Source organism: Paroedura picta, chromosome 2 (assembly GCF_049243985.1).
Source record: "Paroedura picta isolate Pp20150507F chromosome 2, Ppicta_v3.0, whole genome shotgun sequence".
Lineage (NCBI taxonomy): Eukaryota > Metazoa > Chordata > Lepidosauria > Squamata > Gekkonidae > Paroedura > Paroedura picta.
Window position 1 is genome coordinate 69379163 of NC_135370.1, and position 144179 is coordinate 69523341.

The window sequence follows — 144179 nt, forward strand, 5'->3', positions numbered from 1 at the left end:
GCTGCTTTGAGATTCCTGGTAGAGAAAAACAGGGTATAAAAACCAAGTCTTTTTCTTCCAACCATCACAGAGCTGTTACTCCACTGTTTTGGAGAATGAAGGAAAACGATCGTTAGCCAAACCTACTCAAATGCACAAATAAGTTCCTGGAAAAAACGTGGTCGGGGACCGGTAATAAAACTTTGCAAATCTATCCATCAGGGATAAAAATCAGATTCCACCTGCTTTATGTGTGAAGAACAGATGTGCTTAATGCAGCAAAGCAACCTCGATTTCTCCTAAGGGTTAACGGACTTATTCCATCTAGCAGGTGCTACTAATTGGGCCTCTCTGCCTCCGTAGCCCTTATCCCCTTCAAGGCCAGAGTGAGGAATGGGATAATTGGCTCATCATGAGAATCTGTGAGCCACAGGATGGGAGGGGGAGAGTCGGGTGATGTGGTAATTATTCTAGAGGGTTCTAGAAAGAACATATCCTTATTGGATTGTTACCATCCAATGCCAGTTGGCTAGAAAACTATAATTAGGCTAAGAGCTGTATGAAAAAAATTAGCTTGGATCCTAATGGACAATCTCTGATATGCTGAGATTGTAATAGGCAACAACAAAGAGAATCTCGAGCTGCAGCTTTTGACTCTGGGACTGCAAGATTGTGTCATCTAATACAGATTTCAAATGTTTTCCTTGCCATGAGATTTTAGAGGTGTGTGTTGCCTAGAATTTATACCTCTATGTGTCTTTCTGGTCCCTGACAGATTTTTTAAATATAATAGCTCCCAGAATGTCTAGATCCAGAGCAGTTTTTTTCACAGCCTCCTGGGAATTCATTTCTCTCCTCAACAAAGGTTTAAAAGGGAATTTTTTACAGTTCTTTAAATTGTAAAAGTAATAACTGCCATCCTTGTGCACAGATAGCTAAAGAAAAAGCGCCCAAAACACCCTAATGAAGGATGAATTCTCCCTGTGATCACTGCATCTTGGGCATTCTTTGAGGAAGCCTCACACTTCTACAAGCAATTCTTCATGGCATTGAGCTGTCCTGACTAGATGCCTCCAGATTCAAAATGAAACTTTGTCATGTTTTTATTTAGGGAGCCTTTGATCCCTCACAGGACCTCCTTAGGTATCCCTGTGATATCTTCTTAAAGCTTAAAGTTTTGGTAATCACCTTTAAGGCCATATGTGGGCTGTGTCCAGTGTACCTGAGAGACCATCTCCCTGCCTATATCCCCAAAAGAGCCTTACCCTCCGCCACCGCCAACTGGCCCTAAAGAGGCATGTCAGACCTCAACAAGGGCCAGAGCCTTCTTGGTACTGGCCTCCACCTGGTGGAATGAGCTCCCTGAAGAGATCAGGGCTCTGCCTGAACTTCCACAGTTCTACGGGGCCTGCAAAATGGAGCTCATCCACCAGGCATTTGTTTAAGGCGCACTGACCCAAAAACATCCTCTGGTCCCCTCTCAATACACCCCCCTCCCACGACCGAACAATCTGACCTATGTTACTGTTAAAATGTTGTTCTGGTTGACATATTCAATCTGGGATCCCCCTATATCCATTGTGTTCTTCCATTGATTTATTTCCCACTCTCATCAGTAAGACAGCAAGGATTTGGCCCAGCTGGCTGAGGTGGTAGTTGTTAGTGGTTATTTTTTGCCTCTTGTTTATTGTTAATAATGTAACCAGGGTTAATTATGAGGTTTTACCATGTTTTTATCTTTTTATTATGTGAACCGATGTGAGCCCAATTGAGATTGGCGGAATATAAACAAACAAACAAACAAATAAATGTGGAAGCACTGGTATGCATGAATGCACTGGTATTATTGAGGCTATGCAGTAAGCCTTGGGTTTTTAATTTTAACAAAATATTAGTACTTAATTTTAAAATTGTGTTCTACATAGGCTTAAATTCCCCTTATTTTTGACCTTCTTGGGTTCAGTTAATGGATTTTGGGTAGGGTCAACAGAAGAAGAAGAAGAAGAAGAAGAAGAAGAAGAAGAAGAAGAAGAAGAAGAAGAAGAAGAAGAAGAAGAAGAAGAAGAAGAAGAAGAAGAAGAAGAAGAAGAAAAGTTGGTTCTTATGTGCCACTTTTCTTTACCCAAAGGAGTGGCTTACAATCAACTTCCCCTTCCACTCCTCACAACAGACACCCTGCGAGGAAGGCAAGGCTGAGAGAGTCCTGATATTACTGCTCAGTCAGAACAGTTTTATCAGTGCTGTAGCGAGCCCAAGGTCACCCAGCTGGCTGCATGTTAGTAATGCACATGTCTTGTGTGGGTGTCTTTCAGGCTACTTTCATAATGCTAGTGAAACATGGCATTTAAAAAAAAAATTCCCTGCAAGCGCTATAAAATGGAGGATGTTGCAGCCTGTTTGCAGATGTCATGCTGGATGTTCACGACATCGTGCAAAAAAAAAAAAGATGTTTACAAACTTTCATTTTTAACCTGTTATTTTAAACAGGTACGAAATAGCCCATAGTTAGGCCCTGAGTTGCTCTAGGCTACCAGCAGCACTGGCACAAAGCAGTTTGAAAACTGAGGTAGAAAATTTATATTGTGTACCCCTTCTACAGTATATTGTTTATTTATTCAACAAGTGGCACTTTGTTGTCATGTAGAAGGTATGCTAGTTTCCAAGTAGGACCTGGGGTTCCCCTGGAATTAGAACTCATTTCCAATCTACAGAGATCAGTTCCCTTGGATAAAATGGATGCTATAGAGGGTGGACTTTGAGGCATTGCACTCCTCTTAGGTTCCTGTCTTCCCCTGGCTCCATCCCCATATCTCCAAGAATTTCCCATTCTGGATCTGGTAGTCTCCTCCACTGATAGCCATGAGGGACCTGACAACCCTGCCATGTAGTGATATCCCAAAGTGGCTACCTGAGGAAGCCACTTCATTTTGCCTTCAGTTTTCCATTGTGCCAGTACAGGAAAATTTTGTGAGTGTGGACAAGATATTCAGCACCACAAGTGTTGTGCTAATGCAATGATATCACTTTTGGTTTTGTGTTAAATTGCCTCCCCCCCCCCAAACACAAACACACACGTTCCTTTAATTTCTGAAGCGAGGCAGCAGGAAACAGGGTCATTATAATAGGAAACCCATCCCCTTTATATAGAGAGCCTGGCTTCTTCATGTCATGCTCTCACTGACTGCTGCAACTCACACCAAGCCCCTAGAGAGTGCTCCTGATCCCGTATCCAGATCCTCTACCCGGGCCCAGTACTCTCCAGGCACAGTCTGAAACTCTGGCAGAGAACAAGCAGCAGGGGTCCAGCCAGGCTGAAACACAGTTCTACATTCCAGGGCATGTTGTCACCTCCCAGCTTGGATGAATCGTTGGAGGAGCAGCACAGCTGGACCCAGGCCAAGACCCCAGCAAACCCAAGCTTCTGGCTACATCTGGCCTTGAGGCAAGGTCCTTCATGGGGGCAACATGTGCGTCCCCTTCCTGTCTTCCCAGACAACTCCTTGTTCTGGTTGACTTTGGTGAAGCTCTACCTGATTGACTCCTGGTTCCTCACTTTGGCTTGACTCTTGACTATGCTCCTGGCTCCAGACCCTTGGCTTTGGTTCCTTACCACGCTCCCAGCTCTAGACCTACAGCTTGGCTTCTGACTATGGTTTAGCTTTGACTGTTTCTCTGGTTTCTAACACCGGCTTGGCTTGACTTTTCTCCCCGCCCCACTTGCTGTGAACTCTGACTCCCTTGGCTCCTGACCTCCTGGACTGGACTCTAGACTTTGGCAAACTCTCTTTGCTCTGGCACAACCACTCAGCCATGCAGGTGCACCCTGAGAGGGCAGCACACTTCATGGACTTTATAGTATTCCCCTCTCATTATCAGAGATAATTACCACATTGTGATTTATGTGATTAATTATCATGGAAGGACTCATAGGTAAGGAAATGGCTCCTTATAGTACCAGTGTTTATCATTGCTCCCTCAACCCAGTTTAATTTCAGATTATTCTTCTAAATGTATAAACAATGTACAAGTATCTAAAATGAATTCTGAAATGACAACCTCAGAAAAATGGGTCATATAAGCAGACCCTGCTCAGTCTTGAAAATAGCTGGAGGGTATAATATTCTGCAATAACGAAAGTAAATTATTCAACCCAAAGACAGAAACCCAGGGAAACTACTAAAATCAACATCTCTATTGGGCTGTAGTGACTCAGGCCCTCACTGATGAATGCTTATAGACTCCATAAATACTGTTGTTGTTCTGCACAGAAAAATCCAGCTGCAAAAGCACATTGAAAGTGCATTATCCAGGTCCCACCTATATAAGCCTAGGCCCCACCACAGAAGAAGTACTTTCTTCTCACAAAAAAAACTGCTTTATGCTCCTCTTTAGTGGCTTCTTCCTCACATCTTTTATGGCCTGCAGCATATGAATGTAACTGGAAAGTTCAGACAAGGAGGGATTTAATAATTTATTGGCACAGCCATGGCTTTTTTGTTTCCTCATTGTCCTGTGTCTCTGCTCCCCCTCGGGGCAGTTGCAGCTGAGTTCAGAAGGAAAAGGGAGAGAATTACAGTTCTAGTTGTCGTCAGTTCTTATCCTACATGTCTATGTGAGAAAGAATGGATTTTGGAATATTTCTCTGTGTATCCTTTCCTAGAAAGGCAAAGGAGGCTCTTTACAGAGCACATCTACTATGTGTTCTAGGGATCTTGAGACAGATAAACAGCAATCCATCTGAATGTCATGGAGAAGTTTACCAGGAGCCTCTATGCATGGTTGTGTTTAGCAGCATGAAGACTCAAATCAGACCACTGCAGAGCTCCTGTACTTCTGAAAATAATGCAGTGCACAGCCAGTCTGTCAGGGAATTTTCGAACCTTCCAACCCAAATACGTGTTAAGGGTGCAGGATGTGCAGAAGGCTTTTTTTTTTAGGTCTGAACTTTTCACATCTTGGAGGAGCATGAATTCTAAACATTAGAACCTGACATCAGAGAATGTATAGAAAGATATTCACAAGTGGCTGATGTTGTATTGTCTTGTGTTTCTGGACAAGGTGGTTAAAAGGGCAACCGCAGACCAGCTCCTGGCATTCTTGGAGGAAATTTCTGCATTCAATTGATATCATTTGATTCCATCCTGGCCCTAGGGTGGAGATGGTGCTGGTCACCTCAACAGATGATCTCTGGCACCAGCTGGATTGGGGCGGTTCAGCTATCCTTGTGATGTTAGATCTATTGGTTCTATCAGCTGCATTTGAAGTGGTCGGTCATGAGCTGTTAGTCAGCCATCTTGCCAGGGCTGGGATTTGGGGGACAGCCTTACAGCAGTTGGACTCCTTTCTTTGGAACCGGACACAGAAGGTGGCTGTGGGGGAAGAGTTGTCGCATCCCTATCAACTCCATTGTGCCTCAAGGAGCAGTACTCTCCCCTACGTTTGTTTAACAGCTTTATGCACCCTTTAGCACAGCTGGTTCGAAGTTTTGGGTTGGGTTGTCACCAATATATGGATGAAACCCGGCTTTATCTCCTGATGGATGGCTACCCAGTCTCTGCCCCAGATACATTCATCAGATGATTGGAAGCTGTAGCTGCATGGTTGGAGCAGAGTCACTTGAAACTCAATCCCTCCAAGATGGAGGTTCTGTGGCTATGCAGGAAGTGCATCTTCCCACCTTGGTTGGGGTGCAACTTAACATCTCGCCCCCAGCCAGGAATTTGGGAGTGATCCTGGATGCCTCTTTTTCTATGGTTTTCACCTTTAAGGCCATCCTCGGTCTGGGGCCCTCATATCTGTAGAACCGGTTATCTCCTTATGCCCTCCATAGGGCTTTACATTCTGTGGATATGAATTTGTTGGAGTTTCCTGGCCTGAGGGAGATTTGCCTGGCCTCAACCAGGGCTGGGGCCTTTTTGGTCCTGACTCCATCCTGGTAGAATGAACTCCCAGGGGAACGGATGGCACTAAAGGAACTTCCTCAGTTCTGTATAGTATGCAAGATGGAGCTTGTTAGATCTGGGCCCCTCACTGGCTAGCCAGGTCCTCAGGCACCCGTGGAATTACCCCCTGAGGCACTGTTATATTGGTCTTTGGTACTGGGGGAGGTGGGAATTTTTCACCGCTGTAGCGGGTGGGTTATAGGGATTACTGTTTTTAGAGGGGTTTTAATGGGGGTTGTTTACTGTTAACCATCATGATCCATGTTAGTGGGAGTGACGAGATATAAATGTAATAATAATAATATTGTGAAGTTGGGAAATCTAGGGCTGGATCAGTTTATGATTGGTGAATTATGAATTTTGGCTTCAATATCTCTTCCCAGACCAAACTCAATTTTTGGACAAAATCTTTTTTAAAGACTTAGAATAAATATGAAAAAAGACTGTGCTCCCCCTTTCATTTTCTAAAATCACCAATAGAGGCATATTTTTCTAGACAGCAGCAAAAAAGAATAACATGCTTAATGTATAAGGATTTGCTAAAGTGAACTGGTGAGCTTAAGAGCCTGGGAGTACTAAATAAAGAGGGACATGAGCTACAATGGATGGAATATAATCAACTGGTATCCAGATTAAAATCAGACTTTGATGAATGAGTGGACATGAACACACCTTTAAGCGACTTCAAGAATATTTTATTGCTTAACAAATCGCAACTGCAGGGCCAGATCTACAAATTACTTATGAAATATGAAACTGAGTCAGAACAAGTCAAAAACTGCATGATCAAATAGATACAAAATCTAGGCTTTACTATTGCCATGGAAGAATAGGAATGAGTATGGTCTAAAATTCCTAAACAAACTAACAGTAAGATTTTAAGGGGAAATTGTTCTATAGGTGGTATATCACCCCAAAGGTTATTGCGAAAATTTCAGTTGGATTTGATAATAAATGCTGGAAATATAATAAAGTAACTGGTTCCTTTTATCATATGTGGTGGAATTGTGAGAAAAAGAAAACCTACTGGGCCAAAATATATATGGTGTTACAGGAAATATTGAAAATGCGGTTTCCACTTAATCCTGAATCTATGTTGCTAAGCTTTCATCCAAGCATTTTACCGAGTTCTTCCAGAATCTTCTTCCTCCATGCAACTGTAGCCATGCGGTTGGTGTGGGCGAAGCACTGGAAAGCGACGGAGACTCCAACTACTTCTCTATGGCTAAACAAATTAGCAGACTTAACAAAAATGGTAAGACTTACTAACATGGTTAATAAGAAACCATTTGAAGAGTACGACAAACAATGGTGTTATTACTTGGACTTTCTTAAGAAAGATAGTTAGTATTAATTTTTAGATTAGGACCAAGTATAATCAATAATGTGATGGGGATTGGCCATACTTTTTCTTAAGACAGTATTATATTATTTCTCTCTTATGTAACAATATTTGCTTTGCTAGCTGTTTTTTCTTTTCTTTTTTTCTACTTTTTTGTAAACACTTTATATATAACAAAAATTTTAAAAAATTATTTTAAAAAATCCCTTTCCAGAAAAAAAGAGAAAAAAAATCTGGAAGTGATGCATGGCAGACTTGTTTTGCTCACCCAAAGATGTGAAGAAAATGTTCTTCCATGGGAGGAGGAAATATTTGGTTGCACGTGGCTTCCACAGTGGAATGGAGAAGTGGAAAAACAGCAATAAAAGGGGGGAGTGTTGAGGCTGTGAGTTTGTCTAAGTCATTGCAGTAAGTTCATTTCAAAGGACTTCTCGTTGCACAGTTGCCGTTTCCATGCCCAAGCTCTCTTTGTCACAGCATCATGCTTACAGCATGCCCAAGGGTGTTTTCACTCCACATTCTAATGACCCAGCTGTCCTAGGTTGTAACCTGACAGGATGCAAGTGCTGTATAGGGAGCATAAAACAGAAGGGCTCCCTAACAAGAAAGTAATTGAACTGCACAAGCTATAGCTTCTCCAAGTGATGTATGAACTAACTTAAAAGCAACCAGAGCAGCCTTGAGTCCAGGCAGCCATGTGACTCTGCCTATCAGCCAATGTCCATTAAGAAGGTGCACTCATTTTTTGTTTTGGATATGTTTTTTTTCTTCCCCCCACCCCCTCTTTAATTAATATACTTTTATTTATGTATTTTATATCCCACCAATCTTCCCAGGAGGAACCCAAAGCAGTGTTGGCGGAGTGTAAATATGCAAGAGAAGTGAGCAACACCAAGCTGCTTACAAGAATAAGACATTTTTCTTATGAAGAGAAACAATTTTGTGAAGAGAGAGAGTCCTAGCAGTCTGCCTGTTGAGTGTATTTGTTTTATTATTGAGGCAAGCAGGGAGCAAGGATACACAAAGGAGCAGGAAGTCTCCAATTGAGCTAATCAGGACACTGGAGGAGACTGAAAAATGTCAGTAAGTTCCTAATATAACTATGTCAAATACACATCTCCTCCCTTGTCCCCTGTAAGGTATTTATCATATGCTGTTGAATTATGCACATTGCAGATCTTACATAGTCCAACAAGTGGCTCCTCTCTGCTAGTTAAATTTGCAGTTAGTCTCAGAACTTGCACTCCTCTGCCTATTCTGTAAGAATTTGACTTCACTTCCTTGTGGACAGAAAAGCACATTAGATTTTGTTCTCATCAAGACTTGTTTACTGAATAGAGCCCCATAATTGCTGTAGCCTCTCACCATGTTACTCATTACAGCACTTATATATTATTGAAGGAAGATGGCAGATGGGAATCCATAGGTTTGGGCTAGAGCAAATGTAGCAGTTGTCTCACCCCAGAAGTTTGTGGAAAAAACTTTGACTGTAGCCTCTACTCCCCAGTCTGCACCTATATGTGACTGTGAGCAATCCAAATGTTTGTCCTTTTCCTGGCCAGCATAGCCCACAGAAACATGCTAGCTCAATTAGAATCAATGCCCTCTCAAAGCTGATAGGCTAGCAGTGTGGAGGACACATTTGGAAAAGACCATTTTATTATTATTATTATTATTATTATTATTATTATTATTATTATTATTATTATTATTATTATTATTATTATTATTATTTAATTTTTAGACCGCCCTTCTCCCAATAGGTCTCAGGGCGGTTTACAACATAAATAGTTCAAACACAATAAAATCCCCATAAAAACCCCAATTAAAAGTTACATATAACTTTTAAAAATAAATTTTAAAAATGCTATTCGGTGGCAGAAGTAGTTAACTCTGCTGAATGACAACTGCCTTGTCAGTTATGTATCTGCTGAATCCCAACTGATTTGCACCTAACAAAACATATGTGGGAAACACATGAACTGCCAGCTGATTTCTTTCTGAGGTCCTTGCTGAGAATTTATTTCTGACATATGTGATTTGGATTTGGAGGTTCATCCTTTTTTTTTTTTTTTTACACCCAAGATGAATTATTTTGCTGCCCCCTGCACTGCAGGAAAGTCACTCCCATTCACACTGCCTTCAATAGGGCCACAGTTATGGTGTGCTGCAGTGCAAACCTCTCCAGAGAAGTGATCTGGAAAGTGAAAAGGACCCTGGCCCCATCCCAGCCACTGCCTCATTCCTGACGAGGGGAGGGAAGGAGGGCATATCCCAAGCCTCACAATGGATAAAGGAAAGGAGGAGGTTCAACATGGGCCACCAACCTGGGCTGGGACTGCTACTTTCTGTGGCAGACCTTGATGCTACAGGTGGGCAGATGGTAACTGGGCTCTTTTTGACACCCACCCACCTCTGGTGCCCTAGACTGTTGTGTAAGTATGCCTAATGGATAGGCCAGCCCTGAAAGACACCCTTCAGGTCCCACAGGCTTCTGAAATAGTATGAAAACCTACAAAAACCTATTTACCAAAGGAAAACCTAGATGAGTATAGACACCACAAGCAGCATAGCTTCTTTCAATCTGCCTTTGCCTCTCTCAAAATCTAGACTCTGTATCCAGTCTGAATCTGGAATTCATGCTGAGAGACTGCCACACCAAAGGGGCAGAATGAAAGCTCCTTTGTTAAATCAACCCTAGCAGGATTTTGCCATCATTCGACATTATATTTTGACATTATATATATATATATACATATGCATGTGTGTATAGATGCATATATTTCTGGTACAAAGTTACATTCAGTTTGGGGGTTGGAATATGAATGATATTTTCTTCTCATCAATGTGCTTGCTGAAGATAGAAATGTTTTCAGGCAGCTGGAGGATGGGGCTATTTTTTTAAAAAGGAAGTTAGGGCTTATCTGAAAACAAGCACCCCTCCCCTTCTCATGTGAGCTGGAGAGGCCACATTGCATGGCACATGTGCTGCTTCCTTTTCCAGTGGTCACTGGTCAAGAACCAGACAAACAGCATCTGAACAAGAGCCGCTTTCTCCTGGTCTCTGCCCAGCTCTTCCAGCTGTTCTGCTCCATCCATCTTTGGACTGTGTCTAAGAGAACGAGACTGTCAGTGGGGGGAAAAAAACCCAGGGGGGAGCATTTCTGAATGCATAAAGGATGATTTCCCATAACAGTACAACATCTCCTCCGCGTGAGTACTTGATATTTTTTTCCCCATACTATAACTCCGGTTGTACAAGATTAATGCAAAGTTGTTTTCTTAAAAATGGAATTCAGAATCTAAAGAAACTTCCTGTGCAAAATATGTTCTTGAAACTTTACTCCTTTCCTGCTTTTGTGAGGGAGTGTTTTGAGCAACAAGGCAGGGAGAATAAAAAACGTATGCGTAGAAGTTGAGGCAAGAATCCAAACAAAACAGTCATTTGCATTTATCTCCTTTGAATAAAACTTCTGAATCGCCATTACATGGAAAGTATAGGTGAAACAAGAAATTAATTGCATTTCTACATTTAACAAGTACTTCGTTGTTTGGCAGCATTTTTTCTTTCTCTCCGTCTCTCTGCCTCTCTCTCTCCTGGGACGTTACTACTTCACTTTTATACAGGCATAGAAAGAACTGTCTCTATGTAACATGAGAGCAAAGTCCCAAACTGACAGCCTATATTTAGCCACAATGCATTTTTGTTTTCAAAAGTTTCGTAAATGCAGCAATTGAATGATTAAAAATAAGGGGAAATGAAGGGGGTGGCTACATTTCCTGTTTCCAATGCTCAACAGACTTTTGCAGTGAAGTTGTACTATAAAAGAAGTTAGTCCCAAGAGATCTGGGTGAGAGATTAAGGAGACAGGAGCATGCCAGACCGTCATCTGATGTTTGTGTCAGTCTTCAGGGAGTGGAGCCCTTGAGTACTATAAAATTGCCAGATGTTTCCAATGGGGTCACCAACACAGTTTCAGAACAAACAAATCAAGTTATTGGGGGTGAGGTAAAAAATACAACAATTCAGGGGTGGTGGTGGGAAGAAATATGATAATCCACCTGGAATTTTTATAATAATATTACAGCAAATTATATGTATTCAATAATAAATAAATACATAAATGATCCTGGGCATTGAGCAAATAGCACTAGCTCAACTCCGGAAGTCAGCGTTGCTCAAAACAGCAAGAATTCTGCAGAAATTGCATCTGCACTTTCCAAGATATTGGCTAGGTCTCAAACTGCAGAACACCACTGACCAGTCAAATTTTTGACTGTGAGCATCATCATCATCATCATCCTTTCAAAACCTCCTATTGCTACAGTGCAATTAATGAGTATGGGTTTTGATGGAGTATTGTCAAGAAAAAAATAACAGCACTCTGACCCCCTCTGTCTAAACTGACAGAGAGGAAGACTGTGGATGAAGGAACAGAATGGAATATGAGCATCCTCCATTCTCACTCTCAGCAGGATTTGTATCAAGGTTCTTCTGCTATACAGTGTGCTAGAATACCTATTCATGTTTTCATATGCCTATAACCAATGTGAAATATGAGAACATGTTTTCTGGTTCTCAGGAAGGCATGCCAGGGGAGGAAAAGAAATACATACCTTTTTTTCTCCCTTAGCATATTTTTAAATATGTTTCTAGCCCACATAGTTTAATGGCAGTGTGAAAACACAAGGGATGTATTGATGGACTACTTTATGCTATGATGGATAGTTTCATATAAACAAACTTCTATCAAATGCAATATTTAAAAAAAATGGCAAAAATTTAGCTTTCCTTCTTAGACTACATCCTCTTGAAGAATTGCAGCCCCATGCCACATATATTTGTTTTTCTACATGCACATACTTACCACTAATCACCTGTGTTAATATGCAAATACTGTCAGTTTCATGGGTTGTGGGAGTAGATGAAATGGGACATATTGCATCAATGCGCTTCCACTCTCTGCATTGAACAAATAAGTGAGTTCCTTTAATAAAGAATTTATGGACATAAATCTAACGTTAAAAACCACAGCTTTCAAAATACCAGGGGGGGATACATTTTAACCTTCCAGGACATTCAATTGCTGATCTAAGAGTAGTAATTCTCTTAGGAAGACATTTTAAAGATAGATGAGAAAAAGAGATTGCTTAATTGCAACTGATAATGAAGCTCAAGACAATGCATCCACCTGGACTTAATCAAGACGTAGGTTGCCTGTCTCATTAACAATACTGATTTCTCTGTTTACACCCACTACCCCTCTGCATATCACACCTAATCCAATCATACCTGCTATTGTCACTTACCTGATAATGTTGTTTGGCATCTGATTTCCAATATGTAGGACAAAGGGACGCACTTTCCAGCTGTATCCGGAGAAGTGAGCAGTGACTCTTGAAAGCTCATACCCTGTCACAAATTTTGTTAGTCTTTAAGGTGCTATGGGACTTTTGCTCTTTTCTATGCTAGGAATTATTAGGAAGGGATTGAAAATGAAACAGTCAATATTGTAATGTTCCCATACAGAGCTATGGTGAGGCCTCATGTGGAATACTGCATACAGTTCTCTTCCAGTTCTGCAATGTCCTTTTCGAGATATGGAGAAAACACAGAGAGGATGGCAACCAAGATGCTTGGAGGGTTGAAGCACTTTCCCTATGAGGAAATGCGCAATAGTCAGGTTTTTCAGTTTTAAAAAGAAATAACCGGGGGGGAGGGGGGGACATCATAGAAGTTTATAAACTTGTGCATGGTGTGGATAGAGTTGAGAAAGATACATTTTTCTCCCTCTCCTAACAAACTTGAATGCAAGGGCAGCCAATGAAGCTGACTGGCAATAGGTTCAGGACAGACCAAAAGAAATACTACCTGTTGGACTTTGCACTCAAACAATACCTTTCTTATACCTGTGCAAAACAACTGTATGGCATGCTGAAAGAAAGCAATTCCCAGAAGAAGAAGGATTTTGGCTCTCAGCCAATGTCACACTTAGTCTAAGTGCAGTGGAGACTAATGAGGTCCCCTGTTGTTGAGCAATGACCAATGGGGAAGCACTTTGAATGAAAGGCCAGACTAAGAATTGTGGGTTTTGAGCAGCAAATTGCTATCCAGGGGCAGACTGGGCATTCAGACCACTGAGAAAAGATCTGGTAGGCCAATGGCATGGAAGGCAACCTCCTCACCAGGTTCACCCCACCCCTAAAGCACAAGGCTACCAAGAGCTGCCAGCAACTTCCATCTCAGGAGTTGCTGCTGGGTACAAGATGACAGCCCTTAGCCCCACTCACAAGGCAAGCATAATCCACTGCAAACCTGTTCCTTCCTTCCTTCCCTCTTCCATTGAGGGCCATGAATGGCCCCCTACTTTCTTCTCTCATTCCTCCATCAAGTGTCAGACCAGGGGGCAGGACCCAATCCAGGACTATTTGGGCCCTCCAATCTCCCTTGCTGCTATAATTACATTGCATCCAACCCCAAACACTACTTCTTCAAGTGGTTATGCAACATTCTGTTATATTCAAATAATTGCTTTGGGCGTAATTGTGATCCGGTTGACATCAGTTTCCTTAAAGAGCTCCCAATTTAAACTAAAGGCTCTTAGTTTCTTCATTCCAAGTATCTGAGGGCAATAAAGTCACAAGTGAAGACTACAGATCATTTTCAGTTTTTATCTCATGCCAAAGGACGATTTCAATTAAGTTATTTTTCTCTTGCAATAAACAATTCTGTTCATAAGAGACAAGCAGGAACACAAAAACAGAACTGGACAGAAAGCTATCAAACTCAGTATCCCTGAAATAAAGAATTTGTCCAAATATTTCTAAAAGTTTCAGGCTGCTGCAGCAGTAAACCCCACTGAGGAGATTTGAGTAGGATGCTGAGCAGACTGGCTTAGGATCTCTATTTAGAAATGAAAAGACTCTACATTAAGGTACATTCCATTTGTAAGCTAAGGACTGCATCTAGTGGAAGAAACACAGATACTGGTTCAAGCACACCAGCTTTATGTGCTATAAGCAGAAAGCGAAGAAACAAAAAAGGCAACTTTCTGCTCTATCTCTGTAGGTTCTATGAGCCAGCAGAGATGTGCTTTCAGATATTTATTAATAAAACAGTGCGAGAAAAAAAAGTAATTAAAACCCTTATTATAATGAATGCATTAATCTAAAATAATGACTTTTGTTAATATTAGTCTTCATATCCTTGTGATGCTTTCTGTCAGGGTTTGTGGAGGTCAGACAGATGGAAAGGGGGAGGAAGGGTAATGTGGAAGTTTTCCTTCTCCTCCCACTTGCTGTGTGGAAAGAGTTCGGTGCTTGTTTTGTTTTCTATGTGACCACTGCAGGCCAGCCAAGACAGGCAGGGGATAGATACAGGATCTCTCCTTTTCTCCCCCTCAATTATCTCCTTCAGTGCTTGCAAGTCTTTTTCACATGCATTTAATGCTCTTTCTAATGCATCCACCACTGCAATTCAATGAGGCCACGCAGAAGACTGATATGGGCTTTATCCTGAGAGCCAGCATGGTAGTGTGGTTAAGAGCCATACACTCTAATCTGGAGAATGCAATTTGATTCCTCATTCCTACACATGAAGCCTGCTGGGTGACCTTGGACCAGTCACAGTTCTCTCAGAACTCTCTCAGACCCATGTACCTCACAATGTACCTGTTATGGGAAAAGGAGGGGAAGGAGATTATAAGCCACTATGAGACTACTTGCAATAGAAAAAAGGGGGGTATTAAAATGTTCTCTTCTTCTTCCTCTTCCTCTCCTCGGTTACCACTTTCAGTGCTGGAAATGCTCTCGCTGATGTATCCAAGTTGCCATAGCTTGGTAGAACTTGGGACTACATTTACCAAGATGCGTATCAGACACACCAAGAGTAGTTTTTGTTGGGTGTACTGAGTAAAACACATTGGGTGAAATAATCATCTTGAGATGTCATGAGAAATGGGGAAGGGCCTGCAAGACAAAGCTCTTCCACCAGGTCTTTGTTGAGGCTGGGCTGGTTAAGAGCTGGGCTTCCTCCCCTTGAGCAAATGGCTTCTCTTAACCCTCCATTAGGTGCTATCCATCTCTATGAACTGGGGGAAGGAGGGTTTGCCACCACTGTCTTGAATTGATTATGTTTTTTAGATGTAAGGGGTTTTATGGGGGGTGTTAATGTGGGGTCTCATACATTGTTAGCCACTATGAGCTAGTTTTATGGGAGTGGCAGTATAGAAGTTGAATTATAGATAACTAAAAGTAAATAAAGAAGATCATGATTCTTGGCTTAAATCTGTTCCATGCCTGACCTACACAGTAAATGGAAGAGGAGAGTAGAATTATTTTAAAAAAAACAAATAATGAAAAATATATAGGTTTGATAATGAAAATTAAAACAATAAAAAAAACATCTAAAAGAAACAGAACAAATGCTCTGCCACCTGGAGGCTGACAAATAATGGTTATTGGACAATGTGCAATGTATCTTCAAAGCTCTTTCAAGCAGGGCTACTTGCCCACAACTGGATGGATAAATAGGAAAGGAACATAAGATCCCTGCTTGACCAGACAAGAGGCTTGTCCATACCGATAACCTTCTGTTTTGCATGGCAATCAAAGGCATGCCACTCAATACTCTAGAGCAGGACGATTCCCATGACTTGTCCTCATCACCTTACAAAAGAATCATGTTATACTGAGAATGCAAGATAAAAAAAAGAATTTGAAATCATAACTGGGGATCTCCATCAAAACTTCCACAAGTGCTGCCAAATCAGTGCACAATGTTTTGTGTAGGACTGGAGCATGAACACCAGTGTTTAGTCTCAGACATAAAGCTGTTACATCCAGATGGTTCATTTTGATTAAGCAGCCTCTTCACATAGACCATCATAGTAATAGTGTCATATTAATGAGTTATTTATTTTAAATATACAGCAACAGCTTTTCTAAGCGAATCTTTTGCTCTTGAGTACTTTAATTTGTTATTCTTTAAGGTGCCACAAGACCATGTTTGGTTTTCACTGTAACACAGTAGCACAGCCTCCCTTCTAGAATTTGCCTTTTAGGGATTCTTTTATTAAGAGTATTTATATAAAAAGGTTTATCATGTTTTCAAAATGTTAGCAATGTGATAATCTCTGCCGAACCTTGTTGTTTTTGACTTGTTTTGCAGTTCTTTAAAAAATCAAAAGTGGTCTTTATTAGTTAGATAGATCAAGGATATGACATCCTACCATCTGTAGTTATGAACCATTCAAAATGGGACTCTCCAGAATGTGAATTAGATTCTGGACTTACTGATTTTATTCAGCCCCACCCTCTTTTAGAAGACAATGTGTATTTTAGACATGAAGCTTGCCTTTATGAGTTCATGTCCACCACAAAGTTTGATCCTGGCACCTCTGCTGTTTGTCCTCCATGACATTAGCTTCTTAAGGCTCTTTTGCAGGTGTTTGCATGCATGTGTTTTAGAGACAATAACAGTTGAGGTTCAAAAACTCACAAGTGAGGACAGGTTTTTGAAAAATGAAAAATAGGACCAAGCCCTATGAAGATAGGTTGAGGGACTTGGGAATGTTCAGCCTGGAGAAAAGGAGGTTGAGAGGGGACATGATAGCCCCCTTTAAGTATTTGAAAGGTTGTCACTTGGAGGAGGGCAGGATGCTGTTCCCGTTGGCTTCAGAGGAGAGGACGCGCAGTAATGGGTTTAAACTACAACGATATAGGCTAGATATCAGGAAAAGAATTTTCACAGTCAGAGTAGTTCAGCAGTGGAGTAGGCTGCCTAAGGAGGTGGTCAGCTCCCCCTCACTGGCAATCTTCAAGCAAAGGTTGGATACACACTTTTCTTGGATGCTTTAGGATGCTTTGGGCTGATCCTGCGTTGAGCAGGGGGTTGGACTATATGGCTTGTATGGCCCCTTCCAACTCTGTGATTCTATGATTCTATCTCACAATGCATATTGACAGACTCATTCCAGCACCTCCATAAAGGGAATTATTAGGACAGAATAAAGAAGTTATTTTGATGGACTGGTACAAGACAACAGGTACTGGAATATTATTGCTGGAATATTATTATAGAAAATTTACCAGGATATCTGTATAAACAGTTGGGACTGAAGAATTTATCTTTTCCTGTGGTATATAAATTAGTTCTTATTCCTCAGTTTCCTGCTCTCACTTAGGGAATACAGGTATATGTTGTCTTGGGTCAGCAGCGGGCAAGTCATGAGTCGGGCTATGCCTGGGACAGACCTGACTAACCTACAACATTGAGCAGAACCAGGAATTTGCCCTGCCACCAGATTACTGGTAAGGCAGGGCTAGTTCCCAGTGTGGAAACGGTCTTGGTGACATGGGTGAAGCACAATACATCCTAAGCAGAATTACATGCTTCTGATCCCATTGGTTTTAAAAGAGTGTAACTCTGGTTAAGTAGCATTGGACCATATACATTTTTTGTCAAAATCTAGGCTAAAATTCAACTGAAGCTGACTAACTTCCATGTGGCCCATCTGCTGGAAAGGAATCATAGTGTGTGCATGTGTGTGATTAATATATTTGTACTGGCTTCCATTTGGTGGTACAAAATAACTGAAGCAGCTTTGTGGGGTGATTTATTTGGGACCAATAGCATGACCCTGGTGCAGGAGGAACAGAAATCCATATTAATGAAGTTATCTCCAAGATATCACCATAATACCTGTTGTTCAATTCACCCCCAGTCGAGATTGCATCTCTGAAACATCGACCACCTGCTTGCTGCACGTGGCCATTCTGAACCACCAGCCTGCTTTGATTAATCTATAGAGGAGGCCAGGCTTTTGCAGCCTTTTTTCTCCAACATATCTTTCGCCACAGGGATCTCTCTGAATCAAACAGAAAAATTCTGCCAAAAATTGCTGTCAGCTCAATCTTTTTTTAGGTGCAGCATTATCACTGCAAAGTGATTTTTGCCTTCTTTTCTCTTATAGCATATTAAAAAACACCCATATTTTACAAGAACCTAATGTTTCTGTCCCAATAAGCCCTGAGGTGGCACTAAGCTTTTTATCAGCAACTTGCACTTCAAGAGTTTCTATTAAACTTTGGGTTGCCCTGGAACTGATAAAGGCTACCATATTTCAGGATTCTAATGGCAAGCTTCATGTTTAAAGTCACTATATTGATGAGTTCAAGATGCAGTAAGGTTGGGCTCCTATCAAAGAACAAAATGAGGAAAAGACCATAATTTACCTCTTCACTCCTTGTACTAAAATGTAACTTATTCCTGTGAGGCTTCTGATTTGGTTGTAAGCTGTTGTTGTTTTCAACCATGTCACTGTTTTTAGTTTGTAGGACTTTAATAGGAAGGCTTTAGATATATTATTTTATTCAGGAGAACTGATTTTGGCCTTTTGGAGATTTTTTGTGATTCTCCAGCCCCCACCCAGAAGTTGAAACACTAATCATGACACATGAGATTGTATGGGTGGAATTCTGTGGGAAGGGGCATATTAGTCATTTGTACTGGGCCTAAACAAATGACTCCTTCGCAAACAGGAACCTCCTATACTGCTGTGAAATTTTGTTTTAGGTGGAATTCAACTGCAAATCTAACATATCTTACCAGTTATGTCTGTTGTGGTATGATTGCTAGACCCATACACCCATCCAATGCTGTGACAGACAGATAACATGTAGGGCGCACACAGTTTGACTAACAGTCTACATTATTATTTTTTCTAAATGTGGAGCACTAAGCAGAGCTATAAGGATTTTTTTTTTTGCTAGTCTTACCAGAATTCTGTTTGCTTTTCTCACGCTCTTCAGATGTTTGACCTGAACAAGACTGTGGCTTCAGTTATGGGAAATTGGCAATGTCTGAGAAAAAGCTAATAATGCTAGGAAAAGTTGAAGGCAGCAGGAAAAGAGGAACATCCAACGTTAGGTGGATTAACTCAATTGAAAATGCCAAAGCCCTCAGTTTGCAAGACCTGCGCAAGGCTGTTAATGATAAGACATTTAAGATGCCATTGTTTCATAGGGCAGCACTTGTGACAGCCTCTGCTCATGGCGATCATGTGTGCCACTTGGAGGTAGTCATGTGTTAGCAGGCATGTGCATGTATATTGTAGCAAGAGATACTAAGATAGATTCTGCATGAGGAATTTTCCCCAGGACAGTCTCTTGTTGCTCTCAGGTTTTCATGCTGCTTCCACATGACATCTGCAGCAAATCAGAGCACTCAAGTTTTACCCAGATTTGCTCCACGATGAAGGAAATCGCCAAATACCGATTAGCCACTTCTTGCCGGGCAGCGATCTGAGGAGCAAACAGGGGCAAGCCTGTGTGGAGGGAGAAACATGTGACAGTCACAGCAGCATTTTGCCCGCCCTCAGCCCCCACCCTCTTCTCCACTAAAAAAAATGGCACATTTTGCAATGCTGCAGGACCACAAAGATTTGTGCCCTATATTAAAATAAAATGTTCTACTCACTATACCCAGTAATTCTGGAATTGGGCATCCCAAACACATTCCTGTGTGTGTTCCCTGATAGTGGGGTATGAAAGGGTTTATGTGATGAAGCAGCCCTCTCCCAATCAGCCTGGCATCAGTGCTCTTTGTTTTAAAACCTTATTGTGAACAGTCACTCATCAGGGTCCAGTATTATAGCCAGCCTATCACAAATCTACCCAAACATAAACAGAGACCATTACACTAAGAATCCCAAAAAGAGGAGGGAATGTTTTATTGTTGTGGTGTGATCCCGTGGCAACACAGAAGTGCTAGTTAAAAAAAACATTAGGGTGTTTTGGCATTTCTCAATAGCAATGAATGAATTTCAGGGCTCAAGGGGAAGGAAGTTTAAAAGCCCAAAACAACCATTGTGATGGGATTGATGGCTTGCAGTGATTGACAAGGTGAGGAGTGGGTAGAGAAGTTTGGGTTGTTTTCCCTTACCATCTTGTTGGGAGGCCAAAAGCTACAATGAGGCAGTAGGAAAACATGGGAGGGTTCTCCCTTCAAGAAGCTTGCAGACACAGAACTTACAACCGCATGTTTGCAAGCAGGATGTAGGAGTTTTATGCTTCTGTGCAGAATCGGTCTGATACGCTTTATGTCCAGTTGCTTTTAAAAACAACTCAGTGTTTAAACTTCAATGGATGCATATTTGCCTCCTGATAAATGCAAGTAGGTGATCTTTACTTCTATGATGGGAAGAAGTTCTAGGGGTTGATGCCTGAATCAGTTCCCTTTGGAGGAGAGAACAATAGTAACTTATGGTATTTTGCTTTATTTACAAATAGTTCACTGGGTGGGACCAAACAAGCATTCCTGTGGGCAACAGATCCTCTTACAACACAGAAGAACTGGGTCAGATAAGTGGTCCATTTAATCCAGCATCCTGTTTCACACAGACTGATTATGCACGAGAGGGAAAATCCAGGTTGGTGCTCGCATGGCAGTGAGACTAATTCCTTCTGACATCCAGGAATGCAATGTGTACTAGCAGACCCTTCCCCCAGAGGGGGCCGCTGCTGCCCTACCTTCCATTCCAACTTGCAGCTTGGCCAACGGCCCTGTATCCAGCCAGCCTGCCTAACATGCGGCGATCAATCTGGTCCTCGTGCTGCTGGCTGGGCTGACGGCGGCACAGCAGGTCAGGACCACTGCAGCCACTGGCAGCCAGGTCAATCTGCAGTTGAGGCAGGGCACTGTGGGAGTGTCCTCCTTGGAGTCCAGGCAGCGTCTGACCATGAGGCTGGCTGAGTTCCTTCGGCCGGCTTCTGGAATCACTGAGTGTGCCTGGATTGGCCTGTGCAGGTGGAAGCGTAGGCCAGACACCTGGACGTGTCCTGGACAGCACTCTACCTAAAGGGTTTTTTAGAGTAACCAATGGTTAGGATAAGGTTTTCCATTTTTAAAGAAAAGGCATTTACTATAATGACCATGAAACTGTGAAATGGCTTTGCTTTTTTGTAACCAGTGTGACAATGTTTTTTCTTTCATAGGATTGCCATAGGGCATAAGATTGCAAGGAGTTAGGCATAAGATTGCAAGGGTGCCATCAACATGACATCACTTTTTATCTAGCCTGGAAAAGTTGTCATTACATTGGAGTGATGTTCTAGCATTCACCAAAAGACATTATGATATCATCAGGTCATGCCAAAAGTAATACCATAACATTGCCATCACACCAACTGTCCCTCATCTCCCCTCCCTCCCAGCCCAGCAAGAAGTGACAGGATGAGAAGGGCTGGAGCCCTAGTTCCAGAAGGCATTTTGCTGTTGAATCTCTTAGTATTATAAATGGCTACCCCTGTTTCTTCTGCTTTTATTGGCACCATGATAAACTCACTGTAGTACTTTCCATGAGGAAAGTACCAACCCCTGCTAAATGCTAGCATTGATAACTGTGACCTGCACTCCAGTCGTATGCATAGTTATTGCAGCAATTACAGTTATTGACTTTAATGGATTTAGATGTGAGGAACTGTACATAGTATCATGTTACAATCCTAAATACATCTATTTAGAATTCATTCCCATTGTATTCAGTGGCGCTTACTCCCTAGAAAGTCTGCCTAGAACTCTAACTTTTAAATAATGACATGGGCTTACATGTATGAATCAAATAGCAATGAGTGGTAAAATAGATTGTAGCATTTCAGACTTCAGGTAGAACCTGCTAGGTCTGAAAGTTCCATTATACAAAAACCTGGCTGAGACTTAACTTGGCCGAACCTTGCTGTGGCAGAGAGCTTGCTGGGAGGAAGAGGCAACCACCCAGAGGCCCTCCAGTGTGCGCGCTGCCAGAATGCAGCGCACTCTGTGTCAAGGGCAGGGAGGGACCCGTGGCCGCTATTTAAGTCACCATGTGCATGGGTCTTGCCCTGTTCGCCAGGAACACCGTGGGAGGTGCTTCCCTCCCAACTATCCTATGTTGTTGTAGACAGCATTTTTGATGGTTTCTAGGTGGATGTATTGTCAATAATTGTCACAGATGTGAGTGTGCATGGGATGGAGCTTGTTGGCAGGGAGTCCGGTGTGCGATCAGACTCCCTGGGGTTCGGGGCCTCTCTACGAGGTGGCATGTATACGAGAAAGAAATGCCGCTCAGCTTGAAGGGCTTCTTAAAAGAGAACTTCTTCTTCTTGGGGGTCTCTTTGGTGACTCCTGAGGTGGCAGCCGCTGCCTCCGGCTTGACATCCGCCCCTTCGGCCATGGGGGCCGGCTCAATGGCATCCCCGCTGCCTGACTCCACCTTGGGCTCCTCCTTAACTGGTTCCGCAGACTTGAGGGGAGCTGCCTCTCCATCAGCTTTGGGCGAAACGTCCCCATTCACTTTCACGTGGCCGTTCTCCTGACCATTGGCTTACCCAGCTGAGAGGCCAGGGGCTTGTTTGCCAGGTGGCCTGGGGGAAGTCAAATCAGATTGGCGTCTGGTGGCCCCCCTGCATAGGTCACTTATCTTAGTGGCGGACTTCAGTAGACAAGGGGATCTGCACTCCTGGCTGGGAATGTGTGGGTCCTCAGGGCGCCTCTGGACTCTGTGGGATGTTGGTACAGTCTGCTGACTGCTAGTTCAGGCTCCCTCTCCCATGTTGTGCCAACCCTCCTGCGGGGAGGTAATAAAGGTCTTGTTTTCCCAACATTGGTGTCGCGTCTTATTCCAGCACATAATTCCCTCCTGCAAGTCAAAAGCTGTTTGGGCACACAGTGAATTGGGACAGCAAGGAGAAATGTTTTTTTGCTCTTCTCTTTTTACTTGCCATACCACTATTCTCATTGCAAGGAGTTTTTAACATCAGAAGTACTATTGTCCACTTGCAGTCTCAAGTCCATTTTGTTATGTCAGGCACCTGCACCTGTTTGGCCATTCCCTAGAAGTATCTGGCTGGTCACAATTGAAGGGGAATTAGATGGACGGCTTGATCAAGTGAAGAGCTGGTTTTCTATAGATTGTTTTTCACTCCCCAAAGGAGTCCCAAAGTGGCTCTCTTCCTCTCCTCACAACTTCCTCAACACTTCCTCTCCTCACAACTAAACCTGGTAAAGTAGGTAGAACTGTGGAAGAACAGGGAATCAAACCAGGTTCTCCAGATTAGCATCCATCACACTTAACCACTACACCACACTGGCTCTTTTTATTTTCTTACACATTACAAGAATCAATCGGCATGTGGATGGTCAGGTTAGGGGCAGTTCTTGTGTCCTTTCCCTTGGGTAGCTGCAACTGTCACGTGACTGCTTAGAAGTCTGCATCCCTTATTGCAGATTCCTTCTCTCAAAGACCACTTCTGTATGTGAGCTTCTCCTGTGTTTCCTCTTACCCACCTCCAAACAATGCCAATAGCCTTTATGACTGCTCTCTTGCTGGTAGCCCCCGTGCAAATTGGGAATTGCTGAGGATAATTATCTCGGTGTTTTTCGTAACTGCTTGTTCTTTTTCCAAAGGCTGCTCAGCCAGTCTCCTGTCTTCTTTCGACATTTATAAACTGATATGCCAGTAAAGTTATCATTAAGAATCTCAGGGGTGCTCCCAAAAGCTTTGCTGTCCACAACAGGACCTAGCCATTACATTCAACAGGAATATAGCCTGCAGGAAAAAGAGAGGGGAGGGAACTCTTAAAATACTCAGAATCTACCAGGGTTTTGTTGAGCCAGCTCTCCACTGACACAAGCCCTCCCTGGCTATAGTTTCTTCTGCCTATCTCTGCAGATTACTGTTACTCACACTAAATGGAATTAAAAAAAAAATCCTCTCCTTTTCTCCCAGGGTATTCTAGATGCAATGTCAGCAGGAAGGAAGGAAGGAAGGGAAGTTACAGCCACAGTGAAGGAAGGCACAAATCTTTCCTTTTCAACTTATAGCCTGGAGTGTTTTGTTTTTCTGTGCAAAAGCTGCTTCCTTTCTCAAAGTACCCTTGCCCAAGACTCTCGGTGTCCCCAACTCCAGTGTATGCAGGTGCCAGATATGAAGAATCCCCCCTCCTACTTCCATTCTTGGGCATTTAGAAAAAAACCCTCCAGTCCTTGCAAGACCAAGTTTTTATCAATCTCCTTTTAATTTTCAAAGCGGCCTCTGTGGATTTTTTGCTTGCTGAATTGCAAATGAAGGCTGGGGCTTAGTCGCTTGCTCTTTGCTTCATGCTCTGTGGATTTTAAATCAGGAGGCAGGGAGGGGGATTGCCACTAGGGATTGCCACTAGGGATTTGGCAACTAGACACATGGCCATGGCATCTCTGTGCTGCACAGAGAATTTCTGCTTGCTGGAGGGACCCTGAGGCAGTGGGTTTAATTTTTGAAGCCTGCAACCACCGTTGCAGCCACAGGAGCAGAGCACAGAAAAGACGAGACACAAAGCTTTCCTCTGAGGATAGGTTGCTTCACCTCTTTTTACACACCAGTTTCCTTCCTGCTTTGCACTTAGCTCAGCACTCACCCATAGTTCCTCCATGTAACAAAATAAGGTGGCAAATTGCCACTTAGAGTTCTATATCTATCCTTCTCCACCGTCCTTTCTCTCTCCCAAGGCCTCCACACTGGTTTTGCATTCTGCACTGAAGCCATTTGCAGCCTTCATGATTTTTTACACACCAGCCTAGCCTCAAATTCTCTCAGCCACATTCTTAGAACCTCTGTAAGCAGTCTGTTCTTTGAAAACTCCTCTGTTGCCATCTCTCTCTGTTTCTCACAATGAGCACAGATCTCAACCTAGATCTCCCTAGAGATAGTCCAGAATTCTAGCCCACAATGACCAGACTGGCAGTTAATCTCATTTTTATCAGCTCTGATGGGACTCAGGGTTATTATCTCCTGCTGTGTGCATTATGTTGGTTTCAGTGAGTGGCTTAGCATCACCTAGTGGACTTCCATAGTGATCTGAACCTGGTTTCCCAGCCACTACTCTGAAATTCTGACCACTACACCATCCTGGATTTCATAAGGTAGCTGCTGGAGAATAGGAGAAAGCAGCCAGGCCTAGGTGAGTTAGGTGATATCATGTTGCCCAGTGGTGGCTGCTAGCCCTTCCCCCTTCCCCATCCTTTTATTGGCATGTTGTTGTTGCCTGAGGTGGGGGAAGGGAGCTTATGTCTTAAAGTTATAGGCTCTCCTTTTATCATTTTGGGCTTTCTTTTAACCTCTTAAGGTATTAATTCAGATTTTGTTTGCAAACTAGGGCCCATTTTGCACACAATAGATAATGCACTATCATTGCACGTAGATTTTCCTGTTCCGCACAGGAAAATCCAGCTGCCAAAGCACATTGAAAGTGCATTATCCTATGTGTGTAAAATGGGACTAGGTTATTTTTCAGGTTTGTAGAAAGATCTGCCTTGACCATTCAAGGTTTCAATCACCTGATCTAAGTATCCTCAGATTTAGCTGACTTTGCTATATAGTATGATCATGGGTTGTGTTCTGATGGGCTGGTATTTCTATCAGGCACGTTTTTGCTGATCTTTTCCCTCCCCATCCTATACTAAAAGTAAAGCAAAGTTATGGACATCATACACTTAACGGCGGGGGGAGGGACAGATTTAGCCTATTTGGTTTTATGTCTAAAACTTGGAAGAAATATCATTTGGATTATTTATCATTTGATGGCTGATGAAGAGAATATCTTTGACTTGATTTTTTAATTATAATACACATCTGTTTATTTTTATACCTCAGATTTCTCCCCAGTGAGCACAAAAAGTAGCTTATACTACTGTTCCCCCCTCACAAAACTCTAGAGAGGTATGTTAAGTTGAGAAGAGGGTTACCATAAGTCTACTTCAGGAGTGCAAGCTCATGGCAGCCCAACCCTCCCACTGCCCTCATGTCTGGGCTGGTGGGAGAAATGTGTTGGGTGTATCAAGCTGATGTCAAGTATTACTGTAGAGAGTGTATGCCACTTTTCTCCACAGTGTAAACCCAAAGTAGCTTAGACCGTTCTTTTCCATTTTACCTTCACAACAACCTAAGAGCAAGGTCACTCAGCAAGATGCTATGGCATAAGGGAAATTTGAACCTGGTTCTCCCAGATCCCAGTACAATACTCTAACCACTACACCTCATTGACTCTACTATGCCTCTAAGATTTGTATTGTTTTACACAAGCCCATAAAGTCCTTCAGCCTGCCTCTGACTAGTTGGTCAACGATTATTTTTTTTTAAATGTAATCTATTGCTAAACCACACAAGAGATTATATTTTTAGCAAGAGATTGCATTTTTTTTAAATATAATTGTTGACCAACTAGTCAGAGGCAGGCTGAAAGACTTCAGAGGCTCGTTAAACTCCTATGGCTCCCAACCAAGAATCAATGGAAACTGTGCCTCAGTGAAGGATCTAACAATGCCTGGCAAAATGCAAAATTATTATTCCCAAAATGCTCCTTAAGAAACCCACAAGAACCAGTATTGCCCTGGTTTGCATTTACAGTGTGTAGAGAAGCCTCCCAAGATTTACAGTGTAGATCAGCAGAGCCTGACTGACATCTGCAGTGGTCTCCAGCATAATCTCCAGTCTCCAGATCCAAGTCCAGGTGGCTATTGCATTGCAGCTCTATTACTTCATCCTTGTTTCCTCCCTGGTTTCTGGAATCCATCAGATTCTTTGCATAGGAGAATTCCTCTGCCTCCACACAACTCCTGAACAATTGGCTAATCCTTACATCCTGTTCATGGGGTGTGAGCCAAAGGTTAAGTCCCGCTAAACGGTTTTTCCTTGCTGCAAATAAATGGCAGCATCTGATTTTTGGTCCCAGGACTTGTGTTTGACCTAAGAAACAATAAGCAACTTGATAGAGTGCTTGTTAGAAGACCTTCTTGTCTGAGCAAACGTATGATAGATGAGGCTTTGGCAAGGGGACTAGCCAAAGAAGCTGATGCGTGAGGGTGGTTTAAATGAAACAGAGTCGCCCGAGGCAAAGGTCTTTCCCCTTCTTGAAAAGGCTTGTCTTTCCTGAAAAAAGAAAGGCTGTGTTTTCTGTCTTGTGTTGTTAACAGCATTTCCCAGGCAGGAAGAGAATCCTGTGTTAGGCTTGTAGCCTCCCCTCTACCCTGCCCCAGGCAGTAATTGAGCAGATGAAATTATGAATTCCATGTGTTCTCGCAACAGTATTGCTTTTCAGCCCCCTAAATCAATGAGGCGGCACACCAAGTGCTCTCTGCCCCGACTCCTCTTTTTCAAACGGGGCATAGAATGGTGCTGTGACTTACGCATTCTGACAGCTGCCTTGAGGTGACCAATCAGTGCATGCAGAGGTGAAACAGTAGCTTGCTTGTCTGAAGCACGACATGACTATTTTTGTCAGATGGGTAATTGTAGCTATCTCCAGGCGTCTGCAGCACATGTCCTGTAATTAAAGATCATGCTGGTTATTAATTCCACCACAGCTCTTCTACTTTCTCCTTGTGCTGCTGAAGGAACTTCACTTTCATATACCAAAAGAAAAAAGAAAAAAAGCAACGAGCACCCTGCCAAATTTTGGATTGGAGCAAAGAGGGAGAAGTGTATTAGTGTCGCAGTAGGTATGTGTGCATTTTTTGAGAAGCAACCACAAACCACAATCTCCTGACAAAAATTCTTAAATCTCTAATAAGAAACGGTGGTTAATGTACACTGGTTGACTTGCAGGAGGGCATTTTGAGCTCGAATAGAGCACAGCACAGGCTATAAATATGGCCATAGATTTATTACCTCCCCATGGGAGGCTTGGCGTAGCATGGGAGAGGGAGCTTGACTGCACCAGCAGACTGCATCAAAACCCATGGCTTCCCAAGGCACCCTGGGGATCCGCACCATTCCCAGCTGGGACAGCAGATCCCCTTGCCTACTGAAGTCTGCTCTACAGGAGGCAACCTATGTGGGGGGAGCCACCAGGTGCCCGGATGCTTTGGCTGCCCCCCAAGCCACCCTGGCCTCCCAGCTGGGTAAGCCATGCTCATTTACATGCCGCTTCGTATTGAGGCCCTGAACCCCAGGGAGTCTGATCACCCACCAGACTCCCTGCCAACAGGCTCCATCACATGTGAAAATGACAGCTGTGATGAAATATTAACCATGAAACATCTACCATGGACACAGCCTAGAGGCTGTTTACACATCAAACAGGGTGGGAGGGAGGGAAGTTGCTCCGTAGTGAGCAGGGCAAAGAGGCCCACATGCGTGTTGCCTTTATAGGCGTTGTGGGTCCCACCTGCCTCTTTATGCTGTGCGTGCTGTGCAAGTGCACAGTTGATTCTATGCCATGCATTGTTGTGACACCGGCTACAAAACTCTGCCTTTCTAGGAATTTCCTAAGCTACAGCTAGCAACCATAAGCCCAGGCCCCAGCTACCCAGAGTTGTGGAGGCATCCACTATGTGCTCGCTGATAGGGGAAGAACAGGCAAATCAAGTTGGGGGAAATGGAAGGAGAAGGGAACCGAAAAGGGGGGTCAAAAGCTTTCAATAGTCCTCCTGTTTTTCTTCACTGCCCACCCCCACTCCCGAATTGGAGTATATTAAATAAATTCATATGCATTTGGAGGAGATTTGTGAATCTTACCCAAAGGGATCTGAATCATATTTGGATTGTAATACTCTTATTTTTTATTATTGCATAGCATTTTCTGTATTTGGGTATGGGAAGCACAACTTCATATCCTTATTTAGGCATGAAGTTCTTTTGGTAAGCCACTAACACTAAGCCTAAATTCACTCACATGGCTTATATTGAGTTGAAAGTGAAGTCAATAGGATTACCAACCTTCAGCAGGGGACTGGATATGTCTCCCAATTACAATTGATCTTCTGATCACAGAAATCTGTTTCCTAGAGAAAACAAGTGTTTTACAAGGTGGATTCTATGCCATTACACCCTTCTGAGGACCTTCCTCTCCACAAACTCCCTATCCCCAAATCTACAGAAATGTAATTGTAGTGATAAAAGTTATAATTTAAGAGACATTCTTTATGCTTAACAGTGTTCAATGGTGTACCTGGAGCAGCTGGGCAGGAGTAGGAGATGCAGGGAGGAACCCATAGCCACCTGGGATAAATGCTTGCCCCACCCACCTGTGCCCTGTGCCTGCCCAGTTGTCCAATGCCTTCCTCATGGGCAGGGATGGTGGGGCCAACCACCTCGGACTGGGAGTCCCCCTGTCAATCTGGAGTGAAGGCTAAAGTACACCATGCCCTACCTCAAGTCCACCCATGCCCCATCCACCCAGTTGGCCAAAATCCTGTTGCCTTTCCCATGTGTAGTAGTAGAGAGGCCAGCTCATCAGTATAGAGGAAAAGTTGTGGGGGTTTGCCCGGGTGGCCATTGGGTGGCATGGTATTCTAACTGCTGTACCTCTCTAGCTTTCAGTCACAAGCAATCAAGTTAAACAAATATAACAGTTCAAATAGTAGGTGTGGTAACAAGAGTCTCTATTTGTCAATGAGAAAGAAACCTTACAGGCTTTGATTCCTAGAAATGTAATGTCATCTAAAATGCCTGGTAGTGCATAATCTAAAACAGGGGTAGTCAACCTGTGGTCCTCCAGATGTCCATGGACTACAATTCCCATGAGCCCCTGTCAGATTTTTCTGGCAGGGGCTCATGGGAATTGTAGTCCATGGACATCTGGAGGACCCCTGATCTAAAATAATGTTATGAGACTGGGCAGGAAAATAATGTGGGTAAACAGCACCATGGAATTAGTAGCTCTTAACAAGCAAAGACTTAGCAGAAGATTACATTAGAAACCCAACAGTAATACCTTTCCAGTATGGCTTCTTCCCTACTGTGTGCTGCTGTGGCAGCAATATGTTCTATTGAATGCTAACAAAATGCATATCACTCAATGCATATGCCTCAGTATGAGCTTTTAATCCTACCAAAGGGATTACTGCAAACGTTCTCATGCAATGCAACTTTTAAAGACAGAAAATGGCAATCCAGATGTACTTAGGTAGGCACAACCAATGTTCCTGAGAAAATTAAGTCTAGTTGTGTTTTTCAGTTGGTGGTTTGTTGTTGAAGCACAAACTGATACACCAGGTTGCAAACTTAACCAGTTCGTCATTTAACCCCCTGCTTTCTGTTTCGTGCGAAAAGCAGCAGGGAGCAGAAAACAAGGGGTGAGATGGCTCCAAGCACAAAACTTTCAATGCACATGTGATATAAAATCCTTATGCTGCTTCTCAACAAACACAAGACCTTTTTAATAGATAGCCAAAGTTTTGCTGTCCTTTGAAACAAAGGCATGCCTCACTCTAGCCCTGGAATAATCCTTTTGATGGATGTTTGCAGAAAGAGCAGTTGACCTCAACGTATTCTATATAAATCCTCAAAGGGTATATATCCTCAAAGCCCCATTCTCTTTTCAACAAAATCTGGTCTGCAGCCAAAAGACAGGTCTTTTGAGCAAAGAACCAATGGGCGGGAGAATCCAGAGTTGTTGTCACTCTGAACACACTTTCCAACACAATTCTCCTTCTCTCTGTTTCCTATCCACTTTGACTAGTGTTTGCCAGCATTAGGACAGAAGATTATTGTATCCTTTTCTCTGGCTTTTGATCCCTTGATATTTTTATGCAAGATCAGAGACTCTTCCATACCCAGTCTTCTTTCCAATTAGAAAACTGGAGATTAAAACACTGCACACAGGTGTACCTGCCCAACTTTATAAATACATACTGCAGTTTTGCTTAAGTAGATATTGGTCTTTCTTGTAACAAATATTTGGGGGGAATGGGGAGCACCTCCAGTTGTCTTTTGGGCCTGGTATGGAGATACTACCTTACTACTGGCTTCTTGGAGGAAGATGCTTTCAAAGGCCAAGGAAGTAATACAAATGCAAAAACACTTCCAGGGTGGCATGCATTTCAGGACAGATATAAAATCCCCAGTATTATAGGGCCCTATTTTCAAACTATGAATCATCACCTAAGAGTGAAAGAATGGTTGCCCGATATTTCTAAGCATTCTAGTGTTACCAAGTAGTAAATCTTGAAATGTGTGGAGCACTTCCCCAGGACTAGTCTAATATTTATTTATTATTTAGTTATTTGTTTGTTTGTTTAATCGATACTTCCATTTATTGACTGCCACTCCCTGACCCTGCCGGATCATGGTGGTTTACAATAACATTTAAAACCCACATAAAATACATAACAATACCATAAAATCATACAAGAGGCAAAAAACAACCTGTGAACCACCCCTTTCCCGCCACTCATACCATATAGTAACAGCCACCACCATGCCCATACCCGGGGGGGAGGGGCACCTTCTGGCAATGTTCAGCCTATGGGGGCCTGTACCAGGAGAGACCCGATCTTCCTAGCTTGGTCTCAACCAAATGACTAGTGGAAGAGCCCTATCTTGCAGGCCCTGCAGAACCGCGATAGCTCTGTCAGGGCCCTCAGCTTTTCCAGGAGCTCATTCCACCAGGTTGGGGTTAGAACCGAAAAGGCCGTGGTACTGGTCAAGACCAGGTGTACCTCCCAGGGGCCGGGGACAATGAAATGATTCAAACTTGCAGAACTCTGTGGGGGGCATAAGGAGACAAGCAGTCCCTCAGATAAGTGGGCCCCAGGTTGCAGATGGTCTTAAAGGCAAGAGCCAAAACTTTAAACATGATCTGGAAATATATGCTCTACAGACAACACAAAGAAGTAATAGACACTTCCACTGTTGACTGGAGACAAATTCCTTGGCACATGACAGTCTTTCCATTTTGAAGATTCTAGTCATATCAAGACTAGAGCAGCTTCTTCCATCATATCACTTACAATGTGAATATAGCAAACTCGAAATCTTGCTAAATTATTCATAAAGCATTTTGCTGCCACAATCATTCATTCTCACTCAGAACTGGAAGACTCTTATTTATGCAGATACATCTCAGAATGTTATCTGAACTAAGCTGGTTTTATGGTTGCTTGGATGATTCTCAGCTGCTGAAGTTTACGGATGTTGACAAGAGGTAGGGTTGCCAGGCTTCTATAGGAGTCCCCCGCTTTCTGGATGCAGTTCATCTCCCAACTCCCAAAACCTTCCCAAACCAGAATAACACTGCAATGTGCCAACATCACTTGGAAATGGCATTGGTACATCTGTGTCATCAAAAGGGAGGGTGGCACTCTGTTTTTTGGGCAAAACTCTATGATTAGAAGCTAATTCTATCATACGATTTTGTTCAAAAGCCCCTCAATGTCACTTCTGGGTGACATTAATATATTGTGATATTCCTCCTCACTCTTAGAAAGTGCCCCCCCATTGGTAGCACTGATGAATATGGCAACCCTAACAAGAGGGCTACCAATCTCAACTCTAGTCCTTCTTGAATTATACTGCTGAGTCCATGGAGTGGTAGCTACTTTGAGGAAGGGTAAGATTCCAAGCCAATTGGTGAGGCCCCACAGAGTAGCAATCTGAACTTGGGCCTCGCCAATCCCATACTCTAACTGGTACACCACATAGGCTAACAGTTACGGCCCAGTATATAAATGCTGAGTTAGATGTTCCTTTATATGTGGTAAATGAATAGGCATAGCCCCTTTTCTCCTACCTGAGACCTGGTCTATGAATGCAGTAGAATGGATGTGGCTAGGGTTGCCAGTCCAAGGCTGGCATCTGGCAAGAGACACTATTTGGGGATTTCCCTTGCCAGTCATTAAAGATATGATGATGTTATTTCTGTCATGATTGGGCAATGGTGTCATTATGTCACTAGAAATGCTCTAGCATTCACCCTGAACTCCATGATTTAACTATAGACTTTTAGGTGAATGCTGGAATGTTGCCTGACATGATTTTCGCTCTGTGCATATTGTACTTGAAATTACATGATAGGATTAGGATGACACCAGTCTCCCCTATTCCCCTCTGCCTTTTCTCTCTTGCCAGAAACCTAGCTGAGAGGTGGTAGGAAGGGTTGGGATTGTCGACGTCCTATATCAAAGCAGGAGATATAGAAAGCCTAAATATGGCAGAATCATGATGAGGTGGTAAAAAGATGAAAGTATGGTTGTCTCAGTTCTTTTGGTAAGCAACTCAGTTCTTTTGGTAAGTCTCACACTAGGGAGAAGGATTCTAGCTTAATATGCTTTACTCACAGATAAATACCAATGAGGGGGGGGGGAAGGAAAATGCAATCTGTTATCTGCAGTCTGAAGTGGTACAGTCCATCGGACTATGTCAGCAATCTGCCACTTCATTATCACCTTGTTCTACTACTTGTACAGATCAGAACCACATTCTTGAATCCAGCCTTGAAGGAAATAAGGATGGTATAGGCAGGGAGCTCCAATTATGAAGACCTGCAAGCCAGAGCAGGACTACCATTATTCATGCTTACCCGTGTGTCTGTGTGTGTGTGTGTGAGAGAGAGAGAGAGAGAGAGAGAGAGAGAGAGAGAGAGAGAGAGAGAGAGAGAGAGAGAGAGAGATCCGGGTGTTTTGCCTCACAGCATCAGATCTGTTCATTCCACCCTCATTGCTTGCCACCCACCTATCTGGCTAGCCTTGTTTCCTCCATCATAAATACCAAATCATAGCCACCCAGTATAAACAGGATCCACCTTTGCAACAAAATCATTTTAAGGTAGTTAACTACATTCATTTAACTGAAAATCACTTTGGACCAGATTTACAGAGTCTCTAGTTTGATATGGACCTATTCTGCTTTAGTATCTAAAGACAACATTTGGCAGTCTGTCAAATTCAAATGTTTACATTTCCCAGCAGAGCTTTATATGTCTCATTTTCCAGCACTATTTAATTGGTCAATCTTCCCTTATATCTAGGCAGGTCTTTTGTGAGGGTAATGTGACTCAATGGCCTTACCAAAACAACAAATACTTGGATGATAACAATAAAATGAACATATGTGACATTTAAATGTCACAAATGTTCATTTTATGATTGACACCATTCGTTATCATTCATTTTATGATTATCAGCAAATTGTAGATTGTCTTATACTTTGAAGCCCCATCTGTGGCACTTCTGAAATTTGATGTGTGTGGAATTTTTAAAAATTACCTTCCATTTTTTCCCTTAGACATAATTACTTGAAAGGTGATCTACTTTTGCCCTCTTTGTGCCAAATAATCTTTTATAAAATTTATTTTATTTATTTGATTTTTAGGCTGCCCCTCTCTAAGTGACCTTACGGCAGCTTACAAAAGTAGATAAAAACAGATTCAAAACTGTTAAAAACAACAAAATTTTATGTTAAAACTATTACAATATTTCCTATCATCTAATCCAGACCTTTTCCATTAGGGTTTCATGATGACCCTGGAAGGGTTTCCCAAATGGGTGGGAGTTAATTAATTTTTAGATATATTTTCAGAATTTGTTAAACATTTATCATGTGATATGACCATGTATGATCATGTCAACCCATTCGCTTCTCCCCAAATGGCCAATGATGGGCTGGGAAGGGGAGGGGCTCTGGGTGGGCATGTACACAGCTATACTTCTCAGCCATATTCTGCACAATCACACCACTTCTGGGGGGTTTTGAAGAATGTTTCAGGAGTTTCTCAATGGTAAAAAAGTTGAGAAAGGCTGATCAAACCACTCCATTCTGAAATTATGCCTTAACAGCCTAGGCATACATTTTATTTTGTTCTTCTGTGTGGCCTGGCTCCAGGTGCGGGCAAATAGTCTGGATGGGAACCATAGGTATGGTCTGGGCAGGGGCCCATATAGATGTTAGAGGTGCCATCCTGAGTCTCAACCATATACATGGTGCAGGAGCACCATTTTGCAGGCCCTTCGGAATGTTGAAAGTTCCATGAGGGCCCGTGTCTCTGCAATGAGACCAGGTACACCTCCTTAGGACTAGGGACACCAGAAGATTGGAATTAGCTGAGCAAAGAGCTCTTCAGGAGGTGTATATGGAGAGGCGGTCCCTCAGGTACATAGATCCCAGACCATGTAAGGCCTTTAAGGTTAAAACCAACACCTTAAACTCTTTCCAGAACTCAATTGATAGCCAATTCAGCTGCTGGAGAACAGGTTCTTGATGGAATCCTAGTGAGGACCCAGGCATCTGTATTCTGTACCAACTGTAATTTCCAGGTTAGGGATAAGAGAAGGCCCATGTAGAGTGAATTACAGAAGTCTTGGCTGGAGGTGACTGTTTCATGGATCACTGTGGCTAGGTGTCCTGGGGCTAGATAGAGTACTAGTAGATTTGCCTGGCATAGATGGAAAAATGCCTGGCAAGCTAACTTAGTCACCTGTGCCTCCATTGTCAAGAAGTCATCCAGAATCTCTCCCAGGTTCTTGACTGCCTGAAGCTGCACCCTATCAAGAATGGGAAGATGAACTGCTACATCTGGTCCTTTCCTGCCCAGCCATAGGATCTCCATCTTCAGGGGATTTAGCTTCACGCGGCCTTCGTTTGGCCCCTTACAGTCACTGAGTTTCATTAATACTGCAATGCGGTAAGTGACACAAGAGGACTTGGATGACACAAGAGAACTTGGATTATTCTTGGTTGATAGAATTTGCCATTATCCAGATAGTTCAAGGAACATGTTCATGGGTGACCCTAATTCTGAAAGCTCAGAGTGAACAATGGCATGTTCTATCACTGCTTAATGGAGTGATCTAATGCCTCTATAGCATTTGCTATCATCTGGATGCCTGGGGGTTATACACTGAATTTACTGTAGCCTATTTTATGCAGAAGGCTAACATGGCATGTTAATAAAGAGATTTTTTAGAAGTAAAATTGATCCAGTAAAAGTATCAAATTGTCTAATTTGGTTATCACTTCTGTATTTTGCAGTCATCAGGTTTAAGAGGAATACATATCGCATACAGAAGCAGCAGAACTATCCTTATATCTTTTTTTTCTCTTTTGGAAAGTTCCAGAACCACACAGTTGGTTTTCATATCATACAAAAAACATGGCAAACCCAAAATCCTTTGAATGCATGGACACTGGATTGGACATACCATCTGTGACCTCAGCACATATTAGCCAATGGTATCCAAAGACACAGTCACATCTACCAGGAAAATGTAATTGGGACATAGAACTGGTAGATTGAAAACAAACAAGACAATTCCTAAGATCGGGCAAATGCATTGTGGCAGGGCACAGTACGAAGATTGCCTAGCGTTCTAATAGTATTGGCCAAAAAAATGAGTTTGGACAGCATCCTCTCCTTTGCCCTCCATGCTGTAAAGTGTGGGAATTCCATGAATATGCTTCATGATATTTACTGAAAGTCTCCAAATGAGAAGTATCTTTGAAGTGCCAGATTGGTGTAGTGTTTAAGAGTGGCAGCCTTTAATCTGGAGAGCTGGGATTGATTCCCCACTTCTCCACATGCAGCCAGCTGGGTGACCTTGGGCTTTTCATAATCCTGTTAGAGCTGTTCTCATAGAACAGTTTTGTCAGTGCTCTCTAAGCCTCACATACCCACAGGGTGTCAGTTGTGGGGAGAGGAAGGGAAGCCAATTGTAAGCTGCTTTGAGACTCCTTCAGGCAGTGAAAAGTGGGGTATAAAAACCAACTCTTCTACATACAAGTTAGTCAGGCAAAATCTCACAGTGCATTCATGCGAAGAGCATGTGGGGACAGAGAGACAGGCATTGTTTATGTATTTGTTCACTTCATTTATGTACTGCCCTCCCTAGTGCCCACTTCTTTTCTCCCAGACTTACCCAAGAAGCATTAGGGCAATGAGGACCCCTTGCTGTTAAGGGTTCCTTGAGGAACTGTGGACTTGTAGGATGGCACAGAGCCTGCGGAGAAGCCTGGCCCGGACTTCATTCCCAAGAGGCTACTCCTATCCAGTTGCGAAGAGGAAGGAAATGGGAAATAGTTTTATTTAGGAAGGAAAGGGATGCAACTAGGTATAGAGAGAGAACTATCTAACTAGCTGCTCTACGGTAATTCTGTTCAGCTTCTCCGGAGGCAAGCAGGGAGTAAATGTGCTCAGCACAAAGTCTCTTGTTGAACCAATCAGGATGCTAGAGGAGAAAATGTGAAAATCATTAGGAAGGTACTATTCTATCTATGCTAAATATACACCTCCTCCAGTGCCCCCTGCAGGATATTTGGCTCAATTATGTTGAATATCCATGTCTATAATGAGTGGGATTTCTTTTTATTAGCTTGAAGAGAAATGCCTACGCAAATTCTCTATTTCCAACTATCATCTCAACCCTCGCTATGGGTTAGATCCTGTAGAGAATTTCTGTAAATGGAACTGGTCATTTTCTCCATTTTCCCTCTCCTGCTGCAGAGCTCCTGCTTGTGATGTTTCTGAGGCTCCTCTGTTTCACAATAGCAGCATTTGAGAAACTATTTTGTACTGCAGGTGAGGTGGGAAAGTTCTGTGCCAGGGATGGAAGTCTCTTCCATTAGCAGAATTTTTTTTTGGAAAATTGCAAACATCACAAACAGCATATTATTCACATATTGCTGGTGGGGGGGATGTCTGAATAAAGCATTCCTCCTTAGAAAGGAAATTTAAAACCAATGAATACAGAGTAACCCTGGCCCTCTTTATGTGTTTTACGGTATCAAAGACCACTAAAATGAAGTTGCTCAGTTTCATAAGTGCTCCCTGTTTGTTCTTCTTTTTCTTAACCAAATGAACAAGGAATTGCTATTGTTTTCCTGAGCACAGCCATTGGCTTTAGATAGTCTAAAACAAAAGAACATTTGTGCCCTGGAAACGGCACACAAAAATGTAAAAAGCCTGCTTGAATCAATAACCAATGGTACCACATGGGTAACGCTATGGTATTTCATAGGGAACACTGACTTCCTTTGATTTTTTTTAATGCATTAAGAAAACTAAGCCACTTGTTTTTTTTTGGGGGGGGGGAGGGGTTGAAGCAGTGATGACGCAGGCACCAAAAATAAACCAAGGTGGCTTCACAGTTGTCAAAAGTCAAAGCTGGGCTGCTCAGATTATCTGAAATTTATTAACATAATGATTCTAATTCATCAAATATGATACAGTGTAAGTATGATTTTTCCGTGGAAAGACCACTTTCAGGAAAAACTCTGGTCGGTTTTATTTCAATCTGATGCAATTAAACATTTGCATCTCAATGGAATCTGAAAGGCCATTAGTTGCTGAAAAAGAAAGGTGAGCCTGTGTACTTATCGGCATTTTTTAACCTTGACTTTTGAAGGCAATCCATTTACAGTTACCTAAATGATCGGTGTGGCTGAGCTTTTTTTTTTTTTTTCCAGACCCACCATTATTATCCTTGTAATAATTTAACATATAAATGGAAGCCAAATTGTCCAGACTGACAGATGAGAAACTGTTCCTTAATTTTCAAAGAGCAGCGTTGATGAGTTTCACTGTCTAAAAGAAGGCAGCAACGGGGTTTTCAGCAGAGAGCATGTCAGATTGATGAGTTCGCCCTGATGACCCCATCAGAAAAGTGGATGCTAACTCCAGTGGGTCATCAGAGTTAGCAGCTAGTATTTAAATAGATAATGGGTAAAACTTAACTCTCAAAAGACATATAGGTTTGGAAGCAGATTCTGAATATGTAAATACTTTTGATGTAAAAGTGCAGACAGCGTATTGAGGATGGATTACATCTAAATCTTTTTGGAACTAAAGTATCCAACCTGATGAAGTCAAGAAACAGATGAACATAGCCAGAATGTTACCCAGAGAAAACCTGTTACAAGACAGCTCCCAAAGAGAAAATAACAGAACACCACTAGTGGTCACATAAGTGTTCTCAACTCAAAACAGTTCAGCACATCAGCAGTGACTTCCAAGAGTGCATGCACTTGAAAGCTCACACCTTGAATAAATCTTTGTTGGTCTTAAAGGTGCTATTGGACTCTCATTTTGTTGTGTTACAACCCCTTAGATCAGTGGTTCTCAACCTTCCTAATGCCGCGACCCTTTAGTACAGTTCCTCATGTTGTGGTGACCCCCAACCATAAAATTATGCAAGTGTTCTTTCACAGAAATTAAACCAAAACTGATGGCAAAACAATGGCATGAAGATCCATTGTTCACGATTGTATATAAATTGATTCCCCCCCCCCCGGGGTTTCTCGGTTCAGCTCTGCCTCTTGTCCCACCATGCTGATCTCGCTCTTTTCCAGACAGACGAATGCTCTATCTCAGTCTACCCCACAAGGCTGTTGTATGGATGGGTCACACCAGCCAAACTGCTTGCCCTGCCGCAACCCCTGTGAAAGGGTCATCTGACCCCCAAAGGGGTCCCGATTCCCAGGTTGAGAACCACTGCCTTAAATAATGGTAGTTTCACAAGGACTGGGAAGCAAACCTTTTCTTGCACACAAACAGTCCTCCAATCTGTCTCCAAACAGTCTCCAAACTACTCCTCACCCTCAATAATACAATATCTAATTTGAACATGAGTTTACAATAAGCTCAGAGCCAACTTTGCTGCCACATACACCCAGACAACATAATCACTGGAACTAACAATATCAACACACCATCTCAGGCTTATTTGCAAGCTTATCTTCTAATATTGTATATGCCCTCACATGCCAACAATGTCCTTTGATTCCATACATAGGACAAACAGGTCAAACACTATGCCAAAGATTAAATGGACACCAAGAATCTGACATCAAGAATCACAAGACTGAGAAACCCGTAGGAGAAAACTTAGACCTTTCTGAACACTCAGTGTGTGCTGAGCTGAAAGTTATTATAACACTCAGAATAATGGAATCCCCAGGACTTCAGGGATATTGGTTTCTTATCTCAATACCTATGCTGACCACATTTAGCCCTTACACCTGTATTCTCACCTATCCTCCAGAAGTCCCATACGTCTTCTTTATTTTATTTCTTATTTGGAATTAGAATAATAGATTAGAATAGCAGATTGTAATGTAGACTAATAGATCCTCTTGTTGCGCAGAGTGGTAAAACAGCAGAAAGACTGTCTGAAGCTGTCTGCCCATGAGGCTGGGAGTTCAATCCCAGCAGCCAGCTCAAGGTTGACTCAGCCTTCCATCCTTCTGAGGTCGGTAAAATGAGTACCCAGCTTGCTGCTGGGGGGTAAACGGTAATGACTGGGGAAGGCACTGGCAAACCACCCCATGTTGAGTCTGCCATGGGGTGTCACCCCAAGGGTCAGACATGACCCGGTGCTTACACAGGGGATACCTTTACCTTTAATGTAGACTAATGAATAGGAGAATGCAGTGTAATTTAGAAATCATCCTAACAGCACTCAGTCTCAGTTTGAGAATTAAAGCCATACAATATGAGTGAATGATTTTCTAATGAATGTCAGACTCATATTTTTGTAAATAAATATTTTTAAATGTCTTTCTCGAACCCAACCTTTTTTTTAAATGTTCCATCTGTAATGATCTTCCTTTTTTGAAGCAGGAATAGGTACAATAAATGAGCCTCTTCAAAAGGATTCCTATGTATCCTGGAAAGGTATATGCAACAACCTATTTCGGTAGCATTACTGTGAATAATATACATGTCCCTTCCGGAGGCTGGATTACATTTTATAAGAGTAGGAAATGCTTTATAAATATCCTTGTCCCTATGAATTGTGACATGAGTAATTATTGTGAACAGAAATTACACGGATGCTCCATCAGCAAGGCATGCATCAAGTAAATATGATCTTCAAAAACCAATTAAGATAGAGGTTTTTTTGTGGGGAGGTAGAGCTTTTTGCCATACTCATAGTAAGGTATTATAAAACATGTTGTATACAAACTGGAAAAATGCCTCCTGTCTGACTATCCCACAGTACAATTCCTAAGTGGTAATGTGAGAAAACTATTGCACTAAAATAGAGAGTCAACTTAGAACTATTAATAAAATGACAAGCTTTTGCAAAGCATTTGTATATGCCACTCACACTTGGTGAATTATTGGCAATTTGAACCAAGAAGGAAGTCATTAATCGCTAGCCTTTCCATTTGCCCACTTCAGGTGGGCAATCCCCTGCTACTCCAGTCCTCCTACCTGCCATTGCATCTGAGCTGGTGGGAAAACTGGAGAGGGGGGAGAAATAGTGAAAGGTCTTGGGACACTTTAAAACATTATACATGCATGTTTTATTTTATATGTAGGAAGGGCCTATGATTAAGTGGTAGGACATACCTTTCTATACAATGCATTTGTTTTATCTGCCAGTTAAGGTTGCTGCCTTGGGAAATCCCTGGAGATTTGGGGGTGGAGGCTGGGGTTTGGGGTGGTGGGGCCTCTGTGGGGTATACTACCACAGTGTCCAATCACCAAAACAGCCATTACCTCCTGGGGCAGTGAGCTCTGTAATCTGGTGATCACTTGTAATTTCAGGAGATCTCCAGGCCTCAACAAGAGCTTGGCAACCCTACTACAAATGCAAAAGCCTCTGAGTTGGGATGGGGAAGCTGGAGTACTTAGTACTACAAGAAGGAATATATGTATTGGCCCTACCTGAAAACTGATGGAATGGGGAAAGTTAGTGGGCTATCATCATCCCTGGATTTATGCTATATTGGAATGAGAAGGAAAGCCATATTTGAGAGTGATGTCTATGTGAAAAAGGAGAGTACATTCAAAGTCCAAATCCTTTACAAATACCCTTGCTCCTGTGAGTCGTGACTTGAGAAATCATTCTTGAATGAATCCTTAGGAATGTTATTTCTTCCATGAGCTGAACTTAGTGCTTGCAGTATACTACTGTCAAGCTCAGAGTATGAACTGATGCTGGAGAAGCTGCTAGAGGAATGGGTAAAAACATTAGGATGAAGAACAAGAGCTTCTTTCAATATAACAGATGCAGAAAACCAGCAAGGAAGGCTGTTGAACCATTAAATTGAAAAAGTGTAAGCAGATTCCTGATAGGGAGATTAGGGATAAACTAAATAAATTCTTATTATCAGTCTTGCTTGTGGAAGATGTTGATCTTGCCCCTTGTCCAAATTCTTGAATGAAGATGTGGGAACAATTGAATCAGCTAATGGTATCCAAAAATGTTCAAGGCCTAATTAATTCATTAAAAATGAACAAACCACTGGATATGGATGGTATGTATCCAAAAATTTTAAAAGAATGAATACAGGACGTCCAAGGCCCATTGATTCCTGATACGGTTGCCACAGAGAAAATGAATTCTCTATTGCAGACACGGAAGGAAACAAGAGAGCAATAGGGAAATAACTCTTTCTCAATGTACTGATGCGTTAAATCCTATCAGACATTGAAAAAGAAAAAAAAAGCTTCTCTCAAATATGCTTTTCTTTGTGAAAAGCACTTTAACTTATTATTAGCTAACTTTTTATTAGGTTTTGTTTCCTTTCCTTTCAGCCTTTCATAAGTCGTTCAAACCAATTCCTTATCTCAGATCCTAAAAAGAACACTGTGGGGTTTTTTTTACCCCTCAACTCATATGCTTTTAAATTGCAAAATTATCTACTTCAGTGTTATTATAATCCTGTAGAGAATGCAATTGGGAATCCTGGAGATGTTCATTTTTTTTTAGGAAACTGCCACTCTACCAATACTGCACCTGCTTATGACTAGTGACCTACATAGATATCTTTCTCCACCGTTTCTGCTGCTGCAGCTTTTTGTAGTAAAGAAATGCCTAGTTCTGACCCAAGTATCACACCTGTGTCTGGGCTGTATCAGTACAGGCTACAGGTAGCCTGAATAAACTGCACAAAATATCCCCTGACTACAAAGAAATAGATGTGCCACATAGATTTTCTCCTGATAGTTTTCTGCGTGTCAGGAATTCTTTGGATATAGGACTATTCCATGTCTGTGGTCTGATGTGGTACAGCCCAGAAAGGTTTGTAATACCCATGGGAATTGGGTCATAATAACTGTTGTAGCTGAGGGAGGAGAAAAGAAATTCTCAGTACAACTAAAATGATCAGAAAGGCCAGGAAAGAAATGCCAGTGTAATCCCCCTTCATGTATATAATCCCCCTTCATGTATATAATCATGTATATAATCTTTAACACTGCTCCACGCGAGTGGTATAAATAAAAGGCTAAGGGTTCTGGGGGAGGCCTCGGTCCGGGATGGGGGGGGCAACGATTAGCCCCCTGCCCCCAGACTAACAAATGGGGGCCTAATCCACTTGCACAAAGCACCAGCCGATTGGGCCCTTCGCTTGTCCGACCTGCACCCCCCCCCCCCCCCAACCTGGCCTGCCTTCGGCTAGCAGCCGCCATTTTGCAGCTGTCCGCCAACAAGGCAGGTAGGCAGCTGCCCACACTAACCTCTGCCGCCGCTTCTCCGCCCCCCTTCTCGCCCGTGCTCGTTTCCCAGCCGCCCCCCATCACCAGTCACCTCTGCCACCACTTTCCCACCCACCCAGCCAGCCAGCCAGCCACCCTTCTCTTCCTTTTAACTTTGTTTTCATATCCCAGGAAAGATACATAACCACAGATGCATCCCATACCAATGTTGTCCAACAACGTGAAATGTACTGGCGGTGGTTGGGAATGAAATCAGAACCACAAAAGAAAATAAATAATGCAGATCTCGACTCATCCCCCGCCCCCATTCATTTTGTCTTCTTTTAGTATACACAGTGTGCCTTTTGCTTCATGGTCATTCTTTCCATCTATATACGAAAGGGCTGTGGTTCAAAGTGCAAAGAACTTACCCATGGATACTTATTCACATATCTGCTTTTCTCTTTTCATTGACAATCTGATTATATCAAACCCAGATTGCCCTGTCCCCCCATCCACTGCCTTGCAACAGTTGTTATCATTTCTATCTGCCCCTAGGTAGGATTCTGCCTACATCTCAACAGGAGGAGGAACAATTTTTGCCAATGTCTTCCTCCTGTGGCAGCCCATAGTTTACTGGAGGAAAATCCAAAGTCTCCTACAGTAAGATAAGATTAGTATAAATCACCAGTTTCTGCAGCCTCAGAAATCTAGGCAGGATTTCACCTAGGGTTGCCAGGTTTCCCCCTGACCATTGGCAGGGGATGGGGGTGGTGGTGGAAAGATTGTGAGATCCAGGTTGGGAAACTCCTGGAGATTTGGAGCCTGGGGAGGGCAGGGGCTCACCTTCCATGTCATTAATTTTCTCCAGTGGAAATAACCTCTGTAGTCTGGATATGAGCTGTAAACTGGGGGATCCTCAGGTCCCATCTGGTGGCTGGAATCTCTAGTTTCATAACTTCCCAAGAGTGCCACTTAGGCTTCTACCACCATTCAGAAAGATAAAATCAGAGTCCAGGGGCACCTTTAAGATCAACAAAGATTTATTCAAGGCATGAGCTTTCGAGTGCAAGCATTCTTCCTTGAATAAATCTTTGTTGGTCTTAAAGGTGCTACTGGACTCTGATTTTATTGTGCTACTTTAGACCAACACAGCTACCTATTTGAATATATCCATGTAGAAAGAGTACATCTTGCTTTCCTGTTATTTATGCTTGTAGGGAAGGGTTGTTGTTGTTGTTGTTTTGCAGATAAGAATTTTACTAAGAGATATTGCCAGAAATATAGTTACAATGTTTTATAGAGCTTTTCCTGAGTCACGGCATTATCACCCCAGTAAGCCAGTGATTTATTTTTCATGTATATAATGTTGTTTTTCAGTAGTTGAATGAAAGTTTTTAAATGTTGCTTTTTGCTGTTTGGGTGCTTCACGTTCCCCATTTCAATGAAAGGGTTAAAAACAGCATCATTCCATTCACTGCTGTGGCTATTAATCACCTGAGATCCCCTGTCTCATTGGATTTTATATATTTTCTTTCTAGCTGCAAATATTGGAAGCTCTCCAGCAGGAGATGATATTGCAGTCATTGGAGGTAAGACTATGGTACTTCTAGAACAAAGATGGTATTTCAGAGATCATTTTGAAGAAGCAAAACACAATTCCCCATCTGATAGGGGAAAAAAACCAACCTTGGTGTAAACTGCACGGAGCTTTTATTCCAACTCCAGATCGATTCAGTCCCTGCCCTCTACACAGAACGCAATTTCTGTTTGGATTTTGGGCGATTTAAATTTTCCTTCAGCAGCAAGAAGGATTGATCCGGAGTGACCCTACCTTTATTGTATGATATCTTAGAGTGCTTTTAATGCTCAATATCTGGATTGGGAAACCAAGCTCTGATAGGCCACACCTGGTCAAGTGACAAACTTGCCTTAGAATCCCCTAGTTTCTCTTAACTTCTGTCGGTCCTGGATTTTACCTCCCTCCTCTGCCTTTTTCGATCTTCTCCCCCACCCCTCCAAGAAAAGAAAGAGGCTCCCTGCTTGGCTCCTCTCCCTCACCTTCAAGAAAAGAAAGAGGCTTGGCTCCCCCGCCCCCTTCTGAACTACCCTAACTACGTGCAGAAGACTTTCCTGTTTCAACGGGGAGGGGGGGAGGAGAGGAAGACGAGAGTTCAAAGCAATCTGAATTCAACAGGATTGACAATGGAATAAAGAAAGTAAGTGCAGACTCTGCCCTAGGCCTAGTCTGCACACGATAGATAATGCACTTTCAATGCACTTTAGAAGTAGACTTTCCTGTTCTGCACAGTAACATCCAGCTGCCAAAGCACATTGAAAGTGCATTATCCTATGTGTGCAGACTAGACCCTATTCAGCTTTCTGCAGAAATCAGTACTGTGGTGCTCAGTACTCTCTCAGTTTTGCTCATCATCCTACAATCTGGAACCCCATGGGGGACAGGGGCAGTGAAAGCCCTGAGACACTTTTTAGGTAAAGGTAAAGGTATCCCCGGTGCAAGCACCGAGTCATGTCTGACCCTTGGGGTGACACCCTCTAGCGTTTTCATGGCAGACTCAATACGGGGTGGTTTGCCAGTGCCTTCCCCAGTCAGACACTTTTTAAGAAACTGCTATTTAATAGGTTTTTCAGACAGGGGATAAAGATTCCTCTAGGGACTGTGGGATATCATAGAGAGCAGGAAATAACAAATCTAATTTTCAGTATTTGTAACAAACTTTAAAACAATAAGGCTAAGGTTTCCCATAACCATAACCCTTTAGATATTTCATATATTCAAGCTATGAATGAATGTCCCATAAGCATTAACAATCAACTGACAGGGCACTAATTTTGATTGGGGCTGCCTTGTAGGAAGTTATTCCCCCTGTCCCATGCTATTTAAATTTTTGAATGACCACCCCTGTCACGTTCCTGAAAAGGGGAAACAGACATGTTAAGTAAGGATGTTTATCTTCTTATTTATTACTATTATTATTTATTATCATTTTAGAAAATGTATGCCCTGCCTTTCTTCCTGGGAAGAGCCATGAAAGCAGTTAAAATCTGCATAATAAGATCATATTTTAAAACCACCACCCCAGAACCTTATCTTGTAAAAAGTGAAAAGAATGAACAAATGTTGGGAAGACCTCAGAAACTTTTCAAAAAACAACAACAACAACAAGGTTCTAAATTCCAGTTGCCAAAGGCCCATATGTAGTCCACTGGGAAGTAACATAGTGTGGAGAGAAAGTGTTCAGAACTCACAATGGGGCGGGGCAACTAGCACAAGAATTGACTCATCAGTTGGGGCGGGGCAACCAGCACAAGAATTGGCTCATCAGTTGGGGTGGATGGCAAAGAAAAGGGACAAGGGGCACACAGAATCACAGAATCATAGAGTTGGAAGGGGCCATACAGCCATCTAGTCCAACTCCCTGCTCAATGCAGGATCAGCTCACACCACACAAATACACGTGGTTTCTGGTTTTGAAGGCATGGAAGTAAGAGGTCATGAATCTGATGACAAAAATGGTCTGGATAGCACAGTTGTGAGCTTGCTGTAAGACATCTGGGCTATACACTATATATATACTGTACTGACAAAGCCATAGCACCTTGAGTATTTTTTAAAAAGCATCATAGAGATACATCCTTCAACATGGACAAAGAACCCCTCCCCCCCGGTACTGATTTTCAGGCATAAAAGCAGGTTATCCATTAATAATAAATAAATTATTAGCAGCATCAGCAGTAGTAACAGTAGTAAAGAATAGGCATTGTACAGGATAAATTTTCAACTATTGTCAAAAAAGTCATTTTTCACTGGGGATTTTCAAACTGGTATTATTCTCACACAAATGTACACCAATTTGACTACAGTCCCATTAGCACATTGTCATACAAATTCAGTTGTTTACTCAAATTACAATCCCTCCCCAATGTAAAATCCTAGATGTTAAGATCTTGGTTTATTTCCATTGTCTTTGCTCACTTCTTTGCTGCATTTGCTAATTTCAGTAATTCACCAGGTGGATTTCTAATCATTAGTGCAAATTAGTGAAGTTCTGCTGCATTTCCCCTTAGGTTCCATCTCCTTTAACTTTCCTTTAACTCTAATTTCAACTTCCTACCAGTTACTTGGAGGAAAATTGAATTGTGTTCAGTCCCTGAGGCTTATTAATACTGTACAACATCTAAAAAGCATTAAAGCCTATTGTGTTTGGGGAATCCAACATAGTCCTTAAACATTTATGAATCCCTTTTTGGACTGATATTACCATGGCAGAAGCAACATTTTTACATGGACAATTTTCTTTTTGATACCTGTAACTTTGGTTTGGAACCAGGCACCATAAAGCTCTGAGGGTTTGTTAATGGTGTACATTGAAGTGAATTTTATACCTCTAGAATGGTTTCCCTACACTCATGCTATAACCACTGGGGGTTTGCTTCAAGATACCAGGTAGGGAAATTGATTTACAGCCAAATATTCATGTTACATCAGCTCAGGCTCAAGTGGCTAAATGCCCAAATGCTACTGGAAGTACATTCAAGCAGCAAGTTAAATACAAGTGCAACAAGACCAGGTGTAGAGAGTAGGGAAAAGGACATATTGTAATAGGTTGTTGCAACTGTGCACAGTAACTGAGAGGATGCGGGGGGGGGGGGTCCCCTTGGCCCCTGTAAACTTCCTTTTGCAGCAACAGTGACCAGGGGACTGGGGAACCTGTGCAGGGGAATGGGGAACATGTTCAACATAGTGCCAGTGCATAGCTTCAAGTCATCAACCCATTCTACTGGACATTCACCAACTAGTGTCATGGGGGCATCTCCTGGTGCAACCTACTATCTGCCCCACTATATGAGAAGCCACTATATGGATTCAACTTTCATCAGACACAATGGAGTGGAGAAATAATAGTTATGACAAAAATCCAATCTGTGGCCAGCATCAAGACACAATCCAAAGTATTTAATCCTTTTATGAATGGCAGTAAAGGGAGATGCCTTGCACTGACAATGGCATGAATCAGCAGCAGTTCCACAGCTGAGAGTGATTTCCATCCAGAGAGTGTGACTTACTATTGTTCCCTCTCTTGCTGCATCTTAAAATGCCTCTTGAAATAGTGCTTGGAGGGGGGGGGCAAGGGATCCCCAGAAAAGGAATGAGGGGGAAATGGGAGGTTTGCATCAGGAAGGGGGATTGAGAAAAATTATTTTGCTATCCACAGAAATCCTTGAGGAAAGAGAATCTCCCTTTGTTGTGGTTTTCTTGTGTTTGTCTTGCCTGGCTTGGAAGAAATGAACAAATGTTATCACAATGTCAAAGTCCCTCTCTAATGTGATATCAATGCATGGTTTCTCTTTGAAGGATCTAGCTGAAAGCACCTATCAAGGTTTTGTTTTTTAAGAACAACCTGGGCTATTTGAAATTGGTAATGAAAAGAAAATTTCAAATGTGTCTTTTCTCCCACAGGTGTCATCGCTGCTGTGGCTTTTGTCTTGATTTGTCTCTTGGTAGTGATGCTACGATACATGTACCGGCACAAGGGCACCTACCACACCAATGAAGCAAAGGGAACTGAATTTGCCGAAAGTGCAGATGCTGCTTTGAAAAATGACCCTACCCTTCAAGAAGCCATGGATGAGAGCCGGAAAGAATATTTCATCTGAGAGCAAAGGCAGCCCCACTGATACACACTTAGTAAGTCTCTCCTTCTCAAGGGGATCGATCAGAGGCACTACATCAAAAAGCACCAGGATATGAAGATTGCACAGAGGAGAACAAGGGGACTAATTGAAATGTTGCTGTTTCCCCCCAAGGAGAACTAAACACCAGATCCATGGCTGTTTATTTGATTTGATTAGGAGAAACAAAACAAAACAAAATATCTCAGAATGAGTGATTAACTGATAGCAGATAATAACATCAAATGTCAAACCTTGACATTTGGCAAAAATAACAAGTGCCAATGGAAAACATCCTCATAGATTCACTGATCCATACCACACAGTTACCATACCTGAAAAGGAAATTTAGGTAGAAGCAAAGCAAATGTAATGCATAAAACAGAATTCTGAAAGAAAACCTACTTTATAGCCCATGTTTCTTGTTTTCCTAAATATGATACACTTGTCATTGTGGAAAAAATAAAGAAATACTTTTGCCAAAAATAAAACAACCCAACATCCAGAACCTTGCATGAAAACATTATGAGGAAATACTGGCAAAAAGTGTTTTTTAAAAAACTGGGTTTCTGAATATACATTGTAGATATGTCAGTTGCTTTTCACATGTTTGATTAAGACTTTCTTTGATTTGTTTCTTGTTAACATCATATTATCAGTTGTCCTAGAGTATATGCCACCTTCTAGCACTCTTCTTACATTATATAACTACCTATGTATCTGTTTTGATTTGTTTAAAATTCAGGGTGGTTTAATAACCACAGGCCATTTTCATACTGCCTTTGTATTCCATTTTAGTAACTGGTTTCTAATGGATTTTTCCCCTGTCATTTCAGATAGACCTGTTTTAGTAACTGGATGCTAGCTGAATTTATTTACCTATTCATACAAACCCACTTGCATCAGTTTAGCAAAGTCTGGCTGAGACGCTTTTGAAGGAAACTGCTTTCCTTAATTTTCTATCCTTTCATTGCACTTCTGAATCGCTGTGTTATGCTGTATAAAATGTCCATAGCAACAAAGCTGCATTTTTACCCCACCGCTTTTCACCCTGAAGTCTTCCAAGGAGTTTTATTTCATGTTCTAAGTTGAGGGTTATAATGCTCAATCAATAAAGTGTTTCAGTGCTCTACTGGCATGGCTTGACTCCATTAACTCAATAGCATCAAAGCATCTCCATGGTGCTGCTATAGCATTAAAGTGCAATCTCAGTTTAGCGCTATAGCCAACAACTTAAAATGTTAAATAAAAGTCTGTGGAAGATGACACAACCAAAATGTCCCAAGTGAGGGGAAGCAGCAGTATTTGAAATGTCCATGGTGCCTCAGAGATAGCTCATTAACAGAAGTAAATTCATTGTATGAAACCCCTGTCTCTGTATCATTTTACTCAAAATTGGGCCATCCTGTTTAGAACTGGTAACTGAAAATCTTCACAGTGTTGGTCATAGTGATACTTCTGCAGCTCAGGATGTCCTGCACAAGGGAATGCTATTGAGATGATCACAAATCCATTCATTCATGCCTCCATAGAATCATCTGCTCTGAGCTGTTTTTTTGTACCTCATGTTTTACTATCCAAAGGAGTCTTGAAGTGGCATACAATCACCTATCCTTCCCCTGTAAGGTAGGTGAGGTAGAAAGAGCTCTGAGAGAACTGTGATGGGCCCTGGTCACCTAGCCAGCTGCATGTGGAAGAGTGCGGAATCAAAGCCAGTTCTCCAGATTAGAAGCTGTCACTTTTAACCACTACACCAAGCTGATTCTAAGTGCAGGCCTAAGTGCAGTGTGGACTCAGCATGAAATCCTATATAAATAAAACCAAGATTCTCTCAGAGGATGAGTCAGTGCCAGTTGAGAGCCAGTTTGGTGTAGTGGTTAGGAGTGCAGACTTCTAATCTGGCATGCCGGGTTCGATTCTGCGCTCCCCCACATGCAGCCAGCTTGGTGACCTAGGGCTCGCCACGGCACTGATAAAACTGTTCTGACCAGGCAGTGATATCAGCGCTCTCTCAGCCTCACCCACCCCACAGGGTGTCTGTTGTGGGGAGAGGAATGGGAAGGCAACTGTAAGCCACTTTGAGCCTCCTTCAGGTAGGGAAAAGCGGCACATAAGAACCAACTCCTCCTCCTCCTCCTCCTTCTTCAACAGCATTGGAATTTATTAGCAACATTCAAATAAAAATAAATAAGACAGCTGGACAGTTTTTTCACAACTGATTATGCTCTGATTTCTCTTTATGCCCGTGTTCCCCCCCCCCCATTCCACATGAAAATGGGCCTTTTCAGGGGGGGTCCCAGTGCTGGCCCGACTTACACCCTTAGTTGACCCACATCAAGGGAATGCTTAGAAATCTGCATTCCATTTTTTGATGTGTGATACAACAGGGTGCATGTCAGGGTTGGGCCATGTGGAAACAGGAATAGTCATGCTTTCCCAGACATTGCTCCCCTGCCCCAGCATTATTTCCATCATTCTACCCTTGCAACCTTTCCAACCCTGCTTGTTTTAAAGGCCTATCATGTTACAACGCAATTCTAATATACCAAAATAGCAACCTTCCTACCTGTCGCCATGTTTGGTCAGCACCTTTCCTTCTTCCTCATGTGTATCATTTGCCAGCAATTATTTTCACGATGCATGTGTGTGTGTGTCTGGTGTGTGTATGATAAAACAGTCCACTGTTTTGTATTCCCTTGTTTGTTATGGTTTTATGTTATAATGCGATGGTGGTAATAAAAAAAATGATTTTGGACTTGGAGGGGGCGCAAGAATTCAGGGGAAATCATGACTTAATGGCTGGGGGGGGATTTCTTTGTCTGGAAATAGTCCTCAAAATGTCCCATCTTTACCAGGTCCCTGAAAGTCAGCAGGAAAAGTGTGAGATGGTGGGAGTTCTAGAGTTTTAGTGGTTCTGTTGAGAAAACTTGCAAGATGGACCATTTCAATTGTCCACATGACTAGTAAAATCCATGTGACAAACCATGACAAAATACCCTGTAGTTTTGCTATTGCCACTGTGGTTGCTGATTCAATGCAGTGGCATCAGGGCTTTTGGGAAGTAGGTTTCCCTGTACTTTGCCTGTCTTTCCCCTCACTATTGCCTTACCCAGCAATAACTAGATTGCTCAACCATTACAATATTTTACCTATCTAATATTTTTCTGGATTCTCAGCTTTCATTCTTAAAATGTCTCTAGCCCCTTTTATTGTAGAAATAGAGGTGAAAAAGCATATCTCAGCAGTGAAAGAGTGAGCCAACTTGCTTCTTAAAGTGAAAGCTGGGAATTCAGAGGGCCTAGAAGATAGATTGGTATAACATTATAAGAGGGGCACCACAAGTATTTTTTGTAAGCATCTTGTTTCCCCCTCCTGCACTACTTCTTTTCCTTTGCATTTTCCTTTTTTTCTGCTTCCTTCTCTCTCTTTCCCCACCCATCAACCAACCTACGTCTACCTGCTTTCCTCACTATCTTCAGTTTTCCTTCCTCCAGAAGCTTCTTCCTGGAAAACTACAGCCCAGCTGTGCAGTTCCAGCTGCCAAACCAACCTCAATTACACAGTGGAGAACCTGCAAGGACGTCTGGGGGCACCCATTTTTCACCTGATATCCCCTTTCTACCACAATATCCTCTTTTCCTTTCCTGGTATTTCCTGCATCCTCAGTTTTCCTTGCTTCTATTTTTCCTTTCTAATAATCAACCAACTACCATTATTTGTCTCTCATCTTCAGCTATATCCGTTATTTATTTACTTCATGTATGCTTCACCTTTCTACACAATGGGGAAACCAAAACAGCTTACATCATTCTCCTTTCCTCCATTTTATCCACACAACAACCCTGTGTGATAAACAAGGCTTAGAATGTATAACTAGCCCAAGGTTCATTGAGTTTCCATGGAAGAGTGAGAATGTTTGAAACTGTAATCACTACAGTATAATGTCTTTCATGGAAAGACTGCTGTTGAACAAGCACCCCCTTGGGTGGGTCATGGACTTCACATGATGTCAAGTTTCTTAGTGACTTCTGACAAGCCTGGCCTTGATGAGTCCCCCTTAAAAGCCAAAATAGACCTGGAAAGGCCCTGATTTTTACTGACAGAAAGGATTGCAAGCTCACAATACCAAATGTTTGCCTAGCAATTGCCACTAAAGGCATTCAATTCTTAAAGCTACAGGTGCTGCTTTATTATTGGGTGTGTTAACCTCCTGTGTGTGTACGTGCGTGCATGTGTGTTTGTATCCAACCTAATGTGTTTTTAAAGCATGCAGAAATGTCTTATTTATATTGATGCTAATGATGCAGGTATTGCCTAAAGCAGGAGTAGCCAACCTGTGGCCGTCCAGATGTTCACGGACTACAATTCTCATGAGCCCCTGCCAGCAAATGCTGGCAGGGGCTCATAGGAATTGTAGTCCATGAATATCTGGACGGCCACAGGTTGACTACCCCTGGCCTAAAGAACTTACTACTTCCGGTGGCAGAGGAAAGGAAATGCCTACTGTGACAGAAAACGGAAGCGGAAATGGCACCAAAATGGCCAGCACCTTTTGAAGAATGGTATACAGCCCATGTGGAAGGAAAATATATATACAAGCATAAAACACGAGATCAAAGGTGGTTCAAGAAAACATGGAGAAAGCACAGAGAAGCCAAAAAAAAAAGGCTATGTGGAAGCTTAGAAATAATTTTCTGCAGTTGGGAGTCTAAACCCAAGGGAGAAAAATGTGGAAATCACCAATTTCAACTTGCATGTGGAAAGTTTCCATACAGAAGTAACTGAAATGTATAGATAGACCTTTTTAATTTAATAGGTTCAAGGAAAAAAGGTGAGGAAATCAGCAAGGTGATAAAACCCCCTAGTGGTGACTATTTAAATCTTCCTCCTGATAACAGATGTTAATACTGCAGTAGGCAAAGTCCTTGGCTATCTTTGAAATGTGAAACAGTTAAAACCAATATTTAAAAGGGGCAAAAACACAGCAAACAACAACCTTACTCTTGACAGGCATACTGATACTACTCATTCAAATGGCCACTCACGTTACTGAAAACAAATTGCGTTATGTGTTTAAATCCATACTGAATGACGTCACCACCATTTGGGAAACCATGTTTGCCATGGAACATGTTACTGACCTCTGTACAGTGTCATCTGCTAACAACTGTTGTATGAATCATACAGTCTTTTGATCCCAATTTCCCTTTGTCTGGATCCCTTTGTCACTCCAACAATGACTTTTTACTTATCTGTATAAAAATGAGATATTTTCTCCAGAATCAAAGGGTAGGATTTTCAAGCTACAGTGATTGTTTTCAGTGAGTCCATGCTCATTTATAAAATATATGAAACTGTTTCCAAGTCTTTATTATGTCTCCGTAACTGAAACAAGTTTTTGACACTACATTAGCCATTCTTCCTTTCTATTTATTCTTTTTTTTCTTGTTGAGGGTATAACTCTAACCAAAGAAACAGTCCAAATGCAGCAGCCCATTTCTGACCATTGTTAATTATAATTTTGACTATTAAAATGAAAATTTAATGATGTAGTCTCTGTTGGTTTTCTTTCAAAGCTCTGTTATAGTTTGGGTGTTCCTCCTCTTTTTTTCCAAGCCAGCCAGCTTTTGAGAGCATGGCTGGGCTGATGAACATATGTAGGAACAAAAGGGGGTACACATTGATACATCTAAGTGATTGTCCAAATACAGATACCCATGAAGGTGCTCACCACTGAGGGTGTTCAAGCAAGGTAAGTTTACCTGGCTATATTTGTGTCAAAGACTGTGGTGTGCCAAGTGAGCATATGAGCAGGAAAAAGTTTGTGTAAGCATCTGAGTGCATCTACCATTTTGAATGCATACATCTAATTTTCTAATCTCTAACAACTCAATGGATATTCTCCTCCTTATAGCCTTGTTCACAAGTTACAGTGAACTCCATATATGCTTGATTATCTTTTCAATATGTGCATCGAGCGTTTCCCATGTTACATCCAAGCGGCAGGACCTTGTCATCATGGGTGACTTCAATTTCCCAGATGTGTGCTGGGAAACAAACTCTGCAAAGCGTCCTTAGTCATGCAACTTTCTGACCTGCCTGGCTGACAATTTCATTTATCAAATGGTAGATAAACCCACAAGAGGTTCAGCCGTACTGGACTTAATACTGACCAACAGGCAAGAGTTGGTGGATGAGGTGAAGGAGGTGGGGACCCTAGGGGGAAGTGACCATGTCCTCATAGAATTCCTTTTGAGATGGGGAGCCAAGGAAGCTTCTAGCCAGACGCGGATGTTTGATTTTCGTAGGGCAAACTTTAATAAACTGAGAGATATGATGAGTGTTAGGCACATCTAGAGATGGCAGTAGCCAAAGGATAGTGTCTGGATGGAAGGTTGACATGGACAGAGAGGTTGTCGAGAGGCATTTAGCTGCACTGGATGAGTTCAAATCCCCTGGGCCAGATGAAATGCACCCAAGAGTGCTCAAAGAACTTTCCAGAGAACTTGCACAACCCTTGTCCATCATCTTCGGGACCTCTTTAAGGACTTGAGATGTCCCAGAGGAGAGAGCAAACGTTATTCTGATCTTCAAAAAAGGGAGGAAGGATGACCCAGGAAACTACAGACCAGTGAGTCTGACCTCTGTTGTGGGGAAGATAATGGAGCAGATATTAAAGGGAGCGATCTGCAAACATCTGGAGGACAATTTGGTGATCCAAGGAAGTCAGCATGGATTTGTCTCCAACAGGTCCTGTCAAACCAACCTGGTTTCCTTTTTTGACCAAATAACAGGTTTGCTGGATCGTGGAAATTTGGCTGATGTCGTTTACTTGGATTTTAGTAAAGCTTTTGATAAGGTTCCCCATGATGTTCTGATGGATAAATTGAAGGAACGTAATCTGGATTTTCAGATAGTTAGGTGGATAGGGAATTGGTTAGGGAACCGTACTCAAAGAGTTGTTGTCAATGGTGTTTCATCAGACTGGAGGGAGCCTCAGGGCTTGGTGCTCGGCCCAGTACTTTTAAACATATTTATTAATGATCTAGATGAGGGGGTGGAGGGATTACTCATCAGGTTTGCAGATGACACCAAATTGGGAGAACTGGCAAATACTCCAGAAGATAGATACAGAGTTCAACGAGATCTGAACACAATGGAAAAATGGGCAAATGAGAACAAGATGCAATTTAATAAAGATAAGTGTAAAGTTCTGCATCTGGGTCAGAAAAATGAAAAGCATACCTTTTGGGGGATATGCTTCTAGGTAACACTGTGTGTGAACAAGACCTTGGGGTACTTGTGGATTGTAAACTAAACATGAGCAGGCAGTATGATGCAGTGGTAAAAGGCAAATGCCATTTTGGGCTGTATCAACAGGGGCATCACATCAAAATCACAAGATGTCATAGTCCCATTGTATACGGCACTGGTCAGACCACACCTGGAGTACTGTGTGCAGTTCTGGAGGCCTCACTTCAAGAAGGATGTCAATAAAATTGAAAGGGTACAGAGGAGAGTGACGAGGATGATCTGGGGCCAAGGGACCAAGCCCTATGAAAATAGGTTGAGGGACTTGGGAATGTTCAGCCTGGAGAAAAGGAGGACATGATAGCCCTCTTTGTATTTGAAAGGTTGTCATTTTGGCATAGGGCAGGATCCTGTCCCCATTGGCTGCAGAGGAAAGGACACACAATAATGGGTGTAAACTACAAGTACAATGATATAGGCTAGATATCAGGAATTTTCACAGTCAGAGTAGTTCAGCAGTGGAATAGGCTGCCTAAGGAGGTGGTGAGCTCCCCCTCACTGGCAGTCTTCAAGCAAAGGTTGGATGCACACTTTTCGTGGATGCTTTAGGATGCTTAGGGCTGATCCTATGATTCTATGATTCAATGCATTATAGCTCAATATTGTAGCTCAACATGGTCTCCAGTGACATTTAGAAATGGCATTAGTTCTTCCTTATGTACTGAGATATACACTTACACACAAGATGTACATGTATTCATTGCAACATGTGCACAGGGCTATTGTATAATGTTGGCGATGTAATGGCTAGAGGTAGATTAGAACTGCAAAACTGTTCTCAAATCCCCAGATCGCAAGGTCATCTTGGGCCAGTGACTTTCTGTCTATTTAACCTGCATCATGGGATGTTGCAAGGATAAAGTAGAGAAGAGGACTTCTACCTAAGCTCCCCGGAACAAGGACAGGATAAAAATGGGATCATAAATTCAATCTCCATAGAATTCAAATATTGCTCTTCAGAGAGATCAGATTTGAACAAAATACTTCCATATTGAAACTGCTGACTTCTACAGTGAATCCCTTTGCTGTGATTTATCCTATGGTGAATATAGTATAGCCAGGAGATCTGAGGATCCTCTGGCAACCAGGCAAAGGACATTTGGGGGTGGTTTGCCATTCCCTGCCTCTGTGTCATGACTCTTAGTGTTCCTTGATGAAACTCCATCCAAATCCTTGGAGGTCTCTCATCCAAATACAAGCCAGGCTCAGCACTACTTCGCTTCTAAGATCTGATGGGACTGGGCTTCCCCTTGCTTTAAATTATTGAAGTCAAATTGTGTGCTGTGTGTTTCAAAAGTTAATTTGTCTTTTAATTCCCCCTTCTCACATAACACTGAACCAACCTATTTGCTGGCTGAATACTTTGAATGAAAACATCTAATTGATTTTTTAAGAAGAAGATGGGAAATCTCCCAGTGGTTAACCTCTCACATTATACTGCAGCCTCAGAAATCAGGAACAGGATGAAGTGTTATGCAAGCTAATGCTAAAGGGTATATCCAGACCAGATGTTTTCAACCTGAGGGAATATAGTAATTGAATGTCTATGTACCAATGTGGACTAATTTGTAAACATAAAGCAATCTGGCTGCATTTTTCCAAAGTGAGTTGTTTTTCTCATTTTTAAGGCATTAAAGTCAGAAGTGACTTGATGGCACTTACATACATAAGAAGATTTAGGCCAGATCCTTGGACAAGCTTTCTTATTGCACTGAAGGAAATCCAATTAATGTTTAAGAATATGGTTAGTTTTCCCTGTGTGCACAACTGTGTGCAGTTAAACATATAGTTCTTTGTTAAACTGAGGCTAACACTCTACATTATATAGAGCTCCATAATTTCTCTCTCTCTCTCTCTGAGCTTTTCTGCACCAGGAATTTGCCCCGCCACCAGATGAGCAGTGAGCTGGTTCTGCTCAACATTGGCACCAGGCCAGGGCCTGGCCCAACTCAGGCCATTACTCTAGCACATGTCTGCCCCCCTATATTATTGGCCCATGGAAGAAGAAGGCTAGAAGGACTGATGCTCTCACAAGAATGACTAATCCTAGAGTGCAGAGTCTCAAGTTTGCACTAATGTGAGGTCTAAGTAGATGATCATTTATAAGTTGTGCACAAGGCCTCTTCAGTCAAGTTATTTAAAGAGAGTGAATGTGTGGAAGAGTATTGTTGTTCACACCACACCTAACTGTTCATTCTTTATAAATGTGAGCAAAACTTGAGTTGGTCATTCTAATAGCCAGGAAAGGTTGATAAGTTGTCATGGTAGTGGGAAAGCATGGGTGAATGAGGCTCCCTTATCTTACTGTTCCAATTGTATGAAATTTCTTTGACAAGCAGGAGGGCATTATTGGCCCCCAAAGAAGATGCTTGACACCATTTTTTATTTGGCATAACCAGCCACAACTTTTTATTGCTAAGCCTGGAGTGTTGGCCTGACATAGGGGAGAGCCTGTTCTGTGGTCAGCCGACCACACCCATGCCTGCTGTTCCTAGTGGCCAACCCAGGAATCCCCTCCCTTCTCCCGGCCGGGAGCAGGGGCTCCTTGGCCACCAGGATCCTTACCTGGGAAGTGCCACTCGAGGTACTGCAGGGGGCGCACACCAACCTCAGGCCACCCAGCTGCGTGACTCTCCGGTCCTTCATGCCCAGCCACCTCTTAAGAGGTCCCAACCTGGGAGTTGGGCTGCAAGCCGTACTCCCCTCCTCCAAAACTGAGGCTCCCCCTATGCCATCCTGAAAGCTGTGACATAAATTAACATTGAAGAACCGCAACATAACCCGACTGCCAAAACAGCAACACATCAAAAATAGGGAGGGTGGGGGGGAATTCTTCTGTCCCCCGCAGCTCCAGATGGCAAATGAGGCTTGGCTATCTCACATGGCGCTAATTATAGGCTGCCTCATCACCCCACCCTAGCGCTCGGCATCGGGCCGTCCACAACATGCCGGCTGGCACGTCATATCCTTGCGCCTCTTCCCTTTGGTGCCTGCTCCTCCGCACATCAATGGGTGGCTTTTGGTGAGTTATTGCCTTCTTTTATCATGCAGACAAGGATACTGCCAAACAAATAGTTTGGTTTTATTTGACTCAGAAGTTTCCAGGGACCTGGGACAAATTAAGAGATCATTCACTTAGACAAGGCTTATCAGTAGTAAATCCCATTTTATTCAGTGTGTCTTACTTCCAGAAAAGCGTTCTTAAGTTGCAGTCTTGGTCTCTTTCTGTAAGTTCCAGAGCAAACTAAATGCCTGAAGAATGTTTCTTTAGTTATCAAGTTTCTTTTCTATGAATTCTGTAATTAAGCATCAGGAACTAATGCAGGTAAGAATGCAAGTGTCCCCACCATTTTCATCTACCTCCATCATCATCATCATCATCATCATCATCATCATCGTCATCGTCATCGTCATCGTCGTCGTCGTCGTCGTCGTCGTCGTTGCTGTTGCTGTTGTTGCTGTTGTTGATTTATTTCCCGCTACTCCCTTATGGCTCGTGGCGGGTTACAGTGTCTTAAAACCCCCATTAAAACCCCATTAAAAGACATAAAACATTACCAACATGGCGGAAAATCAATAAAACCCGACTCCCTCCCCCCACTACTAGTGGGTGGAGAAGGAGGTCCTGATGATGTTCACTTCAGATCCCGGGGGGGGGGGGTGGCATCGATCTATCTTACCAGCCCCGGCCTCAACCATATACCTGGCATATTATGGCCTATTATGCCTATTATGGCCTATTATGTTTAGGACGGCTATATGATATGAACAATGCCAGAATCATTTTTGAAAATCTTTTTTTAGTCATTTAATCCTCTCTCTGTAGTCTTTTAAAATGTTTGTTGGAGTTTTGGATAGATCACCCTTTAGCATCTAATTTGTGGAAAGGCAATTCGGAGAAATGAAAGGACTACACATATTAAGCAACCCCTTCTCCAATCCAATGTGAACAGGATTAATTTAGCCCCGTATAGTAGAGCAATTATCTGAAGCACCATTTGTTTCATGACTTCAAAATCCTGGCAAGCTTCCTGCACTGTATTCCCAGCATTGCTGCAGAAATGATCCTGTTTATGCTTCTCTGCAAGAGATAACTGAGACTCGCTTTTCATAGCCGCTTAATAGTATTTATCAAATTATGTGCATTTGTGGTTTCATCATGGCATTATAAATACTGGACTGCTGCCAAAAGCAGTGGATGAGCATACCTTAAATGCCATCCTGTCACTCACCGAAGTGCAAAGAATAGCGATGCGACTTGCATTCTGTCACCTTTGATTGCTGAACCTGGATTTGATTTATATCATCGCGGGCACTTTCGCTCTGTTCTAACAATATATTTTCATGCATCACTCAGACCATTCCAACAACCTGTCATTTGATATTAGTGTATTCATCTCTATGAAGACATGCAGAAACCTCAGGCCAGATTGCAATTTTAATCACCCCAAACTAGTCTAGCATGCAAATTTCTCTCTTTTAAAAGAATGGCTTGTTACCACAAAAAGTTTGCATATATGATTGTCTAAGCTTTTCACCTCTGGCTTCTGCTCTCAGAAAGCAGATGACCAAGGGTGCACTCTGCCCTCTAGACTCCTGTTTTATTTTATATTATTATTATATTTTAACTGCTTCCTTTCCACGTTTTTTCTTTTTCATTAACTTTCCTACAGAGCGGGGGGGGGGGGTGTTTTTTCCACTGGGTGGGTGTTACTTTTATCTCTAGTCTATTTTTATTTTATTTTTAATTGGATTTGTTGGCTTGCCAGGAGCTCATTAGGAGGGGAGGATTGTACATAGATGCGGGTCTACCTTTGCTTTCTCCTTTTACTTCTATTTTTCTTGTTACCTCATTGATCCTCTATTTGCTTTAACCTTCTACATGCTAACTTTTAAAAAATTAAACCTTTTAAATTTGTAATAATTATTGTTGACAAATGTTAACAATTTTCTAACAATCTTTTAACTTCTTTAACTTCCTCCTTAAGACAGTTTCTGCATTTAAAATGTGCCTTTCCTTCCCTCTCTGCCCCTGGTTTGGATGTGTCTATAAAGAAAGACATTTGGATGGCTCATCCTATTTTATTTCAACACTGGAAGGAAAACCCAGTGCACCTGGCACTAGGTGGGGGCTTGGGCAGGTGCAGAGAGGTTTCTCTTTGAACCCAAAGGGGGCAAGGGACTCAAGGAGCAAGGCAGCATATCTTCATCAAGAGAGGCTCTGCCCGGCTCCCTAGCCCCAGCACCACCCTTGTGGGGCGCAGAGAAGATCTCTCCACATCCCATGTTAATGGGGGACTCAATGAACTGGGCAGCATCTCTTCCTATTTGGAGAAGCACTGCCCAGCTCTCTGGTCCTGGCACCACCCCATGGGGTGCAGAGTGGTTGTCTCTGTGCCCTTTGGCCATGGGGGACTCAAGGAGCCAGGCAGCAACTTTCCTCATTGGGTGATGCACTGCCCAGCTCCCTAGTCCCAGTGCTACCCCCAGGGGATGTAGAGAGGCTTCTTTCTGCTCCCCACAAAGGTAGAGGACTTCTCCTGGAGCACCAAACATTCAGAAGGATCCTGGCAGACGGGGCTCGCTCTGGAACCTTTTGAACATTCAGCACATTGTGAGAAGTGCCAATCGTTACATAGAGAGATATACTGCTATCTCTCCAGCTGCTGGTTGAGTTGAGTGGGCCCCTCCACTCTGTTTTGTCCCATTTCTATGTCCACTTTCCCCCCACCAAGTGTGGAGCTCATGTTTAGTTCCTTTTCAAGCCCTTGGTTTTGATTTATTTCCTTCACTTTCTACTATGGAGATCCATTGCTGGTATCTTCTTCCTTCCCCATTTGACCTGGTGGGGCAGTGGGCACCCATCTCATTTGGCTATTTCCAGGCCACTTGGCAACAAGTCCCTGGCCTCCCAGCCAGGCCAGCTGAGTTTGTTTCTGCCAGTCTCTTAATGAGGCTCCCTCCTCAGGGAGTCCAGGAAGCAAACAAGACTCCCTGCCAACAGGTTCCTTCTCATGCCCTAAACCGTAGCTGTGACTTGTGCTTACAACTGTAACGAAGAACTTGATAACAATGCAAACCATATCCAACATAAGAACTAGATAGCAATGCAAACCTCAACAACCAATAACAAAACGGGCTGGAGGGAGGGAAGCTGCTCTGGTGGTGACTTGGATGGAAAGGCTGGGTCCTGAACCTGTGGCACCTTTTATAGGCACACGTGTGCCCATCTCTCATCCTCAACACCACGCACACTCCCTGCAGCTGGCATGCCTGCTGCAGTTGGGAGTCTGCCGCATCCCTTCTGGCCAACCTCCTGCTGCATCAACCGACAGTCTCCAGTGAGTTGCAGCTGTGCATTAGCCAGAACACGAGACTAAAAGCCATAAATATCAGTAATAATTCTGCCTGAACACTTCAGGGGGAATGAGACAGCAAGGCTTAGATACCAACTGCCATTTGGATTCTCCCATCCCAGAAGTCCTGGTATAAAATTTCTTTTAAAAAAATTATTTTAACTTCAGACTTTCCTTGTGGTTCAAGGCAGCTTGAGATAAAATAATACCCCAAATAATCCCCCTTCGTCCTAAAAGATGCTTGTAATTTATACCCCAATTAAAGCCTTGACAAATAAAACACAGCTGCAGCACTACTGGACATGATACGCCCACCTCTTCTGGGAGCCTGATCTTCAGTGGGAGGAGCTACAGTGGAGGAGACACAGGCTCTGGTATATGCCAGATGGGTCTACCTTTTGGGGGAACAGCAACTTGAGGATCATAGTTGCTGTCTATGGACTTATGTGAGGAGGCAATTTTATAAAGGGGGTGACACATTGCACTGGATTACTTTCCTTTCCCTTCCACTATATTTTGCTATTTTTATTCTGTTTCTTAAACTCCCATTGTACCGTGTTTCTAAACTGTAAGCTTCTTTGACAGAAAAGTGGTATGTAAATGTAATAAATACTGGTAAACAATATACCCAAGATTTAACAAAGACATTAAATAGAAGAGGAAAACTATAGTTTACTTTAATCCCTTAGTATATTCCCAAAGTTTTACAAATCAACCTTTGCCAAATGAACCTGTCAATTCTGGAGAGGAATTTAAATGTTATTTGTAAATACATCTGAAATGCAAATGTTCTCAAGACTGTTAAATCATCATGGCTGACCTCATCAATACTTGTATTAAAGGTCACCATCTGCTTTTAGATAAGTGCTGTTATAAAATTATTCTGAATTTGTAAAAGCCCAAAATAAACAACATATGTTACAAAGAACACATCATTACATGCAGCAAAAGAATGTCTTTCTTTCTTTCTTTCTTTCTTTCTTTCTTTCTTTCTTTCTTTCTTTCTTTCTTTCTTTCTTTCTTTCTGCCTGCCTGCCTGCCTGCCTGCCTGCCTGCCTGCCTGCCTGCCTGCCTGCCTGCCTGCCTGCCTTTTTTTTTGCATGTAATTTTCCAGGCTTTGTGGGAAGAATGAAGAAAAATGAAGAACAAGGATAGTCAACTGAAGGTTGGGGGGGGGGACTTTCCCTTTGGTTCCAAGCAGGTGATGATGGATGGATGGATGGATGGATGGATGGATGGATGGATGGATGGATGGAGGAGGGAGGGAGGGAGGGAGGGAGGGAGGGAGGGAGGAATGGATGGATGGATGGATGGATGGATGGATGGATGGATGGATGGATGGATGGATGGATGGATGGATGGATGGATGGATAGATAGATAGATAGATAGATAGATAGATAGATAGATAGATAGATAGATAGATAGATAGATAGATAGATAGATAGATAGATAGATAGATAGATAGATATGCCACACTCACATGCAGACAAAGTTCTTGATCAGTGCCCTACTCATGTGAGTAGTTCCTGTGGTGAAATTACACTTCCTTTTCAGACAGGTTAAATTGTCAGCTTTAGCAAATGAGCATTTCATTTATACTCTGTCAGTACCTAGAAGATGCCATAAAACACATAAGATACTGCTGAGGAGGAGGGATGAAATGATTCATAAAAGTGGTCTCTGAGCCATATTTTCAATGAACATATACTGATGATTATAGCTATGATTTGAATATTTCTTCAAGGAGATGAATTGAGTTAGGTTACGCATAGCAAAAGAAAATATATTGACTAGTAGGAGGGCATCTTGGGCTTGAAGAAGATGCAAGACACATGATCGTTGGCTTACATAAGGTCACAGCTTTATTAACTCCAACTAGGGGCAAAGCCGTTGTATCCAAGAATACAACGGGCGCTAGAGCTTGGCAGTAGGAAGAGGAAGGGGAGGAGTTGTCCAGTCTGTAAGGGCATGGGGTTGAATGTGTGTGTTGTGTGGGAGGTTGTGGTGGCATGGTGGCAAATGAGGGCATGGGTGTGGAGATATGGGTGTCAAGAACCTGTGGTGTGGAATGTTCATTGATTGTGGGAGAGGACTGACCTTTGGGAATTGTGGCATAGTGGTTACAGATGAGCTTTCCAGAGCCATGTCCTCAGATATGTGGAGCTCTTTTTCTAAAACTCTCATTCTATTTTGTTAATTAATGGAAATGTATGAACCAACCTTAGTGACAAAATTTGTTTCTATCTAGGGAAGGGCACGAAGTGGGAAAATGCAGTTCAGATTGTGGTTTATTAACTAAACCAAGAGATTTGTTTATGAACTGGGCCAGTTTGAGGTTTGTGGCACTGCAAACCTAATTGAAAGGAACTGCAGTTCCCTTTAATGGGGTTTGCAAAAACAAAAAACAAAACACCTGGAAAAAAGTTGAGCCACTGCTCAACTGTTTGGGGGGCTTTCTGCAAACTCAGAGACATGAATTGGTTCAGTTTACAAACTAACCTGGTCTGGTTCAGTTTGTGTTTTGGTTTCTTGTGCAACAAACAAAAGAAAAGGCTGGGGGATCTCAATTCAAAATATACCAATAATGTTACAAGAATCAAGCTACCTCAGATATATAATGTGGTATACACAATAGTGAAGCTTAAAAATATAAGGTCTGAATACTTAAAACATCAGAATGAGCTTGCATAATAATTTCACATGCAAAATAGATTATTTCACATATGTTAATGTATAATGTATAAATTCGGACCAGGAGTTGTTTTCTGACAATTCAAGGGAAAAAACAAAACCAAAGTGTTATAATAAATATAGATGCTAATACAGTGGAAAAAAATAGAAATTTTCTAACCGCCCTGTTCTCTTTGTTCAGTCTGTTGGTTCTGGAGGCAAGCTGGGAGGAAGTATGCTCAAAGGAGCAGGAAGTCTCCAATGAGCCAATCAGGACTTGGAGGAAACTATTTGAAAAATACTATGAAGTTCCACATCTAAATATGCTATCTTCACATCTCCTTCGATGCCTCCTGTAGAATATTCTTTATATGCTTTTGAATAATGCACACTACAAATCTTGCACATTCCAACAGTATAAAGGCCTCGCATTCTCCGTAGGTCTGATTATTGGCAGGGCAGAGAATGCATAATGCATGCAGAACAAAAGGTTATATATACAGGATGCATGCTGGCAGTGGCACCTGTAAGCTTTTGCCAGTAGAGCAAAGCCTCTTATAAACACAAAGACAGATTCCCTTTTCACTGAGAAATGTTGAAACATGAATTTTAATTTCTGCTGTCCTTGGTGGTTAATTAATTGAAACACATTTTTTCATATCAGCGCACAAAGAAAATTGCACTTCTGAGGGTTCATTTCAACTTCTGAAGTTGCTGTAACATCACAGCTGTTTAAACGTAATGGGGGGGTTGGCCACCCTAAAAGAAAAGAGGGTTTTGAATGTCCTGGTCAATTGTCATGTTGCCATTGAAAAGAACAGGAGAATGTAAGTCTTGCATGGTTTATAAGGCATTAACACTGTCCTAGCCCATAATATATGTCATATAAGCAGAACGAGACCAGTGAAATAGAGATGTTCCTTTCAGGGAGAGTTGCTACAGCAAGGTTTCAGTCAAAACAATGACAAAGGAAGCTGCTCTGCTATCTCAAGAGCCTCTGTCTCTATTGTCTCTTACAAATTAAATAATCTTGACTTCTTATCAAAAGTTGTATCCTTCCAAAAAAATACATGTTTTGTTTTTTCCCCCCAAAATACCTTTGAAATGTATGAACAATGTGTTGGGAAGGTTTGGGGAGTGAGAAATTCCTACCGCAGGTGAATAGCTTAGGGCCAACTTTCTGAATATGACTTTTTCTCATTAAATATATCTCAAAGACCTCTCTGTTAGTGAAGGAAGAATGATGAGCAGCTCCATGCCCTTTATGCCCCCAAATAAATCACATCACATACCCTGCAGACTAGCCCTTGCAAGATGGCAGGAGCTGATGCATTCCAAATAGTAACTCTTGGTGCCAGACCCATTGACCGATTATGCATGGCGGCAGCTGCACTGGGCCACCACTGGTACCTAGTAGGGTTGGACGCTTCAGTAGCTCACGCGTCATGGGGGCGGAGGGGAGGTATGGGCGTCAACATGCCGGTCAGCACACACATGCAGGTGCACAGCTCTGAGTCTGTGCGCCAACTGGCCACACCTCCCTTCCCCTCCCACAATGCGGCGCTGGCTGCTTTCGGCATGCGCGGCCACTTTGGATGCTGAAGCACCCAACCCTAGTTCCTAGCAGTGGGGCAGCATGTTCCACCGATTCCCAAGTATGGATGGGACGAAATCTCCTGGCGCACACATACTTCCTCATAGTTGTGCATGCACACACACAACTCCAGGGTGGGAAAGGTCCACCATAACTCATAGTGGTGGTGGCAGTAGCAGGAGAACCAGGTTTGATTCCTCCATAAGAAGCCTTCTGGGTGACCTTCTTTCGTCCCCACATATTTAGGAAAACAAGATCCCAGTTCACATGCTTATTCCAAGAATGCAAGTACAAAGGCATAAGGCTGAAGCTGATTCCCAGTTCCTTATTCACATTTTCTAGCTTCTTTGTTGCAAATCCAACTACAGATACTGGTGATACTTAAAAATCTCTATTCTCAGATATGTGTTGTACTTCCACAAATCATACACTCCTACATTCTGGGGATTCGATCTTACAAGGTGCTGTATGTTGGGCCAAACTCTAGTTTCTGTGTGACCTGTTCCAAAGTTGGGAGAAATGCATATTAGGAAACTGGGTGTAGTGGTACTACTAAATAATCTTTGGACCACTCCTGACTCTAGAGACTGATCCTTATCTAATCTGGAGAACCAGGCTTGATTCACCATTCATCCACATAAAAAAACAGAGTCCACCCTTCCCTCCCACTTTTAATAATCTGATTCTGGCACTTTAAGATGGTTCTGTAGGATCCAGGATTGCTTCTGGGAACTTATATGTGCCTCTTTTTGTTCACCAAGACTGGATCGAGACAGTGGGGATTCATAACAAAACTTTTTGTGAAGGCTTCAGCAAGCACAGATTATTGCAAGTAACTGGGTGGACTCTTCCCTAACCCTGGGGTTTAGGTTTGCCAACCTTGAGCTAAAAAATTCATGGAAATTCGGGAGCACAACTTGGGAAGTACATGGTTTCGGGAGGGAAGAGTGCTCAGCAGGAGTATGATGCCATAAAGTTTACTCTTTGAGGTTGCCATTTCTTCTAGAGCAGGAGTAGTCAAACTGCGGCCCTCCAGATGTCCATGGACTACAATTCCCATGAACCCCTGCCAGCAAACACTGGCATTGTAGCCCATGGACATCTGGAGGGCCACAGTTTGACTACCCCTGTTCTAGAGGCACTGATCTCTGTAGTAATTCTGAGAGAATTGGCACTGTGCCTTCCTGCCCACTTACAAGCAAAACTTTTGAAATTATAGATTTCAAACTTTGATGTCAATTTGTGGGTAGGATAAGAATGGTGTCTGACTTGTAGGTAGGGTTGCCAGCCTCCAAATAGGGCCTGGAGATCTGGAATTACAGCTAAGTTCAGTCCCCTGGAGCAAAGTGCCTGTTTTGGAGGATGGACCCTATGGCATTATCCCCAGTGGAGGCCCCCCCCTTCCTGAACTGCACCCTGCCCAGTACCCAGTATTCTTCCCAAATCTCCAGGAATTTCCCACCCCAGATCTGGAAACCCTATACAAACAACTAGTTAGCTATCTCAACTGCGCCATTCTTGAATGCTGAATTCTGATGATCTTGACAAACTTTCATTTGTCTTTATTTCCAAGCAGCACTTTACGTGACAAGGGTGAATCAAGGGACAAAACACATTCCCAAGAAGAGCAAATAAACTGCATCTTTTCTTGCAAAGTGGAAAATGATTACAAACACAGACATACTGCTTGTATTGATATATATTTGGCAGAAAGAAGTAGTGTCGTGTTTTTTTTTTAAATCTCTCTTTGCAGTTAATCACATTCCTAGGTTTAAGAGCCAAAATATTCTGAGATGTATTGAGAAAATATTGAGAATGGGAGAAAAAACTGAGTTTGTTATCGAGCGTTAATCATCCCTTCAAGCACATTTGTCAAAGGTTTTTGGCGGTGCTATTTTTGATGGCAGCATAAGAATAGGCTGCCAGTGGGTGAAGGAACAGATTTATTCAAAGTTCAAAACAAGCCCAATGTTTTCTGGCCACAGATGGCCCCTCATCAGGGGAATTGTGTTTAAAAAAATATAGACTTTAAATAAACAGGAGAGCCCCCACACAATTCTATTCTGAGATGGATGTGTTGGGAGGTGGGGAAAGCTGTATAAGTGTGTGTGTGTGTGTGTGTTTTAGAAAGGATGTTTGAGCAATTAATACAAATGCCAGTTTTCAGTGAAACTTTCAAAATAATACATATCTGGTTATAGTAGAGGTGCTCCACAGCTTTCTTGGGTGGTTAAAGTTACCAGATGGAACATGGAGATTTTCAGGCTATCAAGATTAATTCAATGGAGAAGCTTTGGAGGATGGGCTCTATGGCATTATTCCTCTGATGGGGTCTCACCCTTCCCCATGCCCTATCCTTCCCAATGGCCAGGAGTTTCAAAACCTGGAACTGACAAACCAGATGTCAGATTGTATTATTAAAGCACTTGGGAGAAGGGTTTATACATTTTAAAGGAATTTATATGTCCATCAGGTAATCAATGGCCAATTGGGAAGCTTAAAGGTTAAAGTTCATATCTCAGAAGCTCCATTACACAAATATGGAATACAGCACAAGTGTGGTAGGGCGTTTTTTGGATGTTTGAAACCGCTCCATACTGAGGATATAATATGGTGATTCACAAACTGGATTTGTCTTTAGACTTCTCTAATGTGCCAACATTGCTTCTAGTTGATGTCCCGGAATGCACCCCTCAACCCCTGCTGGCAATGCCGATGGCTCTGGAAACCCTGAATGAACACTTCTGCTGCCTCCTGTGATTAACAGCAGCTCTCAATTCGCATAGAATCATAGAGTTGGAAGGGGCACACAGGCCATCTAGTCCAACCCCCTGCTCAATGCATCTTTGTTAAGTCCTTATAAGGCTTGATTCCCAGGCCCCAGGACATCCTCATCACTTGTCTCTGCACTAATCTTTACTGAATTGCATCTTGTTCTCACTTGTCCACTTTTCCAGCATGCTCAGATATTGTTGAATGCTCTGCATTTTCTGGGGTGCATGCTACTCCTCCCAATTTGATGTCATATGCAAATTTAATGAGGAGTCCATCTACCCCATTGTCCAGATCATTGATTAAAAATGTTGACAAGTACCAGACCCAGTATTGAGCCCTGTGGTGCACCACTGCTCACCTCCCTCCAATTCGAGGAAACATCATTAACAACTACTTTGGGTGCAGTTTTCTAACCAGCTCCTAATTTACTTATTTATTTATTTTTAGATTTATTTCCTGCCACTCTTGGCAGTGCCAGTTTGCAATAGGTTACAAGTTTAAAAGCCCAATTACAATAAAATCCCCAGAAAAAAATACACAATTTAAAACACATCCAACAACGGTGGCATAATCCCTCTCCCTTGGTTCCCACCCTCCATGACATCCCAGTCAGCCAGTCCATACCTGCGCTCAGTGGCTGATGCCCATAAAATAAAACCCCCCTGAAGGGGGGATGAGGGGGAAGGGACCCAGGATCTTCTGGTCCTAGCCTTGACCAAAAGCCTGGTGGAAGAACTTTGTCTTACAGGCAGGCCCAGCAGAACTGTGACAACTCTGACAGGACTTTCAGATCATCCAGGAGCTCATTCTACCAGGTAGGGGGGCAGGACTGAAAAGCCCTTGGCCCTGTTTGAGGCCAGACACAACTTCCGTGAGCTGGGGACCACCAGCCTATTCATACCCAAAGAGCACTTGGCTTGAAACCATAGTTTTACAAGTTCAAGACTGGCTTTGTTTTTTTTTTTTTTTTTATAATGATTTTTTTTATTTTCATAAAGATAGAAATATAGTCATCATTTGAGAATATACGACCCCACATTGACTCCACAGTGATATAAACTTTTGCCCAAAACTCTAAGAGCCATGAGTCTAAGAGCCATCCACATTTCCACTACATTAAAAAAAAAAAAGCCTGTTTAGATATACAAAAGAAAAGTTATTATTAATCAACTTACTTGAGAGATCGTAGACCTCACATTAACTGCTTGATACAATCTGAGAGCTATCCTAGCAGATATTTCTAGGTTTGAGTTAGATGCTTAACATTAAACATTTCTTATAGCACAGTATTAGTTTTGGCCCTGTATCAATACCCTGATAAAGGGAGAGGAAAGTAGGGCTTTGCCTTAAAGATGTACAAAGAAAAAAAATTACAAAAGGATTTCATAATTTCTCCTTATCCTTAATACAGATACATCTACAAACCATTTATACTTGGCCCATTCTAAGAGCCATCCTGACAGGTATAAGTTGAGAGCTTTGCATTTTCTACAGATCAATATGAGCTTTGGCCCTATAACAATACACCAATAAAAAAAATAATAAGAGGGGAAAGCCCCATTTTATATTTCCAACGCTAACGATTATATTACCTATATGCCTACTAAGAAAAAGAAACAAGAGAGAAAAAAGGCACTGCTTCCCCTTTTTCATAAAAATAGCAATATAGGATACAGTATATGTTGTTAATACAGAGAATAATAAGATTTCCAGGTTTAGATTAAATGCTTAACATTAAACATAGAACAATATAAGCTTTCAGTCTTCTATAGCTTCTCCTTATCCTTGGTTCTAATACATCTACAAAACAATTTTTGCTTAACCCATTCTAAGAACCATCCTCAGTGTAGGCTTTAGTCCTAGGACAATTCACTAATAGAAGAAAGAAAAAATAAGGGGGGAGAACCCCATTTTACATTTTCAGCACTAATGATTATATTACCTATATGCCTATAAAAGAAAAGAGACAAAAAAAAAAAAACAAGAGCGAAAGAGACACTGCTTCCCCTTTTTCATAAAAATGGAAATATAGAATACGGTATAACATTAAACATAAAACAATATGAGCTTTCGGTCTTCTTAAGGGGGTCTCATCTCGAGGCTTGCTACATCTTGTCGTTCCCGTAAAATTATATTCTGTCCCATTGGCCTTTGGCGTAGAAAGTGCAGTTGTACTCTTTCCCGCAAAATATGCATCGATAAATCTTGAGGCCGTTGCACCTCCTGGACTCCAGTATCAATACAATTTTTTCCCCAGAGAGATCCTTTAAATCGGTTACTTTCACTGCAGATCCATATTTCTTTTGATTGATTTTTGTACACTCTTGCTTTGAGATGGCTGTATGTCTTTTTAAAAAGGGTGTCCTTATCTGGGCTGCAGAACTCCGGCATCCCATTTTCCGTCTCCAGAATTTCAGATTTCTCTTCTACTGTTGGTTTTCCACCTTGTTTAGAGCTGTCATCAGCCACTGTTATTGATCCATTATTCCTGTTAAAGACGTCTTCCTTGGCATCTTGGATCTCCTTGAAGATATGAATTTCAGATTTCTCTTCTGCTGTTGGTTTTCCACCTTGTTTAAAGCTGTCATCAGTCACTGTTATTGATCCATCATTCCTATTGAAGACTTCTTCCTTGCCATCTTGGATCTCCTTGGAGATATTTTTGATCAATCCATCTAAGAATACTTTGTAATCTTGGGTTTGTATCTCTATTAGATGAGCCAATCTTTTTAACATAGACATGATTTTGACTTTAAAAAAACCCGGCCCCAAACAATTTTACAAGTGGCCAGTAGAGGTCCTCTGTTTTATCCTCTAATGTTCCGGCACAGGCATGTGACGTATTGAAGCCGGTTAAGGCAGGGATTCTCGTACTGGCACAAAGTTCTCGTGAGATTTTCACATTCACTGCTCTTATCTCTATCTCCGAAAACCAAAACAATTACAATAAGAGCTTTTGCCAATTAATTCGAGTTGATTTGAATCCTTCTTCTGCTTAGTTAGGAGAATTAGCCTGCCTCTTAACGAGGTGGCTTCAGGCAGAGCAGAGTAAGAGGAGGGGGGAAACAAAGGGCTTTGATGCAGGAAGAGAGACGGAGAAAAAAAAAGCGAGAGATACTTGCAGTAAATGATGTTTTGGAACTCAGCCGAAGTCCTCCCCTCAGTTCAAAGCGTTCATTTGTGGTAAATCATCATGTAGGGTTGAAGCAGATACTTTAAGATTAAAGAAAGAAAAGAAAGTCCGAGGTAGAAAATGGCAGTCGTCCTCTGGACCTGGAACGCTGACAGCCTATAATCCAGGGAGATATACTCCCTAAAGGATTGGAGACGGCCCCAAGAACTTCCTGGGTAGAAAGGTGAGGTGAGGTTTGCGTACCCCTCCTCTTTTCTGCCAATTGCTTGCACAATTGACCCCTGTCAGGCTTCAGAGATAGCAGAGCAGATGCCCTGCCACCCTCTCAGGACGACATCTTTAGCCACACCCCCCAAGACTGGCTTTGGGTCTTTTTTCCTCACACAGATATTTATTTATTTTGCTTTTGAACAGGTCATGTTTTAAGACTACACCATTTTTAAAGCATGAATTTCAAAAGTAAAAAATAAAAATAAAACTCCTTCATGGGGAAAAAAAGACCCACCCCCTTGAACCCATTAAGTTGTAGTTGCAAGGCTTACTAACTGAGCTATCTTGGAGCTGGCTGGCTGTGCCTCCACACAGTTTTTTTTTAAACAAACAAACCCCAGTGTTAAACATCCCCTTCACTTTAAAAAAGAATATCAGAAAGAGGGCAGCCCTGGGAGGCATTTCCCACTCCCCATGAAGGAATACAGCTCATCTTTACTTCTGATATTACTATTTCCAGTTGGGAGGAAATGATTGTTGTAGATCTCTGACAAGATCCAAGTCTGATTTGAACTGAAATCAGCAGTCCTGAGACCGAAAAATACATGTGGGTGCAGACTCAGCCCTTGTCAAAAGTCTTGCTGAAATCCAGGCACACAACATCAACTGAGTTTCCACGATCTAGTAAGCCTGCCGCTTGGTCAAAGAAGAAAATCAGGTTGGTCTGGCAAGACTTTTGGAGACAATTCTGTGCTGACTTCCCTAGATTGCCAAGTTATCCTCCAGATGTTTATAGATCACCCCTTTTAATAGCTGCTCCATTATCTTCCTGTCAACAGAGGTCGGATTCACTAGTCTACAGTTTCCCAGGTCATCTCTCCTTCCTTTTTTAATGGAAAGTTTGAATTGTAATCATGTTTACTCAGGTATAAGTTCAACAGAATTAAAGGTAAATGCCCATAGGATTCCAGCCTGTTGGAAAGCTTCCTGGCTTTATGACTTTGAATAACCTTGAAACCTGTGGCAGATGATATTCTGCTGAAATCCAAGAGGTTAATGCAGAATGTCACAATGTTACAGTTCTTACTTACATGCAAGAGGAGACCAATGACAAATTTCTGTAGACACAATTTTCTTGTGGGGAATTTTTTCTTTTGTATAGCAACACACATTGAGAGCAGAGTGGAAGCAAAAAAGCTGCACCAGCCTGACCACATATCTTTCTGATCCTCTTGCTGCCCCCTTGTGAAGGAAAATGAAAAGTCCTCTTTTCTGATCAACATTTTAATTTATGACTTGTCAACCTTCCTCTCTAGTAGATGACTGACATATATAATGTCTTACAACTCATTACAACCAGTAATTTTCACCTTGTAATTGACTGAAAAAATAACTTGCTTCAATTGAAACTTCAGTTGAAAATGCTCATCTCTTACCCAAATGTTTTCCCTTCACTTTCCGTTAATGACCTATTATCTTTTGAGTATAACCTCTACAAGTTTATACCCAAGTGTGGTACTGTAATTAGAGACTCTTTTGCATATCTGTGTGTGTACAAAGTAGTGTTACCAACCTACTAATGGAGTCTGGAGTATTCACAGAAATGCAACTGGTGACTGGTCTACAATGATCCATTGACTTGCAGGAGGGCATTTTGGGCTCAAGGAAGACACACACACATTTCCGTTGGCTTAAACAAGGCCACAGCTTTATTATTACTCCACAGGAGTGTAGGCATAGGATGGGAGAGGGAGCCTGACTTGCAGTCAGCAGACCACAAGAACCCAGATCCCAGCAGCGCCCTGGAGCCCACCCAGTTCCCTGCTGGGAACACAGGTCTCCTTGCTGCTGGGATCATACCCATGGGAAGAGCCAGCAGCACCCTGGGGCCCACTCGGTTTCGCCGTTGGGAATGCAGGTCCCCTTGCTGCTGGATTCCCACCATAGGCAAGTGTCCATCAGGGGTGCCAAGAGGAAGAGCACACTTCCCTGGGCACCACCCCTGGTCACCCAGCACTGTAAGACCTGGGGTGCCAAGGAGAGGCACCCACCTCCTTCTTGGTCCCACCCCAGGTTACGTGGCCTGTGAGCTTCAAGCCTCACCAGCTGGGTCATCTCTGCTGACAGACCTGCCACATCATAGGGTGGTCCCCCAACCTGGGGAGTCTGCTGAGCATACCGAACTCCCCACAAACAGTCTCCATCCAATGTCAATACCACCAGCTGTGACAAAGTGCAATATAAAGACATCATCCAGTGGCCATACAGAAAGAAACAGCCAACAAAACAGGGTAGGTGGGAGGGAAGCTGCTCGGGCAGTGAGTCCAGCACAAGAGGCAAGGCTCCTTCGTGGGGTGCCTTTTAAGGCACCCCAAGCCCAGGCACCATCAATGCAGGCACGATGCTCTCATGTGGTGCCCGCTCTTCCTGCTGCTATGGAACCTCCTCCCAAGCACATCTTCCCACCACCTGCTCTTCCTCCGCATCAGTGGCGGCTGCAGCTAAGTCTTTGCCAATATTTTCTCTGGAGGAAATGTCAGCTTTGGAGGGTGAACTTTATAGCATCACATACCCATTGAGCTCCCTTCTCCAAGCATTTCACAAACTATTGTTGGCAAACCTAATATGAAGAGAAATCTAGTTTCCAAATACAGGCTTTCAGTCTTATTAATATTGGGTTAGCTATATTAGCATCTGACATTAGTTTAAAGCCTGAAAAGAGCCTGTGCCCCAGAAGCTCTCCCCCCCCCCCCACGTCCTCAGGACCCTTCTGTCTAGAGGATGGATGATTTTTCTATTCATTCTTGGAGAAATTCTGCTAATTTGACCAACTAAAAATCTAAATATAATTGTTGCTGTACTGTCACTGCCAAAAACATTTTGCAAGGTTTTCCAAGATGGGGCTTGTTGATGGTATTATTTCTGCTAGACTATTCTGAACTGATCTGAGAGTTCAATCACCAATTTTTAATAGAGTAGAGTTGAAATGAACTGGTGGCAAGGAAATGAAATAATTGAGAGGCAGCTCACGGGTGGCATTGGGGAGATTTATTCTGTGTGAACAGACATGTTCTGAAGCTACAAAAGCTGATGCTCTGACACGGGTGCATTCTTATCTCTTTCTGCTGCTTAGTACAACACTACTGACCACAACATGAACTAGGATGACCATTTCCTTCCATATATTCTCCTGCTCCACTTACGATCCTCCATCCAAAAGGAACCATGTAATGCTTCCCTTTTCAAGGGGTCCTGCTTGGAGTCTGAGCCTTTTCTCTATGGTAATTCACTGAACAGACTTTATGAGGAGGTGGAGGGGCGCCATCCTTAAAATTATCCAGGACTGAAAGTCAAATATGATAGAGATCTTAATGGAGATAATGGGCTTTTATTGATTTGGAATCATTTTAATTTGGAATTATAAACTGATGAGCTGGAGGGGAAAGGTGGGATATACATTTCTTAATAAGGAATCACTCACCTCAAGTAAGGAAACAATTGTTGCCATCTGGTCAAAGTGAAAGTCCTTTTTAGTTGTTTAAAAGAACATGTAGCTGGTCAATAGTACAGTTTTGGAAAGAAGGACAGTCAGGGCCCTAGATGGTTCCCATAATATTTTGTTAACCTGTTTTATTCTAGAATATTATACAAGTACTTCTACAGTCATTAACTCAGACGGCATCACTGCTGACCTTTTCAATGAGTAAGAAATTTTTTTTAAGTTTCATCATGCTGTGTTTATCTATAATGCTGACATTAACTCACACTGAATTTCCAATAACAGTTCTTGAGAATAATCACTTAAATTACAGACAAGGATCTGTAGTGCAAAATTGACACAAAAATATTTTTGTTAAAAAGCAATATTTTAGAATTCCAATTCTAAAATAAAGCTGTGATTCAAAAGGGGAAAAAACTTATTAAATGATATACTCTCTTATGAGGGTCAGATATAATTTAAATCACTCCCCCCCCAAAACTCATAGATCTATCAATTGACTGCTAGATCTACAATGCTCAGAAATCCTCCTTCAGTTTGTGTGGCGAAGTCAGGGATTTTGACAGGCAGATAAAAAGCTGATAGTAAAATGTGATGCACGCTATAGAAGATTAGAACTGGGAAATCAAATTCTTCTCTCCGTTTTCCCCATGACCTGGAGGCTTTGGGGCTAAAGCATCATCTTTTATCCATCTTTTTTTATTTTTAGAATCTACTTTATTAGCATTCTCCTTTGTTTGCCACCCTTATCATTTCACAATCTATGTATTTATGCAGCAAAAGGCTCTGTACTCACATAAGCATTGTGTTCATTTTCGAATGTCTGGCTTGTGGTTATTGTGGTATTGATGCTACTGATGCTTTTTAAATTAAATTTCATATTGAATGGCAGTAGGTAGCAGAGATGTTCTCTCCCCCCCCAATAAAAATGCCCAAGGAGCTAAACTTCAGTAGAAACCAAATGTAAGCCCCCCCCCCCCTTTCAAGTCATTGTAGCCTGAGTATATTGTTTTAATAGATTGCCAGCCAGGTCTATGAAAGCTGGTGCTAATTTGGGGAACATTTTAAAATCCTGGCAACCTATTGTTAATTCAGTGGCCCATCTGAAACAGAACTAAAACTAGAAGGGCAGGAAGGTGGCAATTAATAGTTTAACATTTAGAGTGATAAAATCTGCATTAGGTTTGCACTAATATTTGCAACCCATAGAAAAATGAAAGTCCCTCTGTTTAAGGGGACTGAATTAATATCTCTACTCTCTGTCCAAATGATTATGGCAAAGAAAAAAAAATCAGTGATGTCCGCTTTTCTCATATAGTTATTACACTTTTATCCCCCATTGCTTTGAAGAACTAGGAGAGCCAAGGACTAAGTTGCTTAGTTTCAGGAGTGTAAATGACTGACCTTTATGCTTTGTTGCATAATTTCAGGCGTGCAAATGACTGACCTTATGCCATTGGCATTTGCTGTGCGCCCTGCTGTGTCTTCTAATTCTGTGTTAGTGCACAGGGATCACCAGGTGTGGAATCTGTATTTTCAATAAAGCAATGCAATATGGGAACCAGGCTGTGTGGAAGAAGCTTATCCTGTCTACTACTCAAAAAGAGAATAGTATCTTTAACCGCTCCTGCAGAGCGGATTAAATAATCGGTTAAGGGCACCTAAGGAGGGCCCTGTCTGTGATGAGGAAGGGTGCTGATAGGCCTCTTCCTCATGACTGACAATCGGAGGGCCCAATCGGCAGGCGCAAAGCTCCTGCCGATTGGGCCCTCCGATTGTCAGTCTGGCGGCAAGGGACCAATTGCGAGCCGCAAACAGAGCGGCTCGCAATTGGTCCCTTGCCGCTGGACTGCCTAATCAGCCCCCAATCTGCCCCCCTTCCACCTTACCTGTAGCCACGCTGAAGCTGCCATTCCCTCCGTCGCCTCATGCACACCCGGTCGCTCCATCACCCTGCACCCTGAAAGGGCCAGCTGCCGCGGATCTGCTGCCACCTCCTCCTCGCCCACAACTGGCCACACCACGGCCGCCTGGGAGCGGCCTGTGCCACCAGCCGACGCTCCGGCGCCCGCCTGCAGCGCCGCCCATGCCTCCCACAACGGCCCCTCTACTGTCCCCACACACGCCCCGCCTGCCTTCGGAAGCTCCGGCCACACTTGAACTCCCGCGGCTACTTGCGCACACCTGTGCGCGTCATTCTACGACGAATCCCCTGGGGGGCCTGGGGGCAAGCCTCACCCCGCCGCTGCGTAGAAGGGCCTGCGGAGAGCCTCACCACCGCCCACACAGTACGCCGCGAACATCCTGGGCCCTGGTGGGGGGAGGGGCCGCAGAGAGACACCTACGGAGATCTGGAATCTCCGCCCATGCTTCCACCGCCGTGGCAACGCGCCCACACGTCTGCGCGTCCTTTCTTCCCATGAGGAATCCCCTGCGGGGGCCAGGGGCGAGCCTCACCCCGTATACTCCGCCCGCTGTGGGAAAGGGCCCTGGGAGAGCCTCCCCGCCGCCCACACAATAAGCCGCAACGAGCCCGGCCCCTGGAGGGGGGAGGGGCCGCAGACACACACAAACGGAGACAGACACAGATGGAGAGCTACAGACTGTGTGAGAGAAACACAGGCAGACACCACACAGAGAAGGACAGGGAACAAGGAAGGACAATACGAGGGGAGGAATGAGACAGAGGGACATACCGGCCTTGGAGAAACACACGGAGAAGGACACACAGGTCCACAGATTGCCATGGATGGGAGACACACAGGAGATACAGTCAGGACTCGGTGGCTGTGTAGGAGGATAGGGGGCAGCCAGACAGAAACACAGGGCACTGGGATACTTTGACAGATCAACACAGAGGCAGAGAGAACCAGCCAGAAAACAGATTCAGGAAGACAAGAAGCCAGACACACTACACGCTCACACACTTGCTACCCCACCCTTCCTAGCACCTGTGGTCTTCACAGGTCGCTGTCCCTGCTCCCAGGGCTGGGAGAAGCCACGCCCACTCTCTCCCCCCCTCACCTGTCGGGGCAACCGAGCACAGGACCCTTTCTTCTAGCGCCCGCTGTCTGCCAGCCACAGCGGGCTTAAATTCTAGTTAACCATAAAGTGAACCAGGAGTTTGCTAAAGTGAATGAACTGTGCAAACCGACTCTTGATTGTTGTGCAGAGTACTAATGTTTCCATTAAAAGCTATTCTTAAAAACACACACGCACATGTGGAATAGACAACTCCTTGTGTTACTATTTATGTTTTATATTTCACTCCTTCACAACTGAAGAAACGCAAAGCCTAAGCATGGGAAAATGGCACAAATGCATGTGCCTCTTCAGTCTAGCCTTCCTCCCCTCCATTTTCCATTTCCCTTCTGTAAAATTTTGGATTGTAAGATCCCTCAGAGAAAGGGTGTGTCTTTTTTGTGTTTTGCCTGTTGCTGAGTTACCAAAATAACAAAAATGACTGTTGATAATAATGTCATCATTAGTAGAACCCACACTTTACAATTTAATGAAATGTAATCCTATAGTGACTGCCACTGAGAGAAAATAACCCTGGGTTCCTAAACCCAGAAATAATGCCTGTTCCTATCACAAACCTTTGCACTTTCTCTTCCTGTAATGATAGGACCTAAGTTTCAGAGAACACAAACATCTGAGGGGGAGGAGAGTTGTTCAAATTCCACCCAACATTCTTCATTCTCAGAAAAACGCAGTGCCACAGTTTGTAAAAGAAAGCTAAACACAGCATTGAGTGTATTTCTTTCTCTTTTTTTGCATCACGAGTTTGGTCAAGGACAGCTCTGTACCTTTCATATATTATGCATGGCTTACCAAAGGACTTGGAGAAATAGATGAATTGCTTTTCTATGGCAGCAGGGCTTTCTGAACAGCTGGATTTCAGCGAGGCACGGTGAGGAGTACCTTTGAGCCCTTCTTTCACCTGAAACTTTAGGCTGTTTTTTAACAGAATGCAGAGCTAAAAATAAAAGGGCAAAACAGTTCCTCATACAGAAGTCGCCTCAAATTTTGGTGACAGCTTCCTGGGAGATGGGCACAGCCACGTACAGGATGCTGAAGTGCTAGAAGGAAAGCCTCTTCAGGCAATGGCAGAAAGGACAGTGCGGAAAACTGCAGTCCAAAAGTACATGTGGTAGAAGGCAGTAGAAAGCCAAAGGGACACATTGAGTGGTTCATCATCTCAACTGTCAACATTCCTCTGCTTTAAATTGCCTGATTCGTTTCCCCAAATGGATGAATGGAGAAGCTGAGTGTAGTCCCCCCCCCCGCCATTTTTCTAAGTGCTTGCAAAAGTAGAAATGTGGTAAGAAAAGGTTGCTAAAGGAAATATATAGATGAATGAAAGCCTAGGTCATAACCCCCAGGTCCTTTCCTCAGGTTGGATGCTTAGTTTTATTTCCCTGAAGCATTTTTTTTTACAGTGCATTAGTGGTCAGGAATGAACAGTTAAGCGTAACACTGAAACACCATAGAATATCCAGAGAAGTATTTAACCTATATTCATCACTAGGCTTAGGCTGCTGATCTATAAGCAGTCTGGCTCCTTGCTTTGCTGAGAAATCATAAAGATCTAACATTACTGCAGTTGCTGCCATTCCCACTATCTCTGCTGCAGCTGCTACAATTTTTTGCTAGCGTAGCTGAAGTAATGTGAACAGTACTCAGCTGCAGCAATGATCTTCTGGAGGAGTATAATCTGTGGGAGGGGGCTTTCATAGGGGCTTCCTTGCTATAACCATTGATGGATTGGTGTTATTATTGCCCTAGCACTCCCTTGATTATTGGGCCCCGTTTAAAATGACTACAAAAACAGACTGGTTTTTTTTCACACTTTAGTAGTATGTTTTATTGCATTCTTATATATCACCACAATGTTTTCCAGATACAGGTATTAAATAATAACAAAGTAGTCAAGCAAGCTTGGCCCACTAGATGTCAAGGAGAAGCTTCTGAAGCAGGGAGCTCACCTACCTGCAGCTGACACCCGGCATCCACTTGAGCACTGAGACAAGCTGAGTTTGTGCTGGTTTGCCTGCCGAATAATCCCATTAGTTGTGATGAACAGCGCACATAAGTATAATATGTAGATTTCATCAAGCAGGGGACATGCACTGTGGCTCTTTGATCTATGCTGCTCATTAATATCCTACATAGCCTCAGGAACATCTTGCTTTGATTTCCATTTGATTTTGTTCAGTATGTTTGAGTTTGTGGGATGTTTTGATTGTCTCCTCAATATTTTTACTCACAAAACTGCATCTTGTAAAGCTGCCATCTGTTCTTTAAATATGTGCCAGAGTTCTCTACCCTGGAGATTTTCTGGTCTCGAAGAAACGTTGAATCAAAGGCACACTTTTGTTTCACAATAGAGATTGGGGGGTGGAGATGGGAGTGGAGAGCAGGTTTTGTAGATCTCATTGCCAGAAAATGTAAACAACCATGGTTTCCTACTTTGCTCATATGAAAGTTTTGAGCACACAATCATGTTCTTATATTTAATTTCCTTGCTAACGTTGATGCTAACAATGTTTTGGGCATCTTATCATACTGGGTGCTGCTATAGCAGGGTTCCTATTGCAAAATGCAAGTGACCCAAAGTGAACAGGTATACTCATCTCAGGCAGAAGTTTGGCCTGCCATGGCCAGCGTAGCTTAAAATGATGCAATAGTTTTACTAGGCCCATTAATTTGGAGAAGTTGTAATGTCTTCATATAGATTAAGCCCCACCAATCATAATTCATATCTTCAAGGCACTGAAATCCATCGCTTAACTGTTTTAATATATTATGGTAGGACAGAGAATCACTACCACTCAGAATTTGCAATTTGTTCTGAAAATGACATCCTTACAAATGCCCTGAGATATTCATACCTCAGAAGTCCTTCTGGATTATTAGTACTGGCCTTCTGTTTTTTTTTTTTACAGAAACACTTCAAAAGGCTGGATTTAATCTATAAAACTATTATCATCATAGTCCTTGTGATGAGTTCATTCTATATCACAAAATAGAGAATTATGATAGTGTGGGAAGGGTAGATAGAACATTTTTCTTCCTCTGCCAAAATACTGGAATTTAGGGGTCACCTAATGTGGTTGATTTGTGGTAGTGCACTTCGGACAGCCACACTTTGGCTCTGTTTGCCTATGGGATTTTCCCCGTTGGACCATATTCAATCGATTTATCTCCGAAGCAACCCTGCTTCGGAGATTATTCAATCAGAGTGATGCGAAGCTCACATGCCTAGGCTACTCTTTTGCAGGAGACAAGAAAAGCTAAGACATTCTTCTTAGGAAAAGGTTCAGAGCTTTATTGTCTCCAAAAGGGTACATCTGGTAACTTCATGATAGAAAATCTATTGCTAAGAACTAGCTAGGCTACTAGAAGGCTAGATATAGGCATTCCCCAGCCTTCATCTGCATTTCAAACTCCCGTCATTTACACTAGACTTTTATCTTCAAAGAGCAGTTAGAACAAAATGAAAGTTACAGTTTTCACACTTAGCTGTCAAAAGGTGCTCAGACCTAAGCATTAAAGATATAACATGCAAACTACAGATAACATCATGCATTTCCTAGGAACAGGCTATGTGCAGGTTTAGAAAACAGCAGACAGGGAAAGGAGAGGGAAACAAGACAGCAAGAAATGGTTCATCTTTGACTACAGTGCATGGCATTAAATGGGGGATAAGCAAATAAATGTAGGCAGCCACAGAAATTGGTTGCAACATCAATAGAAATGAAAACATTGTGGTATAGATGGCAAACACAATTATGCAACAACTAAAAAAATTCAAAGGTTCATAAAAAACTTGTGTTTTTAAACATTTAAGTTGCATGTGTTTTTCTCTATTAATATGCAACAAGGTCCCGGTATTAAATACCTTGATTCACCTCAGCTTTGTCACATCAACGTAGACAAAAAGTGTAGTTCCCAAGTGGCATAGTAACCTGAACAGCATGGATCCAGTATGTTGCATTATATATAATGGTTATGTTTGCCAGCTATGCCATGCTGTTTTCTCTTATATGGAGTGGGGGAAGAAATAACAGCAACCCTGTTTAGAAAAGCCCTCTTGAATAATGCAATTTTGGATTTTATGTGAAAAGTCAGTAGAATGGAAGCTTTCTTGACCTCCCCAGGGCAGCCACAATGGAGAAAATATGTGTAGGGGGAATTGTTTATTTTTCCCATTTTCAGGTTGGCACCCTGTCAACAGAAGACCCAGCTGACATAAGCAATACTGTTATGGCAGACCAAAGGGGTATAGGTGGTCCCACAGATAAGAGGGACCAAGGGCATGAAATACTTTGTATGGGGTAGCCAATAATTAAGTTGAGCCCAATAATAAAAACCCAGCCGAGACTTACCTTGGCCAAACATTGATGCAGCGGAGGGCTTGCTGAGAGGAAGAGGTGACCACCCAGAGGCCCTCTAATGTACGTGCTGCCAGAACGCAGCACGCACAGCATCAAAGGCAGGGCGGGACCCGTGGCAGCTATTTAAGTTGCCACATGCATGGGTCTTGCCCTCTTTACCAGGAACGCTGTGGGAGCTGCTTCCCTCCCACCCGCCCTATGTTGTTGTATACAAAATTGTTCAGGGTTTTGAGGTGGATATTTTGTCAATAATTGTCACAGCTGTGGGTTTGCATGGGATGGAGCCTGTTGGCAGGGAGTCCGGTGTGCGATCAGACTCCGTGGGGTTCGGGGCCTCTCTACGAGGTGGCACGTATACGAGCGCACCTTACCCAGCTGGGAGGCCAGAAGCTCATTTTCCAGGTGGCCTGGGGACAGCCAAATGAGGTGGACACCCATTGGCTCCCCCACATAGGTTCCTTCCCTTAGTAGTGGACTTCAGTAGGCAAGGGGATCTGCTCTCCTGGTTGGGAACGGTGTGAGTCCCGAGGGCGCCTCTGGACTCCATGGGTTGTTGGTGCAGTCTGCTGACTGCTAGTTAAGGCTTCCCCTCCCATGCTGTGACAACCCTCCTGTGGGGCGGTAATAAATCTGTGGCTTTGGTCATCCCAGCATTGGTGTTGCGTCTTATTCCAGCTCATAATACCCTACTATAAGTCAAATGGACTATCTGGGAATAATATACATGCCCCATCTAGCTCCTGATAATAGCTGTGTAGCCTTCTGTGCCAGCTGGCATTTCCAAACTGATTTTGAAGGGAAAACAATGTACAGTGCATTTCAGTAGTCTAGTCTCAGTGGTTCTGTGGCATGGATCCAGGTGGCCAGATCAACTGTATCAAGTTCAGGCACACATTTTGCCGTTGGTAGGAAACACTTTTTTGCAGCTGCATTAATATGACATCCTTACAAATGCCCTGAGATATTCATACTGCAGAAGTCCTTAGTTATTAGTACTGGCCAGTAATACAGTTGGATCCAGTATAACCCTATGGCTTTTAACTGAGTCACCAAGGGTCAACGGAACTCCATCAAAAGTGCAGAAAGCAAATCATTTTCAGAACCCCCACCTTTCCAACCAGCAGCACTTCTGCCATTTTGGGGTTCAGTTTCAGTTTGTTCACCCTCATCCAGTTAACTAAAGAAGTCAGGATCTCTACTGCATCAGCAGTATAATGCTACATAGAGCTGAGTATCATCCTCATATTAAGGACAACCCACCAGCTATGAATGATTTGGCTTACCATAGAGATTGGAGAACATGGGGGAATGCCACAGGAGTGGCCCTGCACTGCTGACAACAATATAGGATGTTCTTCATATGTCTTTATTTATTTATTAAATTTATTTATTATTTGTTTATTATATTTGTATATCGCCCTCCCCGAAGGCTCAGGGCGGTTCACATAAAACAGAACAGAAACAATACAGATGACTTAGATTAGCAATAATGAATGAAGCGAAACAACAAGCAACATGAAATGGTAGGAAATTAAACATTAAAGTAACTCATACTGATAGCCCAGTGGGTTGGGCAGAACTCCAGTGGGTGCCATAGGAGGGGGCTCAGGAGAGGGCCCTTGGAAAGTGATGGTACAGGCTGACCTCAACCAAATGCCTGGTGGAGGAGCTTCCTTTTGCAGGCCCTGCGGAACTGTTCATTTATTTTTGTATTTATATACATGTAAATACACAGAGCCTCTTGTGGCGCAGAGTGGTAAGGCAGCCGTCTGAAAGCTTTGCCCATAAGGCTGGGAGTTCGATCCCAGCAGCCGGCTCAAGGTTGACTCAGCCTTCCATCCTTCCGAGGTCAGTAAATTGAGTACCCAGCTTGCTGGGGGGTAAACGGTAATGACTGGGGAAGGCACTGGCAAACCACTCCGTATTGAGTCTGCCATGAAAACGCTGGAGGGCGTCACCCCAAGGGTCAGACATGACTCGGTGCTTGCACAGGGGATACCTTTACCTTTACCTTTTTAAATACACAGAAACTTTGAAACACGCATACTCCAGATCTTACATGTTTCAACACAGTGAACATGTCATTCATTTCTTAAATCAAATCTCATTTAATGTGGACAGAAGACAGCTGGACTGGAGCAGGGTTGCTTTGTTTCACTTAGCCGACTAGTTTCTCACCTAGACAATCACCTGAATAAAGCTGAAAAAAACAGTCACTGTTGAAGGATGAAATAAGAGTATTCCTGAAACAGCTTGTGTGTGCATATGTGTGTGCGTGGGGGTGGGGGTGCATACTCCCTTTCATGCTGTGAGTGTGTGTTCATAAAAGTGTGGTAACATCTTTTTTCCCTGCTTTGAAACTCAGCAAATGATCTATATTATTTTTTTCTATCTTTCAGCATATCAGATTTGCTGAACTGGCAGGAGATAAGTAGGGCAATGAACTCTGTGCTTTGTTTTCTTGTAGTTTCTACTTCTGAATAAATTCAAATGTTCCACTGCATATTAGGTTGGGAGAGCATGCACATGCAAACATTCACGTGCTTAATTATGGGGGTTTCAATTCTGTAGAGATCTACACAATGAAAATTAGGGTCGGGGAAGGGACCATCTAACCCAGTATTGTTAGCTGTGACCAATTTCAGTTCTCTAGACAATTGAGAGTCTTTTTGCTTGTTATGGCAAGACTTCAGAGACTCAAATTGGTCAGGACTTCATCCATGCAAAGAGACTCCCTGGCCACTGAGCTATATAACAATTGCTTTAGGGATGGAAGGAAAGGAAAGAAATGAAGAGTACCTGAGTCTTGATAAAAAGGCTCTGAAATGAAGGGATGACAGAAAATGCCATTTTGCAAAAGCAGTTAAGGAAAAAATGGTGTAATTTTAAAAGATCGCACCAGGTAAAAGGTGCTTCTCACAGACCCATTATGCACGGGGGGAATAACGCACATTTGGGGTGGAATGGCGGCGACTAAAATCACCAATAACGCACAGTGCCGGCTGCAACCAGCTGTAGCTTTGGTGCATGCCACCAAAAAAGCCGCATTAGCGAAACGCGGAAGAAAGCGCAGCTTGCAGGTGACCGGGCGCAACCAGAACCGGCGCCGTGTGCATAATCGGTTACTCTGGGTTTTGCTGCCGTTGCATCCCGTCCCGTGCATAAGCGGTTTGCTTCGCTTCTTCCCCCTCCGCGTTTTCCATGTGACCCAAAATCACCGTTTCGGCGGCCGTGCATAATGGGCCACAGTGAGAGCTAGGTTTGATTCCCCACCCCGCCTCAAGTTTCGTTCATTGAGATCTATAGCATGTTCCTGTTAAATCGTCCAAGAATGCAAGTTAGAAAAAGTACCTAATTTGAAAGGCTTGGAAAATATTCATGCAAACAGTTATCACAATGGAGAGCAGGGGAATTCTTATTTCATTATACTACTCTTTTCGGCTATTAAGTTTAGGGAATCAGCTGATTATGTCCCTCAAAGCCTGCACACATATGTTATAGATAGAAGACCCATGGTGTAGTCCTACTCAGCTAGGGAGACCAGGTGTATATTCTGGTTACATGAAGAAAACATATGAGCCTTTCTAGCAGCCTCAGAACACCCGTGGCAGTCAGAATCACCCTCCCCATCAGTGCTGGAGGGGAGGGGGGGGGAGGAGATTGAAAAAGGAAGAGAATGGGCTCAAACATGTAAACTTTACATCCCTTTCTTCAATGCTTACTCCTTCTGGAAAGTGAGTGCTGGTTGTCAGCTGTGCTTCAACCTAAGCGGTTTTGTATATCCTGTCTATGTCTGGGAGGAAGAGGAGACAGAGGAAAAGAGAGACTGCTGACTGCCTCCTGAAAGGAAACAAAAGCATCCTGGAACACTGAATTCTTCAGAGCAACAATTTAAGGACTCTGGAATGAAAAAAAAGAGTTGTCTATGGTTGTTCGTTTACTTCTTCTGTGACCTCAAACATGAAATCATCATTTGCTTCAGAAATTCCTAGCCTCCTTGCTGAGAGAAGGGCTTGCTAAAATCTCCCTAACTGTAAGCACAAAGCTTGACTAGAGTATTTGGGGATTTGTAAATGTAGTGCTACAGAAACATTTGATTTCTGCTTCCGTACAGCCAAAGTCATCAATACATTGCTGAAATATTCAAGATCTGCAGTGTGCCTGATCCATTAGAATATGAATAATATCCTGCAGGGGGCATCAGAGGAAATGTATATTTAGTAGATTAGGAACTTCCTGGTATTTTTCGAATAGTCTTTTCCTGTGTCTTGATGGGCTCAATTGGAGACTTCCTGCTGTGGCAGGGACAAGTAGTCTATATTCAGGCCAAATTCTCTGGCTCCAGAAAAATGATTGTTGCCAAAGCTATCAAAGCTGGCAGTTTAGACATCCAATAGGTCTGCATTTGTAGTTGGCAGCCCTGCAGTGAGAAATGAATGTATCCCTCCAGCTGCTGGATGTGGTGATTCAGTTCTAGGAATCTTATGTCCAGTCTGCACCCGTTTGTATGCATTCATGGTTGCAAGCAGAAGCCTGCTTCTCCACGGATTCCATCTTTGCTTGATCAGGATCTTGGTTCTTCTTTCCTTTCTTTCTGTTCTTGCCACATGCATTGAGCTTTCTGTGACATAAGTCCAATGGCCTGCCTTTTAAAAAGATCTGTATTTTCCTTTGAGAAATATTTTATACTGCTTCATCATTTACTAGCACTCTATAAGGTCAGATGAAAGAAAGAATATAGAACATTCACTGGTGTGTATTGCACATAGAGTTTCTCGGACAGAACAGCATGTCCATTGGTGGAAGAAAGGAATGGTGCTTTCTGATTGCTTCCTTTCCCACTGCTGACCCGCTTTTTTGGCTGTTATGCTGTACTTGATGGATTTAACCCACCAGAATAGAACTGGGGAGCAGGGTTGAGAAGACTACAGCAGGTAAGGGAAGCCTGTTCTGCAAAGATAATTAGCTACCCACCACTACCCCTGATGAGATATATAGATTGCACAGCATTGCTACTTATCAATTATATACTATTTTTATCTGCAAAGGCCAACACAGTGGCCAACCATTCCTCTGGAGGGCCAACAACAGGGCATACAGTCCAAGGCCTTCTCCTGATGTTGCCTTCCAGCTTTGTGAAGAGTTTTTGTGCAAACACAGATATGAAGGGTTTTCTGTGCAATGAGTATTTCAGATTTGAGAATAAGAAAAACAACAGACAAGCAAAAATGTTGTTTTATATTCTGGGAACAATGTATATGCTTAGAAACCCAGTGGAGATAGGCTCTATTAGTTCTGACCTAATAAAATACGGCTAAATATCAAGCAAATATCAGCCCAGTATTTAATATCTTGTTTTTGTGTTCTTGAGGTGATGTTCAGAATTTGTTATCCATAGTTCAAGGCCAAATCTTTGCCTGGAATAGATAATTCTCACTTTGTTTGTAAAGATAGCATTCAACCAATGCATTGCTTTAAGAATACAGACATATGTTAGCATTAAGTACACATGATGTCACTTGTAGCTACCAGCTAATGAGCAAACCATCTGTTTTTATGGCAGAGCAGATTGTGGATGAATTATGTCGGTAAAATATCCATATTTTTGTGGTTTTACTTCATAGCTGTTAAACTCATCAAAGCATTTCAGCCTATGAGATGAATCCCACCATTCTTAGCAAAAGCTGAAGTAATTCTTCTCACCAAATTTCAAAGCAATCTGTCCAGATTCCCAGTCTGTCTAAACAGATGTTCCGAGCATCTACTGCTTTCTGCTTCTTTTCTAGCCATGTGCCATTTTTCACAATGAATGACATGACATCATCATACTGCACATTCCCTCACTTCCATCACTGAATGCTGGCAATTCAAGGGGGTGGAAACGCACAGCACTGTGATCTCATTTTATTTGTTGTATGAACCTAAATATCACCAGGAATGGATGGAAAGAGACATGACAGTAAAAGCAACGTTGGTTCTTTCTACTCTTGTTAAAAACAAATGTTTGCCTTCAGCTGTAGATGTTCTTTGAGTTTTGTCAGCCCTTCAGGTCATCTGACACCATGGAATAATTTTCAAGAAAACAAACAGAAGCTGGTAAGACAAACAGATACACACATTTTTTAAAAATCTGCTAGAGTTGGCTTATGTAGGCATAAATACTCTGAAGAGTGCTAAAACTAAAGTCGAATATCCAGATCTGGACTTGATTCAAATAGCAAAGTGTGGCTGCCTCTAATTATTAGTAGTGGGACTAAAGGTGGCAGAGCTCAAAATGTATATCTTATGGATTTCATTAAGGCCCCTACTGTTTCTCCCCTATTCTGCCACAACTCAGAGCCATGTACCACAAGCTAGTGTTGTGCAGTGGCTACAGTGTCAGATTAGGATCCAGGAGACCCTGGTTTGAATCCCCACGACTAGAGCATAATTGTATGTTCTGGCAAGTTAGCCTCCCAAGGTCCCATTTAATTAGGAGTGATTCCCTATACAGAACAACTAACCATACAAGACCTTATCTGATGAAAACAAAACAGAGCCTTAATCTAGAAACTCTTTTTTCCTGCTTTTTACAAGGTCTAACCAGAATAAGTGAAAGCCTCCTGGACCTGTATCACTTCCCCCATGACCTGAGTAGACTCTGGGACTGATGGAGAACCAAGGAACTGGAGGTGAGCACTTTCAGGGTGACTGATCATGATATCATTTAAACTGAATTATTTTTCTTTCTAACCTGCCCAAATCATTTTCATTGAACTATCCACTTTCATCCCATGATCCTTTTCCTTTTCCACCTCTTCAGATCCTATCACTATATGTTTAGAATTAGTATAGAGATATGGATTCAGATATTTCTGATCTGAAAACATAGCCAAAATTCCCTATTTTGTTTCAGGTATTTCCAGTCTGAAATTCAACAAGGAACTTCGGATACTGTCTTGAATTATAAATATCAGAATGCACATCCCTAGTAAGAATTTCTTGCTATCCTGTGCTTATTACACTGACTTACCCTAAAGTGCATTAAACATGTTGCAGCTCATTCACGCAGATTTTCTCTCTAAACAGTATATTTTGGTTTTCATCAGGCTAAATGTCATCATCAAACCCAGCCACTCCATTGTTTACCCCTGATTTCAAAGTATTTATGAACAAATTAATACCAGTGATTCTGGCAGAGTTTTGGAAGACCATATTCACTTTAGAATTATTGAACCCACATACAGGAACCATCTGAGCAAAGTTGACACAATGGAAAAAGCTGACTGGCCTTTTTCATGAAGTTCCTTTATTTAAATACCACAGCAATTTGGATCTCATCACGTAGAAGTGATTCTGAATGAGTAGGTTCACAGACTGATGAAATCTGACTAAGATATTATCTGTCCCATAGTACCTTGTACCCAAGACCCAATGGAACTTTTTCCCCCTGCCTTTTGTATTACCAATACAAGGTTGACATAACTCCCTTGTTTGTCTTTTCTTTTGCTTGGCTGTCGTTCTTTGGTCTACCAATGTTTCTGACACCACCTTGAGGTATCCACCTATTCACCTCCAGTGATTACTGTTGTGTTATTGATAGTAAAGATGTACTGCTCTGCAGGGATACAGTCACATACAGTTAGAAGAACATAGAGGAGGAATAAATGCTCAGTTTATAGTTGACTCAGCAGTATATATTTTTAAAAAGACATGACAAAAGCAAATTGGGTTTAGCTTGCCTGAAGATGCTTCTTTCCACTTACATAACAGGGTTATACTTCTATAAAGCATATTTTGCAGACCACTGAACCATGCAATAAAGAGTAAGTGAATTTCTTCCTGAATAATTGCCAAAATAAGAGCAACTTATATTTAATATTTCACCATTCCTTCTGTCCAAGCTTATGCATGGAGTTTTGAACTACCTGCTATATCTTTTGGATTCTTAATGAAAGAATTCAGAATGACTGATTTGACCAGAAGTTGTGATAGAACTAAAATAATGTAACTGAGCTTTCAGATTTGATTTAATAGCTGGTAGTGTAATTGTGAATGACAATGTAATTGTCAGGATATTCTTAATACAATGAGCTGTTTAACTAGAACTTCACATTGTAGTGATCTGAGTTGTCTTGGCTGGTCTCCTAAGAAGGATGGGAAAATATATAGAATTATTTGCAAATTTGAAATGGGAATCACTTTGGAATATAATGTGTCAGTATCAGACTGCAAAAGATGGGATTAATACTAGTGAATGTCTAGGGTGGAGGTTCCTTTGTGTGGCACAAGATAAACAAAAAAGTCTTTAAAAGAACACTCCCCAAGTCACCCCTTTTTTTTTTTTAAGATATCAATATTGGTAACTACCTCTTAAGAAGGAAGGCAAAAGAATCCATCCACTTTTCAGAAAGGAGAGTTGGGGGATTTGAAAAAAAAATTGAAGGGCAGGCCTTGCTTAATACAGAGACAAGTGGATTAAAAAGAACTAATGCCAAAGAAAAAACTATCGACTGTGTAGGCTCTTTTGATTTTCTAACTTTTAGGAATCATTTGCACATATTTTCTTTGAATTCAAATACAAAGAAATGAATTTTAGAGTTGTTTCTATATAGGTGGAAATCTACATGTTTGTTGCACCTTGGCCATGTCCAGTGTGGCTAATGTTAAATGAGCATCTGAGCATGGAGATACAGTACCCGGGAGACCAGTATAAAGCCATTTTTTTTTGCAGGTGCATGTACCATACTTTAATGAATGATGGATGAACTCCCTTCACTTAACTTTGATTTCTCTTTTTTGCATTAGGGGATTCTTACTTATTCTTTACCTACCATTCCACTGCGTTTTTCAGTTCCTTGGGAAAACACCTGTAGACAGGGAGAGATTTATCATCTCCCAAGGGGGACCTCCTATCATCTTGTTGCTCCATTTGAGCAACCAAGGACAGGGATTCAATGGACAGGACGTTGATCTCACCCAAGTTAGAAACCTATCCACATTGGTCAGAGAGAGCCATTTCAAGGCATCAAATGAGCCCTCTCAAGGTGGCCAAGAGGGCTCCAGTTCCCTTTCTATAATCAAGCATTGAAGGTAGGTCATAGTGGAGTGTCAAGACTTTGCAAAATAGCTTGCAAAAGCCTCACAGCTCATTTCCGATTGACTATTACTTGGATGCCCTTCCTCAAAGGTGGTAAGAGACTAAATTACCCTAAATAGTTACGCTGGGAGTGAGCTTGTGGACATGATACTTTTACTGCCATCTCATAGGCTCTCATAAGCATCCTATAGGATGTTCTTGAAGTCTCATTGTGTACCAAGGAGCTCACTTGGGACAGAGGCAGAGATGCCATGGGGGAGTGATTTCATCAATGGCAGCCAGAATTCGGCTATGCCAGTCCTTGACCAGCTCATCTAATGAGTTACCAGGAGGTATCAGGTCCTGCAGGGCAACCTACACTCTACCTACACTGATGTTGGGTGGGTAATTTACTATTTTTAATGTAAACTTTAAAAGATGGTTGGGTTTCTGGCAGTTCCCCATCATGACTGATTACTATGGAGTGGATTAAGGTGGGTAGCTGTGTTTATCTGAAATAGCAGAACAAAAGGTCCAAAGGTGCCTTTAAGACCAACAAAGTTTTATTTAAGGTGTGAGCTTTTGTGTGCTCACACAGTTCCTCAGACAATGGAGCAAGAATCACTGATGGTAACATTTTTCTTATTCCCCCTATGTGTTTGTGAATGATTTTTGAACCTAAAGGACTGAATTTGTTATTCCAGCAAGGAACTATGCAATCTTCATTACCATGCTGCACATTTGTTGTGATGCTGTTTACTAATTTACTACTAATTTATTCTTTCCTTACATCTGTACTCTTATGATTCTTGTTCCATTGCCTGAGGAAGTGTGCATGCACATGAAAGTTCAAAGGTGCCTTTGGACTCAAATTTTGTTCTACTGCGGAGTCGGATCAGGACAGGAAAGCAATAGGCCAATATGAAGGTAAGAGTGCTAATACAAGTGCTATTACAAGATAATTCAAACTTTTATTAAACAAACATATTAAAATGTGAAACTATTGTTTTTCAACATATCCTCCACCTAGTCTAGGTCTACACATTTCTGATTCTGGTGTTTCCATCTTTCTAACCTCTCCCCAAAGAATTCTGTGGGCTTTGATTTACACCATGTCAAAGTGGCAGGTTTAGCATCCCCAAGGGACTCAGGCCATGTTCCTTTTAAGTGTTCCTTGAGTTTTGAGAACAACAACAAAAATCTGAAAAGGTGAGATCAGTGCTGTAGGGTGCATGGGGTAAGGTTTCCCAATGAAATACTCATAGTACAGCCCATGCTACCGTTGAAGAATTCTTGATGCAACTTTCCTGGCCTTCTCACCAATGTAATTTTGAACATTTTAAGGAACCCTAACAAGAAGGCACTGGCAAACCACCCTGTATTGAGTCTGCCATGAAAACGCTAGAGGGCGTCACCCCAAGGGTCAGACATGACCCGGTGCTTGAACAGGGGATATCTTTACCTTTACTTTTAACAAGACTAAATATATTACTGAGTGAACTTATCTGCAGCTATCCACTGATTGCAGAGACATGTTCAAAAACAAGTTCTATTTGGGAGAAATCCATGCACGTATGAACTAGAGCCCTAGCAGCAATACTTTTTGGTTTACCCTTGTATGTTGATACACATGAATATGACCCCATCAGCACTCATACACCAATGCTATGGGATAGGAAGGAAGCCTCAGAAAACAGATGAGATTTTTTTTCTGACCTTCCGCAGAAAAAGCTTATAAATACTGAGCCAATATTGAATTAATCTGCAGAGTGTTTGCCCACTACTAAAATTGCTAATACTGTGCAAATACTCATCGTTTCTTGACTCTATTCTGTGCCATTTGCCTTCTCTAACTGCTCTTCTTCCTTCTGTTCATAGCTTCTTCTTCTCCCTCTTACCAGGCTTGATCCTATCCAATCATGACTCATCTAGTTAACATGCTGAAATGCAATACACCCAATGAAATCCAGCCATGTGATAGTGTTGCTGAAGGTAGAGAGTACAGCTGAGAGTGATGACAATTTCAATTAATGAATTCTGATTTTTCCTCCCAAAAAGAGAGATATCTAACATTGCATTTAGCATACAGGGTCTGCCCTATCTGTAAGAAGCACAGCATTGTTTCTGGGACCAGAGACCCACATTCATATTCTTTTAAGCAGAAGGATTTTCTCCTTCCATGTATAAGTGTGTCTGAGGCACACATCTGAGGAGCTGGGGAGATGAAGATGCCAGTGTAGCTTCAGGTTCTCAAAAATAATAGCACATTATTTGCTATTCTCATATTCCTCCCAGTAAACAGAGTTCCAAAATATAAACACTCTATGGAAACATAGTAGGTATGGAACAATTTGATATATACTGCTGATTCCCATCCCCTGCTCATCTTTGTGGATAAACACAGCTCCTTAGACTTCAACTGTTTTCATCCACTTACCTTCTGGCTACTCTCAACATGTGTAAGCATACATCAGATCTCTGGCCTCAAGATCATGGCACTCAGCATTGTTTAACACTCAGCACAGGAGAGTTTAGGGATGCCTTTTTTCTTGATCAACTCTCCTGTGGCATATTGTTACTTCAGTCACATCTCTTCAAGGTTGAATTTCTTTTGTGTTGCCTTTGAAACATGGCAAGGACCTTTAATATTAATAAACATTGTAGCCATGGTATTTGGAATATATATATAATGCACACACTTTCCATTTCAATATATATATTCCTGCTCATGCATATTCCTACCCATGAGGAATACTGATTGTCTTGATTTAAATAATACAAGTTTCCTTGTAACATTTAATTAATTTTCTGTTTTCCCAAAGGGTGTTTCCCTTCCCTTTAGTAATGCAACTGGAACAACCTCACAATAGCCATACACAGAGATGCACTATGTTTCTCTCTCCAAGAATGCAAACTGGGAACACTTGACTTATGCTTATGTGTACTTTTTTGTCTCACTTTTGTTAGTACTACCCATTGATCCTGCTGGATCCAGATCTAAAGAGGAATCTCACTTTCTCCAGCATCTAGTTGCTATCACAGAGGCCATTGGAGGGAGAACAGAAAGTAGCCATGTCTGCCTCCATCATTAATGTACCCAGATCCAGCTGTACACAGCAGGTTTTGTTTAAAAGCAGGGAAGGTTATCGAAAAACACTGATTTGTATAAGAACTTTAAAAATTCAGTGGACATGCAAGGAACCCTCACTTGAATATAGAAGTTGGTTTACCACCCTGCTAATTGAAAAATGATCTAAAACATAGTTTATTTATATAGGGAAAGTTCAGAGCCTATATGTGTGTGTGTAGATAGATAGCTAGACAGACAGACAGACAGAGATGATAGATATAGATAGATGATAGATAGATAGTCTCTGAACTATCCCTTGCTGCTAGAACTAATATAAGGATTTTTTTTTTGGCCTAGAAATCCCTGCCTCTAAACCTTCTAAAAAGTTTTGATGGGAAGAAAACATTATCACATATCTAATCTGACCATGCATTTGAGTTTCATTTGCTATTTTAATCACTGAATTGTTTTGAATTTTAATGTAAGTAATGCTGGAAACCATTAGTGGGAAAAACAGAGAATATATGTTTTAAATAAATTAATAGGATCCTTACATGTTTTCTGCTTGATCTTTCCTGATTTCCCTCCTTTTTGCTGTCTCTTTTCCATGTGTTTTTGTCCACATGCATCTCATGACTCCCAAACTAGCCATCCTAGCAGTCCATCCTGTGACTTCAGAATCCTGTGGTAGGGAGATAATCCAGCATTGCCCTTCCAGTATCTGCTGCTTCCTCTCTACCTTGATCTGGCATTCCCATGGCCCATTTTTGCTGTGGGGCAGTGGAGAGGAGACAGCTGCTTCCTCAGTGACAGCATTCTATCATTTCTGGCCCAGCCAGGTCACAATCATTCCACGGAGCCATAATTCAACTGCAATAGCTGTTGTGTGTCTCACCACATTTACTTCACTGATTTTTAGACACCTGGTGAAAACATTTCTCTTTATCTAGACTCGTAGCTCATTTTTCACCTCATGGGGTAGATTTTTTAAAATCTTTCAACCCAGATTTCTATGGCTAGGCTTTTTCTTTCTTTCTTTCTTTCTTTCTTTCTTTCTTTCTTTCTTTCTTTCTTTCTTTCTTTCTTTCTTTCTTTCTTTCTTTCTTTCTTTCTTTCTTTCTTTCTTTCTTTCTTTCTTTCTTTCTTTCTTTCTTTCTTCCTTCCTTCCTTTCTTCCTTCCTTCCTTCCTTCCTTCCTTCCTTCCTTCTTTCCTTCAAGCTTCAGGTTTCCTGATAGTATTTTTTTACCACTGAGTATTATATTATATGGAATTTTCTAAACTGTTGTTTATTGCTCCAGTTGCTTAAATCATTTGCACTCACATGTTTATTTCAAAACATCTTGGTCTTTCAAGATTGGGACCCCTTCACAGGCAAACATTTGTGCTGTCTCCCAGCATAAAGCCCTCAATTTAAAAAAAATTTAAAATGGTATTTGATGCTTAATGTAAGGCCAGGAGTGCTATTATGTGTAGGAATGTTCTCCTAGTTTGGTGAAATTATAGAAACTCCAATTCAGAGATAAACACAAAAGCTACACAATTTGGATGCCTCTTCTTGCCTCTTTTCAAACTCCTGCACCTCAAATCAATGGAGAATAACAATTTAGTTCACATGAACAGTTGTGCTTGGTCTTTTCACTGCCTGCAGCTCAGAAAAAAGAAAACACTTTGAGTTTATCATCCAGTTGAATAAACAAAAGGAAGCAATGCTGTCAATCCCAGACAAAGAGCCCTTAGGTCAAGAGACAACAAAAGGCCAAGAATATACTTAAAGCCTTTACACAGTTGCACAGTTGCTCCCCTTAAACTACAGATGAAAGTCTTTTTCAGAGCACACTGTAATTCCCTCTTCATTGGCTCTTAGAGAACTCTGCTTTTGCCGACTGAGGCACCATTTTCATGTTGGCCCTTTTAGATCTGTCAAGCTCATTACTACAAGCAGCCAATCATGTCAGCAGAACTGAGAGACGGGTGACTGATTTCCATTTGCCTGACCTCAAGCATAAATTGCCTTTTTTTTTACCTGCTATAAAATGCACAAGTGAGACAAATTTTAATCCCAAACACAAACTGGAGCCTGGGAACTGTCCTATTTTGCCTCCGCAACAGCAGTCGGTCAAAAGAGCAAGATCAGAGAGCTGTCCAGCAGAGAATGGGAGAACTTCAATTGGGAAGGGCAAGGGAGCTGCCCATAAAATGACTGGGGGCTATTATGCATGTACATGTTTTCACTGAGGTCAGCATGCTGACCCTTTTAAATCATCATTTTTTAAATGGATGAGTTTATGCCTGTGCTCTGATGCTGCATTGTTTTGTTCTGCATACGATTACGCATTTGCAAGATTTATGATGACAAATCCTTAAGTGGGGGGGGGCACTTCCTCTGTTGTGCAAGACATTATTTGGCAGGCCATGGGCAGCTGCAGTGTCACCTGACCACCACTTTGTCACATGCTGGTGGCAGGGCCTCATGGGAATTGTAGTTCATGGACATGGAAACATCAACAAGAAATTCCCATGGGGACAAAGCCTTTTGAACGCCAACACTATAACCTTTCCTCCTCAGAGGTATGCTGCTCCTCATAGAGAGTGTATTGAATGTTTGCAAATGCCTCTGAGGTAATGAACAATTACATTTATGCTGGTATAATGTTGTAATAGCAGATGTGGGAGAGTCTGTGCTGAACAAGGGGTGCCTCGAACTCCTATTGGTAGATGAGGGTCTAGGGGTTGTCTGTTCCCCCATTGGTGTACAGTGGCACAGGGGAGGAGACCAAAAACAAGCTAACATTTATGTATGTCAATAAAGGTGTTTTCAGCACCATCATAAAAAAAAAGTCATAGTAAAGCTAGATTCAAATACTATGCTAAAAGATGCAGTCACCACTATGAGTGGGGAGGACAGTGCATAATCAAAAATACTGCGCTGAGTTTTCCATGCCGAAAATGGTATTACATGCAGAATTTTAAAAATTATTTTTTCAAGACTTTTTGCGATGTTTTCTGCCATGTATGATAGCCCCAGGTCTTAAGTGCTAAGCAGTTTGGAGGTGGTATCAGCTGTTTTAGCCCCAACATGTCCAGCCTTCCTGGTCCATTAGTGGGGGCCTTATTACTTGAAGGCCACAGCCACCTGGACCAAGGATGAACTAAGTCTGCAACTGGCTCAACTCCTTCTTCCAAGATTGTTCCCATTAACTCAGCTCAGGAAAATGAAATCTCCTGACAGGAATTTAGCATATACAAGTGGGAAGGAACCCATGATTATGTTTGATTAGATCGGTCCTTAACTGTCATTTTAAATTCTGTTTTTATTCATTTTTATGACTTCTGTTTTATTCATATTGTAAACTGTAATGAGCTCCATAAGGAAGGCAACTAATAAATGCTTTAAATAAATTAACAAACAAATAAAATAAGGGGAAGGCCAAATCCCACTTCCTCTTCCTACATTGCTAACAATTCTGGCTCCCATTATTCTCCTCAATCCACTTTTGATTAGGGTTTTTTTTTTTGCTCCCTTTCCATCTCACTATAGGCCATCCTTTACTGCAGCTGACCATGGCCTGCCACTGGCTGCCACTGTTATTACTACCATTTCCCCTGCCCATACACACTCCCTTGCTGCTCCACAGGTATACCCTCTTCCCTTTTCTCATTTTGCACAGGTACCATGACCCCAGGAATGATCTTCCCAAGGGTCAGAAAATATTTGAAATGGAGAGGAACATGGGCAAATTCCATTTGCCTTCTGTGCATGCATGAGTGAATCCAAACCAATATTTACAGATGTCAAAGGGATACAAATACCAATGTACATACCACATCAACAAGTCCAAGAAAACTGGCATTCGAAGTTGGGCTTATGTTCTATTGGTGGTATGCTGTTGAGCAATGACTGTATATTATGTTTACCCAAGAAGGCAGACAGGAAGGTGGCTGCAAAAACAAAAACACAGTATGTCGATCACTCTCTTCCTGACATATATACTAACCAGTGGGCCAATGTAGATATTTCTAATAATTAAATCTAAGCATCTGTACTCTTGGAATACTTGATGAGATTGCTGGGCCCACAAAAGCTGATTGAAATGCAAGGAGAAATCTCCCACAGTCCTTGACTCCTCATCATAAAAAGTCCAAGGAATCTGCAGACATATGATATACAGTGGCACAAAATCAAAGTCATTTGTACTTCAGAGAGGATCTGAAAAAGGCATTGTCTAGCATGCACTTATTTTAGCCTTAGGGCTTTCTATTGAAGGGAGGAAGCCGTTACCCTTCCTGGTGTTTTCTCTGTCAACGTGGATGCTCTGTAGTTGCACTCTGCTTTTTCCTATCTTGCACTCTACAGTATAATTGACTTGACACCAGTTTCAAGGCTGAAATACAGATGGAGTCTTTTTGTGTTCATTCATGTATATTAACTTCCACCAGAACATCTGCATTTTTGTCCATATTAAAAGATAGCCAGCAGTATAAATTTGCATGTTGGAAAATTAGTATTGCAATTTACTAAACAATTGACATTTGCCAAGTCCCAAGGATCCACCTCCAGATGCAAGGGTCCTTCAAGATAAGAATGTATTAGAAAAGTTCACTGGATTGACTTTCATGGATGCAAAAAAAGACAGAGAGAACCTTGAAGAAAAGTTTTAGATATTTGTTGATTTACTCCCACAGGAGAGCCAAAAGGAAATGCCTTCTGATCAGAAATCACTCCCCCCCAGCCAGCAAGGGAAATCAGCATGGACTGATCCCTATTTGAGCCCCTAATTCTATGCAACAAAGTGTGTTTAAAGCCAAATTAGAACCTTTATTAATATTAACCTCTGTAGGTTCAAGAAGTCATTGTTCTCGTGCCACTCCCAGGTACAAAGAACCACAGGGCAGGCAGAAGCCCTGTCATGGAGGCAGCAGGAAACATCTTTTCCCTTCAGAGGCCACCTTTGACTGTAAAGGAGGACTCTTCCCAAGCCTACCCATGTGTTAGGGCATATTGGTGAGTACAGGCATTAACATGTAATGTTCACAGTCCCAAAATGTGTGACTGCACAAAAATTCAGAGATAACACTAGTGAAATTTGATAGTCACCTAAGTGTTATTGTCAACATTTACTACCGTATGTGCAAAACCCAAAAAGCATCTCTCAATAGTCACTATTCAGTTGTTGTTGTTGATCAGCTGGGCTCTGTAAAATTGGGAGAGGCAGAGGATTCTGCAAAGAAGAATGGGCAGGTGAAGGAGGTCCCAGCTCATAGCCAGTTACAGATAGGAAGCTACTTCTGGCCTGCCCAATAAAGATCCACAGTCTGATAGCAGCAGCCCAGTTGCTCATCCCCATAGCTCAGAATCAGGCCGTATTTCACTATCCATCTCACCTCCTCCATCTCTGGAAGTGTTGTAATGTAGACCATCATGAGATACTGGAAAGAAGGTGGAGTGGGTGACTAGCAGTCCAGAGACACCTGGATCTAGAAAGCAAGGAGGGATGCATACACCCCTGTATGCAAGACAACCTAGATGCTATTACAAAGGTGTGCCTGGGTTCCCTCCTGCATGAATGTAGGCCTGAAGCACGCATGGAAGCAACATGTAACTTGATCACTGTGCCGATGTGCAATGATTGTGACACCAATCTTTCCATATCCTGGCCCTTCCTCCCAGCAACAAAAATGCAGAACATATTTAGAGATACCTGTCCGTGGTTTGGGATAACAGCACCCAGGGGGTATGATGGTCCCTGGGGATATCACAAGGGTTCTGAGCCTGGAATGGTAGCACTGGGAATGGAATCAATAGTCAGGAACTAGGAATCATTTTGTATCTCTCCATAGTGACATGCCAGAGAGGTCTGCAACAGAAACCACTTTTACTTTGTGAAAGGAAACAGGCTGTGACAAGGAAGGGTGACAAATGCAGAGTTTTCCATGGAAAGTAATATCATTGTCTGCCAGTCTCTGAAACAGGAAAAAGCAGAAATCCCCCCCCTCTCCATGGCCAGGTGGAGCTTTCCTGCTGAAGAAGAAGAAGAAGAGTTTGTTTTTAGACCCTGCTTTCACTATCTGAAGGAGTCTCAAAGCAGCTTACAATCATCTTCCCTTTCTTTCCCCACAACAGGCTCCCTTCAAAGTAGGTGGGCCTAACACAGAATTATTCTGTTAAACAGCACTATCAAGGTTGTAACTATCTCAAAGTCACCCAGCTGGCTGCATATTGATGAACAGGGAATCAAATCCCTTTTGCCAGATTAGAAGCTGCTGCTCTTAATCACTACACCAAGTTGGCTTTAGCCACTGCTTGGTCACCATTTTAGGAAACCAGTGGAGAGATCTGTGCTGAGAGGCATCTAAGGTTGTAAAATTGAGCCCCTTGGTCCAATTCACTTAAAATTTGTGTGTGCGTATGTGGGGAGTGTGTGTTGTGTATGAGTATGTGTTGTGCAAATCCAGTAGCATTATCTTTATACACAATGCCCTTGGACATCATATCCATTCCCCATTGAAGACAATGGTCCCTGACTCTGAAATGACACCCTCTTGTCCATGGGTGAAACCAATGAGAGGGAATGGCTGGAAACCGAGCACAAATGGCATAATGCTGTGAAGTCAGTAGTGAGTGGAGGCTGTCATAGTGACTCAGGAGGCAGCTACTGGACCCAAGAGCAGCTGGTGTCTGTCTCTAGAGCCATAGAGAGATGACAGGCATGCTTGCAGACCTCCTGGCCCCACTTCTTTTGTCTCCACTCCACCAGCAGTAGGGGAAGGCTCAGCACATCAGTCCTGGTGCCAGGATTCATCCCTTCCAGTGACTAAAAAGTACCTGTCACTGGCCCCATGTTCCTTTTGCTCTCTGCTTACCACTGTCCAGAGTATTGCCCTCAGAGCTTTACATGGAACTTACTCCTGGGTGGACTTGCTTGGGATCACTTCTAGTGCATGGGGGGTGGGTGTCCCATCCCCTTTTTCTTTGGGGCTCCTGCCTCTGATCTCTATGGCAGCAGTTTATGCCTTCAAATGGGCAGGATGTGTGCTATGTGCTGCGGGCATGGCCCAGTGATGCACAGCCACATGCTTTTCCTTCGCTAGTGTTCTTATCCCCCTGGGGCCAGGTCCCTGTGGCTGCTGCCCTGAGATTGATTGGTTCCTCCTGTCTGCCACAGCTATACTGTAATGCCCCATGCTGGCTTGTGGATGTGATGGCGTGGTTGCTGGAGATGCTGATGTGCTGGCCGCTCATATGGCCTCACTGCAAGGATGTTTGCTCAGTCCCCAGACTTTGCAGAGTCCCTTTAGGGTATGCACTAGCCATGCCATGCTTACATTGGCCTCCACCTCAGTTTCCCTCAGGATAGCACTGTGAATTTCAACTGTGCAGACAGTTACAAAGTCAGGGAAGAGAGAGACTCTGCGGTGACAGAGTGAGGGGAAAAATGGGGATAGCAAGGTTATAAATACAAACAAATGCAATTACCTGTTTTATGAGAATAACTGTGCACAGAAAGCCAGGCTACCTGGTTGAAATCATATTCTTACTGAGGGGCTGTAGAAAACAATGCGCACAGAAATGTTTCAGAGCAGCAATATTGTCAATGGATGGTGTCAGTTTACAGCAAGCCAAATATTACATACCAATTGAGGTGAAGAAGACTGCATTAAGGACAGCCACCCCCAGATGTAAGCTGCTCGTCAATAAACATGTCCGATTATCAAGGCAATCAAATTACATAGGGAGCCGACAATGAGATGATTGAAGGGCTTTAGGAAAGCAAGCTCCACTCGCTTTGAAATTAGCAGATTTGCTGCTTTCTAATTGGCAGGGTTGCTGCCTGCATAAACATAGCAACAGCCAACGTCTGTTGGCTTTGAGTTAATTAGCCATAAGTTCTCTTTTCTGGAACAAGAGCTCTCTGCTGTGAGCTTTCCCAGTTGAAGCACTGATGTGTGACTGGAGCTTAGGTGGTGAGGCACTGGAAGCCAAGCCTACATAAAGCTCTCTGTTTTGTTTCCCATTCCTCGATGGAAGGCTAGTCTTTAGGGGTTCAGTGATGTGTTGCATCCAGAGCTCCATTTTGGAAAAGGCTCAAAATTCTAGCTCACACTCAAGACATGCTAGTTGTTGTTGCTGTTGTTTTTTTTTGGGGGGGGGACAACAAAAAGCATCTTTTTGTTTGTTGGGGATGGACATCAAAGGGGACATCAGCTGGGGACGGACATCAGAGTAACAGAGAGGGTGATCACAGATGAAAACAACACTCATTTTACCACACATCAGCCATTACTGCAGGTCTGGGTTGTTGCAAATTTCATGCTTTGTCTGACTGATGCTAAGATGTGAGCCAAACAATGGATCTGTTCCAGTCAGCACCTAGCTACTCAAATGCCCACTGAACTGGTATGTTTGTTCCAAAAGTGTGCATGTATAAAAGTGCTACTGATGCGACCTGATTGGCAGCCACACTAATAAACAACACTAAATACTACTTAGAGGAACACCAAAAGGTGAGATTTTTTAAACTAAAGAACAACATTTATGATTGATTTATATGATGATTTGTGACTGATTTAACTGTTTAAATATCTGCCTGCTCAACAGAGCAGCAACAAAGCAAGGAGAAGCGACTCAGGGCGCTTTCACACATGCCAAGTAATGCTGTTTCGATCCACTTCAGCAACTGTTTGCAAATGGATCTGGCCGTTTCACACATTAATAACTAGTTACAATGTGTACTGAAAATGGAATCAAAGTGTGGTGTTTAGTGTGTGTGAAAGTGCCTTCAATCAGGCTGCCTGTCAGAGATTGCACATGCGCGTATTACACGGTTAGGAAGGAATATGGGTTGAAGCTACCACTGAATTGACAAATGGATCAATGGTCTCTTGAGAAATTGACTCCCTATTCACAACTGGCAAACAGGATGTAAATCAAACTGACAGTTGTTCAGGCTCTCTGAGATCCAAGTTTTGACAGGCTTTTGCTCAAGACATCATTTGGTGTGTCCCCATAGGCATTTAGTGGATCCCTTATCACTTCCACACCTGACAGAGGTCAAGGGGCAGTAGACATTTCTAGAAATGCAAGAGGATTAAGGCATTCCCTTCCCTCAGGACTGCCCTATCTCCAATGGCAGTTCCTCTTTTTTCCCTCTAACAGATATAAGCAGAAGGTTGGGACAATATGAAATATGTGGCTAGGCAGCAGGTATTCACTTACTTTCCCTCCTGCTTGAATGGCCATGGTTTCTAAAAGTCTAGCAATGAGAACTGAGAGGCAGCGGTGGCAGCGGTGAGGAGTTGTAATGGAAGGAAAATTATGAAGCTGGAGGCCAGTGGCACTTTTAAGACCAACAAAGTTAAATTCTGGGTATAAGCTTCCATGTGCAGGCACACTTCATCAGGTATTATGAAACAGGAAGCCAACTCCTAAAAGGGGAAGTCTTCTTGTCCCCAATGCCCACATGGAGAGGGCAGAAGGGTGAGAGGCAGAAGCTGCTGCCTCTTTTATCTTAGCCACTTGCTTTCCTGCTTTGCCCAGGGAGTGTCCACCAGTTAGGATAAATAACTGCAGCCTTTCCTTTCTCTGGAGGTTGCACTCCATCTGAGCACCAGTGGAGCTTCTTGCTTCTGGTTGCTTTTGCTGCTTGGGCAAACTGATGGATTAGTGCTCTGTGGTCACCATCAGCAGCAGCTTTTACTTGCTCTTTTAGTTTCATCAGGTGGTGTAGCCCTGAGGACCTGATCTTCGTGGAGGGGCCTGATCTCACACCTTGAGAGGATAAATGGCAGTAGCTGCTGTGATTCTGCAGGAGGGGGCACCAAATCCTCCAAATGTGATGTGGCACCTGACAAGGTCAAGTTCTCATGTTGGTCTGGACTGGTGGGTTAGACTGTACCCAAAAAGCTCCTAACATTTGGCAGACTGATATAAGTATCCAGCCTACTTTCAGATAGGGCCTGAAAGAGCTTTCCTGTGATCATTTGAGAACCAGCACAGTGTAGTGGTTAAGAGCAGCAGCTTCTAATCTGACAAACTGGGTTTGATTCCCACTCTGCCACACAGCCGCCTGGGTGACCTTGGGCTAATCAGAGTCCTGTTAGAGTAGTTCTCACAGAGAAATTATGTCATACTTCTCTCTCAGCCTCACCTGCCTCACAGGGTGTTTGTTGTGGGAAGAAGGGAAAGACAATTGTAAGCCACTTTGAGTTGCCTTTGGGTAGTGACAAGCGGGGTATAAAAAACAACGTTTCTTCTTTGTCTACTTGGAAGATGGGATATAGACTACTTGAAAGCTATTAAGAAAGTGAGGCTAGATAGAAAGCCCCTTTCATTTTCATTTAATAACAAAACTAAAAGAGCATCAGAATGATCTAGTAATCCTATTCGTTTTATGTTTCCTTGGTTTTAGTGGGAATCTCATTTATGGCTGCAGCTTCTTTGTTTCCCATCCATCACCCTAGGGACCTTTCCTGACCACCGTGGACTTGCAGTGTCTTGCTAAACTGGGCACCTAAAACAAAGCACATTTCCAGAACACTTTCTTCTATCTAACTGTTATGTTGCAAATAAGTTCCCTTTGGCACATGGTAGGATCCTTGAGCCTCTTGTGGCTGAGAGTGGTAAGGCAACTGTCTGAAAGCTCTGCCCATGAGGATGGGAGTTCAGTCCCAGCAGCCGGCTCAAGGTTGACTCAGCCTTCCATCCTTCCGAGGTCGGTAAAGTGAGTACCCAGCTTGCTGGGGGGTAAACGGTAATGACTGGGGAAGGCACTGGCAAACCACCCCATATTGTCTGCCATGAATACGCTGGAGGGCATCACCCCAAGGGTCAGACATGACTCGGTGCTTGCACAGGGGATACCTTTACCTTTACCTTTTTAGGATCCTTGAAACTTGTGTGCAAATTGGTTGGAAATCATTATAGCCAGAATTGTGTTTTGGCTTTAATAACTTACAGAACTGAAGCATCCTTTTATTCTTCTCCATCTGTCTGGAATTCAGAAGGGAAAATTCTATGAGTGAGGGGCCCAGTCCCTCAGATTTGCCTCCAAATTAGATAGAAAATGAAGGAGTTACTGCCAGAAATGTTGCCCATTGAAATGAATGGAAAATGAAAATGTATGTAAGCTAACAGTTAAAGTGAATTTTCAATGAGACAAACAAAATAAAAGCACAACCGCAATGTTTGTATAATAATCAGTAAAAGAAATGTTCTTGTGCTAAATTTCAAGGGGAATGTTTTTTGACTGACATTCCCCACAATACTTTACAGAGCCGGTGGTCTATCTATATATATAAAAATTGTTTGATAAGAGTATAAGGAATCAACCATTGAAGAAAAATTGTGAAAACGGAGTATATCTAGAAACCGTTTTGGTTGGTCCTTAAAAAATTATCAATATATAACATTTATTGTACCAATTGCCTTGGAAAGGTTCTGCTTTTCTCTGTTTAAATTTCAAGGACCTGCAAGTTTCTTTATATTTCCAAGAAACTCACAGAATTTTTAGCAATTTTTAGGGAATTTATACTTCTCTAGGATCAAGGGTCTACTGCCCTCTGGACTATGAAATCATAACTATCACTGCATACACCATAAGCTGCAAAGGGAGATTTACTGTCCCATTACCAGCCAGTAAGCTTCATATCCTAAACCTCAACAAACTCTAAACCTGCTTAGTCCTCTGTCAGAGGTATGTATCATGTTCTTTCTGCACCACAGAAATCCAAATCTGACAAGATTAACAGCCCAAGAGCAGAAGGTACAACAGGCATTGAGGGAATTTTCTGATTAGACTCTCTTAAGTGGATTATACTGCCCTGGCACAGTGCGAACAGTCTTAAACCCACAGCATGCCTGCATATATTTGTCAAGTTATTATGTGCACAGCCTTAAGAGGCAGCAGGTTTCCAATAACAGTCAATTTAAGCGGATGTTAGTTTTTAGCGAGTGTGTGTTCTGCACATAATAACTGTTTGCTGCACAGCCACATTATTCAAGAATAAATAAGTATGATCTAAACAAGGACATTAGCACAGCTTCATTTTCCATTTGTTGGGAAAATGAAGTGCGTCTGATTCTTATCTAATCAGTGATTTCATTAATGCCTTGCTATGGGAAAGCCAGATGCAACTCAAGCATCTTCTGCAAGCTGTAGTGATGCAGTCGAGTACACAATGGATAGTTTGCAACAGGACTATAAATAAACACACTCTCCACACACACGAGAGAGAGACAGAGAGACAGAGAGAGAGAGAGAGAGAGAGAAACCGAAAGATAATATGCATTGTTTACTCCAGAATGTGAGGAGGAGGAGGGAAGCACAAAACGCATGCTCTGGATTCCCCATGGAGAGGACATTAACCCTGTGTTCTGTGGGGTCTGTTGGTCTGAAACAATAGGACAAAGGAAGGCTCCTACCTTTGCTCTGTGGAGTGGTAGGATGCATGCCATGTTGTAAGGTGCATTGTTAAAACCAATGTTAATTTATGCAGTGGCACCAGCAAAGTTTTATCCAAGGTATAAGCATTTGTGTTATAGGAACAGTTATATAGCATTCACATTAAGATGGATAAGCTTAGACTTCTGAGATGGGAAAGGATTTTTTGCCTGCTTTGCTAGAGCTAATACCCACAACTCTTTGCTTACCTCGTTTTTCAGTCATTGCAACTGACATGCTTTTGTATACAAGCAGCATCAGTCCAATTAAGCAGTTTGTGGGATATTCAAGTTCTAAGGCATTCCCAAGAGCCCCTAAAGCAGCTTTGGTTTAGGTCTTATATACTGTACTTTGATTGAAAGCTGTGTATTTGGGGGGATAGAAAACATATCAGATACAATTGCAGTGAGGCTTGCCCCGTACTGGTATGTACCCTATCTTAGGCTGATGGAAGTTCTTCCTGTTTAAGGATTTTTTTTCTTTCAGGCTAGTGACTTTCTTCAGCTTGTTCTTCTGTTGATGTTAAAACCAAGGTTAATTTATGCAGAAATCTACTGTCACTAACATCTGACATTATCTGGGGGGGGGGCTTAGGATCAGACATCCTTTCTCCATAAAGTATTTATAGAATGAATGTGTGCCACTTTTTATTAACTCGATTTTGTGATCCTTAACACAGATCAGACACTCTCAAGTGCCTCCCCCCCCCCCCAGGTTTATGGCTGAAATCAATTACCATCTTTTCATACCCATGTGTTCACCTGAAAAAAATAAAATGGAATCCACACCTAGTCACATATTTTTATGATGAAAGTCAATATTTGGTAAATCTACCTATGCCCTACTGAAAGTCTTTATCACAGAACGTTCTTTTCCTTCAATGAGAACTGCTGTATTTCAGCACAAAATGCATGAAGATGATGGTTCAGGAACCACAATGACCATTTGGTTGAGCCAGCTTGGTGTAGTGGTTAGGAGTGCTGACTACTAATCTAGAGAGGTGGTTGGATTCCTTGTTTCTCCTCCACATGCAGTCAGCCGGGTGACCTTGGGCTCGCCACAGCACTGATAAAGCTGTTCTGACCGAGCAGTGATATCAGAGCTCTCTCAGCCTCACCTACTTCACAGGGTGTCTGTTGTGGGGAGAGGAATGGGAAGGCGACTGACTGTAAGCTGCTTTGAGCCTCCTTCGGGTAGAGAAAAGTGGCATATAAGAACCAACTCCACTCTAAATCCCTACTAACCCTGAGTCTGATAGTGTCAGATCTGCATATGAATTACAGTTTAGAGACTTCTTAAATGAAGCCTATTGCAATGGGGGTTTGATATGGTTACTTATAATTATCTCAACTGCAAACTGAGAAGAAACCCCTGTTTATGCTTTCATCTTTGTGTAAAAAAGAAGTAAGGTGTGCTGTTTGAGTTAGGTGAATATGAGGGCATTCCCACACCTGTTAAATGTAGCATCATGCCAGCTGATTGCAAGCTGAATATTCTGGTCCTTGTATATGACATTGCCTACATCCAGCTGACAGCTCATTACACCTTCCATTTTAAAGTGCTTCTTTAGGAATTGCAAAAAGTGGATTCACCACCCCAAAAAGGGCTAGCTACCAGAGAGCAACCAGCAGAAGGAAGGTATGGAGGCTCAAATCCACTAAAGTCACCTGCTTCATCTCACCCTTGCACCCGTGTTCCTCTGCGTTGTTCCCAGGGATGGGAAATTCTTTTTAAAAATGGCAACATGCCTGGAGCAACAAACAGGCAGACATACATGTAGGCAATGCCAGAAATAAAAGAATAGTTTATTCAACAAAGCATGTCTCTTGAAAGTTTTCTCCCCTGCCCCAAATCAGAAATAATATCAATTTTTAAAATTTTATCAAAGGACTTATCAAACGGGTGGCATCCAAAAAGCACTATGCATCTATGATTCCATGCATAGGCTTGCTAAAGAGAAGTGTGAATTAAAAAAAAATTAGCATGCACCATGAAGCCTTTAAACTGCATCAACATATGGAGAAAGGGGATTGGTTGCCTGAAATGATTGACAGGCGGAAGCATGATATGTATAAGGTATGTTGGTGTCTTCCACCTCTTCCAGCAGCAGATGAGGAGGGTAAGATGTGCAAAAAGAAGGTAGACAAAGGTGAGACAGCAAAAAGGTGAGGTGGGCCTGGGAGGCGTGATATAATTTAGCATTTCCTAATTCCTCAGGTATGATGCTATTTTTACTAATGTGCGGAAATTCCCTGAGTGTTACAAGGATGAATGGGAAGGCCTTGGATCTCAAAAGGACAGAAAAACATGCCTAAAGAGATGTTTATTTCAGGTCAAAAAGTCAAGATATTAATGTCTTCCTCTGTATAGGACAGTAGAGGGTTCCCCTAAGTAATCAAAGACAATTGAAGTGCATCTATTACAAGCCAGATGTAGATAGCCTCCAAATTGCATTCTAAAGAAAATTGGTCTGATTCAGTTGATAACACAAGCTAGTGGGTCTCTCATGCAGGTCACAAATTCCCTTTCTATTCAGCAAGACCTTCCAAAAAGAAGCTTGGAGAGATGCAAAACAGCTCATTAGCTCAACCAGGAAGAGATCTCCAAGCAGTCAAATGGAGATAAGATGCAAACATTACCTGCTGAGGTGAATCAGCTTGCTGAGCTACAGTTGCAGGTATGTCAAACTCAGGTGAAAAAGACTTCAGCGTATACATTTTTCCCAATTCCCTGAAATACTTAGAGCCATGCCTAAATTTAAACATAAGTGCTCTCACTGAATTCACTAGGGTGACTCAAATTAACAGGGTTGCCGTCTCTCACACATTAACCAAAGGTCATATTGCTCAGCTCATTTCATTATGGTCCCAGAGTACTACATGATGAAAACATGTCAATGTCTCTTTTCTTGCATAAATTTTGAGGCCTCGGAGTCATGAAATAAGGGCAGCATTGGCCTGCCTGGATACTACTGGATAGGAAAAGAGGTGATGTCTGTTGAAAACCAGTGCTCTAGGGCTGTGCATTGCTGTTGACTCAGGTGGATTATGCAGAATACATAATCCCAGGCTTAAACATTCATTATCTCCCAGTTAAAGGGCTGTCATTTAACTTTTAAAGTCCTAAATACTCCAACATCAACTATCTAATGTATCAGCCCACCTGTATTCAGAGTTGCTAGGTCCCAGCATCCCAAACCCTGAGCTTCATGGATCAGATCCTGGTAATGTCATGAGTTGGGAGACTGGTGAATAGCAATTCTAATGGAAGGTCTTCCTTACATTAGTAACAATTGTATCACATGGGATCTGAGAACTGTGTTCAAAATTACTAGGCAAGATATTGCGAGCTTAAATGGACTCCGGGGAATGGTAGAGAACAGGAAGGCCTGGAGGATCATTGTCCATGGGGTCGCGATGGGTCGGGCATGACTTTGCACCTAACAACAACAACAAGGCAAGATACAAAGTATAAGCTATTTACTGTGCAAATTTTTTATTAAATCACATCAACATTATGTTAAATGTAAAATGTAGTTTTATTGCCTCCCTTCTCCATTTACATATGCAGTATTTATCATAAACAGGCATTCATCAAAATCTTAAAAGAAGCCATCAACTGATTTTGTTAGGCCCCTTGGAAATTTGCTATCAAAAAGAAGCCATAAATATTGTGATAACAGCACGTATTCTTTAAGCTATATGAAAGGATGTAAAATTAAAGAGAATCCTGAGTTTTAGTTAGAAATCAGAGATCTTCAGGGATAATAGATCCCTTGATAGATAATTCTATCTTCTAAGCCCATTGGAGTGTTTGGAATGATGGATGCTGCTGAAGCAGCTGCCAGGAGACAGACAAAGATGTTTTCCAAGGGTCACTAAGAGGAGTGAGTGACATATTTTGGAAATCAAATTGGTGGATGAGTTGTCTCAGCTCCAAGCATAAACAAGAACTAAGCAGAATCCAGAAAATGAAGCAACCACTAGACTGAACCTTTCATGTATATTTCAGAATGAAACTCTAATGTCTACATGTCCCTAGTTTTTAATAATGTCTTTTTTTAAAAGACAATAATGGTTCCAGGTTTCCTGAATTGTAAAAAAAAAAAAAAGATTACATGTTACCGTTCCTGTAGTTAATTCAGTTTCTAATATGAATTTATATTCAAGTTATCATTACGCAAGTAGTCCAAATTAACAATCCTGAAATATTAGCAAATAAAATTTAGAGATCAATAATGGTCAGTTAGCTAAGATCCTGACTGATCCTCACCCTAGGTCCACACATTTAATCCCTGGGATCGTTGGTGTGGGGAATGCCTTGTATGAGAAACACTCCTAGATTAGCATAGCCATATGTTGATAGTCCAAGACTGATGAAGGTCTGAGTATACTGATGGAGCAATTTCTTTTAGGGCAACCTTGTTCGGTCCCAGTCATGCATGCCAAGCCTACTTTTTGCTCTGCAAAGCACACTTGCAGAGTTGAGGTCTTGTTAATAGACCTTGTGTTGCACAACATCAGTGTCAGAGCTGGTTTGCTTCCCACTGCCTCTCCCCTTCCATTTCTAAGGATGGGACAAAGGTTAGAAGAGGTCTCAGACCATTTTGTTGCCTGTTCCGTCTTCCAAAGTCATACCTTCCCTATCCCCTAATTTTTGGGGTCCCCAGCCCTCCCTTGGCCCAAACCTATTGCTGTTCATTACCACTGTCCCATGATTTCCTAACTCTGCTCTCTCTATTGCCTATAAACTCCAGCTTCTCCTACCCACCTCCGAGAATGCTTCTCCAGATAGCAGGCCATTGTAGGAGCCCATTTGGGACTGAATTGCATAAGGAAGCAAATCTGAGAACCAAATGCAGAGGTTGCAGCCAGTGCTGGGGCTTGTTTAAACAGCCCCAAGGCCTTGCAATCTTCACCCTTCTGATGGCATGCCGCCTGACATAGCAGGTTGTGGGAGAAGAAGCTGAACCCCACCTTGCTTCCAGCCTGAGGGTACCATGTAGCCAGGAAAGGTCTCCTTCCTGCTTCCCCTGCTCTGGACCACAAATTGAGGTGTAGGGTAAGTCTTGGCTGTGCTTGTCGTTATTTATGTTTCTATTATTGTGTAGCCTCTTATGATGAAAATGGTTATAAACAGAATGAGAAAATACTTCTTTCCTATAATCTGGGCACAACACCCCAACAGTTAAAACAGATGTCCTCTGCAGCCATGGATCTCATTACCCAAACTTGTAGGTCAATGAGTGAGACAAGGCCATTCTTTACAACATGGACAAGACATTTCAGACTGTGACAGACAGCTGTCTACAATGATTCTCCACACTTGTCATCCTGTCTCTCTAAACACTTTATATGCATTCACCTCTGTCATGTTGACTCATAATGATTTATGCATGATACCAAGGTGAGCCCAGGGTGTGACCTCACAGGAAATAGTTATTAAACATATGAAAAAGAAAAGTAGGATTCACTCAGGCTGTGGAAATGCCCACTTCTCATGCTCTGTCTTTTATAAAAGACAACACTGTCTTGATTACACAATGTTTAGTTCCTTTCTAGCACGTAAGTAGATTATCAATCCAGCTAAAATGTCAGTTTGAGCACATTTACTTCCCATGAACCAAACAACCTGACTTTATCAACAATTCCCAGACATTGTATTCAGTATATTACATCAAGTACTGAAAGTACTAAGGTGTTTTATTCCAATATGACCAAAAGTAACCTAAATACTTTGATTTAATTGGGTTGTGAACCACATGTAATAAAAAGGATGCCTTACATTGACTAAACATTGGTCCTTTTGCTTGTTTTAAGCATTTCTATCCTACCTTTCTTCATACTGGAGATAGAAATTGGCTTACCAGAAACACAAAATTATAATTTAGACAAATAACCCAAAACTTCCAACTTTCAACTCCTGGCTGTATCCATTGGATTAGCTCATGAAAGGCTACAGCCATGCGTACAGAGTCAAAGTCCAGAAACCTTTTGGCTCTTGCCCTTCAGTTCACACACCTACCCATGCACATCTAGCTCATTAGTGTCTCCTTTGAGTAAGAACAGTTCTCCAGTATGTCAGAGAAATATCTTTTCAAGAACCTATATCTGATATCCTTTAGACAGAGAATTTACCTTGGAGCCTTAGCATATACACCACTACTAATCTGTGGTCCATTCCCAACATGGTGAATATTTGAAATAGCTTGATATAGTCAGACCTTTTGTCAGCCTCTCTAATTGGCAATAGCTCTTCAGGATTTCAGGAAGAAAACAGTCTTTTCCCCATGGCAGCCATTGGTAAATCTTTAGTCTGAGATATTAGGACCGTTTCCTCATGAGGAATCTGGCCCTAGACAGCATCTTGTTGCTGGCAGGATTTAGAGCCATCTCCATATGACATCGCCTGCATCCCAAAGCTGTCCAGGGGCTGGCTCGCGTTTTGTCCGGATGCGAAAAGTATATTTGCCACTTTTTATCTCACATCCCATCAGTGAGCAACCAGGTGAGTGAGCCCATATGGAGGGGGAAAGGTGAAATAGTCTCTGTAGCATTGTCCTGCCCTCGCACCTGCCTTCCCCTCTCCATTGCCTGCTCTGATGAATGATTTTTTTTTAAAAAAAATGGTGCAGTCCGCATTGCAGCACCACCACAAAGCTATATTGTCAAAATAAAATAAATTCTGCAAAGTGGTCATGGTCTTTTTGGGATCAGGCAGGCAAAACACAACCCCCTTTATATTTTTTTGGAGGTGGGGAATGAGCTGGGAAAGGGGGGACAGGTGATGAAGCAGCCTTTTCCTAATCATCCAGGAGTCTGAGTGCTTTATTTTTAAGCCAACTGTTTACAAAAAATGTGTTTTGGGGCTCCAGTTACCATGTCCAGCCTTTTCAAAACTCAGACAGTCAAAACACAGACCCATTTCTGTTTTCTGGAGGTGGGGAATGAATGTAGAAGGGGGGGTTGAAGCATCCTTCTCTCGATCGTCCAGGTGTGCATGCTGCTTGTTTTAAAGCAGGGGTAGTCAAACTGCGGCCCTCCAGATGTCCATGGACTACAATTCCCAGGAGCCCCTGCCAGCGTTCGCTGGCAGGGGCTCCTGGGAATTATAGTCCATGGACATCTGGAGGGCCTCAGTTTGACTACCCCTGTTTTAAAGCCTTCCATTCATGCACAAGCACTCTGAGCTCCAGTTACCTATGTTAACCTCTCACAAATCTACCCAGACATAGAGTCCAAAACACCATGACTCCCAAAAGGAGGGGAATGCTGTATCATTCTGGCATTTCTCCATAGCAATGTGGAAGTTTTACTTTTGTATTAAAAATGCATCTGTGTGGCATTAGTGCATAGCAGTGCAGAAGTACCTTTAAAAAAAAATTCGGGGCTCAGGGATTGGGAAGAAAATTTCAATCCATTAGATATGATGAGGGCAGACATCCTCCTGTTTCTAAGGTAGCTGAGGTGTGAAATTTGGCCGATCTACTGGACAATCCTAGGTCTACCCCAGCAGTGTCCAATGGAGCCTCTAATGGGTCAAATAGTACCCCCAATGCTGTTTTAGATTGGAAAAACAGCAGGAGGGCAAGACTGAAGCTTCCCATCTCCATAGACTACAGATCCAATCTAAATCAAGTCTGTACTTCCCCAGAATTAATTTATTCCACAGACCTCATAATATATGTGCAGACATTGGAAAGAACTGGGGGGGAAACAAGTAATATAATTAGGATCACTCAGACACAGAAGAAGAAACTTAGGAAAAAAGGATTACATGTAAATGCAAGAGAATTACTTCCTAACATAAGTTTGCCTCTCTCTTTCAGCAATCTCCATCTGAGAATTAAAGATGCATGTTTCTACCCCTCAAGCGGTTAACCTCACATTTCCTTTACCCCATATTCCGGCCTCCTTCCAGTCTTATTGACATCCTAAAGGAGAGGCCTTGGCATGGTGATGCCACTGAGCTGAACATGTTTCTTCATCCTGCTTCTCAGATGAGATAGCCACAGCCTATATAATCAGGAAGTGTGAAAAGATCAACCCCCTTATACAGAAAATAAAGCAAGAATTTCCAAAACTAATTCTCTGAGGAAGAGAAGGAGAAGAATTTTGGAACTCAGAAGGGAAATAAGCAGTGATTAAATAAAGGGCAGCCAAAGAAGCAAAACAATAAAATACCAGAAAATACAGTTGCTTTGTAACTCTAAGCAAATCTCAGGAGAGAAACCCAGATGCTCCATTTCTCTGTGGCTTAAAAATGATGATCAGCAACTGGCTTGGTGCAGTTTTAAGACCACAACTGTTTTCAGCAGTAATTATTTGCTTGGGTGTACTAGTCGGCTATATGCAAACTATGAGCATAATAGTTTAAAACCCAGGGAGTTCATAAGGCTTACTCTAAGATAGGAGTTCCCAACCCCTTGTGCTCATCTAGTATTTTTAGAAAGTGGGAGAGGGCAGATAGGGCTTTTGCCCAGCAAGGCTTCTGACTGGCCACTGGAGATCTGATTGGCAGCACAGACATTTTAAAAAATTGCTTTGGAATTAACTGCTTCCGCATCATGAGGATCTTAATTGTGTGGCTGAAGATAAGCTTCAACAGCCATTTTGTGACTGCTCTGTCTCCTGCAGCAGCCATTTTGTGGAAGCCATTAGGTGGCTGTGACCACTACACTGTGTCAGAACTCCAAAGGTGTCCATAGGCTCAAAGGATTTTGGATCTAGGCACAAAAGATTGATCATTCACACTGTAGAGATTTAGTAGTTATCAGCCCTAAGAGGAAGCTTTCTGTCATGTCTCTGTAAGAATCACAGCCTCGTGCAGGCATCCTTCCATTGAGAAGGCAGAACACTGACATGTAGAAGCCTGAAGAGGAGGTTCACTGAAGTGGGAAAACTGTTAGCATTATATACTCTAGAAATACATTTTTTTCAGGTGGAAGCCTTCAGTTTTAATTTGGAAAAGAGTTACCCTTTATACTCCCGTATAAGCCTAGTTTTTCTGCACCTTTTTTCACACTGAAAAATCCCTCCTCGGTTTATATGCAGGTATATACAATAATTGAAATAAAAGCCATTGTACTTGTAGTAGTAGTTTGCCAACTGTTGTTCTGCTCTGGTTTGCTGGCCCGAGGGGGCACTATTTGGTTCTCCTGCCAGAGCTGTTTTCACAGAGCAGTTCTGTCAGAGCTCTCTCAGGGTGTCTGGCATCAAGAGAGGAAGGCAAGGCAATTGTAAGCTGCTTTGAGCCTCCTTTCGTTAGTGAAAAGCGGGGTACAAAAACCAGCAGCTATTCATCCTCTTGACTTTTCTGTATTTGCTGGGGAGGGGAGGCTAGATGGGAGAGCCTGTGACGATGGAGCATCTCCCACCCTCGGCTTATATGCGAGTCAAAACATTTGCCCAGATTTTATGGTAAAATTAGGTGCCTCGGCTTATATGCAAGTCAGCTTATATGCGAGTATATAGTATCTTGCATCTGCAGTTGTCTCAGTGGGGCAAATAGTGACTCTTGTGGCTGTTTCCAGTTGAGAAAATGGAAAGGGTGCAACAGTGGGTGCAAGCATAAGCTTTTGCAAGCCAGGGCTCATTTCATTAAATGAATATCTGATGAATGGCACAATGTGTGTGGATGTCTTGATGCATATCTCCTCATCCATCCAACGAGCTGTCTCAGATCTGGAGTGTTTCTCCTAATCCATTCAACATGCACTCCACACACTAGTGATATAATTTTGATTTGAATTTTTAAAGGGTCAACTTTTTTCTCAGATTCAGCATTAAAATTTGCTTCTTCAGTCACAGCCCCAAATTGCTCTCTCACTTGGCTGCAGCAAAAGAATCCCAAGAAAACCATATTTCATCTTTTCAAGTAGACCTCTAATGAGGTCTAATTTGGGGCTGCCCAATGCAGAAATGTGTGTAATCAGATTTTTCCCCATGCCCACCATTTTGAGTCATTTGGGCATGCTCCTTACCTTGTCGCTATCCTCCCTCCCCCTCCCTCTGTTCTGAAAAATATGCTTTTTTAAAAAAAGAGGTGATTCTGTTACAACACTGTTTCTAAAAAAGCACTCTTACAGTCTTGCACAGCAGTGTTGTTATGTTATAATGTTATAACCCAGAGTTTTGTTCTTTTTTTTAATTTGTGGTACAGAACAATTGGGGGAGGAGGGGGGAAGCAATCCCACAAAATGGTGGGATTAAGAGGCACAATAAAAAAAAAGTTGTAAGCAAGTACAATTTTGTAAAAAAAAAAAAAACCACCAATTTCTGAAAACGGGAAGAAAGCAATACATGATGGGAGGCTGTCTCCATTGGACTCAGAGCAGAAAGCATATTGTGAATTTCAGCCTGGGAAATAAGGGGAGGAAAGCCCAAATGTAGGAATGCTAGAGTCACCTCGCTGCATCCAAAGGAAATCCAGTGAGGCTAAAACAAGGTACATCTAATACGGAAATGGTCTGTCTGACGAAATGGCATCCATGGAAGCCTGCTTCTGAGTCAGGGCATCACACTATTACACGTAGAGCAATAACACTCCTCTTTCACACTCACCTAGCTAGCCTCACTGATTTTCAGCCAAGATCCATGTATAAAACAGGGTTTCTCTGACATCTGTAAAGGATTCTTGTATTTCCTTGTGCTAACAACCAGTCATACTGTCCATCTCTGCTCGCTCTCCTGTAACTCAGCTTAATGCCAAGAGACAGATTTATTTTAGAAAAGGGAGGAAAACCAAACCATCAGTGCCTTTTTCCTGCTTGAGACAAACACACAGACACACTAGGCTAAGGTAGAGCTTTACATCAACAGGAGATGGAAAGTGAGCCAACATTTCTTCAAGCCATGCAGTTTCACAGGGTGAAAAGTCATACTTCTGTAGACAGTGATTTGAAAGGGAAACATTTCAGGTCACGGAAGATGTCCCTGAAGATTCAGCAATCCAACACATTTTTTTTTTTAAATTCATTTCTACCTTGCATTTTTTCTCCAACAGGGACCCTAAGTGACTTCCATTATCTTCCTGTCTTCCATTTATCCTCACCACAACTCTGTGAAGTTGGTTAGGCCGAGACTGTGTGACTGACCAAGATTACAAAAGTGAGTTTCCATGGCAGAGTAGAGATTCGAACCTAGGTCTCCCAAATTCTTGTCCAACCACCACACCACACCACACCACACCACACACAGCCCAGTTCCACATCTACTGTATTTTATTTTGTTTCCTTTGTGTATACTTCTATCAGAAGCCAAATTTTTCAGCATTCAATTTCCATTGCTGAATCTAGATCCTCTTTTCAGCCTGAGCGTGATTTTATTTTTTATTCTCTGGCAGAAAATCGTAGGTGAAGAAAAAATAGGAAAATGACCCTCTTGTTAGACCTTTTGTTGCACACAATAAACACTTTGATTGCCAATTACACATAGAGGTAAAAAGGGGAAAGTCTAATTGTCTGGAATGACTCAGAACTTAACCACATGGTCACTGTTTGTGGTTTGGAATAGATACTGCTGTGACCTCTCTGTGTGCCCCACATAATTGCATGGGTTTATCACATTTGCTCTGCTGGATGCTAATTGCTTTCCTTTTCCTGGGCATGAATAATAGTGCACCATTTAAGGAACTGATCTTGAAAAGAAGACATTTGGGTTCATGCCTTTTGAACTTGGACACATGGCTACAACCTGGTCCAAGGACTTCTGGATTTTTGACAATAATAGCCTCTTTGTTTTTTACTAGGCTGTCTTATCCTGCTTACCTGTCACCTTGAAATACAGGGAGAAGTTTGCTTATTTCTCCCACCACCACAATTGTGGTTTCCATCAAGTGTCTATCGACCTCATAGAGACAGAGGCCATGCTCTATGATGTGCTCAACTGTACAGTCCTAAGCAGCATTACTCCAGTCTGTGCAATGAAATCAATGGGTTGAGAGCTCTATAACCCTGCATAGCTACCCTTTGTAAGTATGCTTTTCTGTTGTTCAGAGATGGAGAGATTGTTTCCTTATCATCCTTACCAGCAAACTTTCAATGCAAGAGCCAAATGGGCAGCAGTAGAGGCGTAGAAAGGGGAATGAGCAGAGACCTGGACTGGGCCCAATCCTAGAAAATGCAATGAAAGATCAGTGATTAGTATCAAACTAAGACTATTTCTTCACTGAAAACTCACCCTGTGTTTATTTTGAGATCACTCCTGTTTCTATTATTCGCAATTGCTCTGCTGTGTTACACATTGAAATCATTTGGTTTTCTTTTCCCACTTTATAATTCAGAACTGAGCCCACCTTTTAGTTTCCACAATTAAGACTAGGGATGGGAAATGAAAACCTCCCAGCATCCTTTCTCCCCTCCCCTTTTCACATGCCCAATGTTGTTATGAAATGACTATATCAATTCATTGACCCCCTGCCATTTTCTGGACTCAGAATTAAGAAATCACACTAACCCCTCCAGCATGGACAAGGTGTCAACAAAAATAGGGGCATGAGGGGGAAATGGCAGCAGACAGGAGATCTCTCTCCCAGGAACCATTCAGACAAAAACTAGCTTTTTAAGAAAAGGTGAAAAAAGTTGGATGAGAAGGGGGGAGGGAAAGGAGATTGACGACAAAAGTAATACTACAGTGGGGTGAGGAACAATGGCAGCCACAGACAAAAAACCCTGAAGGCTAATGTTTCTCCACTAAACAGCCTCTTCATAAAATGAAATATTATGTGGATGAAAAATTCACCCTTCTGTTGGCAACTGTACAGATTCTTGAAGTAAATGTGCATTTTACCATTACCTATTAACCTGGAAAGCCAATTTTAGGATGCCTATTTGCTTCATCTGGTATAGGTATTCCCTAGGACTTGGATGGAATGTATACAATCTTTTGCTGTTTCAGGCTTCTTCCCTCTTACTATACATATGACTATTCATATGATGTTAGGTTGTAGTGTCCTGTGGGTTGAGCTGATCTACTATTATACAGATTGTGTTATTTAAAACATGTGGCTACTGTCTTTCTGTGCTGTGTTTGTGGCTGGTTTGGAAATTTTGCTTGCACATTGAAAAAGCTTCCCTAACTCTTGCTAAACAAAATACTTTCCTTCTCAACCTTCCACTTGTGAGAGGTGACCAGAATGATTCATGCCATCATAATGTTGTCATTGGTCAGGGATGACAATAAATTCTCCAAGTCATATTGCATTTAAGTTGGAGCACAACAGCTGCTCCATATCCCAACCTGACGATCACAGGAATAAGTCCAGATACTTTTATTTTAAAAACCCTGCCAATGGGATTCTGTTATGCATATTGCAATCTGAAAACTTCTCAAATAGCTTGGTAGCAATGGATGGTGAGCCCTCTAGTGGAAAAGCTCAGCCTTCTATAAACACATTTAACCTACTTAGGAAACAGCTGCTTACTGTCTGCTTGGATCAGGGCCCATCAGGTGTTTGATAATCCTGTTGGCTTTGTAGACACCTGAGGCTCACTGATGGATTTTTCAGAGCAGGAGAGAGGAAATGTCTAGATTTTTGTGAAGTCTCTACCATTAAAAAATAAAGTAATTAGGTAATTAATTTGAAGGGTTTTGTATTCCAACATTCCTGCATTTCACATTGCTAACAACAGCTATCAATTAAAAGCAATGACAATAAAAGCAAAAAATGCCATAATAATAAAATCTACCAAACAATTTTTCCCCCCAGCTATTTCATGTTGACAACTGAAAACAGTGGGGTAATATCATCTACTTAATCCAACGAATTCCAAAAGCCTGTCCTAAAAACACCTTGTTACCCATATCATATGCCCACTCACTAGCAAATTTATTGACTGGGGAAGGTCTCTATAAAGTGCCCTCTCAGAGGTCTCAGCTGAGTTGCTTTTGATACAGAGACCCCAGAAGCAAGTATAGGCAGTACCCTAACAGTGCATAGCTTTTCCCCACATGTTGAAAACTGGGCACAAAGTCTTACTAGATTTTTGGTATCTCTGAGAATGCAGTTGCTTCTCCTCTCCCTTGTCACTCAATTCTGGGAGACATCCATGCTGAGCTACCTTCCTCTAGAAATGGGTTGGACCTATTGTCAGCCATAGCAACTCTTTGGCTCTCGCAATTTGTTGTTGGCCCTAACCATCAAGCAGGCCACATCTTGGACTTCATTTTTGGTGGGGGGTTGAATGTGGATCTGGTCTTGGCTAATACTGTGCCATGGTCAGACCGCTATGCCCTGAAGGCCCAGCTGAGGCTACCACCCCTCCACAGTTGGGCGTCGAGCAGATTTTAGCTCACTCACAGAGACGTATGGATCTGATTGGATTTCTGAATGTTCTGCAGGACCCAATTCCTCCCGGCACTTCTCTAGATGGACTAGTCAGCGACTGGCATGACAGAATGCTGGCCGCCATTGATGAGATAGCTCCCTAATGTCCTCCCTGTCTCAAGTGGGCCCCTTGCTACACCAAGGAGCTCCACAAAAAGAAATGGGAAGTGAGACAACTAGAACAAGTCTGGAGCAACTCATGATGAAGTTTCGAGAACATCTTATAGAATGCAGTGAAGAATCTATAAAATGGCTGTGAAGGCAGTAAAACACAAATTTTACTAACCGCCTTCGCCTTCGCCTTTGCTAACTCATGCCCAACGCAATCATTTAAGATAGTTTGGACTTGCAGTGGAATGGTGCAAAAATAATAACCAATTATGAGGCATTTGCGAATCATTTTACAGACAGAATCTCAACACACTGCCACAACCTCCTTCCAACCTTAGATACAGAAAGTGAACAACAGCAACAACAACAACAACAACAACAACAACAACAACAACAACAACTATTATTATTATTATTATTATTATTATTATTATTATTATTATTATTATTATTATTATTATTATTATTATTATTATTATTATATTTATTACCTGCCGGCTCGGGGGGGGGGCTTAAGGCAACAGGTGAACCCTCAAACATGTGGGTCCCAGACCATGCAAGGCCTTAAAGGTCAAAACTAAGACATTGAACCAAGACCTTGAACTAGAGGCCCCTTGGCTGTATTTGAAGAATGCACTGAATAACCTCAGACGACTCGTGCTGACTGAAGTGGACAGGATGCTAAAGGAAGCAAAGCCAACTACATGTCCTTTAGACTCATGCCAACCATGGCTTCTAAAGACAATTGATATAAGAAGAGTGCCCCCTCCTCTTCCAGGAGATAATCAATCTTTCCCTCTCAATGGAAGAATGCCCGGAAGGGCTAAAAGAGACAGCAGTTTCCTGCTGCTAAAAAAAATCTCTTAACTCTTAACCATTCAACTGTCATACTGTCTTGCACTTAGCATTTCTGGGGAATATGCCTGAAATGGCTGTCATGGACCACAGAATCATAGAATCATAGAGTTGGAAGGGTCCATACAGGCCATCGAGTCCAACCCCCTGCTCAACGCAGGATCAGCACTAACCATCCGAAAGCATCCAAGAAAAGTGTGTATCCAGCCTTTGCTTGAAGACTGCCAGTGAGGGGGAGCTCACCACCTCCTTAGGCAGCCTATTCCACTGCTGAACTACTCTGACTGTGAAACTTTTTTTCCTGATATCTAGCCTATATCGTTGTACTTGAAGTTTAAACCCATTACTGCGTGTCCTCTCCTCTGCAGCCAACAGAAACAGCATCCTGCCCTCCTCCTTAAAGAGAGCTATCATGTCCCCTCTCAACCTCCTTTTCTCCAGGCTGAACATTTCCATGTCCCTCAACCTATCTTCATAGGGCTTGGTCCCTTGGCCCCAGATCATCTTCATCGCTCTCCTCTGTACCCTTTCAATTTTATCTACATCCTTCTTGAAGTGAGGCCTCCAGAACTGCACACAGTACTCCAGGTATGGTCTGACCAGTGCCGTATACAATGGGACTATTACATCTTGTGATTTTGATGTGATGCCTCTGTTGATACAGCCCAAAATGGCATTTGCCTTTTTTACCGCTGCATCACACTGCCTGCTCATGTTTAGTTTACAATCCACAAGTACCCCAAAGTCTTGTTCACACACAGTGTTACCTAGAAGTGTATCCCCCATCCAGTAGGCATGCTTTTCATTTTTCTGACCCAGATGCAGAAGTTTACACTTATCTTTATTAAATTTCATAATGTTCTCTTTTGCCCATTTTTCCATTGTGTTCAGATCTCGTTGAACTCTGTCTCTATCTTCCGGAGTATTTGCCAGTCCTCCCAATTTGGTGCCATCTGCAAACTTGATGAGTAGTCCCTCCACCCCCTCATCTCGATCATTAATAAATACGTTAAAAAGTACCGGGCCGAGCACCGAGCCCTGAGGTACCCCGGTACTAACCTCTCTCCAGTCTGATGAAACACCATTGACAACAATTCTTTGAGTGCGGTTCTCTAACCAATGCCTTATCCACCTGACTATCTGAAAATCCAGATTGCAGACCTTCAGCTTATCCATCAGAACATCATGGGGAACCTTGTCAAAAGCTTTACTAAAATCCAAGTAAATGACATCAACCGAATTTCCACGATCCATCAAACCTGTTACTTGGTCAAAAAAGGAAACCAGCTTGGTCTGGCAAGACCTGTCGGAGACAAATCTATGCTGACTTCCTTGGATCACCAAATTGTCCTCCAGATGTTTGCAGATCGCTCCCTGTAATATCTGCTCCATTATCTTCCCTACAACAGAGGACAGACTCACTGGTCTGTAGTTTCCCGGGTCATCCTTCCTCCCTTTTTTGAAGATCGGAATAACGTTTGCTCTCTTCCAGTCCTCCGGGACATCTCCAGCCCTTAAAGAGGTCCCGAAGATGATGGACAAGGGCTGTGCAAGTTCTCTGGAAAGTTCTTTGAGCACTCTCGGGTGCATTTCATCTGGACCAACTGCCAGCATTCTTGGAAGAAGCTTCAGACCCATCCCAGTCAGGTTTCCAGCCTAGCCATGGGGTAGAAACAGCACTAGTCATAGAATCATAGGGTTGGAAGGGGTTTCCAGGGTCATCTGGTCCAATCCCCTGCACAATGCAGGAACTCAAAACTACCTGCCTACCCACAGTGACCCCAGTTTCATGCCCAAATGATCCCCCCACCAAAAATCTCTAGAATCCAGCCTGGCCTGGAAGATATTCACTTACCATTCCACAGCAGCAATCAGCAATTCCCTGGGTTATGACTGTTTATGCACTGGGAACTTCACTGCCCCAGCTCCCATGCAGGAACAAAAATCGGGGGCAGATGAGGTGTACCAGGCCAACTGCTCCCCTTTGTGGGTACAGGAAGAGGTGGGGCAACCTATCATGACTAAAAGTCCAGCCTGCATCCCGGCATGAAACTTCCAGTGCATAAACGGTCTATGCAAGGAAGGGCCATAAGAGACCAACACTAGCACATCCCTTCCTGCCCACCAACTCACAGTCTGCCTAAGTTCATAAAATCAGCATTTCTATCAGATGACTTTATAGCCTCTGCTTAAAAACTTCCAGAAAAGGAGAACTCACCACCTCCTGAGGAAGCCTGTTCTACTGAGGAACCGCTCTAACTGTCAGAAACTTCTTCTGGATTGTTTAGCCAAAAGGATGGTTTTCATAGCCATAGAAGAGTTAAGAGAACTCCATAAAACGCTGAGCCTGAAGAACTGTTTATATGAAATACCTGATGATATTGAGACATATCTCATTTAAAAAATAAAACCATTGAGGAAGAAGGAAACTTTGAAAATGCGCTATTGAGAAAAAATTGTGTTTATCTGGAACCTGTTTTGGCTTGATTAATGTTTTCATGCCTATAACTATGACATCATAGATATGAAGATAATATCTATTGAATATTCATTTTTAAATAAATTGGAACAATTATAAACAAAAACAGGGTTTTTTTATAGCCAACTTGTTGAATTTTTCTTTTTGGGATACTTCCATTCAACCAGCCCTCTTTTGCACATAGCTATAGACGTCAAGCTCATGGCCCTCCTTTTTCCTCTTCTTGAAGATGGGGACAACAGTCTTCTGGCATTTCACCTGTTCTCCACGAATTGTCAAAAGTAATGGACACATGCTCAGAGATTACATCTGCAAGTTCTTTTAGTACCCTTGAGTGCACTCTTATAGGATGAGAACCTGCCCCTCTCCTTCTGCAAGTGCTGTCACAAACCCCTGATGATTCACCCAGATAATTGTCTCCACACGTGCCAGATGTAACTCTTCTTCTGCAGGATGGGGACCAGGGTGAGATAAGACTGGGAGGAACCTGCCATGACCCTCAGTCCCTTTTTCTGTCCTACCTCAAGGAGACACTACCCCAGCAGGCTCCAGCATCACTTGAACAGAGTTCAGAGCTGCCCAGGAGTGGCGGCAGCCACAGACTCCTCCCAGCTTTCCTTTCCATTGATCAGAGCACAGGCACGTTCACAGAGCTGATTTGATGTTGCATTACTTAGGAAACTGCTGCTCATTCAAGCTGTTCTCCCTGTGATTGGCCAGCTGCTGCTCATTGCCATGGCCAATCCTGATATTGTGGGAGGACTGGCTTGATCCTACACAGAGTCCATTTGTTAGGTATTGGGGCCTACTGCAAGCATCTTGGCAAAACTTAATTATTATGAATTCTTCTTACTTTGGTTTGCTTTATTTGTTTTAATTAGGCTCTGGTTGATTGGAGCTATTCGGCAAAATAAGGCCTTTCTCTGTGTAGCAAGCCAGCTCTTCCTTGCCTGTCTCCCATCCAAGAATTGGCCATAATCAATGCCCCTTAGCTTCCAAGCACCGGCTTCTCTGGGCTATTCAGACTGTTGATAAGAAATATTACTACAGGATACATAACTGATTTATACACACAGTATGATCATTTAGGCTCAGTTTTAACTGGATTGTACCACTTTAGATGGTAAGAGGGATATTGAATATCCCTATCCACAGAAAACAAACGCTTAAGGAAGGAGGCAGAATTTGTTGCTTGTCTTAGTGCAGAGCCTGGAGGAATTTACTGAGTGATGTTAAACACTGGCAGCAAGATTATCATCACAGTGATTCTATACATGAAGTAAAAGAGCTGAGATGGCTGATAATATTAATGAAGAAAAAGGGGCTATCTATTTAATCTCTATTTCATATATGTGATTAAGCATTAATAGGAATCAATAGAGGTTATAATATATGATACACATTCACAATGCTGTAGAGTTTGTTACAAGCACATCAATACACAGAATATAAAGAAGTTATAATTCTAAGCCATAGTTATCTTCCCCCTTTGGACCAGTCATTCACTACAGCAATCCATAAGCATTGATTTATTGTTGCAAATACTCAGATCCGTTTTTAAATTGCATTAGTTGAAATCTCAAAGCCCAAATGAAGCATTCAGTTCACATAAGGCATCTGAGACCACTATGTCTGATTTAAGTCTTTAAATCAGCAGAGTATCCTAGCAATTTGTAAATGTGTGAATCTAACAGTGATAAGGCTACATCTATTTTTAAAGCTAATCAGATAAATATTCATGGAATTGCTGAGCTAAATGAAATTCATATAGTTCACAAAAGGCAATCCATAAGCTTGAATTTGGATCCACCAGAACATTTTTGCAGACAGGACATTCCAAGATCAGTATATTACAGTGCCTCTTAATGGAAGTGGTGTATCACTACAGACCACGCAATGTGCATAGTGGTCACTGTCAACAAATTCTGGCTGAAACTATGAATTCCACAGCTTCTTGCATCACACATGTCAATACTAGTGGAATAGCAAGTATCAAGATCTATTTTCCCCAAACTATAGGTCTTGAGAATTTATATGTTGATGAATGTCACAGCAAGATCTTGGTCCACTACACACACACACATGCACCTTCCTCCAGATTTTCAGGGCAGTAAGCCTTTAATTTTGACTTCAGATTCTGTACCTACATTATGCACCATTCTTTCACCATTGTTTCCCCTCCAGTTTGTTTATTCTGCAGGTACAATTTAAAAAATACACTTTTCTAAATTGTTAGGGAATATTACTCATGACATTTGGGACTGGTGTTTAAAGATTTATTTTTAAAAAATGCAATTGCCCCATTTCAGGTGCACAGGAGTGTCCAGCAAGTGCCTTCCATTTAAATCCTTGTGGTTCAGGTTTTGCCTATGCATTTCAGCATTAATTACTTGGATGGAAGGGAACTGAAAGGAATGCAGGGGGAGGGGAAACCTGTTATTGAAACTGACAAGGAGCTGAAGAGCCAAATGTTCCATATTGCAGAGCTGTAGGGGATTCTCTGTTGTCTTATCAGCTACTGTGAAAAATGGAAGAGTCACGCAAATTTATAATATGGGGAAATATGTTGAATGTATATTAGAACCAACTGTTGCTAATATTGCAAGCTGTGAACATTGGAAACAGGTATGTTCATGCATACCTATACTTTGCACAGGGACGTAATTGTATGGAGAGTTTTTTTGTTTGTTTTTTTAAATCTTGTGCAACTAAACTGAAAAAAGGGGAGATTCAAGAAGGTAGCCATTTTGGTCTGAAGTAGCACAACAAAAATAGAGTCCAATAACGCTTTTAAGACCAACAAAGATGTATTCAAGGCGTGAGCTTGCTATCGGACTCTATTTTTGTGGGGGGAAAGGGAGATATTTTCACCAAGTTTTTAAAAGCCTGTCTTGTGCAGATTGCACTCTGATCTCCAAATGGATTGATCCTAGGTGATTCTAAAGCAGAAGTCTATGTAGCTCAGCTGATATTGCTTTAGAGCTGACTCTGCTTGTGGGCTTGCTTCCGCAACCCTATGTGGTCTGCTTGCACTCTGCATTTGTAAATAAACAAATCATTACTAAGACATAACTGATGTCCTTGTACTCACATTCTCCAGCTCTGTTTCCACGCAGGCAAATGAACCTGAAAAGGGGATTCTGAATGTCTTGGCACTCAGAAGTGTCTTGCTAGCATAGCAAAACCTGGAAACTACTCCAGGATGCAAAGCAAAGGATTGTGCCTATGGTGCCTAAGAATGATTACAAGGAAGAGACAATTGTGTTTATATTATGAGGCAACATGAAAATAACACTGCTTATATTGTGCTGCCCCCACCCTATGCTGTGCTTTTGCCAACCAAAATAAATAGCTCCTCATTAAACAAATACCATCAATTACAACTACTTAATCTTCCCATTTGCTTCCCCTCAAGCTTTCTAAAAGGCCAAGATGGGTTTATTTTCCCAAAGTGTGTGTATGTCTGGAATCCTAGCAGTACAAGATGAATCCCATGCTAAAATATTACAGGGACCCTAATGAAACAGAAGGCAACAAAAAGGAAAAGGTATATTTCTCTAGAGGGTATTAGCATAAAACTATATAAGTGATATATAGTGATGTTTGCAAGTATTCTTTCATAGAGCATACTTCAGTGAGGAAAGAACTTACGAGGGAGAGTATATATTTTAATTTTTAATGGTTCACAACCCTTTTATATTTCACCAGGATAAAAAAAGCTTCTACTAGCATCACTATTCCAGAAGAAAGAATGCTGCAAGAGGGATCCCCTCCCAAAACGTTGCTTTCACTATGCCCAGTTAAGCAGAGGTGCTAGTGTGTAGTTACCCCAAAACTGTCCATCTATAGCCATCTGAAATCTGGGGGTGGGGTGAATTTTGCCCTGAATGCGTTTGATAGTTAAACTTACCATGTCCCAAGGTGTCACTCTGATGTCACCCATCCTGTTTGATTCATGCCAAACAGCCACAAACACCTGTTAAACAGGTGTGCACTAGGCTAAACAAATTTGTCTGTTTATACAACTGTCTGGTGTGCAGAGCAGTAATGCAACAACAACAGAGGGTAGTAAAACTCAATTGCTATGTGCAAGGATGACCATACATAAAAAAATACCTGCTGCAAGACTAGAACGAAAAACATTGGAGCAACTCACCGAACAGTCAAGAACAAGTCAATGAAAAATCAGTGACCCAACCAGGGAACATTATGGCCCATTATGCATGGAGTGGAAGGTCTGCATTCGGGGTGGAATGGCAGCGGCTAAAATCACTAATTATGCACGCCGCAGGCGGCAACCAGCCGCAGATTCAAAGTATGCCACTGAAAAAGCCGCGTTAGCGAGATGGGGAAGAAAGTGGAACTTCCCGGGACCAGGGCGCAACCAGAAGCGGCTCCGGAGTAGCCGTGTGCATAATCGGATACTCCTCCGCGTTCTCCATGCCGCCGTTTCAGCGGCTGTACATAATAGGCCATTGTGAGCAAAACCGGTAGACATTTGAGTATCCCAACAAAAAGTTTTCTGTGGTTTCAACAGTGTTAAATGGGAGAATGGCTCTTGCTTGACTTCTTTTTTTCTTCCACCATGACCCTGCACAGATGGAACAAGACTCTCTATAGGCAGAAGGTCAGGGGTACAACACAGAACAGAGCTGGTATTAGTATAGAGCTTTGAACCAACAAGGCAAGTAAACTAATGCAGTGGATAAAACTCCTGAAAATATCCATTTTGAAAAGCGCTACCCAATTGTTACTGTTCTTTCTTGTTAAAACTCAATTTAAGCATTCCCATGTCAAACTTCAACCAATTTCTTGAATTCAGGGATGATACTTTCTTGGCAACTGAAGCCTCATGTCTTCATTCTCAGCATGCTAGGAGCAACAACAGCAGGGAGAATCAACAAGTCAGAAAAGAAAAAGAGAGGAGAAATGGGTGTACAGCAGAAGGAGGGCCAAAAACCCATTATGGAGGATTGCCAGCTCCATATTGGGACATACCTGGAGATTTTGGGGGTGGATCCTGAAGAAGGTGGGGTTTGGAGAGGGAGGGGAACATCAATGGAGTATAACGCCTTTGAGTCCACCTTCCAAAGTGACCATGTCCTCGGGTGGAACTGATCTCTGTCATTTGGAGATCAGTTGGAATAGTGGGAGATCTTCAGCCACCACCTGGAGGCTGGCAACCCTAAGGATGAATTGGTGATAATTTCTTAACTAGGCATGGCTTCTGCCCAAGCCAGAGTGATTATTATATGGAACGGGCAGGATGTTCACCCTGCATTAGCAGTTTACTCGAGTATCCATTTCTAGGTGCTTTGCTAAGGGAAGCCAATGTCCGTTTCTTTATGAGACCTCCTTGGAGAAGGTTTTATCAGCCATGAAATTACTCCTTCATGCTCTTTTAAGTCGACAGGCCAGGACTGGGACTCTTTATCATGCAGTTCTCCAGATACTGGCCATAAGTTCTGATTAGCGCACCTAAAAGCAACCGTCTTTTTAAATGCACAGTAAAACTTCATGTGGTGCACTCAGTCAATGAGGGAGATGGCTAGGATTTATTCAACAATCCCCCCCCCCCACAAACTTAGATTTGAATAATAACATTTTAAAGTAATTATCATTTGATTTATTGAGCAAATATCCATAGTGTTTACTCAGGATCATGGTTGTTTCTTCCTGCAAATTAGAATAATAAATCTACTCAATTAAAAGCATCACTCTCCAAACTGAAATGTTATATTTTGTCCATAAGTTCCACATTTAAATATGTTTATATCCAAAGATTTATATCTGATGATATCTGAAGTGTGTTGTGGACATTAATAAACCATTTGGAGTTTATTTTGTTCTCCTGGTGTTCTAAAGTGCCAAACACATTAATAGCTTGAATCCGACAGCAATTTCTATGGTTGGAACACCTTCTGCTGAAAACTGACATCCCCCCACTGGAAATGCTGCTCTTGGGAGACAGAGGACCCCCCAGGCACAGCATGAGGAAGTAGTTGGAGGTTTACAGCAGTAGAGGAAATGGGGGGGGGGGCCCTGTGGCTTGGTCCAGTCCGTGGCATTTCCAATTGAAAGGACCAAGTAGTAGGTGATGGGAAAGAGCTCTGCCTGAGATCCTTGAGCTGCTGCCAGTCTGAGTAGGCAATACTGATACTGCTGGATCAATGGTCTGATTCAGTATAAGGCAGCTTTATGTGTGTGCTGTAAATTATGCCCCTTCCATCTGCTTCAGTTTTCTGTGGGATCCTAATCAATGCTTGTATTTCCAAAATATTTTGCAAATCTGACTGATTTGAATGATTCATTGGTCTTATTTAATGAGTTTTGCTTAGCAAGATAGTCAGGTTATATACAGTAAAGTGAAACAGAGTCTTAAATTTCATAACAGGGTGTAACAACTATCCCAAACCATGCTCTCAGCTCAAAAGTAGGTCAAGCATCAAACTTCAGATTTTGAATAGGAGCTGAGTTTACAGTGCACAAAGTCAGCATTTCAAATTGACATTCTTCTTATTCCACAGCTCTGGCAACTGCTGCAGTCTTAAGAGAGATTAATACAACTGAGGTGCTAATAAGGAAGCTGCAATAATTTATGTTTGGGTTCAGTAGATGTCACAAAGACAAACAGGGCTAATTTTCTACAAGAGTCCCATAGAGAAAACAAGCTGACAGTCCAGTCCTAAACAGAGTTATGCCCTTCTAAACTCACTCAAGCCAACTGGGTTTAGAAGGCAATAACTCTGTTTAGGATGGTACTGCAAAGTTAACTTTTGATTATTCAGCTGGAATGGCATGATAGCAGGGTTTACTGAAACCACCCATCTTTCAAGCATAATCATTATGTAAAGGAGCCCCACACCACCCTTATTTCAGTTCTGGCTGGTTTCACAAGTTTTGATTTTCAGGGTGGGGGGAAGAGACCACACCTAAATCAGAGCTGCTCTGTAACTTTCCCCTGTACTTAGAATGCAGCAGTTCTCAATTTAAGGGAAGATTATAGCCTTGTCCATGAATTAATATGCAACTCTATCAGGGTTGCTGCCACTGGCTCTGTGGTTAGCCTCTATGTATTCAAAGTCTTGATTACATTCAGTCTGCACTTTTGTGTGATACTCATAGCCCAGGTGTCTAGTTTTCTAGTCTGCCCAATCTTACATATGGAAGGCTAAACATGTCTGAGTGTGTATGCATCTATGTAAATAGGACCATTGACTGTATGGTGTTCAGAAGCAGGGCATAATTATCCCTCACAATCATAAGCTGCATTATGGCCTTCTAAGTCCATTGAAGTCAACTAACTTGTTTTGTTTGTTTGTTTATATTCATGTTTATTAACCACCACTCCCAGACCTTGTCAGCTTGTGGCAGTTTACAATAAAATTTTAAAAACCCACATAAAATGCATAACAATACAATGCAATGCAATACTGGCAGCAAAACCCAGTCTGTAAAAATCACCCCTCCTGCCCATCCATACCCTGTAGTAACAGCCACTACTACTAATGGGGGGGGGTTCTTCTGGTGATATCTGGGGCCTGTACTGGGAGGGAGAGGTAAACAATATCCCTCAAATGGCTTTCTATCCACTGGTCACCCAATTTGAGCAGCCATGACAGACAGGGATCCAGTTACGTTGTTGCCCCCTGACTGAAGCCATCAAACATCACCACTGGCCTGTCAACTGAGTGTGATAACCAAGTGCAAACACTTGTATTCAGTAGTCTGATATAAAGAAGATACCATGACACATTTTGTTGGCTATATTTAATTCACTTGATAGTCAGGAAGTGACTGCTACAGGGGATGTCACCATAAAAATGTTCTGTTCCTGGGATATCACCTTAAGAGGAGTCAACCCTAGGAGAGTCCTGGATTTATAGCTCATCTCCAAGCCAGAGAGGTCAGTTCCTCTGGATAAAATGGTTACTTTGGAGGATGGATTCTATAGCATTGTACCCCACCAAGGTCCCTCCCCATCCCAAATCCCACCCACTCCTAGCTCCGTTCCCAGAGACTCCAGGTATTTCCCAACCCAGAGCTGGAAACCCTAATCATGCCACTCCAACTCAAGACCCCAGAGGTGGGATACTAACCTAAGGGCAGTCAACCTGTGGTCCTCCAGCTGTGCATGGATGCTGACAGGGGCTCATGGGAATTGTAGTCCATGGACATCTGGAGGACCACAGGTTGATCACCCCTAGGGCAGAAAGCATATGATTGAAAGGAACACCTGGACCAGGGAAACAGGTGAGAGTGGGCTAAACACAGGTATAAGAGCTATTATTGGGAATGGGGAATGTCCTCCTCAAGTAAAGAGGAAGCAGGAGTAAGATCAGAGAAATAAATAAAGGACAGGTTCTAAGACAGGCCAGGGAGGAAGAAAGCAGCAAAATGACAGAAAGGGAAGCAGAATGCTGTTCCATGAGAGGAAAGGTGGGCCCTGCAGTGCTCAGCCAGTGTCCTGCCTCCCCCAAATCTGAGGCCTAATGAACCTCAATGCAGAAGGCACAATGTTGGTGTTTTTGAAAAAGAATAATGAAAGTCTTTTAAGTCTGTGTATAAAAAACTATATCTCGGTAGGGGTAACCCAAAATAAAATTATGAAGAGAGGAATTGTAAACACAAACACTTAGCTTTGTTGACAAAATAAAATTTAAAACGTTTAAAAAGTAAAGAACTTACATTGGGCCCCTGAGAACAGCTTCCCTTAAGCAATCGCACAAGAAGGTACACTTATAAAAGGTAGAAGAGAGGGAAGGTTTTAGAGAAGGAACATATGACCATAAGTCTGGGGCTTGAGGTTTGGAAAGGTCCTGTGACAGACTCAGGTGATTATCCAAGGAGCAGATTATCAAAGAGGAAAGGGGAAGAAAAACCCTTCAGGGTTTAGCAGGGTTTCTCAAAAGGTAACTAGAGTTCTGACTAGCATATATCTGGCCCGAGAATCCAAGGAATCATTTGGTAATGCCTGGGGTCCTTTTTTAATGAACAGAATATCCCCGGGGTATGTGAGGTTTTGACAATCTTGGTTTTAGATTGGGTCAAAGTTTAAATCTCACTGGTTGATATAAAGCTACCTATTGTGAGACTCTGGCAGGGGAAAAGTGGGGAAAATACTTTGAGTAGGCTATTGTGAGCCAAATCTGCACAGGCACAAAGAGCCTAGGTGAGGCAATATGATTGGCATAATATAAATAGGTTGAAGGGAGCCAGATGAGTCAAGATAAAGAATTTTTTTTCCCTGAAGGAGTCTCAAAGTGGCTTACAGTCTCCCCACAACAGAAACCCTATGAGGGTATGCGAGGCTGAGAAAGCTGTTGAAATATAGGATAGGCTCCTTAGCTTTGGAAGCTACTGGTCTCTACAGAGTTTCCATTACTTTGAAGTTGTCCCAGCCAACACATGGTTAATGGCCGCTGCTCTGATGGATCGGCACCAAAAATAGACCTTCCTCCTTGCTCCCCTGATTTTTAACACTTTAATTTTCCCCACCCACTGGCCTAGCCAGGTCAGGGCAGGTTACAGAAGCTTTTCCTGGAGATTCTTCCTGAGACTATTCCTGGAAGCTTTCTGGTCTGCAGTCCTCCATATCTCTGTTTCCTGCTTTTAGAAGGCAGAGAGCTTGACCCACCCATTGTCTAGACTTGTTAGCATTTGTATGAAGATGGGCTGAGATAAGTTGGAAAGCAATTGAATTGACTTCCCCCCTTCCTGCCTGTTCTCTGCCCCGAGGGGAAAACACCTTTTAAAACTCAGAGTAAAAGTTTTGTTCATTTCAAACCTCCAAAGAAAAAAAATGAATTTCTTCACACATGGTTCGAGCAGTTTATCTTGAGTAATACACTGTCAAGAAGAGCAGGAAAGCTAAATTCTTCAACAAAGATAACAAGAGTATTTGGGTTCCTACAGCTACCTGGTTCTTTCACACACAAAAAGCAACCTGTAACATTTCAATGACAAAAGTGGAAGAAACCAGCATCTGTAGCAGGTATGATCCATTACTGCCCCTCCAGAACAAAGTATAAGCTAAGAGAGAGTTTATCAACTGCTGATTTGAAAAGCCAGCAACACTTTCTTATGCATGGCAAACCTCTCTGATTGCAGTGGTCAAATAACTGTTTTAAAAATCCTGTTTGGTCATTTTTTTTCTTTCGGTTTTGGCTTTTAGTACAGTCACTAATAAGCTCCCCCCTCAGTTTATTTTTAGTGGTAAGTTCTGTTCCCAAACGTGCCAAAAATTACTGGCCATTATTTGTGAAATTGCCAAACAATGTGGGATGTATTGCTGGGCTCTAACCCAAGTCCTCTATGAAATCAGACACCCTCTTTTTGGGGACTTGTTAGATGTGTCCCACTCTGAGAATGGCAGCCTTGTGGCTGTGAGGGAGCACTACAGTCAAAGGAAAATGGCACTGTGCTTAAGAAAGGGAAATGTTCCATCAGAAAGGACCCCTTTGACAGCTGGTGAACAGATATCCTTTCACATAAAGGAATCATCCCTGGGCAGGGAGGGAGGGGGCTTGTGATAAGTGGTGATTTGATCCTTAGGAATGTAGACAGATTTATTTATTTTATTTATTTTTATTATTCATCTCCCACCCTTCCCAGCATTGCAAACCCATTTACTGACCACATGGTGTGCGTTGCCTGCCTGGTGTGAAGGTAGTGGACATTATGTGTGGTTGAGATAGGCTGCTAGACAGAGCAGGAGCGGGGGACAATGGTTGTGGTTTATGTTAGCATCAACATTGTGGGGGACATAGTTGTGTGGTGTTAGAGGAAAATGTATGGTGCTAAGCAGGAGACTCAAGGCCAGAACTTTCAAGGGAGCCTTCTCAAAAGTTCTAACTCTTCCATGCATAGGGTCAGCTAGACAGGCACAGATTAGGAGTTTCAAAGCATGGATGATATGATGGTGTAGGGAGGAAAGGTTTAAGTTTGTTAGGTACTGGGGTGATTTTTGGAACAAATTGGACCTGTACAAGAGATGGCCTCCACTTATCTCAAGAAGAAATCAAGCTGCTGGTGGTTGAAATCAAAAGGTAGCACAGCAGCTTGTAAATTAAATTGTGGGGGAAATCCAACAGGAGATGAAATGTTGCTGGTTCAGGGTGGCTCATCTGTTCTGGAGATGAATTAGGACTGGCCGCTAAGAGTGTGACTAACGAGAGTGACTGCCTGACAAATTTAACATGCCACAGGAGGAAGGTTGCAGACCTAACATGTCTGGAGAATTACAGATGTTTATATGCAAATATTAGAAGTAACCCTAGTAGAATGGGGGAGCTGGAATGCTTAGCATCAGTAGGGAATATATTGTGGGCATTTCAGAAATTTAGTGAGCTATAGTGCCTCTTGGTTCTGGGAAAGTGGTATAGAAATTTAATAAATAATTAGAAGGATAGCAAAGTAAGAGTCAGAGATGGAGTGACTCTGTAAGAAGGATATATATAGCCCAGTAAAACAGACTCTAAGAGAAATACATTCACTTACAAAACTGCTATGGCTGGAAATAGTGAGCCCTAAAGGAAGAGTAACTCTGGGAGTTTGTTCTTGCCCAGGAGATTAAAGTTAGAGAGTGATTTTAAAAGCAGCAAGTAATTAAGAAAAGCAGCTAGATGAAATAATTCTCATAACAGGTGGTTTTAACTACCCACACATCGATTGGGTCAATACGTGTTCAAGTCAGGAGATAGAAATATGGGTTCTAGATACTCTCGATAACTGTGACATGGAACAAATTGTTACATAACCTTCCGGGGAGGAGGGTAATCCTGGACTTGATCCTAAGTAATGATCAGGACCTAGTGAGAGATGTAAGTATAATAGCACCAGCTGAGAACAGTGACCATAATGCAATTTTTAGCATTTTTGTAAGTAGGGAGTTTCCCAAAATGACAAACAGCCAGATTTAGCTTTAGAAGGCATGTAACTTCTGTCAAATGAGGGGGCTGTGGAGAAGAAACTCAAATGAAAGGTAAGGAGAGTGAAATTCCTTTGGGAAGTTTGAAGGCTATTTACAACTATAGTACAAGAATCCCTGATACATAGTATACCGCAGGAAAGGAAAGATTTGAATAGGTATTAAAAAGGCCTGCAAACATAGTAATGGAAGCAGTAAAAGGCAAGAAGGATTCCTTTAAGCTCTGGAAGGCTAGTGGGGTGAAGTAAATAAAAGGAACCACAATCTTCTGAAAATAAAATGCAAGGTGATCAGGCAGGCAAAAGAGACTATGACCAATTATGCATGGGCTGGAATGCCTGAGATGGTGGTGACAGGGCTTCAGGGAAAATCCCTAATTATGCTTGACGTCACCATCATCCCAGCCCTGGCCTGACCCAGGACCTCAGAAGAACCACGTTAAAGAAACATGGATTCTTCCACATTCCTGGGTCTGCTGCAGGTGCAGATGTGGGCTAGGTTGGACTAGCCCAGTGCATAATTGGAGGAGCTGGGCTTTTGGGCCCAGCTGCTCCCCCGACCTACAGTGTCCCTGCAGGGATGCTTCTCGCCCCTGCCAGCTCTGAAGTTCCGTGGAGCTGACAGGGGTGTCCCCCACCCCCACCATGGTGAGAGAGCAGCATGCTGCTCCCCACCATCGTACAGTGGAGGGCCCATGCCCCCAATCCCTCCCACTGCTGCTGCCGTGGCTGCAGAGTGTTCCCAGCACTGTACGTTGCATGCACAGGGCTATTGTGTCAAGGCAGCCAGCATGCGCCGGGGGAGCCCCTCCCCCATGCATATGAGAGGAATGGCTTTTTGCCCTGCCACAATGGAATGGTGGCAGCCCAGCATAATAGGTCTTTGGCGGTTGCATATGTCAGCAGCTCCCCTCCACTTCCCTTTTAGTGGGGGTAGAGATCGGGTTAGTTATTGAACCTTGCCACCACTCTTGGCCGCTATAACTATGTTGTTAAGGATTAGTAGTGGGTTCATGCTTTTATGATATTGTTTTAATGGGATTGTTTTATGTAACTGCCTCGAGCCTCTGGGGGCGTCAGGATATTTATTATTATTATTATTATTATTATTATTATTATTATTATTTGAGGAACATACTGCAAAAAAAAGCAAACACAACATAAATATCAACAATCATCCCCCCCCAAATATATATATATATATATATATATATATATATATATATATATATATATATATATATATATATGCAGCAGAAAGCCAGGCAGGGACGCAGTGGTGTTCTGAGATGTCCAAGAGATGAAAGGATTATTGAAGCAGGATAGGGAAAAGGCAAAGAAGCTGAATGTGATTATTTTTCCTACATCATCACTGTGGAAGGTGGGAAGTGTTTGTCCCCTCCAGAACTGCCAATTTCAGGAGGGGTGTCAGATTGAGATGATGAGAGAGGAGATCCTAACGGACAAATTAAAATTAATAACTTGCAAATCACCAGGCCCAGATGGCATACATCTTGAAAGAACTCAAATATGAATTTGTGGCTCTCCTGACAAAAATATGCAATGTATCACTGCTTCCATTCTTGAAAATTGGAAGATAACTGATACAACTCTCAGGTTTTAATAATATGTTCCAAGGGATCTCCAGGAAATTACAGATTATTCAGTCTACTGTCAAGACTAAGCATGTGAGATTTGATTCAGCCAAAAAGTACTCAAATCAGCCCTGATTCAGGCACAAATAAGCCAAACATGGACCGAATCGCCATTTCCCAATAAGTTTAGATAGTCAAATCAACCTTGCTCGAATTGCTGAATTGTGATTTGGCATGATTCAACAATTCAAGCAAGTGTCATGTAAACTTTAAAGAAAAAGAGAAAGGTGAAAAACTAAGAGAAAGGGGGAAAGTTCCCCTTTTTGTCTTTCCCAAGCTGTTGGTGGGTGGAGGTTTGAGATAAAAGCAAAAAAAAACTTGCAGCATCACTGCAGAAGCCTTTCCCCAAAGGAAGCCCTATGTTGCAAAAAGATTAGAACATGGGTTCTAATTCTATCCAATCTCCATTATTTCCTATTCTCACCATAGAAGTATCTAATTCGATTCAAAACTACACAATAGGTGATTTGGACAAACTGATTTGTTCTGAATTGATTTGGACCAAATTAAAAATGGCCTTAGTCATCTTCTACTTGGACATGCCTAATCAAGACCAGGTGAATTGATGGAATCCATTATTAAAAACTGGATTACAAACCTGTTGATGAACAAAAGCAATTGAGGAAGAATCAGCATGGATTCTTATCTCAGTAATATTTTTGTATTCTTTGTGGAGAGTGAACAAATGTTATAAAGCTCATCAAAGACTCCTATTCAGCACTCATGGGATAAGTGGACTGAGAAAATGCTGGGGAGTACTTGTGGATTAAAACTGGTTACTTAACAGGAAACAGAGAGTACAAATGGGCAGTTTTCACAGTGGGAGATGGTAAGCAGAAGGGCATTACAGGGACATTACTAGGTCCAGTGCTTTTTAACATGTTCATTAACCATTTGGCATGGGGATAAGCAATGAAGTGGATAAGTTTGCAAATGACACTAAAATAATTGTGATGGCCAGCAAACCAATATAGTATCCAAAACAGGATTCTCCAGTTGGTAGAGGCTTCTAGCAGAGGAAGCAGAGTATGACTGTCTTGTGCTCAGAAGACCATTAATGAAGCTGTCCACAGACAACACACAGTGCATAGAGGGGAAGGGACCCAGACACACATGTTCAGTTATGTACAGGTGTTCCTATTTTAAACTAACAGCCAATAATTGCAAAACTCACAAAGCTGCATGATATCATGGCAGCTTTGGGGGCCACCTGCCATTTCCTAATGGGAAAAGGGTTGGAGAAAGCCGAAAATGGATTACCTTGAGTTTCTTTTAGATCCACCAGCACCAAAAGATTGTCATGCACTGCTATTCCAGCATAGCCACACTGGGGAGGAGCAGAAGAGTGCTCCTCTTCATCCAAGCCACTCCATGGATAAGGCCTGCAGAAAGCCCTAAGTCACCTTCCCATTCAAAATTGCAATTCTAATCAAGGTCATTAAGCCACCAAATATTATTTATAGAGGTCTGAAGAGATGAGGAATCAGATTGTGTCTTTCTAATGTCTCAATTTGCCTTTTTTTCTTGCTTTCCTCTTCCTGTCACCTCTTTTCTTTTCAGGGCCTTTTTCCCATTCTTCTTCCTGTTTCCTCACCTAACCCTTTTTCTTCCTTTCATGTATTGTGTACCACCCATCTCCTTGCTGCTTCCCACACTGTCTTGCCAATTCCAACTTTGTACATCACTGCAAGGAGTCACCAGTTCTACTCTGCAGGCCATGAACATGAAGGCTACTTTTGCCACTCATTGCATAGATAACTGTTGTCAGAACAAAGATGAAGGGTTGCAGAGCAAAATCAACTGGAGCTGTGGTGAGTATGAGAGAGTGGTAGATTTAAAAGGAAAGCTCTCATAACATTTTTTCTTAAACAGCTCAATTAAATTTGTATTCACTTAAATATAATTGGTTATTCTTTATTTATTAATAATGTAATGATATATTAATCGTTATTTATCCTAGCACGTATTTTCATTTGATTTATTTATTGGCTACTATTGATCATCTTAATCAGGGGCATTTATCTTAGCCTTTTAAATGGTCTGCTGTTTTATGCATAGTTTTTTATGCACCTTATGTTCAATAGCTTGTTTTTAACTGTTTGTTTTCATTTTGTGCTAAGTCCTTGAACAGTATAGAAATATGCTAAATAGATAAATAATGTATCTACATATTCAGTATTGCATATCTGATATATTCACATTTATGCTTTTAGGATTTTTAATATTATAGTTTTGAATTTTGTATCTAATCATTATATATCATGCAGAACTGTGATGAGGATTCTTTTGTCTAACTTAAAATAACCTAATGACCTATTAATTTCCAAACCGGATTCATATTTTGAAAAATAGTATTTTAGTGCTAGCACATATACTAAAACTTGAATAATAGAGAAATCATAAATATATTTTGAAGGGTGTTTATTTCACTAATCTTGTTTGGAGCTTTAAACCTGCTTCAACATCATGGGCTTCCGTCCTTTATTTAAGGTATGTGATTGTTTAACGATTATCTTGGCCTTTGGTAAAGTTCAGAATGGCTTATAAAAATAACAATAGATAAAATGTAGTGAAGAAAACTCCATATCACCAATAAGCAATCATCTCATCCAACAACAGATAGAGCTCTAATTCAAAAGCATCAATAATCCAGCAGTTCTTCAGCAGAAGTAAAACAGTTGTTCATGTTCTATGAGAAGCTGGGAAAGACAGAGGTCTTCAATCTGCCTCTGGGAATGCATTCCAGAAGGTTGGAGCAATGAGAGCATTCAGTAGAAGAACATGCCATCTGCAAAAAAGGCACCATTGGGGGAGCTGCTGAGTTGAGTGGGGTTGGCAGCTGAACTCATGTAGAAAGCAGTAGTCCCAGGCTATGAAGCACAAGCACTTAGAACTATGCCAAGGAGAAAAGCAGCAGCTAATGCAGAAATTTAATACTGCTGTGATTAGAATTTAGTGGCTTTTCCTAGTCAAAGGGCAGAGGTCCCCATTTCATATGAACTGATATTTCACAGCTCTAATTCTAGCTCTGAAAGAGATAATTACCAACAGCATAGATGAAGCGTATCCTTCAAGAGGCATTGGATGAGATGTGTACAATACTGGTGTGTCACGTCTTATTCCAGCCAAAATACCCTCCTGCAGGTCAACAAAACTCTTTTACTGTATGAGCAGCTGGTGCTGTGCATTCCTTTTGCATATTTAAACTTGCCAACAGGAACAAGTGGTTTAAATGATTAACAACACACACCAGGGTACTTGTTTTTCCTCCTGCTTCACACATGTCTCAGCCTAGTCCAGAAACAAGTCCTCCACCCCCATTAAAATAAAGCAACTTAAAATTTGTCAAGATTTCACTCATTTCCCCCCCTCACCCAGTGCTCTTATTTCTGCTAGCAGCAGGGAAGAGACAAGGCATCGGATGAGAAAAGGGCAGAGTAGACAACATGATGGTGCATGTCAGGCAGGCGTGAGTTAAAGGATTAACAGGACAGGATCCAACTCCAAAACATGCTTGCAGACTGATTTCCTTAGCCTTTATGAGGCAATGGGCTGGAAAATGGCCTGAAATTTTGCCTTTTATCCCTGTAAGGAAAAGACCTAGAAGCTGTAAGACAATGAAAACTGAATATTTGACAAGGGATTTCTTGTGCAATTATAAGGGGTAGGATGCTACTCCGAGTTGGCAAATTCCTAGGGGTGGGGTGAAGGTAGGGGATAGCAGTGTGTGAGAAAGGAAGAGACCTCAGCATTCATCCATCTGTAGGACTGCCAGCTCTGGGTTGCGGAATACCTGAAGACTTGAGGGGTAGAGCCTAGAGAGGGTAGGGTTTGGGAAGGGAGGAACCTCAGTAGGCTATAATGCTGCAGAGCCCCCCCCCCCCCTCCAACACATGTACTTTCTCCAAGGGAACTGATCTCTGCTGCCTGGAGATCAATCATAATGTGGGGAAATCTTGGAGGTTGTCAACCCTAATAAGGGGTTTCATCCCCCAAAATCATCCCCCACCTGTAGTTGTAGGTCTACTCTGGCTGAGCAAAGCAATGTACATTGTAAATCAGGGGTAGTCAAACTGCGGCCCTCCAGATGTCCATGGACTACAGTTCATGCTGGCAGGGGCTCATGGGAATTGTAGTCCATGGACATCTGGAGGGCAGCAGTTTGACTAACCCTGTTGTATATCATGTGCCTGGATATGGAAGC

The 144179-nt window shown here is 42.2% G+C and overlaps 1 protein-coding gene across 2 annotated transcripts; it reads left to right on the forward strand.

The window, feature by feature from the left end:
• Positions 1-10196: 10196 nt before the first annotated feature.
• On the forward strand, positions 10197-54655 carry GYPC (glycophorin C (Gerbich blood group)). Of its 2 annotated transcripts, XM_077320574.1 has the most exons (4): positions 10197-10476; positions 20554-20693; positions 44955-45005; positions 48896-54655. In XM_077320574.1, the coding sequence occupies exons 2-4, from the start codon at positions 20672-20674 to the stop codon at positions 49090-49092; spliced, it is 270 nt and encodes an 89-aa protein (XP_077176689.1). In that variant the 5' UTR covers positions 10197-10476; positions 20554-20671; the 3' UTR covers positions 49093-54655. The 2 variants fall into 2 exon arrangements, with proteins under 2 accessions (XP_077176689.1, XP_077176688.1); XM_077320573.1 differs by lacking the exon at positions 20554-20693 and having other exon boundaries at positions 10204-10476.
• Positions 54656-144179: the final 89524 nt, after the last annotated feature.

Bases quoted from the DNA above. Each gene is read 5' to 3' on its own strand.
- GYPC (XM_077320573.1), top strand. From the start codon at position 10,443: ATGATTTCCCATAACAGTACAACATCTCCTCCGC. The intron at 10,477-44,954 runs GTGAGTACTTGA...TTTTCTTTCTAG, and splicing joins CAGTACAACATCTCCTCCGC to CTGCAAATATTGGAAGCTCT. The intron at 45,006-48,895 runs GTAAGACTATGG...TTTCTCCCACAG, and splicing joins TGATATTGCAGTCATTGGAG to GTGTCATCGCTGCTGTGGCT.